The sequence below is a fragment of the Camponotus vicinus genome, unplaced genomic scaffold (genome assembly GCF_025532165.1).
Source record: "Camponotus vicinus isolate PSW18456_S1 unplaced genomic scaffold, iyCamVici1.0 SCAF_7, whole genome shotgun sequence".
Lineage (NCBI taxonomy): Eukaryota > Metazoa > Arthropoda > Insecta > Hymenoptera > Formicidae > Camponotus > Camponotus vicinus.
In genome coordinates, this window is record NW_028141979.1 from 8,753,191 (window position 1) to 8,897,369 (window position 144,179).

General features: G+C 29.6%; 8 protein-coding genes, 1 long non-coding RNA gene and 1 pseudogene across 19 annotated transcripts in view; 4 read left to right on the forward strand and 6 right to left on the reverse strand.

Moving 5' to 3' along the window:
• Positions 1-1,759: 1,759 nt before the first annotated feature.
• LOC145975159 (uncharacterized) lies at positions 1,760-4,078 on the reverse strand. Its single transcript, XR_014439900.1, has 4 exons — positions 3,899-4,078; positions 3,091-3,353; positions 2,454-2,593; positions 1,760-1,938 (listed from the first exon to the last, which is right to left on the reverse strand). It is a non-coding gene; the product is annotated as an uncharacterized LOC145975159 (long non-coding RNA).
• Positions 4,079-9,682: 5,604 nt separating this feature from the next.
• LOC145974589 (cuticle protein 8) lies at positions 9,683-13,904 on the forward strand. Of its 2 annotated transcripts, XM_083104503.1 has the most exons (5): positions 9,683-9,783; positions 9,859-10,012; positions 11,150-11,205; positions 12,091-12,403; positions 13,226-13,904. In XM_083104503.1, the coding sequence occupies exons 2-5, from the start codon at positions 9,962-9,964 to the stop codon at positions 13,502-13,504; spliced, it is 699 nt and encodes a 232-aa protein (XP_082960629.1). In that variant the 5' UTR covers positions 9,683-9,783; positions 9,859-9,961; the 3' UTR covers positions 13,505-13,904. The 2 variants fall into 2 exon arrangements, with proteins under 2 accessions (XP_082960629.1, XP_082960630.1); XM_083104504.1 differs by having other exon boundaries at positions 9,683-10,012.
• A 1,228-nt stretch (positions 13,905-15,132) lies between these two features.
• Eaf6 (chromatin modification-related protein EAF6/MEAF6) lies at positions 15,133-17,675 on the reverse strand. The gene is made up of 4 exons (XM_083104505.1): positions 17,458-17,675; positions 16,819-17,022; positions 16,614-16,650; positions 15,133-15,784 (listed from the first exon to the last, which is right to left on the reverse strand). The coding sequence occupies exons 1-4, from the start codon at positions 17,527-17,529 to the stop codon at positions 15,447-15,449; spliced, it is 651 nt and encodes a 216-aa protein (XP_082960631.1). The 5' UTR covers positions 17,530-17,675; the 3' UTR covers positions 15,133-15,446.
• Positions 17,676-18,210: 535 nt separating this feature from the next.
• Positions 18,211-28,607, forward strand: LOC145974123 (sodium-independent sulfate anion transporter). 7 transcript variants are annotated; one of them, XR_014439632.1, is made up of 11 exons: positions 18,211-18,453; positions 19,926-20,084; positions 25,276-25,483; positions 25,690-25,885; positions 26,157-26,377; positions 26,468-27,023; positions 27,098-27,324; positions 27,514-27,687; positions 27,781-27,943; positions 28,162-28,222; positions 28,316-28,392. XR_014439632.1 is itself a non-coding variant. In XM_083103930.1 (11 exons), the coding sequence occupies exons 3-10, from the start codon at positions 25,277-25,279 to the stop codon at positions 28,203-28,205; spliced, it is 1,773 nt and encodes a 590-aa protein (XP_082960056.1). In that variant the 5' UTR covers positions 18,211-18,453; positions 19,926-20,084; position 25,276; the 3' UTR covers positions 28,206-28,222; positions 28,316-28,456. The 7 variants fall into 7 exon arrangements, 6 of the variants coding, with proteins under 6 accessions (XP_082960056.1, XP_082960050.1, XP_082960053.1 ...); XM_083103930.1 differs by having other exon boundaries at positions 28,177-28,222; positions 28,316-28,456; XM_083103924.1 differs by lacking the exon at positions 28,162-28,222 and having other exon boundaries at positions 28,316-28,607.
• On the reverse strand, positions 28,383-82,182 carry Mwh (multiple wing hairs). 3 transcript variants are annotated; one of them, XM_083103920.1, is made up of 7 exons: positions 81,665-82,182; positions 78,207-78,811; positions 52,882-52,954; positions 46,707-46,936; positions 34,772-35,063; positions 32,873-33,091; positions 28,383-32,069 (listed from the first exon to the last, which is right to left on the reverse strand). In XM_083103920.1, the coding sequence occupies exons 2-7, from the start codon at positions 78,407-78,409 to the stop codon at positions 29,616-29,618; spliced, it is 3,471 nt and encodes a 1,156-aa protein (XP_082960046.1). In that variant the 5' UTR covers positions 78,410-78,811; positions 81,665-82,182; the 3' UTR covers positions 28,383-29,615. The 3 variants fall into 3 exon arrangements, with proteins under 3 accessions (XP_082960046.1, XP_082960047.1, XP_082960049.1); XM_083103921.1 differs by lacking the exon at positions 81,665-82,182 and having other exon boundaries at positions 78,207-79,462; XM_083103923.1 differs by lacking the exons at positions 78,207-78,811; positions 81,665-82,182 and adding an exon at positions 73,988-74,240.
• An 11,204-nt stretch (positions 82,183-93,386) lies between these two features.
• On the reverse strand, positions 93,387-101,987 carry LOC145974683 (cytochrome P450 6k1-like; annotated as a pseudogene). The gene is made up of 7 exons (XR_014439763.1): positions 101,775-101,987; positions 97,132-97,313; positions 96,582-96,951; positions 96,118-96,448; positions 95,641-95,871; positions 95,175-95,426; positions 93,387-94,157 (listed from the first exon to the last, which is right to left on the reverse strand). The product of XR_014439763.1 is annotated as a cytochrome P450 6k1-like (transcript).
• Positions 101,988-105,172: 3,185 nt separating this feature from the next.
• On the forward strand, positions 105,173-107,783 carry Sce (E3 ubiquitin-protein ligase Sce). The gene is made up of 5 exons (XM_083104717.1): positions 105,173-105,196; positions 105,536-105,901; positions 106,372-106,747; positions 106,850-107,152; positions 107,275-107,783. The coding sequence occupies exons 1-5, from the start codon at positions 105,188-105,190 to the stop codon at positions 107,490-107,492; spliced, it is 1,272 nt and encodes a 423-aa protein (XP_082960843.1). The 5' UTR covers positions 105,173-105,187; the 3' UTR covers positions 107,493-107,783.
• A 3,724-nt stretch (positions 107,784-111,507) lies between these two features.
• On the reverse strand, positions 111,508-112,702 carry LOC145974638 (uncharacterized). Its single transcript, XM_083104603.1, has 3 exons — positions 112,480-112,702; positions 111,912-112,145; positions 111,508-111,827 (listed from the first exon to the last, which is right to left on the reverse strand). Exons 1-3 carry the CDS (start codon positions 112,587-112,589, stop codon positions 111,614-111,616), a joined length of 558 nt encoding a protein of 185 aa, XP_082960729.1. The 5' UTR covers positions 112,590-112,702; the 3' UTR covers positions 111,508-111,613.
• A 585-nt stretch (positions 112,703-113,287) lies between these two features.
• On the forward strand, positions 113,288-141,376 carry LOC145974705 (uncharacterized). Its single transcript, XM_083104712.1, has 2 exons — positions 113,288-113,468; positions 137,357-141,376. The coding sequence occupies exons 1-2, from the start codon at positions 113,452-113,454 to the stop codon at positions 138,324-138,326; spliced, it is 987 nt and encodes a 328-aa protein (XP_082960838.1). The 5' UTR covers positions 113,288-113,451; the 3' UTR covers positions 138,327-141,376.
• A 2,703-nt stretch (positions 141,377-144,079) lies between these two features.
• LOC145974754 (uncharacterized) overlaps positions 144,080-144,179 on the reverse strand; it is an 18,089-nt gene continuing 17,989 nt past the window's right edge. The window contains exon 2 of the mRNA XM_083104769.1: positions 144,080-144,179. This exon is cut by the window's right edge and continues 1,078 nt beyond it. The gene's annotated coding sequence lies outside the window, so the exon portion shown is untranslated.

Below are 144,179 nucleotides of genomic sequence, written 5' to 3' on the forward strand. Positions count from 1 at the left end.
AAGTACTTAATTATAATGTTTTGGAAAGCTATCGAGATAAGCTACAAGAATATGCAATGACAAATAGTAGGTTCCATTTAAGAAATTGAAGGTGACCTTCATGTGACCTTCAAATAACTCTTCAAGGTCAAACCAATGATACCATCTTATGGCCCCCTCGAAACCATAAAACTTTTGTCTGAAACATTTTTCTCTAAAATGCTTTGTTTCCGAAATAATTGCGTGCGTTAATTAAAATGGCTCACCCTGTATATATATATATCTTGCAATCAAAAAATTATATGATTTGATATAATATATGATTGATAAGAAATTATATGATTCATTGATTTATAATGTATATGTTATTTTATTTTTTTCCAAATGTTTCTATTCAAGAATAAAATTGTGTAATTATAATACAATTATATTACAAGAATATCTGTATAATAAATCAGAAAAAAATATGTTCCCACCATCATTTGCAGTAATTTATTTTTGTTTCCTTGATTTAAAATCTTCTTGATTTAAATATGATGTTTAATTTATTAAATCACACAATCTACTGACCTTAAAATTTATAATATTAAAGGCACAGAATACAATTAATTTGCTTTAAATTAGTTAAAAATTAGTTCAATTAATTAATAATTAAGGACATGTAATTTTTAGTTTATTATTATTAAATTTAGTTATTAATTTTAAGTAAAATAAACACTTTTTAAATTTTCGTAAATTAATTTATATATATGTAACAGTTAAAATCTGTCATTATCAATTATTAATTAGTTAATATCAATCAATTGCTATAATACAGGTAATATTCACAAAATAAAGAATTAAATTTAGTTGATCAGTAACATATTGTGATAAAAAATAATAACAGATACAGTACATATAATCTGTATATCATAGACATAGTAAATTTAAACGGAGCGTTTACCTTTATTTAAAGAGTAAGGGATAAAGATGCATGTACAACAAGATTTACTCTGTTTCGTGCCCCTTGCACTTTCGTTCTTCCTCGCTCGTGCGTAGCGATTGTAGCATAGTTCTCCCGTTATGCTATATGCGAGTGATAGAGAATTTAGGGAGCATGAAACATCGTTTTCTGTGCACATTGGTCCTTTATTTAAACACAAATACAAGTTTTGTATTTAAAAGTCAAAATTATGCATTAATATTGTCCAACTTTACTAACTTATAACATAAATTTTATTATTTATAATAAAATTATTGTGACACTACGGCATTTTGATAAAATGATTCTTGATTAAAATTAATTTCTGAAAGAAGCTATTTTTAAAGTATCATACTATAAATCTTTAGGATACATAAACAAGAAAAATACATGCGCACATAATCATTTCTTCAATGATGTTAACATCCTAATCCAATCGTCATATCAAAAAAATTTAAATATATTTAAAAGTTAATACTACTTAAAAATTTAAAACATGAAAATTTAAAATTTATAGTTTAACTTTTACATTACAATTTAAAAATTTTACTAAATTTTATTATAAATTTTACTAAAAATAATTGTAGTAGCACATATATAATATCATTTTTAGATACAATAGTATCTAAAAATGCTATCATATGCTTATATTTATAAATATAAATTTAAATTTTCTTTAATTTAAATTTTTATCTCTTTCAATCATTTATAAAATTTTATATGTACATAAAAACAATAAATAAAGTTGCGATTTTGTATTAAAATTATTAAAATTTTATCTGTTGATAATAATTTTAATATCTTCAAAACTGGTTTTGTTTTAAAATCATATTTGTAATATTTTTTCTTTTTGCTTGTATGCATTATCCAGAAGACTTGAAGTTGAAAATAGGGCTAATAACATATTTAAGATTTATTTATCATAATAAATAAATCTTTGCAACAATTTGCACAAATATCCATTCCAACTTTTCGAATTAGACGTTGATTAATGGTTCCTGTGAAATTAGAGATTATTAATATTATCAATAACTGTTGGACACACACATACGATTGATAAAAATAAATAAAAAAATAAATATACATATAAATAATTATACATAGCATAACATATAAATAATTTGAAATATTGTGGGAATTTTTGAACATCTTTAAATAAACCCAGATGGCATTAATGCATTAATATAAATTATTGCGAACAAGATATTATGTTTAATGTGTTTTCAATTGATAAGAAGTATTTTTGTCAAACTCTAAGCAAATGTGTTTATATTTAAAAAAGAAGAGTTTTTGCATTCATGTTCGTACAAATTTCTACAATGAGTAGAATATGCTCCTCTCATAAAGGGCCATTTATTTCTAAAATATTCTATATGTTTATATTCGTACTCTTTTGTATTCTTTGCTTATTATATGGTTATTTTTAATGTGTCTCAAAAAATATACTAATTTTTGATATAGCATGATTCTGCATATAATTCTGAATATAATTTATTGTCTATATTTTACTTACGTATTGCATCATATTCTTATTCCATTCTGTCGTATCGATAAGCGACTTGGTCATTGTTTGGATCTTGAGCTCTCTCATCATAAAAAAACCAGCTTATTAATGTAGAGCAAATTCCTCTGAGTAGCATAAACTGGTTAGTGCTAATAAAGTGTAATAACATTTATTACAATAAAAAATCATGAAAAATTATAAAAAATTGTTTTCATAATAAAAATTCTTATAACATATTGAATAAAATTTTTATATAGCAGTTAATGATTATTGTGATAACGTAAATATAAAGTGCAACATATTATATTTGTTTTAATTTTTCATAAAATTTTTATCATAAAACAACATAGCCTCAATATTTAAAAAATTAATGACGATTTTCTTATTTTTTATATTTTTTATTAAAAATGATTTTATCTAAATTAATACATATAATTCTTTTTAATCCGAAAATTCTTTTTATAATTATCATTATTTGTTTCTTTAGTAATAAACATAATAATATTAAATGCAGTAAAATTTAGTTTGTACCATAGTTTGTACCATATTTTTAATTTTTTCTAATCATAGTCTTAATTGATTATAAATTGCATATAAATTGATTCAATATAAAGATAGGCATTAATATTAAAAAATATTGATTTACCTGCATGAAAAGCAAAGATTTGCCAAGCAAATTAGTAAAATCGTTCCACATTCTGTCACTATTAGAATAAAATAAAATATTTCAAGCCAATCCTCCTCCTCCATTGGATAAAGTATTTCAAGCAAATCCTCCATTGGAATAGCATGAAGTAATTCAAAATCCTCCATTGTTATATATACTATATCTTTCGATCCAATATTTTAAATGTAAATGTTTTTATATCGAAGTTAATATTTGTACTGTTGGTAGTAATATCGTACAGACTAAAAAATAATTTTTATTAATTTTTATTAATTTAGAAATTGATAATTAACATAATTATCAATTAACATTATTCATTTTTTCATCTCACAAAAATATATTATAAACTTAATAATTCTGTTAATAAAAAGAAACTTTACTATTAATAAATTAGATTTTTTTATTATTTAACAATTAATATAAATTAAGTTATTAGTAGTGTAACAATTTACACATTCATGTACATATATATTATTGGTAAAACAGTTTTGCGTTCGATAAAAATTACTATTATTATTACATATTTTTTTTCCATAAAATCTCAGAAAACAAATATTCTTTATCTTTTATATTAATATTAATTTTTTCTTTATCTTTAATATTAATTTTATAATTATATTATTTTCTTTTTACACTTATTTTTCGATAAATATTGAAAGAGAAATATAAGGAAAAAACGTGCACACAATTATTCATTTCAATCTTTTAAGTACTTTAGATTATAAATATATTAAAATTAATTATATAAATCTAATTTATAATAGAATTATACATTTTATCATTTTACCTAATGTGCTAAGATAGAAACAAAAATGAATACAACACAAAAACGTTCACTGTGCGTTTGCATTATCCTTAAAATACATTGTTGATATTTATTTAGGGCTTTTCTTCAACAAAAGATTCGAGATTGTAATTTTCTTTATCCAATCTTTTTCAGTTCTTATTATCAATATTGCGATATCGTATCAATCATCTGTAAAAAACACATGTATTTTACATGTTATACATATCTTGTGCGATAGCAGATTTTAGTCAAACGGAAAAGATAAATTTTTTAGCAATTATCAGACTGAAAGAAATATTAATAAGAAAAATAATAAAATTAATAAGATATATAAAAATATTTAAAAAAAAATTGACATCAAGAATATTGGAGAAAAAAAAGAATATAATTATATTTTTATTAATAAAGTATATTATTTGACACACACACACACACACACACACACACACACACATTGTAATAAATTTTTTAGTCAGAAATATAATATATAGTTTTGTCATCATAATAATATTATAATCTATATAGAGAGTTTTATATATTAATATTATAATCTATAGATAGTTTTACCGTCAAAATAATATTATATCTCTGAAAATTAAAATTAAAAAAATTAAATTTAAATAATTAAAATTTGAAAAATAATAATACCTGATAATAATAAGCTCTGTACTTCTAGATATGACATTGCGGGAAGAACAAAATTTTTATATTCATTATCCGTGCTTGCTAAAGTCTTAAAAACTATGATAACTCTATAAAATCATACTTAAAGATTTTCAATATTTCCCTATTTGCCCTTGACAAATAAAACCGATATTTTTCTCTTGAATATTTCGCTAATAAATCAATAATATATTAAAGAGTAGAATTAATGCTGAATAATCTTATAGTAAAAAGTCATTAAAATGAAAACTTTTAATTAATATTATAACATATATACATCAAGACTATACCTTTTGATTGATTCCTAATTTTATCATGCTCGAAATTTCGAATTTATTAAGACACAACGAACATTGAAATTGCAATAATAAAATATTGCTTACTCTAAATAATGTATGATAATTAAATATATAAATGATGAACGTGCGTATCGATGAATCGTTAGAACTTCAAGCACGAATTTTGCAGTACAAAAAATCGCAGTAAACTCATATTGATGATTTTATTGTTAATAATCAGAATTTAGAGCAAATATTATAATTAACAAGACGACATATGAAAACAAATTGACACGTTCAGCGATACACTAATTGTCAAATACGAATAATTAATTTTATAATATCACAATGTATGTGTGTGTGTCGAGACCTTACCAGAGATCGTGATCCGTTATCTTGTATATACACGACACCACACAATGACAAACGTATGACTTCTGAGAAATATAAACGAGATGCTCTTGATTAAAACACAAGATTTCAGATATACTGGTTTCATTTAAAGAAGTATTGTATCAAATGCTATATAAATTATTTGTGAAAATTATATTTATATAGATATAAATATGTTTAAAATTTCCAAATAACGTTTTTTAGGAGCCAGATCTTTTAAATACACTAAATTTATCTTATACAAATGACGTTGATTGTTTTAATCGCGCTTAATAAACTGATTTTCGAGAAAATCGGAACTACATCAATGTTATATCGTGAATGTAACTAAGTCTATGAAATAAGATTGTGCGAATAACTAACATAACTCGCGTGTACGCGAGAAAGTCGATAAAAACTGGATATGTAAATAGACATGTTATTTCACAACCATGAAGTGAGAGTAAGTACTCTTATTTCATTGTCACATCTACAATAAAATGAACAAAAGAGTATTTACTAGTTTCGTAGAAAAGCTGAAATTTGCGAGAGAACGTATTAGTACATTTTTTGTTTTAATTTTTATCAGCGTATCGAGTTCGAGAAGTCGAGCATTCCCTTTTAAGAATTAAAGATAAGAGATTTTCATTGTAATTCATCAATTTGTTACATTTTTCAAAATTTTGGCTGCCATATTAGATTATTTTAAATTTTGAAAATTCATATTCAGTTAAAAAAAAACATTTAGGTACAAAGTTTTATGAGAATCTTGCCAATTGAAGGAAAATAAAACGATAGGCGCTATGACATCAATTCAATGCAAATACGAACAAGTATAAAAATGTCTATAAACATTTATATGCAATATTTAGCATATATGTAGCGTGATTTTTCGAAATAACAACGCTTTCGTTCTTTATAAAAAGTTCGTATATCCCCACTAACTCAACTAATTTTCACAATTTTAATTACAAATCAATTTCCGCAGATGTTACATTAATTTACAGAATCAATACGCAGAGGGAAATTTTACGCTTTAGTTTAAATTCTGACTGGTGTGTACAAAAATATAAATATAAACAATATATTTGTAGCAAAAAATATGTAACAAGATATAAACCTCGGCAAACACCAAGTAACATTTATATAATTTTTAGTTGCAATTTTCCACTCGACAATATAACAAACATGTTATGTAACTGTTATATAACATGTTATATAATATGTTATATAACATGTTATATTGTTGAGTGGGAAAGTATAATAACTAACAGTTATGAGGATATCAGGATGACCTTGAATTAGTACTCTGCGCAATTTCTCATGGTTCACAGGACCAGAGCAGGATATTTCTTCTGGTAAGAGATATGTAAGGGGCGGAAATTGCGACAGGAAGTATCGCAGAAGGTTTGAATCGCTGGATTCGGTCATCTGCCGTTTTTTCTTCAGAATCACTGCTCCTCAAAATCGTGCGACGCCCTTTCGAGGTCGGACAGATACTTTGTGAAGTCCTCGAGAGCTTCGTCGAAATCGAGCCATTCTTGTCGGAAATCGCTGGATTCTAAAGGAGAGGGAGGAGGGGAATCTAGAGTAATTACTGGGACAGGGGAGGAAGGTGGAGAAAAAGATGGAAGGGAGCTCTCTGGCGAAGAAATGGAGGAATATTGGGGCACTGGAATAGGAGGGGGAGGAGGGGGAGGATTCTGGCTATCTTGTTGGCTGTCTATGGTTTCCGCATTTATTTCATTTGTGGCGATATTGGTGACTGGAGAGCCAGAAGTTCCTTTTTCCTCTAAGGCCCGAGCCAATTGCTGCCTCAAGGCCCGATTCCGCCGATTCCCAAAGTGTTTTATACTATTGCGTGATTTGCGTCTAAGCTGCACTAATAAAAATAACAAAAATTGTGATGGCGTATTTTGTTATTATTATTATTATTATTATTATTATTATTATTATTATCATTGTTGTTATTATTATTATTATTATTATTATTATTATTATTATTATTATTATTATTGTTATTATTATTATTATTCTCGAAAAATGATCCTTGGATTTTATTATGAATTTATTATTATTATTATTATTCTATTATTATTTCTTTACTTCTCTCCTTCCATTATTTTAGAAATAATGCATCGAAGTATTTTGAAAAATACGTATATGAGGATTAAAATGGAAAAAGGAATAAAATAGGAAATCAAGAAGAATAATCGAATTTCTCGGAAGAAATCGATAGCGATTACGGAAATGAAAGATTTAATTGTGAATTTCTCTAAAGAAATTCACAGCGATTAAAAGGAAGTAAAAGGCAAGGAACAAAAGAGTGAGAAGCTGAGAGGATGAACTTTTTGTTATTTTTAATCACGATTAATTGTCTAAGGATCGTTTCCGAGAAAAAAAGGAAAAAAAGAAAGAAAAAAATTCAAAAAATATATATGCGACTTACTATTTGTTGATGCGTAAAAATAAGGATATATCTATGTCCGTGAATTCGCCGATGACTTTTTGCTAATTGGCTGTTAATAGCAGGTGAGATTCGAGTAATCTCGCTTGATCGCAAAATTTTAATTACACTTAAAACCACCGAGAATTGAGAAGTACTGAATTACATATAAGAAGTATTAGAAATATATGAGAACTATACGAGAAGTGTGGTGTCGCAATTTGTGTTATATTAAGATTATTGCTCGTTCTCCTGTCGGGACTCTTGTTTGGAAAATTTTTCAAATAGAACCAGGTTTCGTGGCTTCGCGAACAGAGAGCACGGTAATGTCAAATTATAAACATACGCGGCTGTTTGATTTTTGATAACAGTTTCTGTTCGAACTTGCGACTTTTGTTTAGAAATTTTAAATTTATATCGATTTAGTATTTATTTATTGCTATTTATTTCCTAGCTTCAGATATCTGCTACAGGGATTAGTCTTACGCATGTTTATTATCGCTATTTTTAAAAAGAATCGCTTTGGTTCTTGAGTGCAAAACTATCCTTGATATTTATCTTGGGCAGGTTTTTATCGTTTCGAAGAAAAAAAAATCGTAGAGTTCACAGACAGATCTTTTATAAAAATTATAATTATATATTATTTATGAGAAAAAACAGTTTAACACGCGAAAAGTTAATTTCATACTTTACAATGAAAATATCGAACTGTCACTGATTAAAGAATTATCTTTTTTGTTTTCGAAAAACATTTGCAAATTGGAAATGGAAGTATGAAATTATTTACTGAAAATTTTAATTTTAACAATGAAAAGATAATTAATTAAAAATTATTTTCGTAATTCCATAGTTCAAATCGTCATGTTTTTTTTTGTATAAAAAGATATATGTGTTTGACTTGTGTAAAATAAGTTAGTACAGTTCATGTTAGTATCAATTTCCCTCACAATTTACATGACAAATATATATTGATTGTAAATTTATAGAAGATATTAAATCTAGAATTATTTAGAACGATCCCGTAGTCAATAAACTCATTTAGAATGCAATGATATTAAATATTAATAAAATTATCTAACACAATTCATATACAGGGTGTCCCAGACCACCCGTATAACTCTTTTAAAATAAAAATAAATGGCTTTTATTAAAAATCGCGAATATTTTTTAAGTAAATCGGGTACGCTCTATCAAATGGTGATATTTTCAACTTTTGATTCCGACCGGAAATACGCCATCCGGATCGGAAGTTGAATTTTTTTAAGGGAACATGGTACTTTTTATTACAGATTCAAATTGTACGTGAAAAAATAAGAAACTTTTGTATCAAACGTTTTTTTCTGAAAGTGCCTCTATCAATCTTAAAATTGACCTTGAAGGTAACTGTGATGAAATAATGAACTTCAAATGTTAAGATTGACAGAGGCACTTTCAGAAAAAACGTTTGATACAAAAGTTTCTTATTTTTTCACGTACAATTCGAATCTGTAATAAAAAGTACCATGTTCTCCTAAAAAAATTCAACGTCCGATCCGGATGGCGTATTTCCGGTCGGAATCAAAAGTTGAAAATATCACCATTTGATAGAACGTACCCGATTTACTTAAAAATTGATCGCGATTTTTGATAAAAGCCATTTATTTTCATTTTGAAAGGGGTGTACATGTGGTCTGAGACACTCTGTATATTTAGAACTTTTATGGATTATATATTATATTTTTAAAAAATGGAGACACACACACGAATCAATTTCTTTTGTCTGTAAATGAAGTAGAATGAATTGCATCTAATCTCGCTTAATTTTATAATTAATTTCTTTTTTTAAAATTGTAAAAACAAATGCATTGATGTAATTACGATGATTATAAATTCGATCGTTCATTCGATGCAACTGATGCGAGTTCCCATGCTCCCTAATGCAATGCCCGATTGTGCATCGCTGCAATCTCGCTGTTAAGGCGCGCGGCGCGAGAAACCGACAAAAATGTAAGTGAATGTTCGCGGTATATAAAGAAGATTCGCAATCGTGAGATGCTGCAACGCTCTCCGAGACATCGCTTACTCGAGAGGACTACGTCTTCGGATCGGGAACAACGAAAATACCAATTCTCGAGATTCGACAGAGAGTATGCAACGATAATATACCTCTTTTAATTAAACGACGCGAAGCATTTATATGTGAAAATGTTCTGTGATTAAAGGAAAGACGCTTAGCTTTTGAAAAAAAGGACAACACACTTCAACGAAAAGAGCCATCCTAAATTACGTGTTTCTTATATTGTGTCCTCGATATTACGGATTACAATGTTCTTCACTATGCGGAAATGTAATTTAGAAGAAATCTTCTGTGGCATGGTTAGTATTATTAATATTATATTTCGCATGCTTTAAATTTTTCGCCATTTTTTTTCGTGTCAAATGAATTTTTTCTTGCTACGAAGGAACTGTCTATTTGTTTTTAAATTTGACATTTACACAGTTATCGTTAATAAATTAATTCTCAAATTAATTCTCACCTCAATTTTTAATGTCTCAAGAACGCAATCAATGTTAATCATTCTGATTTTGAATTTCATAGATTCCCAGGGGCTTTTAAATTTAAGTCAAAATTTATCTCCTTCCAACTCTCTTGGAGAATAAAGCTAAAAAAGGGAGCAAAGGAGGAGACAATTTTAAAATTTCGAAAAGATATCCATGTAACATTTCGAGATCAGAATGATATAATAATTAAATGAAATTAATTTTCAATAGTTATAATAATAATTATTATATAAATTATATAAATTAATTGTTATAAGAAATGGTTTAATTGTTTAATAATTTATAATGTTATAATAATTAAATTAAATTAAAATATTAAAATTAATATAATAATTAAATAAAAAATCTCATCGATTGAATCGAGTTGAATCTACCGAATGAATTAATCACGTTATCGAATCTTATAGAATTATCATCTTTAGAATAATTAAAATTTTAATTAAATATAGAACGAGTACATTGCACAATGGAGCAGATTAATGACAACCGCCATTTTTTCCGTGTACATTTATGCATATAACACGTATAAATCCACAGATTCACGGATAAATAGAGCTAAATTAATAAATTTCTAGAGCTCCTTTTATTTTTAAATAAAATCTAACAATGTTAGATCTTAAATCTAAAATATATTCTCGTAAATGATCGAGAAGATGTGAAACCAATGACTTGCATGTCAGTCGAACATTCTTTCGACGCTCATCGGAAGAACGATAATAGATCTAGCACATTGTATGGTGAACATGAAGAGAATGTGAAGCAGCAACTGTGGATGTGTAATCTAGCTGCAGATCGTTTCTATTATGCAATAGAGACCATCTCTCGTCGTTAATAATGTCGAATAATTCTCTTATGCTTTCTTCAAATAATAAATCGCACGTTTTACGCAATGCAATTACTTTAAATAATATTGCGACAAGATTATCTCACGTGTCTTTCCTCTGTTCTCAGATGTTACTCTTGTGTACATTGTTGCTCAGCTTTAGTCGAGCGAATCTCCTTCGAGAGTGAGTGCAAGATGATTTGAGTAAAAAGAAACTTTTCTTATTCCTGGTGAAAATTATTTACAGAATTTCTCATGAAAATTTTCTATAAAAATTTTAAAACCTTTTCAGAAAATTTTAAAATTTTTCGTATTTTTGTAATTAAAAATTTTTAAATTTTTTGGCATTGAATTAGTACACTTTTCAAAAATCTTCCGAAATGAAGATAATTCATATTTTTATCAAAAATAAATTTTAAATTAGAATTTCTTGTATAATATATATAATATACAGGGTGTCCCAGGTATCTTCCGTCCAAAAAAAAAGGCAGATTCTCTGGCCAATTTAAAAACAATTTTTCCTCAGCGAAAATGTCGCGGCACTAATAGTTTTCGAGTTATAAACGATTGAAAATAAAGGGTTTTTCGCAAACTAAGGCTTATGGGAATAAAATATTAATAAAGTCACATTCTTTAGTTAATTTTAGGTAGAGTTTACTTTAATAGAATTTTAATTTAAGGCTTAGTTAGAAAGATACATGATGACAAAAATTGGGAATATGCAAAAAATAATGATCTCCCTCGACATTTTCGCTGAGGAAAAATCGTTTTTAAATTGGCCAGAGAATCTGCCTTTAAAATATCAAGTGGTAGTTTCGGGACACCCTGTATATAAATGTTAAATATTTTGAGATTTTTTATTCTATAATTTTTTCTAAAATAATATTAAAAAACCTGAATATATATATAAATGTGATATATTTTTTTTAGAATTCTTTATAAATTTAAATGAAAAATTCCTCAAATTTCCTAAGAAATTATATGAGATTTTCTTTCACCAGGGATGTCATATTGATTTTACGGAAGGAAAGAAGGGCAAAAAATATTCTATCTTTTTCTCTTACAACAGATACTCCTCGCAACCATTTCAAAACTCGAGGCAAGCGTATTCGTGCACTCCTGTCGATTCAACGTCGTTGGATGCATTCGGGCCGACTATCGCGTGCGCGTTGAAATTCGCATCGATGAAAAGTGATGATGCGTCTGGACCAGGAAGTCATCACTTAGCATCACCTACATACGTCAAAGTATCGGCGCCTCTGTTATATAAGCCTTTGCCAAGGACTTCTTCCCTGGTATACATCGCGCCGCCCATCGTCAAATCTGCATCAGCTATCGTAGCTACTGAACCGAAATCGTTGGAAAAGGACGTCCAGAATATGGTGAATGATGTGAAAATCAAAAATAAATAGTTATATTAAATAACGAAAGTTAAATAATGGAATGAAATGAAAAAAGTTAAACAATGGAATAAAATAAAAATGGGAGTTAAATGGCTATATTAAGTATTTTTGATTGATAGGACGCCATTATTTTAAATGCGCAAGACTCTACGTCAGGAATCAAGATTAAATATATCGATATCCAGGGTGTCTCAGACTTAACGAATCAGCCGTTAATAGCAGATTCCTGAGGTCATTTGGAGACGAAAATTCTAATACCAAAATGTTGAGAAGGACTTCATAAAAATGTTCAAACTGCTGACTACTGTCGCATCGAAGACACAATCGCGCTCACTGCAGAATCCTATTTTTTATTTTATATTGATCCCTCTATCGATATCGATATTATCGCACTGTACGCGGGCCCCTTGATGCGCTATGTCCAGGACAGGAGAACGTAACGCGCCGATTGGTAATCTTTAAGCTTTTGTAGCGCCGAAACTACATCTTCCTCAACATTTTGGTATTAAGATTTTCGTTTCCAAATGATCTCAGGAATCTATCATTAACGGCTGATTCGTTAAGTCTGGGACACCCTGTATATGTATACACAATTTTATATTTTTCAATCAAATTTTTTTGACAAATTTCCCTCGAACGAACAATACAATAGCACATGGATATAAATTTATACAAACTTAATTACAAACAATATATAAAAAGAGTAAAAAATATAAAATACACAATATATAAAAAAAATAAAAAATATAAATATAAAAAAATAACAGATAAAAGATTTCATATATATATATTTTTTATCAGGCGTATCCTAAATATTCCTTTAATTACGGCGTAATCGACGGATACACCGGCGACTCCAAGTCAGCGTGGGAAGAACGAGACGGAGATACAGTTAAAGGAGAATATTCGGTCGTTGAGGAAGACGGAACCATTCGTACCGTTTCTTACACAGCGGATGATCGTAATGGCTTTAACGCGGTTGTAACTAGAAGCGAGCCGCCAAAGAATGCAAAATCTGCAGCCGAAATAAAAACATTTATACCCGGCGCTATATTTACAAACGACAGGCATAAAATTTGATACAATTTTAGCTTCACTTCACTATTTTTTCTTTCCATACAAAATGTTGTGTATTTTTTTTTTTTAAAGCAAAGTATTACGTATTTGATAGCTTCTTATAATGTGTAGAATATAATATGTGTTCTTTTTTATACTCTAAGGTGATTCTTTTATATGCAACATATATTTAATTTATATAATATATTATATATATTTCATGCTTTACTGAGAGAATGTTATTAATTACACTATTATTACAATGTGTCGAACAAATTGTATTATAATTAAGAAAAAAAATGTTTTCTTGTAGAATAAAATGTAGAATAAAATTAATTGTATGAAGCACGTTGTTTTCGAGAAAATTGAAAAATTTATTTCACACAACATGCACATCCAAAAAGACATTTAAAGAGGACTTTTTGAAAATGATTTTCGTCCCATAAATGGCTTTGAAATCTTGATATCTTCTAGATGTCTTTTGGACGTGCATATTGCGGATAACATGTGTGTGTTTTATTCTTTTTCAACTTTATATTCCTTTATAATCTCTAACTAGTTTGTGATATACATTTATTATTGAATTAATCTCGCGAGAATATGGCTATTGAAATATAACAAGATACACGATATTCTTTCTACAGAAAAAATAGAATTTACCTTAATACATTAGACACACATAATTTTCAATTAATACATTATTTGAAATTATTTTATTATATGATATGTTCTATTTTTTTATATATTAGAATTAATTTTGTATATAGTAGTTATTAGTGTGTTTGCATCGAGATAAATTCGATAACATATAAAATTGTTAGAGATTTAACTTGAAAAAAAAGCATAAATATGTGCTATTAATTTTTCCAACTTTTAAAATCAAGTTTTTTTTTTTTCAAGAATATAACGCATCTTGTAAAAGGTATTCTATATTTTCGGTTTATTTTTACGTAAGGATTATTTCTTTTCCAATTGGAAGATTTTAAACGCATTACGTATATATAAGTTGCTATATTAACATAGGTTTTTTTGTATTACAGTGTACAATTCTCTTACCTGTATAACATTCAATATATGTATTTTCAGACAATTGCGTCTCTTTATTTGTAATTTTAGATATTTCATTGATGACATAATTTATGTATTAAAACTTATACATAAGAGAAAAATAAAAAAAATCTTTGTAAAAAAATATAAAAAAAGAAAAATAAAAAATATTTTTATACAAAAAATACGTATATATGTGTATTAGATTATATACATATATATGCTAAAAAATGAAGATCTCTTACACAGAATTAAATATTTCAATTTTTACAGATCCTGAAGAGATCTGAGATATATTTTATTCTTATTTATTTATTATTATATTATGTATAGCTCTATGATTCAAAGAAATGTGTGATGTAAGGTGTAATTAGTATTGTATATAATATAGTTTTCCGGCAATGTTATCAAAGAATATATTATTATATTAATTTGTGTAATATTTATCATTACATCTTTTTTAGAAAGTTGTACTTTTTCAGCAAATCTAAAAAATAACTTCTGAAGAATTAATATTGCAATAAATATTACAGATACAAAAAAGATTCGCATCTTTTTACAACATATACTAATTACGTTTATTAATATATATATATTATATGATATGAGGAAATTAATTTATTAGCGTAAGATAAAATGTATTAATTTAATCATGTCTTTAATACAGTTTAAATTAAAATGGAAATGTTTTGTTTCTATTATATACTAAAACGAATATCTAAATCGCCCTCCTAATATTAAGGTTTCAGATATTATGCACCAAAATATATATATATATATATGAAAATAATGAATATGATATTGTAAATGAAAAGGTTCTTAGAGCTAGTCCCATTATTCATAAGTGTCGAGCAATACTTGTATCGCTTAATACCATGTAACAAAGAATTAATATATATAGTTATAATTAGAAGAATTTCTACCTATTTCTAGATCTTTTATTGCTATTCTTTTTTGCGCTGTTTGTAGATTTATTTTTATTCGAGTCTTTGCTATTACTGTGACATTCTTTGACAGGTGTGGTAATGTGTTCTAAATTTCCATTGGACATTGACCCATTTGTAAATTGAATTGAAGCATTTTCTGAATTATTAAGTGTACTATTATTTTGGGCATATCCAGTTTGAATAGAAGTATGATTTTTTCCGCTAGCTTCTTTATTATTGCTAGAAGAGATTGCATTTGAATTGCCAAAGTTGCAATTGTCTTCACTTCCACTATTTCCAATTTGAGACTCCGATTCACTGTATCGTTCAACTGGAATTAAGCAGGGATCTCATATTAACGGTATACAAGTGGAAGAGAAAGCGAAAGAAAATAGATATTGTTTGCAGATGGAGCGATACAGGTGCATAAGCCAATGTTAGAGGTATAGAATTTTCACTCAGACAATGCTCGTAGCGAGTATGATCTTTTCTGTATCAGAAAATAAACATTTGTGTGTAATACAAATATTTACATAATATTATATATATTTTTATTATAATTATTTGCTTGCTACTATTGTACTTGCAAAGTTTATACTCTCTTAAAGCATGGTCATTCATACGATCTCGAGATACATACAGGTGTGCAACATTATTTATAGAGATTAATAGGAAAATGAAGAACAATACCATTATATAATTTATAATAAAGTATTATTTATATACTACTAAACACATAACAGATATATAGCGGCTAAGTCTATTCAAACTAAAAAAAATTATTTAATTACTTAAGCTCAGCATCGCGTTCTAATATTAGGTTTCTCATACTCTAATATTAGTTATATTAATGATATTTTATACTTGTAGATGTAGATATCAAATGCTAGCTCTAGTAATATTATTCTTCTAGATATAAAGCAATCCAAACGAGAAAAAAATCAGTGCAGACATGTTCTATTTATAACATAATAATATATACAATAACACAATAAGATAACTTAATCAAACACAAGTAACTACTTATGCATTCATAAAATTATCATTGTTTCTACAGAAAAGAGAATAATAAAGAAAAGTGCGTACAAAATACAAGAATATTATTTTTATAAATAAATAATCATGATATAATAATCATGAATATCCATTGAGGTCCTTACTTTTTTCTTGCGCATTCTCTACAAGTCCACTAACCGCCTGTAACAAGAGGCAATGCAAATTAGCTATTATTCCTCTAAGAAGATTAAAATAGCGTACAAAATATTAGAAATTACAAGTCAAGTTTAATTATTTAATTAATGAGAATAATATATCTTTGTTTCTTTTGTGCAATAAAATTTTATTAAGAAAAATTTATTTACTTACTGCCATAGATGTAATAGACGATTTAGAAAATAATCTCTCAGCCTCTTTAAATTTTCTGTTACGTTTATCAGCTTTGCTATTAGTATTTTTGTTGCTCGCTAAGTACCTATCCCAACCTCTTATTATGTTTCCATATAATTGCGTATCTTCCAAATAGCTTCCTTCAAAGGCGTATATTTGACGTTCTAAATTGGCTAATGTATCCTGCAAAAATTAATCCTTGTACAAGTTTTCCTATCTGCGCCAAGTGTATCTAATATCTGTTATATTTTATAATGTAAAAAAAAATTATAATTCAATGACGTTATTTTATTTAAAAAAAAAAAAATAAATAAAAATGAATAAATAAATAAATATAAAAATAAATAAAAAAATAAATAAATATAAATAAATCATATTTGAGTTTCTTGCTAAAATACTTTTAGATTTATTTTCTGACGTCATAACCTCGTACTTTTGTAAACCACAATCAGCTGTTCGCATCTAAGGCTAAATAAAATAGTACGAAATAAGATGTGTAATAAAGAAGAATTAAAAACTTTACAAGTTTTGTGTTGCGTAAATATATAACGTGGTATTCTGTACTACTTTGACGTGAAATATGCGTGAAAATTGTTGCCATGCGTATATTGTACTCACAGCGATTTCAGCTTTACGTTTTATTAATTCTGCCAACTCCGCTCGCAGATCCACCGAGGATTTCGTAGACATTTTCGAATGTACGTTTAAATTGATTATAATAGCAGAATCAAACTAAAATTAACGGAGGATTATTACGTTGAAAACCGACGATACAACTTTCCAACTTGCTCCAAATAATCAGGAACTAGTAACCAGTGTTGCTCTTCTTCTTTCTCTTTCTCTCTCTGACAGCTCTGACAGGTTCCCGCAGTTTTCGCACATGCGCAATGTAACTAGCAAGTATTACTCCAAGTGCGTTCGAAAATTCACCCCACAAATTAAAGTGACGTCAAATTGACCAATCAGGATAAAGAAATCTCTACTGCTTTTCTCCTGATTGGCCAATTAAATACTATTCCATCGCACGCATAGGATTTTCGAACGTAATTTGCACGTCATTCTTGCCAACCCTCAAAAAATAAAATACTGACGTTTCGGTATTGACCAATCCAATTGGGCCGAATTTATACCGGGTGTCACAGAATTTGACATAACATGTCACTTGATCAGAATTTTAATTTATATGTACTTATAATTGCTTATATTTACTTTAATAACTGCTTATATTTATTTTAATAATTGCTTATATTTGTTTTAATCATTGCCATGTTGTAGCTTATATTTTCATAACTGTCGGCAAATTGAAATGCGACACAGTGTATATTAAACCAATCTATATATGTATATCCTGCCCAATTGTAAATGGCTGTCATGGCTTCAGTTGTAACGTCGCCGTGTGTTAGCAGTCTAATATAATATATAATAGAAATTTGTGGATTTTGCAGCTTGGAATTCGGATGGATTTCTCGACACGAGAGTTTTTTTATACAAGATAGATTTAAATTTTTATAATTTTTTTGTTACAAGTTTCGTATGCAAAATATTCCCTCGATACTCCGAATTCGTGAATGTCCTGATTTGTTCCGACGTGTCAACATCGGAGCAGTCCTTTCTGTAAGTGCTTTTATAGGTTAAATAAAATAATACACAATATATGTGTTTTATTTTAAAAAATTCAATAAAAAGCGATCGTATCGCGATTTTTCAATTATCTCTACAAGTTTTCGATTAAGTGCGACAGAATCGAAAATATATCGATTTAAGTAGATTTATAAACTCGCGTAATTACAAGAGATTTATTTTAAAAGAGAAAAGAATATAAATTTTGAAAAATAATAAATTTATATGTTAAAAATATTTCTATTAATTTTTGTCAATTTTCATCAATTTTTTGCTATACAAATTTGTATATATATTGATATAATTATAAGTATTTTAATGAGATATAAATTATTATTTATAAATTTTTTTGTTTCAAGAGACGTGAACGCATCAATATTAACGTATTATATGTATTATATCGATATTATAATAAAATCAATATTTTTAGTGAAAGTTTTCACGTGTAAGAGTTTTAAATAAAACAAAGAGCATTCTTTAATTAAAATAATTAAAATATATTGAAATTAGTAAGTTAAATATTTAATTACAATAAAAATACCTTATATATCATTAATATTTTAATATATGTATAATTAATATTTTATATATAATTAATATTATATACCTTATATATAATTAATATTTTATACCTTATGTATCATTAATATTTTTAATTATTTAATCTTCGAGCTTTATGTGATTTGTTTATCTAAAATTCTTATCTCTTGTAAACCATTGAGAAACCATAAAAACTCATTATCAGCACATTCTTTAAGCCATTGGGAAATTGCTCGTAGTAAATTTTTTCGTATTGATATATGTGTGTGTATTCCATAAATTAAATAGTTGGCAATTGATTGGAAAATGATAAAGTGATAAATTTTTCTGGACTTGAATTATATGTGATTTTTTTTATAAAATACTGTATTAGTTCGAGTTGTTTTTTTTGACTCTTTTTTCATGAAACGTTTCACGTTTTTTGCAATAAAGTATACAATATACATGTTTTTTGCTTTCGGAATACAAGGGAAACATATTCATCGAACTTGCAAGAAAAGAAAACAAAACGTCTTACAAGTCATTTTTTTTACTCTTAATTGATACGTGTTTTCTTTTAAGACGTGCAATTTTCGCCTTTTCTCTGGCATCAGCTGATTTCGCTGTCGCTCGTTCAATAGGCGCATATTTTCGAATTCAGAGCAATTTATTCGCTCTAATATAAATGATGTGTATCGTATATAAATAGCCATGGTACATTCGCTGCCTTGATACACGAGAAGATGCATCGCGTGCAATATTACGATTAGATTACATGTGGACTTAGTCTTCTTAGAGTTGATTACGTTCGTAGATTTCGCTTCTTTTTCACTAGACAACATTTGTCAAGAGAAAAATATTATATATTTTACATTATATATTTATATATTTATTCTATGGGGTTCGAAATGTAAAAATAAGTCAAGGTTGAATTCGCTTTCGAACAGATCGGCTTCTTATCGGCTCTTTTCAACGGCCTGGTCAACAATGGGGTCGATATGGATAAACGATATTCCACGAAGAATGTCACGAGACACTCACATGCCCTTCGACGACTCGTAATACTCGCGTTTTGGCCTTTTAACCGGAGTAAGACTCTCAATCAGGTATGTGTCTAAAGATGTATGAGATTTAAACGCATGATTAATCGACGAAGAAACGCCGAAGGCTGTAACAATTCATATATTCATTAAGCACGCTATCTGCGTGATTTTTTTGTTATCTGGAAAGTATTACGCGATTCAATGGTCAACCCGGTCAATCTTGAAACTCTCTCTAGATAAAGAGCTAATAGATTTCTAATAACTAGCGTGTGTATATAAATTTGCGTGTGCGTATGTGTTGGAATAATTATAAATTAAAAAGTTGTATCATGCAATGTATTTAATAATATCGTTTTATTTGGGAGAGAGATTGAATAAATTTTATATTATTAATTTTTTTAATTATTAATTTTTTTATTACAATCATGCATCACACTCCTCAACAAATTGAAGATACAAATGCAACAAATCCGATATCTGCTTAAATAACTTTGTTAATACAATGCATTTAAAAAATTATTTCCGCAAAATTAATAGATTATGATATTTATAATATACGCAATATATATATAATATTTGAGAAATATGTTATATATAATATATGTGTTATATATAACATGTGTAATAAATTATAGATAGAAATGATATAAAAAATATAAATATATCTTTGTCGGCATTTGAGATAAATAAATAAATATATTTATAAATTTATAGATATAATTATATCTATATAAATATTATATAGATATAATTATATAGGTTAATTATAATTATGTAGATTATATAGATATAATTATATAGATATAGATATAATTTCATGTTGTATTATTTAATGCTACATCAAAAAGCAATGTAAATAATTACTCATCCAAAAAGTATTAAAATTTTTCTTATTTTTTTAGTATATTTCAATAAAATAAAATAAAACGAGGAGAATAAAAATTTCTAGATTACAAATATTATAATCTTGTTTGAATGTCCATAATATATAATTATTAAATTTTAACTATTATTAATATTAAAACACATTGCTATTATTCAAACACCTTTTCCCGAAAACTTGAATGTTTTATATTCTCATAAATAACCTGACATTCAAATACAATTGCCTGATTAATTAATTTTCATACTTATTCACAGTTTATACAAATTGTTACAAATTATCGATTATAGGTGTATAAATATAATAAACAGCAAATTTGTATTTTATCATATATTTTTGATATACAAAGTAAAAAAATTGATCCAAATATTCATAATCTTTGTGATAAAGATATGTTAAAGATATGTTAAATATCTAAATTTTACGATTTTATTTATTATACGTAATTTTATTCATTACACAAAAATACACATAAATGATTAAAAAAAGATAAAATTTTTTTTCATTGTGAAATATATAATGTTATGGAATATTTCTTATAAATATCACATTTTGTTTAATTGTTTATAGAAAAGGGCCAAGGTTTTCTTTTTGAAATATTGCCATATTTATGTTCTTTTTTATATAATTTTTTATATTTAAATAGTATAAACTTCTATTTGACATAACATCCATTTGTATCACATCCATTTTATATCACAGACTGTATATGATTAAATCCAATGAAGAATCACTTTATCGAAAAATGTAGAAGCCGGTAAAAGAAACAGAGGACGCGAAAAAATGTACATGTGTGATTCTTTATGTAAATATAAATATTGATATACAATCTAAATGTGTCTATCAAATTTTGATGATAAATTATGTAACTTATTGACTGCTAATACGTAATTTTCTTATCGTTTGGAGAAAAATTACAGAAAGAGTTAAATATTACAATAAGCGCGAATATTAAAAGCTGCCAATTTTGTACAAGATATCTTTGATAAAAATTAGCAACAAACGTTTCTGTTAATTGACCTGCGTAAACTATCAGGTTGATAAGAAAAAAACTGTAGAATATTATTAATAATTAAATATATATAGGGTGTCCCACTTTAATTTTTACACCTAATAATTGAAAAACATTTTGAAAAAAAATGTTTCAAATAAAAGTTGTAGGGTTTGGAGAGGGAAAGAAGATAGGAATATTAGTTTGATCTTGAATGTAGATACTAAGGCTAAGTGAAGGTCAACCTTTTTTAAATGGAACTATTTTAATTCGTCTATAAATCGTAGTATACGAGATATTTTAAATCTTAAGTTGACATATAATTTTACATAAATTATAAAATATCTCGTAAAAAAAATATTTATTGTCGATTATCTTACCTCAATACTTTTACGCACAGAATAATGAGAGGAATCAATTAGTGTTAAAAAAAAAACACAATTGTTCTTAAAAAAAAAAAGAAAACATGTAGCTTCTCGTTGCAAATTCATATTTTCTTTTAGAATATTTTTCAAAATATTATAATAAAATTATTTCTCATGAATACTTTTCGAGACTAGAATGTTTTAGTACTTCATGTATTACCCAAGTGTATCACGTGAAGGTCAAATTTACATTTCCTTTGTGGTTTATATTTCTTTTGTTTTCATATGTGGACAAACACACAATAGAGGCAAATGCGACCGGTTTTTTTTTCTCTCAAAATACATTATATAATAGATAACAGAGGTAACGCTTCTAATTTGTAATTGCTTCGGTCTCTTTGTTTGTACTATAATTACATAAATGTACATTTTTATATAATATTCATAAAAATCCAGTTTTTGAGACGCAAAAAACACATCTTTCAAACGTATCTTAATAGGTATCATTAGCGGGATATAAATATAAGAATATCGGTCATTTAACGCATTATTTTTCGTGATTCTTGAAAAAGAAGTGCGAAGGTTAATAGCAACTTTTCCCTGGTCGATACAAGTTCGTTATCCGGGTATATAAGGAACTCGACGAGACACGCGTGCTTTCAGTCTACGGCCCGGCAGAATTTCCGACCGAGTGCAAACCTTGAGTGCAATTTTGATAAGCTAAATATCACGACGCGGAAATAATTAATAGTTCTCATAGCTTCTAAATGAACTAAAGTGACTTCAAGAGAAGAGAAAGAGAGAGAATACACATATTTGGAGAAATTCGCTTCTCTCCCAGTGAAAGTAATACTTGCTTCTGCGAACATCGCTCTCCCTATTCTGAATTGATTATTATTATCGGTGTGTTGCGGTTCCACATTTATCACCTATGGTAAATTTTAATGGCACGCATATTTCCTCAAGAATGTCGATCACCACATGTCATCTTGTACTGCAAAAAAAGTTTACGATAAATTTTACTATCAATTCTTTCGCAAAAACACAGATACAAACATGTACCCCAAATAACGATATTCATTCATGCGAAGCAATCGGGAAGGATTAATCGCTGTATATATGTGTATGTCGCTTTTTATGTATCTAAATGGTTGTTGTATGAAATCTAAATGAATACAGTTACTCTGCGTTAACAAGACGATTGATATATTTCATGTACATAAACGGTTAATTTGAATTTATATTAAAGGCGCTCGCAAATAAAATCATGATCATTCTCATCTTTATTCATGTATTTTGCACGTATAAATGTAAATGAACGCGTTTGCTATCAACGTCACATATGTATACGATTCTCGATTCTCGTGATAGAACATGAAATTTATTATCATACGTGTGATTATACATTCTATGGCAAAAAAAGGATACCTCTTATCGGTGTCGTACAACTGACAAAACATCAATCATTTACACATATATGTACAGCTTATACATATAATAAGAGATATAAAGTGAATATTTTTTGAAATAATTTATTCATCGTAGAAGTTTTTTTTTACGAAGAACCGCGGGTAATAAAATAACAGTAATTATATTTATCAATCACTTTTAATTGGTTGAGGCTAATAAATTGTAAGTATGGTTGACAAATAAAATTTCTAATTATTATTAGAATAATATTTGCTATTTAATGGCATTAAGAAACGTTAAGAAACGTCCGATATTAACGACATTAAGCGTAATCCAATATTAGACTATATATAAGTAACCTTTCCTTCATTTTTTCTTTCTATAGATAAGTTAATCTCAAAAGGCAAAAATTCATTCGTCCACATGCAAAATATTAAAACTAATTACTAAGAGACGAATAGTGGCAAATTAAAGCGCAAGAAGAAACAAAATTCTTTTTTCCTTTTCTATTAATCATATTTTTAATTAATAATAAACAAAATGTATTAATAATATATTACAATATATATTACAAAATATATTACATATTTTTAATTAATAATATATTACAAAATTATATTGCAAAATATATTAATAGTATATTATAAAATATATTACATATTTTTAACTAATAATATATTACAAATTTTTAAGTAATTATATATTATATATAATATTTATTATAATATTATATAATATTTATTTAATATAATATTTATTATTAATATTTATTATATTAATAATAATATATAATATTATATAATATTTTTAACTAATAATATATTACAAAATTATATTATCCGATTTTTTTTTGCATTTATATTGCCGTATTTAATTTGCATTTTTATAAACATTTTATAACGAAATTAAATATTTTGCAGTATTTTAATAAAAAAAGGAAAACAATATTTTTTTTGCGCTTTAATTAAATAAAAGCATTTTTCTTGTTTGTGCCTTGGCTCTTATTTGCCATTTTCGTCATTTATTAGTTAGGAATTGTTATACTTTGAACTAATTTTTATCGTTATTTTCAAAATATTAAAATATCGTTAAAACTATTAACATATGATTATTTAATAAAAATAAAAATATTTGTAAAAAATGTAGATGCAAGAAATACATGAATACAATAATAGACCTTATACAGGGTGTCCCAGGTATCTTCCGTCCAAAAAAAAAGGCAGATTCTCTGGCCAATTTAAAAACGATTTTTCCTCAGCGAAAATGTCGAGGGAGATCATTATTTTTTGTATATTCCCAAATTTTGTCATCATGTATCTTTCTAACTAAGCCTTAAATTAAAATTCTATTAAAGTAAACTCTACCTAAAATTAACTAAAGAATGTGACTTTATTAATATTTTATTCCCATAAGCCTTAGTTTGCGAAAAACCCTTTATTTTCAATCGTTTATAACTCGAAAACTATTAGTGCCGCGACATTTTCGCTGAGGAAAAATCGTTTTTAAATTGGCCAGAGAATCTGCCTTTTTTTTTTGGACGGAAGATACCTGGGACACCCTGTATATTTACATATATATTTGTTTGTTGCTCTGTTCATGATCCAGAATGGCGACTGAGGCCGAACGTTGGAAGAGAAAAACTTGTATCAATCGGCTACGTAAATTAGCATCGAGGCGTGTGCCCATCTTAGCATGGCTGCCGAAATATGATTCGGAAAAGTTCTTTAGCGACTTCATAGCCGGTGTCACGGTTGGGCTCACAGTCATGCCCCAGGGACTCGCATACGCGACATTGGCTGGTTTGGAGCCTCAGGTATAATATACAATACAAAACAAAATTATTTCATATAGATAAAATATAGAATATATCACTTAGGGATATATTTATATTAATACATTCATTAATTTCATATAGAATTATTAATAATGAATAATCTAACACGCTGTATATAATTTTCTATGTTGCTTTGAAATGTTAGAAATCAAAATATATCATAATAATGCAGCTTCTGCTTTCAGTATGGCCTTTACTCGGCGTTCGTAGGAGCAATAATTTACGTGATATTCGGCTCCTGTAAAGACATTACAATTGGCCCTACCGCGCTTATGGCATTAATGACTCACGATTATGTGCAAGGGAAAAACGCAGATTTCGCTATACTTCTTGCATTTTTATCTGGCTGCCTGCAGTTACTAATGGCATGCTTACATTTAGGTATGCTGAATCAACGAACAAGAACAATGTTTTTTTATTTAAAATGAATTTTCGATCGATTTTATTTAAAATCATTCTTTTTGAATGAAAAAAAAAATTTTTTTTCTTTAAATACGCAAGACAAATTATGAGGTATGCTTGTATGAAGTTCCAAATAGATTCTTTTACCATTTTCAAACAATTTGGAATAATTTTCTTTCTATGCATTTGACATCTATTGTGAATGGGTTTATTGTAATTAATTTTTTCACATAAAAAAATAATTTCCTAGGTGTACTCGTAGACTTCATCTCGGTGCCGGTAACCGTGGGTTTTACATCAGCAACATCCGTTATAATCGTCGCTTCGCAATTGAAAGGCCTGTTAGGCTTGAGAATCTCAGCGCAAGGATTTTTGGATACCTTGACAAAAGTTGTTCAGAATATTAATAACACGAATCCATGGGACGCTGGAATGAGTTTCTCTTGCATTGTGATTCTATTATTATTTAGGGTAACGTGTATAAATTTTTATACCTGTTTAACGTATACTCGTATTATATTTGATACAGCTTCTTGATGAATTTCTTTATACGTTTTACAGAAAATGAAGGATATCAAATTAAATAACGTTAGCAAAAGGTCAAAGAAGATCTTCACGAAAACGATATGGCTGGTCTCCACAGCGCGAAACGCTATTGTCGTTATCATTTGCTCCGCTATTGCGTATAAGTATGATTCGTCCGAATCTGGATCTCCGTTTATTCTAACGGGTCCGGTAAGATCTGGTCTTCCACCATTTGGCTTTCCACCATTTTCCACACGAGTAAACAATCAAACCTTCACCTTCACGCAAATGTGTTCCGAATTGAATACCGCCATAGTATTAGTACCGATAATAGGTGTACTCGGTAACGTAGCCATAGCTAAGGCTTTTGTGAACGAGGGTAAGGTCGATGCTACCCAAGAGCTCTTGACGCTCGGGATTTGTAACGTTCTTGGATCTTGCGCGAGTTCCATGCCAGTTACAGGATCGTTCAGTAGATCGGCGGTGAATCACGCCAGCGGAGTGAAGACGCCAATGGGTGGATTGTATACCGGGGTTTTGATTTTGCTGGCTCTCGGTCTGTTCACGCCGTATTTTTATTTTATTCCAAAAGGTAGCGAATCTTTTCACCGTATGCAACACAGAAGACAATAGATCAGTTTGATATAATTATTATTCTTTTTTCAGCTTCGTTATCAGCTGTCATCATTTGCGCAGTAATATATATGATCGAATACGAAGTTGTAAAACTGATATGGAAATCGAGCAAAAAGGATCTTATACCGATGTTTGTCACCTTTCTGTTTTGCCTCATCATCGGTGTGGAATACGGTATTTTGTTGGGCGTCGGTATAAATTTGATGTTTTTATTGTATCCCTCTGCAAGACCTACAGTCCACATCGACAAGTGTACAGTGAGTAGCACCAACTCAAGGAATAATTTTTTTCTTTCTCCATGAGTCTAAGATATTAGTTATAAAGCTATAAAAAGAAAAGAGTTAAATCTGATGAATATACATTAAATCGTTCTTCTCCGAAATGATCACATTTTCATTAATTTGTATCTAAATTCTTATTTTGATTTTATATCGCATTTATTACAGACTGATTCTGGCGCAGATTACTTGCTGGTTACTCCAGGAAATAGTTTGTATTTCCCAGCTGTCGATTTTATAAAGCAGTCGGTGGGTAATGCTGCTATAAAGCAAGGATCTAGTCAAGTGCCAGTTGTTGTCGATTGTAGATATATTTTAGGCGCAGATTTTACGGCTGCTAAGGTATACCGTCTTTGAAAATCAAATAATATAATTGAAGATATAATATGGTGTGTTATATTTAAATTTAAATCTATTGTTTTTTTTTTAATTTAGGGCATCAAAACATTGATTAATGAATTTAGTAGTCGTAAACAGGCCTTGTACTTTTATAATCCAAGATCTGACGTTGTTACTGTTTTAAAAGGCGCTTGCGGTGATGAATTTCAATACGTTTCGACTCAGGAAGAGCTTTCTTACTTGTTATCGACAACTCTAGGTAAACAAATCTTGTAATATAATCGATTTCTGTTAATTTTTTATGTTAATTTTTTTATGTTTCTTTTTATGTTAATTTATTTTATATTTTATGTTAAAATTTTCTATGTAAATTTTGTTGTGTTAAAATTTTTCTTTAAATTTGAATTTTTTTTCTATAAATTAAGATTTTTTTTCTTTTTTCACTTGTGTTCCCCTGTGATCACATGACTGCATAAGAATGAGGAAGAGTAGGAAATCGAGGAAAATATTTTAGAGCGTAAAAGATTTTAAAATCAACGTATGTTGAACATAATATCAAATATTACAATATTAAAATTAAAAAATACGTTTCACTTGTATGTAGAAATATATTTATGCATTTCGTTTCTAGACAAACACTCGCAACAGTTTCTTGAGCAAACGCATGATAAGATATTTGCGCCTCTAGCGTTAAATAATTCAGAAATGGTTCATAGAAATACGCGTGGTTCCTGCCAAGAGCTCAGCGAGGTGACAAGCACACTGTTGCATGCTACTGCGAGCTGAAATTAAATCTTATTTAATACTAATGCAGAACAAAGTTTTAATTAAATAGAATGTAACATAATCTCTTTATTTGATATTAAGTATACAAAACAATAAATTAAAAGCGATATAGAAATAAAGTCATTTCTTAACATAAAGGTCTTATTCTTATTTTTCCCAATGTAAACAGTAATTTTTATAATTTAAAAATTAATAACCACCCTGTTGCTTGGCTTAAGCGTTATTTATCCTGATACGTAATCGGGAAGACACATTTTTCTATAGTCTTTATAATTATTATATACATGTAATACATGGAAATCTATGAAATATAGTCTATAAAATATATGTTAGCGCTTTTACTGTTACATGTATAATCGTTAATAAAGAACCATTGTTAATAAAGAACCGTATCACACAATGTAGTGAAGGCACATAAGAGTCCATCACCAAAATTTATTTGTATCATTTTTTTCATTGTATATATTCGATGTAAATATAATCATACGGGGATATAACAACAATAATACTCAAAAATATTGCACTGAAAATCATTCTTATTTTCTAATCGATGTCTATTTGATAAAAAATAATAGACTCGTACTAATTGATTGGTGATATTTATATCATTTATATTTCTCTTTTTGTGCTTTTTTTATACAAATTTATAAATCACAATTTATCAGAGTTAATTTTTCGTTATTTTGCTGTAGAGCGATATGAAAAATAATTGTGATGAACTTATTTCTCCTTTGCTGTGTAATTTAATATGATTTTAAGCTAAAAATAAAATAATTATATCTTTACATTTTAATTTTTTAAAAGAATATTTTGTCCAGAAGGTTTTTAAAATGAAACTTTACAACCGAACACATTAGATAAAAATTTGTTATCTTATTTAATAAAATTTTTTAAATATACTTATTAAAATATTTAATAAAATTTATTTAATAAAAATCTATCATCATTTAAAAAAAAAAGGAATTAATATACGTTTGTCAAGTTTAACTCGTTTCTTTTCTTTTTTGTTAAAAGTCTGACTTAATATCTTAGTTACTTTGCTTTTAAATTAATTAAACAAGAATTATTTGTTATTTTATTACATGAGAGATAAAGATTTTCCATTTATATTGGCTCTTTAGAATCTCGTGTAAAATTTTACGTATTTAATAAAGCCCCGAAACGTCGTCTGTCACTTTGCCACGTTTTCCAATCAACGAAGAGGTCGTGTTTCTTCTGCCAATTGGGTTTTCTTTAGCTTGTTGATTCCCCGAGTATTTGCCTGCGTTGAAACGACTCTTTCCGAGACCAAATGTATCATACGTTCGCCCAGCGAAGATCCCCGATTCGTTCGGTCTGCCAGAAAACTTGTTACCAATATTGTCCTTCTGACAAAAGGAATTATGTCTCATACCGCTCCTCGACAATATTATCGGTGAGTCTTCCGAGCTTATGTCATCCTTGCTTCTGGCATAATTCAACTTATTATGGTAATTCCATTCGCGAGTTCTCTGCTGTTCGTAAAATTCATCGTTCCTCAACTGCTTATTGTTAACGTGGTACAATACGGATTCTTCGTTCTTCGAATGCTTGGCCCTAGAAGAGGAATTGTCTCGTTCCACCTGCTTGTCAAATTCGGAGGAGTTGCCGCAAAAATCATCGAGCCTGGTCGATTTCGATCTCGTGAGCTGCTTCTCAGACTTGTTCGCTCTTGATTGACGTTTACCTTTATTCCACTGACTCTGCTCTTGCGTAATAACGATGTCGACCATCGAGTCTAGACCCTCGTCGATCCTGTCCAGGGACTTGGTCAGCGGATTAGGAGACTTGGGCGCGTCAATCGATCGCGGTCTTCTCGTGACGAGAGGCTCCAGATTGAAGTCTGTGACGTAGAAAAGGCCGCTGTCACTTTCTCCTTTCAACGAGCTCTGATCCCTCCTGGACGCGCGATGGGATATGTGATGGAAGGATTCCGATCTGCGCATCTTGGATCTGGAGAGATCGGCCAGTAGCAGTGCCTGCTCCCGTTTGCCAGGATTTTCCGAGTTTGATCTGCCATAATTCTGCAAGCTCCGATGCTCGTCGAAGGAATTTAAACTCTCGAACTTCCTGATGCGACATTCCACCTTGCTACCCGATCGTCTCGACTGCGATGGACTGGACACGTTTGATTCGAGATAATCGTGACTGGCCGAGCGGCGCAAGTATTTCCTCTTCTCTACCTCGCTTCTATACTTGGAGCTATGTCGATGAATCGTCCGCTGATCGATGGACCGCCCGGAGGATGTCTCGAACCCTTTGGAAATGGAATCGAATTGCTTGTAAACGTCCATTTGTCCGTTAGTCGGCCCGACATCCGTAACAATCCTCGACTTTGATCCGCTCGAGATGTCGTAGCTTCTCCCGACTTTCCCATCCTTCGCGTTTTCGCTCTCCTCGAAGCGAGGCAGATCGTCCGTGTTCTTCTCAAACTTAACATCGTCGTTCCTGTCTAGTTTCTGCAACTGATTCGCGTTGATATCTCTAATTGGTCCGTCGTAAATCTGATGCTTGCCGTTGTACTTGAGCCTGGAAGCGCTCAGCAGGGAATCGCTACCGTCACCCAAAGTTTCCTCCTCGATTTCTTCGTCGTGGGAGTTGTACGTTTCCGCGTGATCAGTGAGATCGCAATGCCTGGCGGCCATAATGGCCGATAAGCATGGTGGCGCTCTTCTTGGCGGTTGGGGGTGCAAAATGGCCGGTATTATCGCCTCTTCCACGTCGGGTCCCTTAATGATAATCTTCACGCTGCCCTCCATCGATGACTTTGACGTCTTGCGGGGCAGATCGCGCGTATTGAGTCTCTTCGTGCCGCTGGAGTCCGTGTTGTAATCTTGATCGTTGCCGAAGTAAGTTACCTGCTCGTCCTTGACTTGAGTTTGGGATGCATTGGAGCACGCGTTTGACCTCAATACCTTTGAATCTGGGTACTGATCTCTCTTGGATATTTTGTCGTACGTGTAACTGTCGGAGTTGTTCAACGAGATCTTGGAATTCGATCTGTATAATTTGGTTTTAGCCGATTCCTGTCCATTAAGGGTGACTTCTTGATCAATGTTAGCACGATGGTTCAGCTCTTGAGTCTTGTCACTGAACTCCTCCTCGGCATCCTTCACAATGATTCTCAGTTCTTCGATCACATCGTCTATCGTGGTTTCCTGATCGTTGCTCTGCGCGGACGAGGTCTTTTGCCGATTGATCTTCGCTTGATGTTTCATATCTTCGGAGCTGCTGGACCTTTCCGAGGAGCTAATACCTTCATCCTCGCCGTTCGAGGATACCTTCGGGCTCTTGACGATAGTAAGGACCGTCGGCGCAGATTTATCTCGCTCTTCCGAATCAGAATTGCTCCGTTTCTCAAGCTGCATCTGAAGAAGCGACACCTTTTTACTAAGTATCCTGCAAGTTTCCTCTGCGCGCATCACCCTGCGTTGCAGAGCATCCACGTCGACGCAATTATGTGTCCACTTTTGAACTTCCTTGTGCAGTAAATCAGTTAAAGCGTCCTCCTCGCGCCCATCAAATTCCCTCAGCCATTCATGAAGCACCTGCGGCTCTAGGCCAGCTTCGCAGGCTTCAGCCTGAAGGAGAATGGGATATTAAAAAGGCGAATCTTTACAAAATAACATACTTCTTCTTACTTTTTAATCGTAATTAAATCAAGAGATAAAGAAATAAGTTATATATATTGTGTTGAAAATGTGTTTGTAAATATACAGGGTGTCCCATTTTAAGTACTTGGTCGTGAAAAACTAGTTTTCCAATTTTTCAAAATTTGTTCCTCATTAAATATGGTGCCATTTTCAATTTAATAGGTTTTTGAACGCCCTTTTTCGACTTTAAAGAAAATCCCAACGTCAAATTTAAATTCTTTTATGAAAAGGACTTTTATAAAAAGACGAAACTTTTCATATTTCGAACGTTTTTTTAGGATTTTTCAAATGAGAGTAACGATTTTTTGAAAAATTGCCCTTTTGAAAAATTGCCTTTTTGACCCCAACTTTGACCCCAAATAATCCGTCTCGAACGGATAAAAACGTATCAACCTCTGCCTTGCGCCAAAAATTTTCTTTTTTTATGCCTCTTCAAAAGATGTACTGTAATATGAGTTTCCATTAAAAAATTTTTAAATTGATCTTCAAATGACCTCTTTGAAATTTGAAATTTGAAGATCAAGGTCGCCATCGAGAGTATCCCTCTGAATCCTCCAACTTTTGTCCAAAACATCTTTTTCTTAAATTCTTTCCAAAAGAGATATTCCAGTGGAAACTTTAAAATGAGACACCTTGTGTAACTCTTTTTTTATACCATGTATTTTCTTTTATATCATGTCTAAAATATATTATATAAATAAGCAGAAAAATCTCTTATAATCTTCCCTTACCTGAATATATAATCTGGTTTGTGTGCGAGGCGCCGATTTGAGGAAAGCATTTAAGAACGAAATCCCTGCAACTCTCAACGCGATAGCCGCTCTAGGGGCTAGAAGAGCGCCCGCTAGAAATCGGAATCTCCCTCCTTCCCCATATTTGAGTCTTAGCGTCGACACCGCTTCCGAGACAGCCGCGTGTCCACCTGGCGCTTGGCATACTTTCGTCAAGAGCTGCAAATGAATAGATACAGCTTAATTTACTTTGTCGAGAGGTAGCATAGAAAAGAATTTGTAGAGTCACTACACTATTCGCTCGAGAAGACTCGAAATTCCTTGAAAAATTCGCTTAAAAATCTCCATCTTTGCGCGTTTTTAGGGAAACCTGGGACTTTTACTTCATCATTCTACGAACCGACAGGTACATTCTTATTATACGCGTTCGCAGTTTTGTAAAACTTCCTGTTCGCGTGCCGTGGAAGTAATTATCGCTCCTCGCCTGCTGATCGTACCGCGCGATATCCGTTCTCGCAAGGTACACATCCTGAGAGAGAGAGAGAGAGCTAAAAAAATTAAGTCTTAAACGTTATCTGTGTAACGTGTAGGCTGGCAAATGACGTCGACGCGCTCGACCGAATAACGTTTGGTGGATAAACGATAAAAACTGGTTTCGTCGGTGAGTACCCTCGAAATAACGGGTCGCAGTCCGTGTCGAGTGTGTTACCTTTATTCGAGAACACGCGTTTTACGAAATACCGATACGACCCGGAAAAATAACCGAACAATCCAATCAAGAGTATTAACTTTTATTGCAGAAGAGAAGAATATTGACCCATTTTATTTTCTCTGCGATATTTTATCTTTTTCTTCTTTTTCTTCCTTCTATCTAGTCTTATTATTTTTGTAGTAATATCTCGATTTACCATCATCGTCGATACTTTTAGAAATAATTTACACTAATGTGCAAATATAAATAATTTTATTATTATTTTATGTGAAAATACGGAGAATATTAAATTTTCAATTTTCTAAGATTTAAAATCATTTCAAATCAAAAGATTTCTTTAATCATGTAAAAGATTCCAAGATATACAACGAAAGAAATTAAAATTTTAATTTCGATCGAGTTATTTTTATAATATAATATAATAGAATGTGTCTGTTCAAATCACTATACGAATGTTTATTCATAGAGGAAGTGATTATGTTATGTATAGTGTTCACGCGATATTTTATAACTGATGATAAAAGTGAAAAGATAATTCTACTGTACATGAAAAAAAAGAATCGAAAGTACAGTTAAATAAAATCTCTTCAAATAAGAATTTATTCCCGAAAAAATTGAGTTTGAATTTAACAACATCTATGCTTTTTTTTCACTTTAATGACTTGTAATGTTATATCCTTGTCGTGTGACAAGGACAATCGATATATAAATACAAGAAAAAATGTAACATTTTATTTAGTAAAATAATTTAAAATAATTTAAATTATTTTAAATAGAAAATGAAAAAGAAAAAAAAAGAATTATGTATAACTTATCCAGATTATTTTGGCAATAGAAAAAAAATGTATATTTTTATATAATATATAATAAGACAATTTAAATTATATTAAGATAATTATAATAAAATAATTTAAACACTAAAAAAGAGAACGAAGGAAAAAAAAAGAAAAATTTATGTATGAATTATTTAGAAAAATTATTTTGTCAATAGAAAAAAATATATATTTTCGTATATGTCAGATTATATTGTAGTAAACTGGACAGAGATGACGTATGATAACGAAAAGGATAAGGAATCTCGCGTTATTTTGCGCTGACATTCGTGCGACATGACGAGTTCTAATCGGTCCTTTTTATCTAACGGTATCGCGACGCTTCGCTTCGCGAACGGAAGTGACGATTGTTACCTGAAGAGCCAGAACTCGAGACCGGTTCAGACTACTAGTCAAACAAACCGCGAGAGCCAGTAGACCAGGTTGCGCCTGTACTAATAGCCTCGGTGCATCGGCGCATCGTTCGCCGCACGCGGCCAGACATTCCACGCATCCCAGCTCGTCCAGGGCGGCCCTTCTGGTACCGATTCTGGGCCCAGTCTGTCCCGAATTTGGCGGTGAACTTTGGGCCAGCTGAACGCCGCGTAAAGTCTCCAGCAATAAAGTAATTCCGTCCGCGGGCGGAGATGCGAATTCCTGTACAAAGCTGAAAAAGAAACAATACGTTGCGAAAGTCTAGCTGATGTTTTATGTAATTATAACAGTACTTTTATAATTTTGATCTTTTTATATGCTTTTTTTTTGTTAGTTAGGATTTTAAAATTTTTTTGATAAGAGAAGAGGACGAGAGATAATCGAATTCAAACGATAATATATATCTGTGATTATTATTTCAATAAATACTGATAAATATTACATATTTTATTGTAATAATATGATGACGATGAGATAAGAATTTCTAAATTCTAAAAAAACTGTGTGATCAGCTGTTTAATGTCATTTTGAAAAAGGTTTTTAAATTTTAAAAAACCATTAGAAATTTTAATTTCATCTTGAACAAATTTTATTACTGAATATGATTCTATCATTAAATATGATATTTTAAGTATCAAAAATTTATAATAAGAAGGCTCTTTGTTCAAAAGCAGTAGCCGAAAATTTCTAAATTCTTAAAAACCTGCATGACTACTGTTTAATGTCATCTGGAAAAATTTTCTAATTTTTAAAAAACCTGCATCAGCTGTCCAATGTTGTCTTGAAAAAATTTTACGATTCTATGAAATATATAATATTTCAGATATCAAAAATTTATAATAAAACTTCTTGCTCAAGCAATAATATAGTCGTGGATTTCTAAATTCTAAAAAATCGACGCGATCAGCTGTTTAATGTCATTTTGAAAAATTTTCTAAATTTAAAAAAACCTGCGTGATCAGCTGTTCAATGTCATTTTGAAACTATTTTATCATAATTCTATTATTAAATATATAATATTTCAGGTATCAAAAATGTATAACAAAACTTTTTGCTCAATCAATATAATCATAAATTTCTAAATTCTAAAAAATTGATACGATCAGCTGTTTAATGTCATTTTGAAAAAATTTTCTAAATTTTAAAAAACCTGCGTGATCAGCTGTTCAATGTCATTTTGAAAATATTTTATTACGATTCTATTATTAAATATATAATATTTCAGGTATCAAAAATGTATAACAAAACTTTTTGCTCAAGCAATATAATCATAAATTTCTAAATTCTACAAATTTGATACAATCAGCTGTTTAATGTCATTTTGAAAAAATTTTCTAAATTTTAAAAAACCTGCGTGATCAGCTGTTCAATGTCATTTTGAAAATATTTTATTACGATTCTATTATTGAATATACAATATTTCAGGTATCAAAAATTTATGAAGACTGTTCAAGCTATAGTTACATCAATGAATATCCGGTAGCAGTAGTTACGCCAATGGATATCGCGACTATAACATTCTCACTGTTCGGCTGAAAAATCGCGTAAACGGTGAAGATATTGAGAAACATAAAGAAAAAAAGATAATAATTACATAATTACGGAGCTTCTCGCTCGACAAGAAAACCGAGCCGGTTTTATGCACGTGCAGCTCGGCAGGATTTTTTTTTCGAGATTGTCACCACGAAAGCGAGCAGGACGACTTCGTGATTGGACGAAGGAATCGATCATCATCGATATGGAATATATTAACAAAGACGTTGCAAGACCTGTCCGCGGGATAGTCTTCTCGACACGCACGGTGACTAGCCAGAGTAAGAGCTAAAGTATCATTTATCGGAGGGAAAATATTAGAACTTATTATATTCACACACTACAGGATAAACAAGGCTTCTTTCCATGTATGACTATGCAAGATCCATTCACCTCGTTCGTTTAAATTTAACGAATTCTACTCTACCAGATATTCAATAACAAATAATTTGGAGAGAAAAAACTCGATGATTTTCAATTAATGACTATATAACGTACCGTCAATCAAATCACCTTACTAGCATCTCTTTGATCGATTCGTCCTTTTACTAAGTCTTCGATTCGTCGCGCATCAGTTATATCGATCTCGCAAAGAGCAGCAACGTGAGGTGGTTTCTCCTTACAACTATTTGCGACGCCTTAAGGTAAACAGGTGCAAGAACGAGGAAATACACGTTATACTTGTCACACAGTGACAAGTCCATACTCTAGATAGGTGCTCGCGCAATTTTTTCCCGATTTCGTGGAAACCAATGCGCATGAAAGCCATCGTAATCTCGACTCTCTTTGCTCTTCTCTGGCTTAGTATATCGTCGATCCAGTTTCCTTAATCGCGACGACTCGAAGAGCGAAGATAACAAAGTACAAGAAGCCTTTCGTACGTTTTTTACGAAGAAATTTGCATACATTATATTACCCAAGTTTACCACCATGGGAATCATCGCACAATATAAGCTTCTGTCAATCCTTATGAGAGAGATCGTAGGATCGTTCTTCTTTTTTAACGGTAAAATTTTAAATTCCTACGAGGGCATTTACGTTTCGCCATGATTAATACACATTGTGCGGGAAAGAAAAATTCGAGAGCTAAAAGTTCGACCGCGCGCGAGGCGTTTTACATATATTACGCTCTTTCAAATTTAACACGAGGGTCGCATTGTCGTATTCAAGATCAAATGAGGATCATCCTTATACAGCAGACATTGTTGTTACATTGTTGTTGTTACATTGCAGCAATATTGCGACAATATTGCGATGTTGCTGCAATATTGCTGCAATCTAGCAACACGCAATATTGCTGCAATGTAACAACAACGCAATATTGCCGCAATATTGCTGCAATGTAACAACAACACAATATTGCCGCAATATTGCTGCATTGTAACAACACGCAATATTGCCGCAATATTGCTGCAATGTAACAACAACGCAATATTGCTGCAATATTGCTGCAATGTAACAATAACGCAATATTGCCGCAATATTGCTGCATTGTAACAACACGCAATATTGCCGCAATATTGCTGCAATGTAACAACAACGGTTTGTGTTGTAATGGGTCTTCTCCCGCGTTCTGTCTATTTATAGTTGCTTTAACATTCCGTTATTCCAACATGTAAACGAGAGAAAGAGAGAGAAAGAGAGAAAAAAAATCATAAATCAAGCGTCATTAATCGATCGGTTTCTCGGTTAATGAGAGAAGTCTTCATCATTATGATCGTTAATTAAAAAGAGAAGTAGATGAAGATAATTTTACATCTTCAGAAAAATCTACCTTTTTATAACGTAAGGATGTCTAATGGAAAAGAGATTGCGTCAACACTTTTATTCATCTTTCGTAACATATTTCCTTTATTTACATGCTTCGATCATTACACTACCTGCTACCTCGCTCGGCACATTTTCGCGTAAAAACAATGCTGGGAGTAACGTCTCTCTCTCTTATCTCACCTGGCGAAACAATTCCTGATTTATAGGACGAAAGTACCTATACAGCACAGACTATTGTTGTTACATTGCAGCAATATTGCAATGTTGCTGCAATATTGCTGCAATGTAACAATAGTCTGTGCTGTATGGGTACTTTCGCCCTATAAATCAGCAACATGGCAATAATGCTGCAATGTAACAATAGTCTGTGCTGTATGAGTACTTTCGCCCTATAAATCAGCAACATTGCAATATTGCTACAATGTAACAACAATGGTATGGGTATAGTCTCGCTGATTGTTAGTGATATCGTAACAACTCGATGTGAAATCGGGCATTAACTGGCGGTGTGTTATATCGAAAGGAATATTATTCCAAGGCACTTGGGTGTGACTTAAACGCAATGCGTTACGACGATACGTTACCGACACCCGCGGTTTTACGATGGTGGCTTTCCGGAAAGAGAAAAAAAAGCCGCTTGAAATGAGCGTTGTTTATGGACGGGAATTGTATAAACAGCGCAATGAATCAGCTCTCGAATACGCGGATCTCGGGGACATGCAAATGAGTATTAAACGCCTGTGTATGCGCTCGCACTGTGGTCGACGTCTCCGGCGACAAAGGAAGAGGTGAAAGGGGGGAAAGAGTGGAACGGGACGGGACGGGACGGGACGATTCTTCCCCTTTAACAATGGATACATTATGTTACCGCCGTGTATTATGCATAATGCGCGAGATATCGCAATACACGACGCGATACGTGCACGAAATACGGACGGGGGAGGGGGAGGAGGAAGGGGGAAGTCCTTTGTGTAACTTGTCCCGTCTACGTCGTAAAAGTGCTCGGCGACCGCATTTGAATGCAAAGAAAACAAAAGCTTCAAGAACGACGAGAGTGACAGTGAGGTGAGGAGGGAGAGAGAGAGAGAGAGAGAGAGAGGGGGAAAGAGAGAAAGAGAGAGAGAGACAAACGTCAAAATGCAGCGAAACGCTTTTTGGCGCACGTGTTTCAACTTTCGGAAAGAATGTAAAATCGATTACTCGAAATCATCAAAGTTCATCGTCATTTGTCGCTATTTTTTTCGATGTCGATTAGTTCTTTCACTGTGTTGGTATCAGGAGTAATGTCATCGTGAATTTTAATGATAAAAAGAGAGCAGTGTGAGTAATTTTATTCGTTTTAATGTACTTTTGGGGAAAATGAAAAAAATTATAATGAGAAAAGTGTATTATAATTTTTTTCATTTTCCCCAAAAGTACATTAAAACGAATAAAATTACTCACACTGCTCTCTTTTTATCATTAAAATTCAAGTTTATAATAATATGTTGAATATGCTGTGTCATTGCAGAATTGTATATTTTGACAGCTCAGAATTTTAACAATGAATAATTCTATTATTTTATTCTATTAGTATATATTATTATATTTTATTCACTCGTAAATTGTAAATTTTTGCACTTAACTTATTTTGAAGCAAATCGATCAAATATGAAAAATCATATCATATTATTTTTTGAATGATTAAATTATGTAGTTTCGTTAATTAAATGACATATTATATTTATGTTATATTTTCATACATCAAGATAGACATTTTCTTTTCTAATTTTAAACTCATTAAATAATATGTGACTTAAGGAAATGACGTACGCTTTGTAATATTTTAGTTTATATAAATGTAGAGTTTATCTTTTCCTTACCAAAAGGAATAATAATTATTTCTAATTTCTTGTTGAAAGAAAACTGTAGAATTTATATTGATAATATTGATAATCCGAGTCAAAATTTTCTCCTACTTAATATTTAATTATCCAAAATCTAACATCTATTTTGATACTTTAGTAATTAGATCATTCTATTTTAAAACTAATTAATCTACACAATTTATTATAGTACAAAACTTCTTATTTAAACTTTTAAATGGAAAATTATTCTTTTACTACCTATATATTTGAGGTATAAGATAGGAACTTAATACGATAAATACTGTATAATAATACTGTATAAATGACACTTATCAAAATCCTTCAGAATCCATAAAAGTAGAGATTGAAAATAGGTGCAAAATTTCGACTCAGACGGTTATTTAATTCAATATTTATGATATAAATATATGTCCACGCTATTTATAATTATTCGTCAATAATTTTAAATAATTTTTCAAGTCCAAAGCATTGTACGATTTTGCCCTGAAAATTTTTTTAACACAATAATTATACAAAATTAGAAAAATTCCATCTTATGGTATACAAGAATACACGTATACCGCATTAAGATTCACCGACAAACGATGCGCGGAAAGTTATAGTTAACCGAGTTATAATTGAACGGCGGACTAGCTAATGAACGAGATGCATAAAGTGGATGGCAGTCACTTTTAAGAACAATGAAGAAACGGGACGCAAGAATATACATTGTAGAACCCGTTGAAGTGTATAACCAGCGTGAAGGAAGACGCTTAAGAGGGCGGACGAGGCAGACAATGACAGATGCATCGCGCAAAAAGGCAACGGTCTTGATATCGCGTAGAAAAAGATCTCCCGTTTTTCATTTGTGTGCAGTAGGAAGCGGTTATGCATTCGCTATTACGCCAAGCGGAAGCACCTGTGGGCTGTGTATGGGTTCGGTGGCCGGTCGAGGCTTCTTCGCCTTCGAGGCAGCTGAGTCTCCTTCGTAGTCGCGAAAGGGGGAAGATGAAAAAGAAAAGAGCATCCGAAAAATGTCCCTTTCTTTCTTCGCCTCGTTCATTTTCATTCTTTCCCTCTTACTTTTTAATTATCTCATTGTAAAGAGACGATCTGCCAAAGATTAATTAGAGACTCGGCTTGCCTCGCACACGTAAAAATCCTTTGTTAACGTTTTATGCATCGCCACCTTCCCGTGCTATTTATTCGTATTTCCTTTTCTTTCATTACTTCTTGTAGAGAAGATACATCGCGCACTGATATCTCCTCTATCAATTATAATAAGAATTGGAAGAATCAGAAGAGTAAATTTGTGCTTTTTTTCTTCATCTGGTTTATTATATTAAAGTATAAAGCATACATAGACCTCTATAAGTGTAATTTATAATAATTGTTAGACAATAGTACGCACGTATGGGAGATAAAGTCACAAATTAAAGTGCAGAAGTGATTCTTTATATGTACTTAACCTCTCTTTATTGTGCAATGGTCATTCTCACACACACATGTGAACCAAAAGGAACGTTACATAGATCTTGGTCGATAAAAATGAACATAGTCGGTAAAAACATAAAATTAGATCATGTGCCGATAAATAAATCCAAACTAAAATGAACTATAATAAAGAGAACAGCAACATATATATATCTCTAACAATAATAAATAGAACATAAATTTCGAATTTCTATGAATTTGGGAGCTTCGTCTATGAAAAAGAAATAATAAATATGTAGGTATTTCCTCTAGCAATAAATTAGAATCTATCAGGAGAAAGTATAATAATAACTTAATTTTATGCTATCGTCTTGATTTAATTCGATGCAACTTCCGTTGAATGCGGATAATTTTTTTTTAGTTTCTTGAAGGAAGATATACTCATCGATCATAAATTTAACTGGAAAGTTGTAAGTTTTGCTTTATCTTAAACAAGATAATTGCTGAGGAAATAAAGCGAAGTAACAAACTAGAGTTGACAGACTTGCGCTTTGCTTATATTTATTTATTTCTTATCATTGAAATGTACAATATTTAATAATAATATTTTTATAATATATATAGTATAGTATTATATTATAAATATAATATATTATAAAAATATTATTATTAAATATTAATTTTAAATCAAATTAAATATTAAATAATAATTAAATATTAAATATTAATTTTTTCAAATTCTGAGAATGCATGTAATTCATAGAAATTTGAAACTTGTGCTATATTATTAAAGTTAAAATTTATTAAAATAAATATAAGTAAATTATACTTATAGAAATCTCTATGCTTTTCGTATAAAAAAAAAACTCTAAAAAAATTTATTTTTCTGGCTCTTCCAATTCTGGCTTGTTAAAATTAAGATAGAGGAAATATCATTATATCTTTTATACAAAAGATAATAAAATAAAAAGAAATACAAATATAAAGAGCAATGCACAAAAGAGGCGATATATAAAACGTTAATAAAGATTAATCTTTACATGCAGGGCAAGTCGACCTTCTAATTAATCTTTGACAGATCGTCTCTTAATTAATTAAAGTGAAAAGACGAGAATAAACGAATAAAGTGAAGAAAGGAGGAAAAATTCCATCTTTTTCATGCATTTGTCAAGTATTACTCTTGTGGAAATGAGTTAATTATTTACTGAAAGACCCGTTCTATAATCATGCTGCATGTGCATGAATCCATGAAAATACGATTAAGCATTCTAATAGGGTTTCGGGTAAATGATACACCTGTCGTTTCAGGTGTTTCGTCGGGAAAGATGGCAGATGCTTGGATAGATCGATTTGCAATGGTACACTATACAGTTAGCCGTAATATCGGCATTCGGTTATCCACCACTTACTCCACTGCTTATCCGTCAACATCTTAAAGACGCCGGCATATTATAACTCATCTATCTAGGACATTCTTGTCCGCCATCTGACGCGCGCGCGCGAATGTGTGCGTGAGGATAGAGCCATCAACATTCGTCTTTTTTTCCTTTTTTTTTTTAAACATGATGTACCAGCGACGGACTTTATTAAGAAAAAATTTAATATTAAGCGTCGTCTTTAATCATCTGCCAAGCTAACGGATCCACATTTTTTTTCTCTTTTCCTCTTTCTCTTGAACGGAACGTACGGTTGATCGTGCACACTATATAAATCGTTTCTAATCGGGGAGCGGCAGGATACACGTAGATTTAATTTCAGAACTGCCGCGAATCACAAATTCTTGTTATCGCACGGTTAAGTATGTCGCATCATCGAGATATAATATTTACATAACATGTAAGATGACGAGAATCAAACTACAAATTATTATCTTTAATCAATTTTAAAACATGAATTTTATAAAAAAATATATCAAATAAAAATTACTCGATTTCGAAGAAGACATTTTATGATTGACACAATTTTATTTTTCCAAATGCGGCTCTTTCGAAATATGTCAAAATTATTTTTGCTTTTTTTAAAAATCTTATGCTCTTTTTTTAAATTGATTTTTTTTCATTATTTTACACATAAAAATATTAAAATATTAATAGGATCATCAATAGTTTGCTAAATATTTTAAAATTTATTTCGATATTGTGATAAAATATGTAATATCTTATAAAAAATATTCTGGTGAAGTTTTTGACGATTACTTTAATAATTTTACATAAAGAATAATGAGATAATTTAATTGATATAAAAAATATATAATTGAACTTAAAAGATGTCCAATTGCATCTCATATAAAGGTAGAATCAATTCTATTTATTGTTGTGTGAAAAATTTAGCAAATATTTTAGTGAATAAAGAGTGAGTACTTTGTAAAATATTTGTAATATATCACGTTATATTATAATAAATTACGAGGAGTACTTTGTAAGATATTACATATATTATGTCGCAATATATTAAAATAAATTATAAAATATTTCGTAAAACTTATTGATTTTTATGATTTTATTTAATTACTTTTTTTATGTAGAATAATTAAAAGATTGATTTATGTAAGAAAAAATATGGGTCTATTTAAAAATACTAATCGCATTTTGCAATCAGCATTTTTAAATAGAATTTCCTCGAAATCAAACATTTTTCATTTGAAACTTTTTTTATGAAAAATATATTTTAGAATTTATTGGAGGTGATAATTTTTATAATTCACTCTGTATATATAATAAATGAAAAATCAATCTTCTTCCCGATAATCTCCCGTCTTATTGTTAGTACGATAAATAAAGCAATTTCACATCATGCAATTTATCTTCGTCAATTTAATTATTCTTCCTGAATCTTTTCTTCATCTCTCAATTACGTCAAATTGAATTGGAAAGACCGTCTCGCATTAATGCTCATCAAACACATATCACTGCAGGAAAAAAGGAAATGAACTTGAAAGATTGGATGTCACTTTGTTCTTTAAAATTAAAAGCTTTATTTGGGTCAAAAATTGCTATTCCGATTCAATCATTATTACAGTCATTTAATTAGCTATCTTGTAATCATTGTGACTATAGGCACTATTAATCAATATAGATAATGTGCCTCGAGCGCTTTGGCGCGAGACAAACATCATCGATCTTCTGTCTAGCGGTGTGAAACATTAGGAGGAAACCTCTAACGATAATGCGCGATTTTTAATCATCTTCGAACTTAATAGACGTGTGTGTGCGATTATATGTAATATGTTCGATATAATTTGTGCAATTTTGTAAAAAAAATTTTTTTATCAGTTTTTAATTATTTCTATAATTATTTTTTAAGATACCCAGCTTGCTGTTTTAAATATTTATATGCAAAATGCAAATTTTATTATTTGCAGTTAAATAAAAAATTTATTTTCGCTCAAGTCTTATTTTTTATTTTGCATCAAAAATTTTTTATTGCGAATAAAATTTTGATCGACCGTCGAGAATAAAACGAAAATTTTGACGAGCATCGATTCACTTTTTCGCACGTGAAAAAGTATAAAATATAACTGTAAAGCCCGCACTCATTTTATTTCTTGCTTATCTATTCAATGGACGATTCTCACGTGTTGTATATCTAATGAAACTCGAATTTAGAAATTAATTGTATCACGCAAGCACGAACAATGAAAACTTGGATTACTGCACAGTCTGGGTTTTTCTCGAACGCTTATTTCGTTTCTGCTATACTTCGGGTCTCTTCTTGTAAGATGAATATTTTATAACTTTTCATCATTAGTTCCACCTGAGGAGCACGAACAGCGAGCGTATATTTTAATCATTCGCAAATAATTCATACTTGGCTCTCTTCCGCGTACGTTTCTCGCATGTATCCTCAGAAAATTCACTATTCTTTGAGAATGAAATAATTCATACTATAAGTATAACTAGTAATCACTTCCTTTAAAATTGTTTTGTATAATATTTTCGACAGTTAACAGTTCGATATATAAGAACTCGAAACTGGTGATATATTCCCTCAAAAAGCAATGATATATAAAATAAATGATATATAAAATAAATTAAAATTAATTATAGAATAAAAATAAAATTGGCTCGAAAATAATAAATTATAGAATAAATTTTTTTTATACGTGACTTTCCGATAAAATTGGCTTTAAGAGTAAGAAAATTAATAACACGATATTTTTTCTTGAATAATTTCTAATAATCTTGTATTATTTTTCGTCAATTATTTTTTCTCGATGATAGTTATTAAAATACTTACATAAATAAAAATATAATGTTTTTGTTAAAAAAATAATTTATCTCGAAAATTTGTATATAATTTCTTTTCTTTCTCTTTTATTCTTTTTCTTTAATTTAAATTATATTAAATCTTTTTATTAAATGAAGTGTTGCACTTTATTTGTTCTATATATTGATAATCGTTGTCATATGACAACGATATTGCATTAGAAATTATTTAAATCTAAAAAAAACATAGATGTGTTAATATTAAAATCATTTTTCTATCAAAAACACATGGTCTTGTATGAAAAAAAATTTTCCAACTATAATTTTGATTTTTTCATGTAAGGATAATAATAGAATTATTATCTTCTCACAATCAGTTTTACTATCAGTTATGAAACATAATGTATACAGTATGCGCGTGTATATAACATAAATACTTTCTCTATAAATAAACATTGGCACAATAATTTGAAATTATTATAAAAATAATTCGATTAAAATCGAAATCACTTGAATTTCTCTCGTTTTTGTTATTTGATTCTCTTTTACATCATTAAAGAAATTATTTTGCAATTGAGTTTTGGAAAATTAAGAAGATCAAGTAAGAGTACAACACATTAACAGAATAATTATAATATAAAAATATACAATTATTATAAACATAAAATTTGTAATGAAATCTTTTTAACAAATATTTTTAATAAAATCAATGATATTTAACATTGAATAATATATTTTTTATAATATATAATATTTTAAATAACACTTATTTTCTAACATGTTTTGTATTTAATACAATTAATAATACAATTGATAAAGCTTAAAGTTAAAATTGTAAAGAAAGAATTATTTTAATTAATTAATTTAATAAAATTAATTAATTAAAATAATTCTTTCTTTACAATGTTAACTTTAAACTTTTCAAAATTGTAATGTGATAGCTCATTTTTTTTATGCTAAGTTGATATTGACGTTAAAAAAACTACAAAGAATAATCTTTTTTCTTACACATATACACATATACAGTTTCTTTTGTTAAATTATATTATTTATTAATGACGAATAAATGATATCATAAGCACTGACCTGGGAAAAGCAAGTCTGAGGTCGGCTCTGAGTTTGTTCAGCAGCTCGCTGACCGATGTGAATTGTCTCAAGGTCATTTCGCCACTTCCGGATGCGTAACCGGAACTCGAACTGGTTGTCGATGGCAAGGTACCTTGGGAATCTTGAACAGTTCCTAATGGACGTCTTCCCCATCGTCTCAGCGCAATTGCATAATCCTCAGCATTGTACGTAGGTGGCCTTAAACGTTCCTAAACGAATAGTTTGATCATTTATAATCTCTCAATCTCTTCTTTCCTCTCTCTCTCTCTCTTTCTCTTTCACAATTTATTATTATTTATTATTAAGATTAATAAATTGATCGTCAAATTGATATTACACAACGTGTTTATTAATAATTAATAATAAATAATGTATATATATATTTTTTAAATAATAAAGTAATGAATTTTAAATAATATTTAATAATATTTTAAATTAATATTTAATAATATTTTTAAAATAATATTTTTAAAATAATAAAATAATGTTTTTAAATAATATTTGTTTATATTCGACACATTTTATATCTTACGTTAATATCGCTTTTAATATAGAAATTGCGCTAAATGATTTACGATATATCGGAACAATCATGTTTTTAATTCGCGTATGAACTCAATATTTTATTTGTTGAAAATTTTACTAACCTACATCATCTACAATAAAATCCTTTTTAGAAATAAAAATTCTAATATTGTGTGTGTACTATAATATAATATAACCATGCTATGGTCCGATGAGAAAGACAGATAAGCAACAACTGTCGGAGAGAAAGAGAGAGAAAGTTTGCGTGTGTAATGCGTATAAAATTCGCATAAAACATGATTTAAAGTACAAATTCATGAGACACTCGACGCTCATTTTCAGCGTCAAATCACATAATCAATAACAAAAGTAATGAAGTGGTACCTTTATTCACGTAATGTCTTTTGATGCTGAAAATGAATGTCTTGTTTACTAATAATTAATGATAACAATTATTATACGATATTTTCTGCGTACTATATTTGATATACATGTCCTGTCACATATCCTGTAAGTCCGCGTATTTTCTTGTTTTTTAACAAGGAACACAAGTAGACATGTCAATTGAACCTAAAATAGAGACTTTATGAAAGTTTATTTATTGCTTACGGATACTTGTCTCTCGTTAGAAAGCATTCTATATTGATGATAAAGCTGTAGAAAATGTAACCAATCAGATTCAAACAAGGATCTTTGCTTTCTCTGTTGGTCATATATCAATCTCGATCATTAATGCTAATCTACGGACACCTTTGTGTCGCGTTTAATAGAAGCTAGTATCAAATAATACAGCTCGCGAGATATATTTGATTCGTGTAGTACGTGCTTATATAACATCGCATCTTGATACTGCTAGGATATTGAGGATCAACAGATTTGTCAATATTCGGATATAATCGCGATAGTAATTATTTTATATTTTTAACCTTAATAATTATTTTATTTTTTACATTATTTTAAATTATTAATAAGCCTAAAAATATTAATAAATTAATAAATTATTTTAAATTATTAATAAGCTTAAAAATATTAATAAATTAATAAATTATTTTAAATTATTAATAAGCTTAAAAATATTAATAAGCTTAATAACGATATTATTTAACAGTAGTTTTAATAAGAGAATTTTAAAAATTAAAATAAAATAAATTCACGTGTGTGCAAGAATTAATATCTGTATGAAATATTGTATATGTCAAAAACATAAAATTTGAAATACGAGAAACACAAATATTAATTAATAATTTATAAATGGTAAATAAAGCATCTGTCGCAGATACAGTTATGCCAAGTGAGGCAACGTATCATAAGAATAGTGAGTAATTTTATATTCACGAAAGTATATTGCATAATTTATATTTCAATAATTTGGTATTGTTACATCACGCGCAGAGTTTGTACAAGATCTTTAATTAAAATGAATTCTCTTCGTTCCCAAGAATTATGAAATTTAGTTACAATTTTAATTAATGTAATTAATGTAAACGAAATATAATGCAATCTAGATCTATAACATGATAATTATGATCAATATTTATGTATTATTTTTTATTATTCTGTACATATTATTTTTAAAATTTGGCATAATGTATTAAGTTTGAAAGTTTCTAAATATATATAAATATAAATAAATATATATAAAATAAGTTATGTCTGTAATATTACAGCGCTAATTAAATTACATAATTTGAGAAAATAGTTTGACAGAAAATTTCGCAAGTAAAATTTAAAAAAATATATACATTTTTTATTTATATAATAAAGATACGCGTATTTTCAATTTTGATAGAAAAATTCTCTTTGTTGATATTTTAAAATTTTGACTTTTTTCTTTAATTAATATTATATCATTGATTTATATAATTAGTACCATTATATATTATAAATAAATATATTTCACAATTAGTGGAACGCTCTTACTTGATGTAGCAATAATCATCTTTTACCTAATGCTCAAGTAGCACGACTCGATCGAAATAGAAGAAGACAATTACGCTTAATTATGTCATTCATTGGTTTCCAAAAATAATAAAGAATCAAAAGAAGATTTTGAGAATGAAGGGAAAAATATGACATTTTCGTGAGTCAATCAAATCATCCATAAATATCCACGATTGCCTACCGTTTTTGCGTAAAATATTACTTTATCATTCACGTCATAATTAGAAATGACGATTTAATTGGCGCAAAATCGTAAAACGGATCAATTTTATCGCATCAATCTTGAATCTACCGAACCGTAATATGTAGCTTCGTTTTTCTATAGTTGCTCACATAATTCCTTATCGATTTTATCACAATTCCGATTAACGGAATGATTTGCGCTTTTTTCATATTTTAATTTGTAAATAAATCCTGCATACAAATGTACGTTTCTCGCATCTTAATACATCAGTATAATTTTAAATAGACGTTTTTTTTTTGCTAAAAAACTGCAACGGATTAAGTTTAATGTGTGAATTTAAAATGAATGTAAAATGAATGAAGTTAAAATAGTGAGCATTTCGACGTATATCATGTCATGCTATCATTAACTTATCCTTTCTTTCGTCCCATTTTTTAAAAGGATAGGTTTGCGAAAGTTAATAAAGTGTGACAAAGCAATTTTTTCTATTAATAACGGTGATTATCTCTGAAATTAATACATGTGACTTATCGATATTAAAAAATTAATAACTAATGCAATTATACTTAAATTTTCCATATAGTAAATATAATTGAAAACTAAACTAAATATAAATAAAAATATAATATAAATAAAATATAAATAAAATATAAATATAAATAAAATAAAAATATAAATAAAAAAGTATAATGCCTTTTTTGTTATTTCATTAAATATAAAAATTTCACGTAATTTTATATACATATATGATGTAATATTTTATTTAAAAAATACCAAAATAATAAATAAATAAAATCATAAATAATTAAATTATATATCTAAATATCATGCATTGAAAAGTAAGACAATAATTTTTGTATAATTAATACTTTATGATATCCGTTAAGTTCCATTTGATTTAGATAAATTTTCGTAAAAAGAAGCGATATTTAAGTTTCTTTGTCATAAATGAAATGGATGTGATAGATAAACTTATCCATCACGTAACAATACTGCGCGTTAATTTGTACTAGTATTGTAGGATTTAACATGCGCTACAAATGCTTCGGCTTTGACTGTGACAATAAAAAATACACCAAGTCATTTTCCCGCTCGTGAGTACCGTAGCAGTGAAGCGAATCTCATCAACGAGCGATGTTTTCTCGCTAATACGCGCCATTGTGTTCCACGCGAACAAATTACGTAAAATTTGATTTACTTTCATGCTTACGGTTTATGTAGAATGTGCAAATTATATGAAGAAATCCGCTATTGACGTACGCACGCGGAAGCAGTAGAAATTATTCAAATGAGTCAATTACATTCGAATTCGTTCCCGTTCTCCAAGTACGAACGGTTCTCTTTTTTCGATATAACGTACGCTTATCGAATAGCATGCGATCCAATATCTTGATAATTCATTACAGCAAGCAATCGCTGAAGAACACGTTTAGAGAGAATTTCAATTAAGTAAATTATGTGTTTTTTCTTATATTTTCGAATATTATTCTATTTTTATTCGCGTAAATGACTTCAGACAGGCATCAGCTCAGAAATTGAGAAATTAAAGAGCTTCGGAAGAGTTTAGGGGAAGGGAAGAGGCAATATATGATCGCAATATATCAAAAATAATTTTAAATGCGAGAGAAAAAAATAATGCTTGAAAATTTCAGGAAAATTAATTCAGATTAATTATAAAATAATTAATTCAATTAATTATAAATTAATTCAGAAATTTTAATTAATTTTATAAATATATATATATATATACATAAATAAAATAAATATACCATAATAAAATAAATGTACCAGTGAATAAAACTGATTTCTGAACAAAGATATTTAATTTTTATTGATATCAAGTTTCTTTTATTTTAATCTATCTTAAAAAATACAAAGTAATAATAATTTATAAAGTAAAATTTTTTAAATATCTAGTTTTTAACGAGAAAAAATATTTTGTATATAAAATATTAATAGTATTTTCTAAAAAGAATTTCTGAAAGAATACTTAACAAAAATTCTTTTTAGAAAACTCCAGATATTTCCCTTAAATATTTATTTTACTATTAATATTATGGAAACATTTACGACGTACGCTAATTATTTTTGTTTATCCTCGTGTTTGTGAATTCTTTCTTTCAATTCTTAATAATCAATATTAAAGAATTCTTGATTAATAATTTATAAAGTAAAATTTTTTAAATATCTAGTTTTTAACGAGATAAAATATTTTGTATATAAAATATTAATAGTATTTTATAAAAAAAATTTTTGAAAGAATACTTAACAAAAATTCTTTTTAGAAAACCCTAGATTTACGACGTACGCTAATTATTTTTGATTTTTGTCGTGTTTGTGAATTCTTTCTTTCAATTCTTAATAATTCTTAATAATCAATATTAAAGAATTATTAAATTGCAATTTAATAATTCTTTAATATTGATTATTAAGCAACAAATTAAAAGAAATAATGCTGCTTTTCCTGCTTCTTGTTAGCGTAGAATGAAATAAAATGTGAAATTGGCACGCATCATCGCCTAAACTGGCAATTTTTTTTTATAGCAACGCTTTCGATAAAAGTCATCAATTCTATATTTTTTTTAATACGTGCTATTCCTTCCGCAATTTAAGTGAAATCGCCGCCACGTTCTTCGCCGACTTTCTCGCGACGAAACATCACATATGACCGCACGCGCGATCCTCGTCACAGTCGATCTAATTTCCAGATCATCCGCGAGCGATTTCCATTTTTATTCGACGGATCGAGCCGTATAATTTTGATCGTGCCGTAAAACTTTCACGTCCACGTGAAAACGTTCAAGTGAAAACTCATCTCGGGGCAATCGATGCTGATTTATTGAATTAATATAAGTAGCCTATAGCTACTTCCAATTAATCGAATCGCTTGTGATTTAATTAATTACGACGCATCGCTTATTAATTTATTTACAGGACTATTTTTTAAACCGTATATAACATTCGAGGCATATCATTCGATCCGATTTCGTTAATTACGTAAACAACGGTACATAAAAAAATTCTCACGTCATTTTTTACCTCGCGCTGTATAAATTACTTACCGTGAGCGGTCGAAAATACGGAATGGAGGAATATTTACGAGTTTATGTTACGCAATGCGTCATGTTGCATGTGCCGTTAGCGACAAGGTCAAGGCGGAAAGTGACTTTGCTACTTTAGCTCTCGGAAGGCCGGGAATTTCTCTCATGTCAGTATTAATGCGCTCTTTCTCCTTCTCGCACGCATATGTCAACTAATTGTAAGTCGGGGCGACGGGGTTCTCACGGTAAAAGTCGCGAGGAACCGGCTGTTTGCCGGTTTAGCTATCTGTCCTCGCCATCGGAAACATCCTGCCAATATTGCCGCGTGATCGTTTAACGCGATTCGAGTTACGTCATAAAGCTTCCGCGCCGAGTTAACACGCCAGGTGATCGGCACGCGACGCAATTCGCATCTCAATGATATTCGTTACACGGTAATTTACTTAACGTCTCTATACTCTACCTTTTCCGGCTGCGGCCCCCATGGTTTCACGACCAGCAGCTCCTCCTCCGCATTGGGCGCCATGTCCGACTCGCTGAAAAAAAAATATATAAATGTATTATTCGAGGAGTCACCGCAAATTTCTGTTCGTTATATTTTTAAAGGAGAAATATATAAAGACAGCTGTATAATTAATTTTTACTCTCTTATGGGAGGTCATTCTTAATTCTACCAATATTTTTGTAGCGATGCACTTTGAGCATTTCGTCTCACATATATTGCGATAAAATATATTAAAGCAAATTAGTTTGCAAATTTATTATTCCAGTTTTTATTTAGAAGGCGTATGAATTTTTTTGAATATTTTTACCCTTTGAAAAACGCATCTAAAATGATCCTCCTGTATATTTTGAAGATGACAAAATAACAATATGGTGTAAGGGTTAAAACTGTCGGAAATTTTTTATGAATATATCTGGAACTTTAAAAATTCTCTGGGTAAAAGCTAAAATTCCAATTATATCGAAATTTCGAAAATAAAATGAGCCAACTTTTTATACGTTACAATGCATTGAGGCATATAAAGTTGACATTGATAAAAGTAAAAAAACTTGACAAACAGCTGATAAGTAACTAACTGATAAATAAATTATTAATACAAAATTGCAGCAATATTTTATTTTTCAAACAAGAGGAAACACCTCCAAAAATTCTGATAAAAATTTAAACACGTAAAGAAAAGTAAATAGATGAATTTAGAAATTTTCAGTTGCTGCCTAAAAATGATTCTAAGGAATTAAACTATCCCTTATATCTTTTTGTAGAGTATCTTTTTGTTTTTCTCGATATATCTCAAAAATTATTTGATATCGAAAAATATTTTATATAAAATTTTATATCATGATTAAAACAAAATTTTGGAAAAATCATTTTTTTCAGAGATTTCTACAAAAATTATTTTTAATCATGAAACTTTTGTATAAAACATTTTTAGATATCTGAAATAATTTTCGAGATATATCAAGAAAAATAAATACAATGACGGATGATTTTTCAAGCCTTAAAACTGTTTTTCGACAACAACTGAAAATTTCTAAATTCATCTATTTACCTCTCCTCCCTTATATTATTATATTATTATATGTGTGAAATTTCGTTAGAAAATAAAATTTTCCAAGCTCGTGAGGTTCTCTTGTGTAAATAATAAAAAATAAATCACACATAGAATTAAATTAAATCATTTTTAAGTTATTCTATCTACTGTCATTTAATCTTGAACCTAAATGAAACGTGCAATTTTTATTCCATTGTCGTTTATCTTCTAGAGAAAAATACTTGAAATTACAATCCATAGAAATAAAAACGTATCCGTTATTAACGAAACGGCATCCAAGCAAGTTTTAAAAGACGCGTTGCCTCTCTCAAATAGTACTTTCTTTGCGATCGATGCGGAATGTTGTATTTAATTAGCGAATGGCGTACATAGCGCTGTGTCGATCGTCCGAGTTGTAGAACGGCTTCACGGAATTTGCTTCGCGGTATTTTCAAACGGTACCTCACTCACGTGGTGCGTTCCGCCAGAATGGAGATGAACGATTCAGCATGTGTTATTTTAGCAATTTCCAAATGGAAATTTTAATTTTATCATTTAAGAAAAATTTCATAAATTTTAATAATTTTATAATATTTATAATTTTAAAAAAATTTATAATTTAAAAGAACTTTATAAATTTTAATAATTCTCTAATTAAAAAAATTTTATAGATTTTAATAATTTTATAATTTTAAAAAATTTTATAAATTTTAATGCGATTTAATAATTTTCTAATTTTAATATAATTGTATTTTTGTATAATTTTAATTTTTAATTTACATCCAATCGAGATGTAAATTTCACTGTATCCCCGAGACCTGCATTTTCCCTATCAAACTGCAAAATGGTCATTGTTAAAAATTGGATAAGTAGAATTAACTCGATCAACCTTGAATTAAGCCGATAATTTTTGACCGATAACGTCTCGTGTAAATGTGATCTATATCAATGATTCACGCGAGACATAGAGCTTGCGAAAGAATCACTCGTGGTAACTAACCGCAGGTGGTATTAGCGCAGGGATTTCGGTTATCGCGATCGCGATTTTACACCTTTTACACACTTACCCGGTATGCAGATAATCTTATCCGTCGAGATAGAGGCAAAACTCCTCTCGCGGACGCTGGCATTTCACGGTTCGGTGCCTCGCAATGATTCCTTCTTCTAGATAGAAAGATACACGAGGACACGGATCACGGATGATAAGTTTTGTGGGTTAGCTGCGATATAATAATAGGAGTCATGATGATCGGGCCGCAATCACGAGGGTATATGATTGCGCATCGATGATTCGATGGCAAGCCAAGTGAATCAGAAATGCACTATTACAGAACTATTGACGAACTTGTCGTAACTTTGCGAATTATATCGTGGCCATGTCAATTCACGCAACTTGAAGGTGTGATTACAATTTATGATCGGTATATTTTAAATATTATATCGTCACTGACAGATTTTTTAGTCACAAATCACGCATACATTGTACATATGATAATAGATGAATAATTTGAGGACAATTCAATTGATTTAGGAAAATAAAATTGTAGCGATTACGCATTTATTATTTATTTATTATTTATTTATTAGCTACTTATAGCTATTTGTCACTCTTTTGCTTTTGTGGATAACGACTTTGCCTCAATATATTGTTACATATGTAAAATATTGGCTCATTTTATTTTATTTTTAAAATTGCGACATTGATAGAATTCTAGTTTTTATTCAAAGAATTTTAAAGTTATTAATATGTTGGTAAAAAAAGTTTTGATAGTTTTAAATAGATATATGTGATGTTAATTTAATATTTTCTTTGTATAAAAATATTTTTTCAAAATTATGATGAAAACTATCCAAAAATTTTTCTAATAAATTTGATTTTCTCTTGAAAAACATTTTTAAATACTTTCCCGAATATGAAAAATTCTGGCAATTTTACGGTTGCCAAATAAAATTTTTTTTCTGACATGTGACTTAAGTATTGAGAATTCCGGATAATCTTTTAAGAATCCTATTGATTATTCTTATATAATTGAAATAATAAGAAAAAGAAATAAAAAGTAAGTTTGTAATTTTAATTCTCGATTAAAAATTTTTTAAATTCCTGCGGGCGAAATTTTTATTTAGAAATGTAGCGTTTCTTTTTTTGCATAGTTATGTCAGAAAACGTTGCATCAAATCGATCCAATTAAATCAATCTTGAAATGAATAAATTATTTTCGAAATGAATTTTCATATAACGAAAATACAAATTTAGTGTCTCCATTTTTCTTCTATTTTTTTTAAATAAATCATTTTCCATTTTTCATTTTTTTTAAATAAATCATTTTTTTTTTAATAAATCATTTTCATTTATTAATAATAAATCAAAACATTTTTCTAAGCACAAGAAAGACAGTTTTCGAATTTTCTTTAAGAAGAAGAGTCAGACGCATATCAAGCTCTAATTGTATTGAAATCCCGACATGAGAATAGGCCGCGAGCTTTGCAGAAATCATGCGAGATCGCTCTCGGACGTCGCGCGTGGACCTCTCTCGCGGAAGCGCTGCGGATGCACGCGTGCATGCGTGCATGCGTACGTGCGTACATGCGGGATATGTACTTGAAACGCGTTCTTGGATGTAAAACGCGGAGAAAAAAACGCACGTACGTACCCACTGCTCGGAGACAGCCGAGGCATTGACCCGCGCGCGAGCGGTTAGTCTCGCACACATATGCGCGCCTACTACGCCAATACACGTACGTAGCACGGTGCTTTAATAGCATTAAACGGCGCGCACTCCCTCCGTTTATATCTCTTCGCGGCTACCGCTGCGTCTTGAAACAATTCGCCACCGTATCCGCCACGGGTTTCCGCTTTAATGTACCTTAGACCGCAGACAGCCCACAGTTGTCCGCGATAGTAACAATGCTAGCAATAAAATCGTCTTTACTTTTAAACCCTCTGCAGTCTGGACGCGATTTTAACTCATGGGAGACGTCTGTTTCGGAATAGAGGGACATTTTATGTTTGCAATTTGCACAACAGATCGATTTTCGTTCATTAAATTTTATGTTTATACGTTGCAATATTTATCTGTCTTATAAAAAAAATCTTTTTTTTGTTAGAAAATATCTGTTTCGGCGTCGGGCGATCAAAGGCGTCTTTAACTTAATCGGAGATCATCATTCGAGATCGATTTCATGTTTTTGAACGATTAAAAAAAATATTTTTTATCAAGTCTCAAAACTGGACGTATATATATTTTATTATTAATATTATTATTATTATTATTGATATAAAATTATTTATTATTATTATTAATATAAAATTATTTATTATTATTATTAATATAAAATTATTTATTACGAATATTTTATTACTAACAGAAAATTTTGATTAAAAAATTTAAAAGTAAGTATTCATAAAAGGGAATGCTTCACCGATCACTTTTATTTTAAAATTCCTCTTGTGATTTGCACTTTGAAAATAGGAAAATGCTCTTGATTTCTGACATATCATTTCATTTTTTTTTACTTGTTAATCCATTCATTTTAAGGTATCCATTCTCGAATTTTGATATCGTTACAAGACTTTAATGACTTTTAATAGATTATACACGTCTATTCATAAGTTATAAACAATTAAGATAAAATATAAAGAATGTACTTCTTGTGTTAAAAGTAAGAACTTCGACACAACGTGTCGCGTTAAATATTTATTGAAGATAAAAAGTAAATGTTTGAAGGAAAGAGGCGAAGAATTTCATTAGCATTCCCGCTTCAAAACATTTCTAATCTCTAACTCAACTTGGAATTAAATTAAATATCATCTAAGATTAAGTTAGAAAATGTGTGGGATGAGGGCTTTGACAGGAGCTCTCTCTTTCCTACCTACGCATTTACTTTGCATTTAATAAATAATAAGCAACTACTCTGAATTATTGAAAGATTCAAGATGTACGATATTTATGTTCTATTACTTTTTGAACGAAAAAAGTTTTCATTTATGTTTCCTAGAAGATAATTTTAATATTATACTGCCAACACAAATTTGACCTATTTTTGTCAATTAAATAGCTTTCGACATGTGATCGTAGCCATTTCTGAGTTTTATCGAAGATAATGTTAAATTAATAGACTTTCTTTCCTCGAAGTTATTTCTCTATGGACTTTTTAGGTATCCATTGACATCGTTTTCTTCATTTAAGTATTTGAACTTAAGCAAAAAGTAGAAAAGTAGGAAAAATAGTAAAAAATAGAAAAATAGGAAAGAGATTAAGAGAGATATATAAATATATATAACCAGAAGCATCTCAAATGTAATTCAAAATGTAAATCATTTAGGATTTTACAAGATATCCCAAAAGAAAAATAAGATGTCCCCTTTTATGAATATTTATTTACTGAGAATGAAAAATTTTTGATTTCATAAAATAATTCGCGAGATAATTATTCAAAATAAAATGTTCTCTTGTTATTAAATGATTATACGGTAATAGTACAATTTTCTTTGATGCAAGCATGAAAACTTGCTTTACAGAGCTACAAAGAAAAATGCAGAAACTTCCTCGCCCATTGTCTAAAAAATTGATAGGTACTGCATCTTAACTCGTTGAAACAATTGTCCTCGTACGATTGCATAATGAAAAATATCAGTGGACTCGATCATTCCCTCGTAATAATAGAGGCATTTCAATCGAGTTTGCATTGGTAATAATAGCATTGGAATAATAGATTCTTCTCCCCCTCTCTCCTTCTCTAGTGTTTGAAAGATGACGGTAATTGATTGCATCAATTTAAGGGGATCCCTCAAGCGTACTTTTTTACCGACAAAACCACTGTGATTTTCGGAAGTGTGCCATTTTTTATTGCCTGTATAGAATTAAAAATCCTTCTCCAGAATTGAAATATACGCGCAAATAGACACGTGAAAAGTCTATACAGTATGAGATTTTGTTTTGAGAAAGAAAATAAGTATAAAATTACATTTTTGTTTATCGACTTCTTAAATCAACATGGCGTCAGAGCTGTCAACTGGTACAAATATTAGCTTCTTATAAAAGTTTTATAGCTTTTATGCATAAACCAGTAGCTTCCACGATTGTGTGCCGCACCGTAGAACATTGTCGAACTATAAAAACTGAATTTAATTGCCTAATTAATAAATGGCATTCTTCCGAAAATTTCAGTCCGTATGTACCTGAAACGTCGGTAAAGTAGAATGGAAAAAGCAGTGCATCTTCTTTATAAATAACGTGATAGAGAGAGATACGGGATGAGGATTTAGATGAGGGCGCTGTGTCGAGTTCAATGAGGGATCCCCTTAAAAGTCAAATGTATTTCGACGTTACGTAATCATCGTAACGACGTAGTCCACGATATAATACATCCGTACGGTGGAAGCACAACGGTATCCATGTTCCACGATTATTAAAGTCGAGTCGCGTACCAGCGCGAGCGGTCGAAAGGTATGCTTGAATACAAGAAGGGGTCATCGCTAGAGCGATTGCGGGGTAGGAGGAGATGGGGAAGGAAGACATTGTAAGCATCACGATGCCCGTAATGCCTTTCCGTTGAGCGCTCGCCGCATCAGATATCCGCGGCGCGGATGAGCGAGGAACACGTCCTGAGAGCAAAGGAAGGAACGCGATCGGAGAAGAGGCGCCACGATCTTCGGGACCCCGGATCGTCGATCTTGACGGCCATTAGCGGGGTACACGTGGAGGTCCAGGAGGGATTCTTCCGTTATGACTGTTCCGGGAGTTATGCGCGATGGAATGTTAACCGACGCCCGGAAATGCACAGTCGATCCTCCATGCCTGATTCCTCGCCGATTGCCAAAGAAATAAGTTCTGCATTTACCCCGGGGCTTGCAAAAACCGAGCCGGACGCTCGTAAAGCTCTTTTGCGCGGTGCACAAGGTAAACGTACCCGAAGTTGTATCCGAACAAGACCGATTCCCGAATAAAAATATCCATTTTTATTAATATCAAACTGTTTTATCGATATTTTAAGCTGTATTTTAATCTGTATCTGTATAAAAGAAATACGAATTAATAAGATATAGAGAAATGTCAATCGTATTTTTAATCGAAAAAAGAGAACTTGGAAAAAATTTGTTTAGAAAATATTGGCGATTAACATTTCATGAAAATATTCCTTTATTTATTTCTTTTTTATTTCTTTATTTATTTCCTTTCCTTTATTTATTTCTTTTTTATTTTCTCTTTTTTACTTCTTTTCATATTAGCTAATTGATTATTTTCATAACATTTTAATTTTCTTCATAGCAAAAATATCGACGTAAAATTATTTTATATTATCTCTGATATCAGATAACTATGTATTTATCATTTCTAATAATCTCATATTCCAGGGCGAAATAATGAATTGCCTAGAGTCATTTAGAATATATTAAGTCGTGCGCGCGTACGGTAAATATGATCAAGAAATAGCTACTTCACTTTACTTATTATCATATATTGTAATCGCGATATCGTACAATCTACATTATTATTATTAGATAATCATATGGAAATTAGATCTCAAAGTCACGCTAGATTCCTTCTTAAATCAAGAAACAGAGCTCTAGCGATTCTTCCCAAAATTAAAATTCCCACAAATATTATCTAACGCTCTTTTGCATACATTATTTGAAGTATAAACATCTTCATTATATACATGCTATGATATTTCGATTACATTGCTTCTAATCGAATATATCTAGCACATCAAAGCACTTTATTCGTCATGCATCATAAAATACATTAAATAAGGCCCGATGACCTCGATCTAGGAAGAGGAAGATTCAGGATGCGCGGCAACCAGGATCTCTCTCGAACGGGAAAGCTACTGGACTATATATGTTGATTACAGAGCTCGGTCCTGCCGATGAATCTTTACCATAGTTGCGATTATAGGAAAAGAAGGAAGAAGAAAAATTACGCGACGAGAAAAAGAGAGAGAGAGAAGACAGAGGAAAACAGGACGGGGGAGGAGCACAGTCGAGGACGATAATAAATGCGAGATTAAAGCTGGCTGCTTGTTTTATTGGCGTGAACTCGCTTGAGCGAGCAGCGATCCAGATTTATTTAAATATCGTACTATAAATGCCCAGAGACGACAGCCAGTTATAAACATCTACGGTAAGACTCGTCCAGGATAACCCGTGAACTCGTTTTTAGCGTCACTTATAGCGTCTCGCTAATAACTTTGTGAATATATTAACACCAGAGATTACTATATCTTATATCACGAAATAAATATTTAAATTTTATTTATTTAATTAATGTGTTTGAAAGTTAATATTTAAAGACTTCTATCAAGAATAATCGTACGAGATCGATCGTCCATAATTATAAGGATTTTTCGAATCCTCGAGGTAAGGACAAAGATGACAAATGGAAAAGTAATTAAATACACTTTGTATTTTTTAAATTATGCATCATAAGCAGAAATTTATTGGACCGAAGCGTGGCATAGTAGATAGCGCACTAGTCTATAAAGCCAAAGGGCTACAAGGCCCCGGGTTCGATTCCCGGTAGAACCAAAAAATTGTAGACGCTCGCTCCTCTCTCGAAAGGCAATGGCAAACCACCGAGAAATTGACATGGGAATCTTTCTAATCTAGCCTTTCGGAATCGGCATTAAACTGATAATTTGATGCGGAAAAATCGAGCAAAAGACTGAGGAAGAGGGAGCAGAAATTTAGAAGTGTGTTTCGAATAAACGTCACGCTTCCAGTGATGGTGAAAATGACTGGCGCTTTCTCGAAACCGGAATTGGATCGAGAACAGTTCGATAGGGGAGGAGAAGAGAATTCGTACGATGATACTCGCAGGAAATTGAAGTCATTAATGCTCGATCGAGAGACGCGAGTAACGCCCATTGATCGAGATGTGCGTAGAGTCGAATCACTTCGTGTATGAACGTACTTTCTACCTTTCAGGACCAAAAGGCTTCCCATTGAATCTCTGTCAGTTCTCTCTAAATAAAAAAACTGTCGATTAACTAGAGATCGAGATTCGCGCGTGAAATCGAGTCCTTGTTCCTGCGGATAAATTTATTAAAAATCCAGCACGTGCGAGACATGCTAACATTGCATGAAATCTTCCGGATTCGGGTCCCGTTTCGGATCCTGCCTGCTGCTTGTCAGCCGAATGTCCATTGTGAGATCGCGTGCGTATTCCGTTATGAATCTCTAGTTATAAAACGGGTCCTCTCCGTCTGCCGAGATATCCATCTTTCTCTCTCTCTCTCCTCTCCCCCTGCTCTCTTTCTCTTTCTCTCGAGTAAAGTGTATAACTGTATCTTTTCCACGGATATGTACGCGAGTGTCCGTCGAGTGTGCAGGTGAGAGATGGAAAGAGAAGGATACGAAGGGAGATCTCTCTTCGAGAGAAAGAGAGAGAGAGAGAAATAATAAAATAAATAAATAAATATATAAGTGGAAAGAGAAGAATTTTCAGTGCAGCATGATGCTCGACGGAATGTTTATCGCACGGGTGAAATCTCTAATTTACAGCCTCCCGACTGCAACAATTTCTCCGAACCGTTAGGCGCTTCGATGCACTTCGTTTAGCGAGATGACATTTAATTCACCGCCGACAATGTCGAGGTCGGGCTGTCATTCCGCAAGATTTTGGACGACAGAGAAGGATGTCGATTGGTAATAACGTTACACTTTTTATTACACTTACATGGGAGAGCTCGCGTATTCATTCATTGATATAATAGTTAGGTAGAGGGAAATAATCGGAGGGAATAATTACGGAAAGAGAATCGTTTTGAACGGCGGTTAATTGCGAAATTTACATCGAGGATATATAACCACGTGCGGTAGCAACATTATTCATCCAGCGGGATAACGGGACGCAATAATTAACACCGGTAGGGAATTATTGGCTAAACAGCGCCGGTAATAAAATCGGTGGCGAATGTTCCCTGAATGAGAAAATACATGTGAGAGAATATACATTTCCATTTACAGAGGTAAGGGCAATAGAATCCGCAACCGGGACTGATTTTCTCGCGAGAAAAACGCTTTCTAGAACCTGCGAAACTATTTGCGCGAGTTACACGGCACTTGCGATTAATCATAAACGAAGTTACGACGAGATTAATTAACCAAGATACGGAGTCTTGGACAAAGATACTACGTTATAAAATTACGAGTGATATTATGATACACGATATATTAAATTTATTATGTATTAATTTATTATATATATATGTGTTATAATTTATTTATATTTATATTTATTTATACTTATAATTATAATATATGTTATAAATTATTTATATTTATATTTATTTATATTTATTATATAAATTATATAATTTATTTATAATTTATTGTGTATGTAATATATATATATATAAAATATTCTAAAACCAACAAATATCCTTTTAATAACAGATTCTCTGGTTTGGAAAGAAATTTTCTTTATCAAAAATATCGATACGTTAATAATTTTTGAATTAAATGATTTAAGAAAGAGTTTTTTCTCAAAATAAATTTTTGTTGAGTTAAAAATTAACAAAATTATTTTCCTCGATTAATTTCAAGTGATACTTCAATAGAAAAAACTTTTAATTATACATATATATATATATATATATATATATATATATATATATATATATATATACATATATATATTATTTTTTTATATATTATTTAATCATATATATTTATAATTTTTTAAATAATATATAAAAATAATATATTTAATAATATATAAATAATATATATATTAATATATTTTTTCTTATTTAATGTAAAATTATTAAATAATATAATCTTATTATATATATATAAACTCGATTGTATCATTACAATGGTACGCTTCTAGGATTTCATAAATCTTTTATTGTACAATTTATGTAGTCTACGTGAGAATCTCGATCCTCGAGACAAAGGACAAGACGTTTTTGCGAACAAGCTTCCGGTACTCACGTGCTCTCTTTCTTTTCTCTGTCGAATATAACTGTCCGATGATTGAGATGCATGGGTCTTCGATAAGGGAATTGTGTATCTCGTTAATAAAGAAATATGCGTTTAATTGATAATTCGTAAAATCCGTCGAACGTTACCGATCGTCCACTGGTTTGTTGAAAAAAAAAAATAATAAATCACACACGCTCTCTCGTGAGAATTCGCTTGCGTGTCGAAGGAAACGATTTCGCATTACAAAGCATCGCTTCCGCTGCATTTCAGTCGCCATATATGCGGATATACCACCACACTTTTGCTCCTCGCTGAGAAACAAAGAGCGGAGGCGAGAGAGTCGCCTTCGTCTACGCATTGCGAGTCGGGTTTTAAGCGCTCCGTTGCTTTCACGGGGGAATTCCGAGGGAATTTATGGAATGCGAGAGGAGAGATGAGGGTTATATGCATCGCCGGAAATTTAGGCGTAGATTTCCAACCGCTACAACTATCGTACATTCTACGTCTCTACGTGACACGTGTCTACGCCCACGTGACGCGTTTACATCCATCGCACCCATCGAATGACAACGCATGGGAAAACATGACCCGCATGATTTATGGATATTCTCCAAGTAAAGCATCGCGATATGCGAGTAAGATCCCCTGGCGAGGATCTACCTGTGAAATTGCCTACAAACTATTTGAATCTTCCTCTTTTCCTTCTTCGTGTTTTTTTTTTATTTTATTCCTCTCAGGTAAAGAGCGATGAAATAAAATAAAATAAAATAAAGTAAAATAAAATAAAATATAATAATATAATAAAATAAAAAATAAAATAAAATAAAGTAAGATAAAGTAAAATAAAATATAATATAATAATATAATAAAATAAAAAATAAAATAAAATAAAGTAACATAAAATAAAGTAACATAAAATAAAATATAATATAATAATATAATATAATAAAAAAATAAAGTAGGATAAAATAAAATATTACTTTGGAAAGATACACATTACTGGGGTTGCAATAGTATTAAATGAAAAATTGTTCGTATGATTTTACGTAAATAACGCTGCTCCCACCGTAATTATATTAAAGTAACTATACAAAATTTATGTGAAATTATAATTCGATTATATTACGATTATTTATTGCGTTCTTTCCTTTTTTTAGTGTATTCGTTTATTTTCCCACAATCTTCACGCACATACACGAGAATCGACGTATGAGATAATCTTCTCGTTAGATGAAAAAAAAATGTCGCATCGTATTAACGCGTTAACTCGGATGGTGCACGTTGATATCGCAAATTTATACGCGATGTGCCGGTTACAAGTCGATATAAATCCAGATTACAACATATATTTAGTTACGTGAGAAATCATTTCCCAACATTAATGCTGCACGACTATCAAGAAATCCCATGACATATATGCGTGTACCACGGTATACACATAATGCCATTACACGAATGCAATTTCAGTGGAGATCCTGCGAATAAAACTTTGCGTTGAATAATTCAGTTCTTCCTCGAGGAAAATATTTATATTAATAATGACAATATAATTTCAGAGACTTCACGTACAAAACACGCGTATTTTAGAATTCTAATTTTATCGCAGTACGGACTTCTTTTTTCCTTTTCTTGGAAACTAGTTCATAAATGGATAAGAAAATAGGTTTCCATCCAATTTAATTAAAAGATGGATAAAGTCATATGTGAAAAAAAAATGTATATTTTGCCTTTTTAGGAATAAATATTTTGTTTAACATCGAAAACTTATCTAAAATTTATCTAAAATTTATCTATCGACATCCAACATCACAATGGATAAAATTTGATATTTGAGACTTTTTTTTATGGTGTTAACATTTCACTTTATCAAGAAGGAACAATCAGAACTGTATCCACTTGATACAATTGATAGATTATCAGATTGTTCCTCCCTGATGACATGAACTGAAATGTTTACGAAACATTGGAATCAAATAAAGAATTATGTACTTTAAACCGAAAGCCAATCCTAATAGATAAAATATTGCTACAATCGATAAAAAGATTTGTGACGATTTGTGAATTGCGCGATATCTTGAACAATGAGTAGATTAATAGCGTGTCGAGACATTGTAAATGAATTATTATCTCTTTGTCGATATTCTTTATCGCATGTTGGACGATCGTTCATGAGTCGATTTAATAAGCTATTCACAGACAATTTACACGCGCTCGCTATAAAATCTTCTCTTTCTCCGTTGCTGTGAGAAATTGCACCAATGTGATTCTCGTATTAGGAATTCTACGGAGAATTTGAAACTGAAAATCAAATTTTTAATATGAACATTTCAAATAAGTTCTCCTGATGTCCTGAGTGAGAGATAGATGAAGATACTGTCTAAAATAATAGTCAAATTTCCATATTTTTTATTTGACTGAGAAAATGAAATGTATCCAGAAGAATTTATATATTGTGATTAGAGAGTCATATCGATTCTTTATAAACTGTGAGATATATTTTTTGTTATAATTTTCATTAATTTAACAAAGAAAGAGAGAGAGAACTTTAACCATAAAAAAATTCGATCATAAATATATCTTTCTTTTTCAATAAAATTTCTTGAGATTTTTATTATATATCTGATCTTGTCTTACATATCATTTCACAGAAATTAATCATGCATGTATTTAAAGTTTTTTTACTGTAGTTGATTTTTTCAATTAAGAATAATTACTTTGTAGAAAATTATATTTTTATGATATTGTACCTAAATGTGTGTTTTATGTATGTCAATGAAATATTTTTCAATATTTATTCACTAATATTTTTCAATATTTATCTAATGTCTTTAACTTAATATAAATAATAAAATCATAAAATCATAAATTGTCATCTGAAATCATTAACATATTTAATAAATAAAGAATTTTAAATTAGCAAAAAATTAGAAAATATCAGAATGTCATAAAAATTTGTTTAAAAATTCGATTAAAATATGTTTCAAATTATTGTCCAGGTGTATCTTATAAGTTCAAGAATAACACAAGATTTCTAGTTAATATTCGAAATATCACGATGCATACAAAGTTTATAACATAATTAATAATATTATTTATATATTAATATTAATTAATACTAAAAATTATATTATATTAATTAATTAATAATAAAAAATATATTATATTAATTAATTAATAATGGAAATTATATTATATTAATTATATAAACGATAGAAAGGATAGTTTTGTATCATACGGATAGAACCAATTGATAATAGCACTTGTAAAAATTATATAGATCATCTGCGACCTCACAGCTTTCTTACTTATCAGCAAATTAATTTCAACATTTGATTTATGCGTTTCTGTGAGTAATTGGATCAGCATCGTTCATAAATCGCTGTCAACGAGTCCGGAGCTTCCTTATAGTCATCAGAATGATCTACGATCGGGCGGGATTTTGCTCGATACCGCATGAACTCTATAGAAAAATCGCGACGATGGAAAGCTTAATAATCGTCGTTGTCGCGGGTGCGCAAGATGAATCGAGCTGAAACGAAATGGTAACAGTGAACGGAATCGAAAAGAAACGCAGACGAGCGTTCCGCATTCGAGAAAAATGCAGAGATCCAACGCGTAATTGGATGTTTGCAATTAACCGGAGGTAATGACGACGATGAGCGCGATAGCATCGCATATTATGCTCGTTCGTTTCAGGGGACGATCCCTGTTCTCACATTTCTTAAAGCGAGGCAATTGACTTATTGTTGCCGACATTACAACAATACGTGGTTTATTTTTTTACGATCATATTAATTTATAAACAATTGCATTGCACAAGATATAGCCGATATCTACAAAACACGCAGTTATGTAATACATATTAATAAAGATAAAGTGATGATAATGAGTATCAAATGCCTGTTTCACTAGAATTGCAGTCCAATCTATAAAAAAGCCTTATATAGTTTATGTGGAAAAATATTTCTTCGTGATGTTGAGCTAAAATGTGAAAATTAACAATTAATAATTTATTTATATTGATTTCTCAATAATTTGTTAAATTTTTTAATTCAAAAGTTTTCAAAATAGAAAATTATATTATAGTTATTAGAGCATATTAATGATAATTAATACGGAATATTTTACATCTATCAATGTGAATCTATTTTATAAAAATTAAAAATTAAAATATTTTTATTTTTATTTTTAATTTTAATTTATTTTAATTTTTATTTATTTTCATTTTTATTTATTTTTATTTTTATATTTTTTCTTGTGCCCGAGTATTTCTTATTTCATTGTACCCAAAGAATAAAAAGAATATAGAGATAATAATTAACAAATAATCAGCTATTTTGTCTTAATATTATTTTTTCAATAGGTAATTATATTTCTACCCATTTATATTGCCTTTCATTTCATTTGTACTTAAAAAAATATATTCTTTGAATTTTTAAAAATCGCTTAAAAGGATAACTTGCTTGATTATTTTTTAATAAATTGCAAAACCATTTTGCACTACTTTTTCTGTTTTATTTCTTTTACCTAATAAAATTTGCTTATATACCTAATAAAATTCGAAATGTGGCAGAGTACTCTCTCGACGATGCGCTCTAGTAGTTTAGCTATACTTTTTCACGATCTGTAGAAATTTTATAACCACGAGATCGTAAACTGACAATTCTCACAACCTGAACCAATTTCATCGAGAGACCATTTTTCGTAGAAAAATGTGCGACGTCTTTCAACATCCAATATTGCTAAACCGCACTCGAAGTTTAGAGCGATCGACCTACTTCTTCGTATTAAAAACGACAATCTTCCTGTCAACTTTCGCAAGGGAGAGACGCACAAGTGGAGAAATTTGCATCTGATGCACGCACTCGAAAATCATCCTATGAAATTGTCGCACGCACGGAACGAAATACCGCTAGGCATGCGAGATTTAGGATTTTAATTCGTCATGCTCTGCATAAGAAATCGCGACAATTTCTAATCTTCGTCCTCGTAATCATCATTACGTATCGCATGCGTTAACGAGCGATTCGCGAGACGTATTTTTTTTCTTTTAATCTAGTTGTAATAGAAAGTACAGTTATGTATCTTGCACATGGCAATTTCTAACGCGATAAGTGGAAAATTGGACACTTGGTAGAATAAAACTCTACTGAGAATGTTAATTAATTTAGCGCTAAATTAAATGTAAAAATTTCAATTATATCAGAGCCTTTCAAAATTCACAACTCAAACGTGTAACAATATTATTTCGATTATATAAGTAAAATTCTCTTTCGAGATTGTATTTCTTTTTAAATATTTTAAAATTTAAAAAAGAAATTGTTATAATATATAATATAACTATCACTTTGTAATTAAGATACAAGATCAACTAGATTAAAGAAAACTGGGTTTCAGTACAAGTCTAATTGGCTAATTCTCGATCTCGGTTTGTTTCGTGACGATGTATTATTATAAATGAAGTGTCGAAAGCAAGCTAGGAATAAATAATTACAAGCCGCGCTATTTAATCCGCATGAAACAATTGCTTTTACCCTGAGCACACGCATTGTTTTATATCTGGCTCGTTACGAGTGACAAGTGACAAGTTAGCGAATTACAACCACGAGATAGATGGATCGTACTTAATTGCAAGGTATCACGCACAGTATTTGTTGCGGGAATAAAGCGATCTTTAAAACAAAAAAAGGAATTTGGTAACATTTGTACGAACAAAAACCTGACGAAATAATCAAACACTATTATTTATTTTCATATAATTTGGTTTACCTGAATTAATATCGATTTGCAATTAAGTCTATATATTTCCGTTCATTTATTCTTATAGATTTTTAATTGCAGTATTGTAGATTAAATTACTCCAAAATTTTTTTATTGTTAGTAATTTTTTTATTGTCGTGTCCTACATGTTATCATTAATAAATATGTTATTAATTATTTCTGATATATATATTTTGCAATTAATTAATTAATTAATTTTGATATATATATTTTTAATTAATTAATTAATTAATTTTGATATATATATTTTGCAATTATATATATATATTTTTTTTTATTTTAAGTAATGTACGAAAAAAAAATAAAATTCCTGGGGGAAATTACCTTATGTAAGTGTTTATGATGAAACGTTCATGACACTTATTGTTCCTAGTTCGATTCAGCATCGATTTAACTTTTAGTCGATCGTTATGCTTGACAAATATACGCGTACGATTGGCATCCGTGTGCGCTCCGATTATAGCGGGCACGGTTTATTAGCATCAAATGGGATTAAATTGCGCGGAACATCGTGTGTACACGATGTTTATTGGTACCGACTTACATATTGCATTTCAAGAATCACTCTTGAAGAGAGGGCCTCATCGTGGCATTCGGAGCACCGGATTATATCAATTGATATGGGCAAATGTGTGATTGCACGCACTAGTAAACTTGTTTCTGTGGTGTAAGGCCTATCGGTAAACCGGTATACATGAGAACGTGACGTGAGATTATTCAAGGAAATTACGGCGAAAATAATGTTATTGTTATTATTATTATTTTGAAACTAAATTTATATTGGACGAAAACCGTATGAAGAGACTTATTTGATTATGTGTATCTATATATTATGAATGGATACGTCTTAAATTCAACAAACGTTGAAATATTTGTAAGATTTATACGATTCTTTTTATTAATAAATATTACTTCAAATAATTATTCATAATTATTATAATATATAAATATTCATAATTAATATAATTATTAATAATTATTCATAATTATTATAATATATAAATATTCATAATTATTAATAAATATTAATTCTTTTATTAATAAATGACACTTCAAATGTCATTATTAATAAATATTAATTGTTTTATTAGTAAATATTACTTCAAATGTAATTATTTAAGTTTTTTAACCAAATGTATTTTCCAAATTTTGCGCAAAACAAATTCAAAAGTATAATAGACTGGCTGTTTTATAAACATATCGTCCAATTTCTAAAGTTCTGTATATATTATATATTTAATTTGTGTATTTAATTTACTTTTTGACGCATTCAGTCATGGAAACTATGTCATAAAATGAAGTTTTGCTGCTGAAATTTGTTACTTGCTTTTTAAAAATTGAAAAAAAAGAAACGAGATAAAATCTTTTCAAGCGCATAAATTATTTATAAATAGAAACACTTGGAAGTAACCTTCTCTGTGAATTTAATCTTGACGGTTAGACTCAGGAATTATCCCAGAACGGTAAAAAATTTTAATTTAGTAATTTTATAATATTTTAAATCGATTTCAAAATTCACGGACCAAACACAAAGTATTGTCCTATAATTCCTGCCTCAATCAGATTAAAATTTATTTAATTACAATGTGACTCGTTTATTAATTTTATATATCTTGTAAATCCCTTCTTGTGTAAATAAAAGAGCTTGAAAAAAAACAATGTGAGAATTTGTCTGCGAATTAATTTTCCATTTCAGAGGAAAAAGAGATAAATTCCTATTCGCAAAATATTTGTAAAGGGAGATTAACAAACAGCTGTTTGCATAGTGTACGTAGGTGTATATTAGACTTGAAACACAACATCACAACATTAAAGGAGTTACGAGAAGAAAAATTACGTAGGTTGACGTAAATGTCCTTCGAACCATGACTCGATTAGTCTAATATGGAAGCGACCATGGCATCGATTGATGTCCTTTTCAAATCTTTTATTTTCCTCCTACCTTTGTTCTATTCAGTTCTTTATTGAAATAAGTATCTTTTACTTATAGAAAATATTTCGATGTATAAAAAATTACACACATGTAATTTATATTTTCGAAATGCCTCCATTTATAAAAAGAAATATATATATATATATATATATATATATATATATATATATTATATAATGTTATACATTTTTTACGTATGGATATAATACATCTCTTAGACCCAATTGCATCAATATTATTTTAGCTTCAAACAAGACTTAAATATGTGTCTTTTTTTATTTAGAAAGAAAGATAAAGATAGATACGTATTTAAATTTTGCTTAAATTTAAAATAATGTTGATGCAACCTGGCCTTAGAATGTTTGCACAAATGTTGATAGCGCCAATGATTTATTTCAGTATAATTGCGCGCGCGAATTCTCCTCTTATCTATATCTTTTTATTATTCGATACAAGAAATATGTTTCTATATCAAATATATTAAGTATTTGGAAACTTAAATCGATTATATTCTTTTTTGGAAACAAGAAATTTAGGAATTCAGAATTTTTGTCAAACTCCTGATTTTCAATTTTATTAATTGATTTAAATTTTTTAATCTTACTTTTATTTTTTTAATTTATTTTTAATTAATTATTTTTGTTTTTTATTTTTATTTATATTCCACTTACTTATTTATATTCCACGTATTCATTTAGTTTTTTTATTATATACCGTTAAATTTTAATGGCAATCGAAATGGTAAATTCGTATGATTCGTTTCGGTTAATATCCGCGAGTAATATATCACAATTTAGAGCGCAATGAATCGTACGATGATGATCAGCTTCTATTTCATTATATTTTTGTAAACTAGAAAAACAAGATTGATAGCACGATATTAGAAGAAATCAAATTACGTTCATATCAATGATAAGATTACTTCGGAAAAGAAATATCATATTTTTTTAAACCTCTGTACATTCACGCACATCATTATATAAAATATAATTGATTTTTATTTCGTCGAGTACGCTTTTCATTAAATAAATGCAGTTTAAAATTAATAAATAAAAAATTAATAAATAAATTAATAAAATTAAACGTGATCTGTTTTTTTTTAAATTTATTTTTAAAACACACGATTATATTGCACGTAGGGTATTTTACATCGAAAGCGTAGGATCGCGATAATCCTTATTCGTTGTCTTTTTTCGAGTTCTGAAAAAAAAACAAGGCACTTCTCGTTCCGCGATTTCGCGAGAACAATGATGTCTGATGTATTTACGTTTATCCAGAGCAGAAACGACGGCATGCAATCCTACGGATGGGAAAACGCACCGGATGATTTCGCATTAAAGAGCCGAGTATATTTCTGTAATTGCGGTAATTGGCACGAAAATAACGACCGGCGGTTTTTACGCGAACGCGATTTCGTTTCATTCATCGCCATCTTCTCTTACATTTTACTACGCACGATCCATATATATATAGATATATATATGGAAATTAAATTACTCGTCTCGTTAGGGACGCGCGTTCACGCGCGTTTATAAAAAAAAAGTGAGGAAAAAAGTACGCGCCATCGCTTCGCCCGTAATCGCTGAGGAAGTTCAAACGAGATAGTGGCTTCTTCTAGTCAGCAAAAAATTTAAATAAAATTGTCAGCGTGCGTGCACCAAGTGGCGTGCTGATTACCCGCACCTTACCAATTACACTCGCGTATCCCTGATGAAAGGCAGCAGCGATAAATTAAATGATTCTAGTGTATTTAGATTCATCAATATAATCGTGGAAGTAATTAATATCAAATCCTCTCTCCTCCTTAATATCCCCTCATTCATCGTTATCAATTCTACTCCAATATATGTGTGTGCGATACGATATCAATGAATTATCGTAAGGCAGGATTAAAGAGAGTACAAGGAAGAGATATAGAATCTTGCTCATGATCTGTCATATTAAATAAATATTTTTCGAATATTTTTCCAAGAGGATTCTTTTTTAATAAAATCATTTTTAATACGATTTTTCTAACAATAAATATCTCTAATAATATTTTTATTAAAATATTTATTATTTGAAAAATACTAAATATTTTTATTAAATTAAAATAATAAATATTTTCATTAAATGTCTAATAATAAATATTTTTCGAGTATTAGGTTTCTTTTTTAATAAAATCATTTTTAATAAGATTTTTCTAATAATAAATATTTCTAATAATACTTTTATTGAATTAAAATAATAAATATTTTCATTAAATATCTAATAATAAATATTTTCCGATATTTTTTAAAATTATTTTTAATAGAATTTTTTAAATAGGATTTTGTGAATAATTTTTCATCGAGTTTTTTACTAATCTTTGTTAAAAAATTGCATTAGATGAATACAAGTAAATGCGATTTACCTCTTAATCAATAAACTGGATATCTTCGATTGGACGTCTCTTCAGAATGCATGGAAAAACGCACGAGAGAGGCAGGCAGTCGATTTTAATCACGGTCCACGGTCTTAATCGCGCGACCTGTCGAAATATCGATCGACATGGTGCGATTATCGAGTGACACACACGTGAGCTTACTCGGAGGAACTCCGTTCCTCCGGACGACCCGAGGCTTACTGACTTCGGCGAGGCACAACCGGCGCGACGAGGCGCTGAGCGGCGTAATGAGGCGCCTTCACCTGCTCGTAACGTAAGTAGAGTTTATCCGAGTTTATCCCCCCGTAAGGTACGTCGCACACGCGAGGGACAGGTGTGTGTACGCAGTGCGTATGCGATAATCGCCCCTTTTTCTCGCATGTATGTATGTAGAACGAGCGCGAAACGGCCGCTGGTTTGTATAAACCAATCGCACGGTCGCGATCAAATGAATCGAGACATGTAACTCTGGTAGAGATTCACTCAAGAGATTTTTTTATTTTTTTATTTTGATCCGTTTTCATTGATTCCTATAGATCGAGAGGATATTGAAATTTTATTTATAGAACTTTGTAACAAAAATGTAACATACTTCATTGATGAGAGAGAGAATTTTAAAATCAATTTTTCATATATCTTGACATCGATTATATCAGATTACAATATTGATTAATAATATTTGATTTTGATATTGAGTCAAAAAGTCAACAGATTAATTTTTGCCATTAGACTATGATTGCAAAATAGACAACTTTTTATTTATAAAAAGGCAGTATTTTTAATATTAATATAATCCAATATATTGATTTCTTCTTCAAACACATTTGCTAAAATTAATTTTTTATTATGTTTTAACAATACCTCTTTTCTGAAAAAGAGTGCAAAATCTGCTGTTGAGTTCGAAAAAGGTATGAAAAAGAAAAAAGATACCAAAAATTTCACTAAAAATTGTCATAATTAGCAATTAATTATTTTTGAAAAATTTAAAAATAAAATCACAAATATATTTACATTTTCTTAACATAAGAGTTTCATTCATCACATGAATTTATCAATCGGTCATCGGCAAACACTGATGATTTTATCGTAATATGCGGGATGGCAGAAAATAATACTTTATTTTTTAATGACTTTCTTAGTGTTATAATTGATATGTAATATTAGCAGTATATTTGCACTTAACTGTGATCAACATTAATTAAATATTCGTCAATAATTCTCAATATATTCAAATAATTAAAATATTTTTAATATAATCAATATTTAACCAATGTTAATTATCTAGATATCAATATTATTAGAAATCCGTTATCTAATCAAACGCAAATAATCATCATGTGTGTAAGATTGAAATAATTAACTGTCGAATTGATTATTATTAATTTATAATCGAATTGCGTACACACACAAAGTGCTAATAATATTTATAATAAATTAAGAATATGTTGAATAAAAGAAAACGTAATTAAAAAATTGATTTAAGTCCATATTACAATAGTTATTTTTAATAAGAAATTTTACAAGCATTACTTCCAATTCAGTCTTTTATCTGCATGCATATACTGCAGATTTTCAAATCAATCTTTTCACGAAATCAAATTTTTAGAAACTTTTATAAAAAAACAATCTAGGTTCTTTTATAAAAATACTAAATTTACAGATTTTATACGATATTATATATATTATATATATATATATCTTTTATGCTAATAAAGATTGTAAGAAATAATATTTATCAAACTTTAAATTTAAATATTAAATTTGAAGATTAAAATATAATTATATATTAAATATTAAATATATTAGAAAATTAAAATATAAACAATAGTCTCATTTAAAAATTATATGACAAACGCGATTGTATATGGTATTATTTTATAAGATGTATCATGTATTCCCATATATATCGGATATTACTGAAACTAGAATTATTGATGTAGGTGAAATGCTTGGCATAAGATGAAACGGTTTCTACGGATAGTTTCCTATCGGATACAGGCGCGACAAAAATTAGTAGTCAGTTTCCATAGAATAATATAAAATTTATCTAGTACGTTTTACTTCACTGAAAACGTGTCGAGAAATTATATATCTTTATAATTTATGAAGATTTTTATGAAGATGTATATTTTACACATGTTATTTAGCTTTTCAAAATAAATATAATTTTGTTAAAATAAGTTCAATTTACTCGTTACACACACCAAACATTCATGCAGAAATACTACCCCGTTATCAGATATCGATGATTTAAAAGTAAATACTAAGAAAAGTATAAATAGAGAGATATCTTTTTTTAATAGATATGATATTGAATTGTTTGGAAAGTTTGTTGCAGTTTTCTTGTGAAAATCGAAAGCTGTATATTATATCCTGAATGTTTGTTTATTTAGCGCAATGTGAGCATTTTTTCATTTTATTCATTTTTAGAATAAATTTTCAAAATATATTAATTTTAATTAATATTTTTATTTGGTCATCATTAATATGCTCTTTCAAAAGTGTATAATGTCATCAAGATTATAAAATCACTACCCAATAAACACAAAATGATAGTATAATATAATATTCATCAAATAAAAATGCATTTCATTTACTTTCATTTAAAAAATTAATAGCTTACCAAAATTTAACAAATGCAAATCATTTTTGTTGTAAAAAATATATGTCAAAAAATGTTACTTTATAAAATATACTATCAGATGCAGTAGTCAAATTAAAATATATCTATTTTATTTTAATATATCTATTTTATTAAAATATATTTATTTTAACGTCACTTGTTAAAAAACGCTACAAAATTTCCAAACAATTTAATATATAAATCTTGAAAATAAAATGCTGATTATTATCGAATTAATAATAATCGAATTTTATACTATTAATCTTATAATTAGAATATAAGAGTTATACACAGTAAAAAATTGTGCGTCCATATGTTAAAATTTTTTTGTGTTACCACGTTTTGATTAGTGCTTTAATGTAAAATTAACATACAACCTATATGTTATTATTTTTATAGTGTTTTCATGTGTTACATTTATATCAACTTCATAACTCAACACTTTGTATATGTCTCTTAGAAATGTAATATCATTTTGAGTATTTTTAACATAATCATTTTAAACAATCAACATGTCTCAAAGTCAGTTTAACAGTCTAAGAAAAGTTAAAGTGAATCTTCAAATAGTCTTTGACATACAAAATAGAAACTTTGACTAGAACTTTGAATAGAACTTTGACATACAAAAATAATCAAATTTACTAAAATCAAATGTTTCTATTACAAATAATTTAAGTTAAAATAATTACTATTATATGTTAATGTCCTCAACATTTCTTACGAGTTATTGCAACTATTTTTTCATGTAATTTTTAATTAATTTGTATGTTATTTTTACATTACACTTAAAATCACGATAACAAAAATAAATGTAAAGTATTGTGTTAATTATTTTTAGTTTGTCAATAAGTAACATACGATGAATGAATTATTTTAACTTAAAATTTAGAGTGGACTTTCTGGGACATGTGAAAAATGTTATAATTAACATTTTATTTTTTACTGCGTAGTGTTTTAGTAAAATATGATTATTTTTTATATGTTATCAAGAAAGTATATTATTATTGAAACAGTTATAGATATAAAAGATCCGTTATTTATTATAATAACAAAATTGGATAAATTAAAATATATATATATTTTTTTTTTAAATTTGTGTAATTATCTTTGCAGAAATAATCAAAATAATATATCATTTGTTCCCTTATTATCTCCGTGGACTCACTTGACAATTACAAAAATTCATTCATAGTTGCTTTAATAGTAACTTCATCGATTTGTGAAAATAGTAATTTATAAGGTAAAACACTCGAATATTTGTGTTATCCTTTGAAACAGCTATAAAAGATCACTACACTTCGATGATAAAACAGTGACTAGATAAAGTAAAATACTCATGTTGTTATCTTCAGTCAAAACGATAGGTACTGCCATCATTCTTTAGTTATCTTCAGTCCTACCTGATAGTCAGTCCAAATGATAGTCATGAAAATTTACCATGATTGACAATTTCAATAATAATTTCGTTGGTACATTTATTCCTAAGATACTATTTTATTATTAGGATTTTCATGACAGATACGTCTTTTATTATTTACATACTATATTATTTGTATACTGATTGCATATGCGTGTTCATGTTACCTGTCGAACGTCAGGCTGTTCTGCTGGTAATCGCAAACGTTGCAGGTGCTGCATTTTGACGAGAGATCCGTCTCTCTGTCGGTGTCGTCGCATCGATCTTGATCCTTCCGATGATCTACGACGATGCTCCACGTTCGGTTGATAAGGTAGAGGAGGTAGAGCGGTTTGCTTCGCCGACAGGATTGCGACCTCGTGTTTCCCATTGTTATTTCGTCGTCCAGTCTTATTTTACATAGCACATATACACGATATTAAATTTTTAAGAGAGAAAAATTTTACACAGTTTTCCCCACACTTTTTATACGCACGATATTATAAATTTCTAACGTCCACGTTAACTGTATTGCATGCGTTTTCCTCACAGGTCTCTCTATCACACACGAATTTTTTTTTTTTAATTTAGTTGATTGTTCATCGCAAGTGAGAACTTGCACGATATATAGTTCTTTCAGAAGAAACTTTTTTCTCGTTGCAGGAATTACGTTTGATCGCATAACCGGCCGTGAAAGCCGTGGGATTCTTGTGTGCTATGACCCTGGTCTTTGGGCCTCGGAGTCGTGTAACAACTTAAGTAATAGCTTACATCCTCCTACAAATGGAGAAATCTGGAAGCAGTTTTTTACGATTTGCCTTTGGTTTATTATTCGCAATTTAGTTTTCTGAGATACATCGTATATTCCATTCTATTTTTTTTTTTATATTTTCTTACTCGATCCAAACGACAGAATAAATATTCATTTTAAACATGAATATTTATTCAGATTTCATCTGCAAATTTTAATGTATTTTTTTTTAATGTATTTCTACCCTGTTTGCACTTCCTGTTCCGATTGTTTACTCATTATGAACGACTATTGCATTAAACCGTAAATACGCGTTGTTCGCTGCAGATCCATCACTAACATTGCCTGTGCAATTGTGTTTATACTTGTAATTACGAGGCAACGACTCGAAAGTAACATTTACAGAATGGACGCACGCTGCACTTCCTCGAATAGCAAGGGAAATTAAAATGCGCTTTTATGACGCGACTTTTATCAAGATCTCTTACCGGAAAATGCCCATAAATTAGACTCACGATGTTTACGTGAGAATGTTATATTTTCCGTTCTAATAAAAATCTATTTACAAGGCATTAAAGAGGTGTTTCAATTTACTACTTTCTCTTCTATTTTCATATTTCTTGTTTTTTACTTCGATAATGCTGCTTATCTTTTTTTTCTTACAATTTTTATTTAATTCACAAGTGAATTTTTCTGAAAAAAAATATTTTGATTCTATCACTGTATTTCTTGTTGAAAATATCTGCCTATATTTGCCTATATTTATATATTTGTATTTTGTATTTAAATTTTCTCCTGAAGATTGATTTTGATACGAAAATACCCCGTAATAATGTTTATATTATTACCTATAAAATTTTATAGGATATATTGTAAATCGTAGTAGAAAAAAGATGAAGATGATTCTCCATTTAAATACAAGTTATAAATATATATAAGAAAATTTTTTCACTTAAATCTTTATTTTTGAGAAAATCGACTTTGAATATCTGTCAAATGCGCGTCCATTTAATTAATAAGAGTTGGATCTTATTATACACAATTATTTCTATTCGCATTTATGGACAATATCATTTGATGTGGCTTTAAATTTTGCAATAAATAATATAATGTATTTATTTCATTAAATTAAAAATTATTAAAAATGTCTCTTTTTTTTGTCATGCAAAGAAAAGCTTGAAAAATTAAAAAAAAGAAACGTAAATTGATTTTACAATTGTTTAATTGTTTACAGTACAAACAGTGTTGTGTAGAAATCTGTAACAAATTTAGATGAATTTTAATCAGATGCACATATATATATATGGCGAATTTTTTAAAATAAATTTTCTCTAAAACAAAGTCTTGTATAAAAACATTTTATTCTATATTTTTTACTTGTATGAAGAATCACTTTTATTTCGCTTATATCACGATTTATAATACACTCTATGTGTATACATATGTGTGTGTATGCGTATGGGCGCATATATCTTCACGTTGTCAATAGTTTAATTAAAAATAGTTTACTTAAGAATTTTTCACTATGAATTTTAATTGTCCTGGAGTCTCCTAGAGAATTTTATAAGTTTCAGAAATCTTTAAATCTATGTCAAGATTGATTCTCCTGCAAAAGGGGTCGTAAGAAGACAAACTTGACATAGATTTAAATGTCCTTAATTGATTTCCTCGAGAATGAAAGCTTGTATGAAAAAAAATGTATACATTTACAACTTGTATTTATATGAAAAATCATTTGCATTTCTTGAAATATTAAATTAGTGATGAACAATTATATGACCCATTTTGTACATAAAAATGTATATAAAAAGTAATATTTTATTTTAAGTGTTTCAAAAAATAAAAATAAAAGTTGTATTTTGACTGTAATTTAGCCTATTTTTGTTTTTTATAACTATTTTATATAAAAATGCCCCACATTAAAAATTTCAATTTTGAGAGATAATAAGAATAATAAAAAAAATAACTTTAAAAATGTTTAGTTTTAATAAATAAAAGAAAATAACTTTATTAAAATTCGACAAACTTGTATAAATAGTAATAATAATTAATTGTTGCAGTACCTTTATGTATTATTTTTATATTATGTTTCTATAACTTTTAGTGAGTATATTTTTGGAAAAACCAATTTCTCAGATTTTTAATTCTTCAAAAGATTTTTTAAAAGATTGTTTACTCACAAAAGTTTGAAATAATGTTATCAACACTGTGTTCTCTGTGAGAACATTTTCTAGTGTGGATGTACATTTTTATTTTAAACCTTTAGATAAGGGTTACGAGCTAAAATAAAATAATTTATCATTTTGGTATCTTTCACTCACAGTACCGATGAATCGAATTGGAATCATCAAGAAAACATGTTACTAGTTTTTAAATCGTTGTTGCAAATTTTAATGACCCACTAACACAAAAAAAAACTAACGTAAAAACAATTGATGGAAATTTTTGTACAATTGTTATTACATTTTTATTACACTTTTTTTATGTATACTTTTGATTTTTTTCCGATTACACAATATTACATGAATAATAACAAGTATGTATACATTTATAATGTGCATAATTATAATTATAATGTATACATGTATAATTATAATTATAATATATGTGTATTATAATATATTTGTACATACTTTTTATATAATTATTAACATAATAAATGTACATACTTTTTATATTTTATAGATCCTATTTACACATGTTTAAAATATATATTCTATCATAGTTGAACAAAATTTATATAATATACGGCTATAATTTGATTGAATATATGATAAATAATTAATAAGATACAACAATAAATTAACATATTTGATTAATATTTTGACATTTCAATATCTTAATCTTTTCCAGTGGATTTTTATTTTAATAATTACAGAGAGATTTTTTACTCACATCAACACGTAGGACACGTTATAGACACATGCAACAATAACTACACTAAATGTTCAGCAGTGCTCTCGCCTAAGAAGATTGGAACAAAGAATAATTTCAAATTTAATCGACTTCTCATTCCTCTTTTTTTTTCTCTCCAACAATTAGTAGGATTCATTTATCCCGTTTGTGCCATCAATCTTATCACCGACCGGCATGCGTCGTCTCCCCGCAAACAAAGCGAGTTCCTCTACATCAGAGCGATTAGCATTTGCTAAAAATCGCACTTAGCACCGGCCCCGCACTTCTCTCTCTCTCTCTCTTCCCCTCCCTCCACTGTTTCGCGTGAACGTTCAACACTACGGCATTACGGCTAACCGTGAAAATAATCGGTTAAAAATTTACACACCCCCTCGCATGAGGCCCCCATTCGATGGAGCACCTCCCTTGGACACGAACCTCCGGGAGATGCCGAGAGTTCGGTGAAAAACGCGTCGTGCGAGAGGCCGCGAGAGGCATTCACCGAGCGGCTCTCAAGAGCCGACTGCCAACCCGCGAATGCCCCGAGGTGCACGTGTGCACATCGCCTCTCTCGGTTGCCTCTCCAACGAGACCCCGGTCTTCATTCTCGGCCGGTGCGGTACGGTGCAGCGCAATCATGGCGCGTCCATGACTCGCGATCGGCCCGACGAGGGAAGAGAGGACTTGTACTCGCAGTTTCAGACTGTGGGTCAAGTCGCGACCTACGGCGCGCTGATGCACCGTGAGCCTCTTTCATCCTCGGCTTCTCGAGCACTCGGAAAACAGAAGATCCGGAGAGGAGGGGGGGGGAAGGACAGAGGGGCTTGGCCTCACTGGGTCAGAACTGACGATCGCTCTCGATTTAGGACACGGGTGTATTAAAGGATTTAATTTATTTGCGGTTTACGTAACAATATTTTCCATTCTATTTTTTCCTCACGAGCACATTTTTTATTTTTTTCATTTTATATTAATTTTCAATTTTCAGTGTTATAAATTCTTAATTTTTAATATGGTTATTTTCATAATTTATTATATATTATTATACAGGGTGTCCCAGACTTAACGAATCAGCCGTTAATGGTAGATTCCTGAGATCATTCGGAAACGAAAATCTTAATACCAAAATGTTGAGGAAGATGTAGTTTCGGCGCTACAAAAGATTAAATATTACCAATCGGCGCGTTACGTTCTCCTGTGCTCAGAGACATAGCGCATCAAGGCCCGCGTACAACGCGATAATATCGATATCGATAGAAGGATCAATATAAAATAAAAAATAGGATTCTGCAGTGAGCGAGATTGTGTCTTCGATGCGACATTAGACAGTAGTTTGAACATTTTTATGAAGTCTTCCTCAACATTTTGGTATCAGAATTTTCGTCTCCAAATGATCTCAGAAATCTGCTATTAACGGCTGATTCGTTAAGTGTGGGACACCCTGTATATTATTATTTTCGGAAATTAAAATAACTATTTTGCATAACAATGTGTTTTAAATTAAAATATTTTTTACAGTTTAACATAATATTATTTTACACATATAATAATTTTTTACAGTAATAAATTGTTACATAATATTTTATTACAATAGGGGTTTTCAGTTTTAAATTTATTCTTCACGAACACATTTTTTATTTTATTTATTCTTTGTAAAAATATAATTTAGGACACGCTATCTTACGCTTCTATAGTTTGTAGTTCGTCTCTGACTTCATAGAATTATTGTTTGCCCGCATTTACCACTAATAGTAATGAGAATACAGAACACAAATCAAAGACGTAGAAATGTTATGTTTTGCGGACACATTTAAATGCCGGTTTTCAAATCCGAGCGGCTGATCTCACGTAATAAGGGACAACTACGGGATACGACGACTGTTTTCATCGCAAAAAACAGAATTTGTTCCAGCAACGGTTAATTGGAGTAATTTGGATGAATACATAATGACATCGTGGTTTGACGAGAGATCGAAGGGTCCGATTTCGATGAGATTAAGAACTAACGAGCCGACGTTGGGCGTAACGTAACACGCAACGTATCATAATTCGTTGTTATGTGGAACGGAAATAAACGGTTCTCTCGCAACAACGAATATTTTATAGGTTCGAAATGTATCTATACTATTATCCTTTCACAAATATATAAGATGATAATAAGGATAAAGTTTAATGTTTTATTTGAAATTTAAAATGTGAATTTCAATTTATAATAAATTATTTAACAATCAATAATATTCAAATATATAAAATATATCATTAAAAATTGTAAATAATTTTAAGATGACGAAAGAGAATTTATGAAGATTTAATTTTCAAATCTAAAAAGCAACTTTTTATTGTAAAAAGGGAAAATTGATCTCATTTAAATAAATAATTCGCTTGACTTATCGTTGAGTTTATGTGCGAGTCAATCTCGAATCGGAATAAAAATGAAATTAAAATCAAATTTGTTTATAAAATACTAAATTCAGGAAACACAGCATTTTTCGGAAAATAATATATATAATGTTGCTTCTTTTAATATATTATATGCTCTAGTTTTTAATGGAAATTAATGATTACGAAATTAACAGAAATCTAAATGATTAATAATAATTCACCATTTTGATAGATTTCTATAACTGATTGAATGATACATAACGAAGATGAATTCGAGAAGATAATATGTTGGCAATAAAGATAAAATTATGCTTTATATTGAATACAATTAAAGTTAAATATCAATTGATTTCGATTTAAATGATCACGATGTTAAAATAAATATACAATTTAATGGCAATTATTGTATGAATTTTTCATGGATACGTAAATCATTTTATTTTCTGCACGTTACCAATCTTTACTAGGTCAGCTCGCTCCAGTGAGGTTTCTTAACGAAAGGCAATCAAGTACCGCTGCAGACAGAGTCCACAAGAAATGTGATTTTCATAGTCTGTAATCGCGCGACCGTCAATGAAAAACATCACGAGATCCAGGAGTGAGGAATGTCTTCGCGAAGAATAAATAAAATAGAGAATATTATCCCAGAGCTCTTTCAGGATGGCACGCCAGTCACTTGACTTCTAAATGCTACATGCCAGCGGGAGTTAAAAAAGAAAAACGTACGTCTCTCTCAAACATATTGTCAAAAGTCAAAGTTCACCTAAAGGTAAAAAAAGAATAAAAAAGTACAAGAATAAATTGCCGTAGCCAAGTGATTTATAAATACAAATGTAAAAACATAGCGACTTTAATATTCTTATTGACAATAAATTTGTTAGAACTCAATCTCCAGTTGCGAAAATTAATGCCAACAAATCGCGTCTTGTAATTAACTCTCGAGAGAAGAGGAAACATAAACAGGTACTAATAGGCAACATATATCTTTCAATGAACAGACTTAAACGAACAGACCTTGCTTTACCTCAATGTAAAATTTGAGATAGAACGTTGATGAATTCTGCGGTCAAAGATCGTGTCAGAAATTTAGTCTCCGCTTTAGTCTCGGTTGCGTGAAAAAAGATAAGTCTCGAGTATTTGAATGGATTAAATCCACGGCTGACTCGAGATAAATCTCCGCATTCGTGTATTCTCTGTATTCTAAAGAGACGAAGGCTAACGGGTGTCTAACAGCATTGAAAATAAGGAAATGCCGCAAAGAATAAAGCAAAAAAAAAAGTATAAGATGTGGCTTCAATGATTCAATAATTTTCATATCGCGCGCAAAGTTTTAATTTAATTTAATATTTCAATGTCAATTAAATTTTATTATCATCTTTAACGTAAATAGCACTTCGTCCATTTATGGCTAGTTTATATTCAATCAACGAAATTCTGCGCAAACTTTGAGTCTAATTCAAGTTTTAGTAATAGAAATATTTTTTAATTCACAGAGCTCGAGCGAAAAGTGATTTGAATCTATGACATCTCGGATATATTATGCTTGCGCTCTAGAAAGAGCTGAACATTGCATCCGATGAATATTTAATGGATCGCTATGTAATCTTCAACTCCTTTTGGAACGCGAGAATAATGTATGAGATGCTTAATGTAAAATCGCTGTTATAAAAGTACAAGTTTTAATTCGTTGTTACATTTCGAAACAACATTGTCCATCCTGAAAAATAAAATTCATAGTGAGGATAGGCACGACGGTAGTACCAGTGGGTCAAATTCACGCTTGACCTGATACACGTGTTGAACGGATACACGTGTATCAAGTCATGTATCAAGAGGCAGAACGCCGCTGCTTCCGGATGCTTGTGCAACGTCAGGAACAGGGAAGTAAAACGAAAGAAATGATAATTACAGATGTCTGTCAAAAGCAATCGTGCCAGGGAAGTGAAATCACTCGAGTAAATTATTACGAATAATTTTCATTTGTTGAAGAATAGATTTACCTTTTTATATTTTTATCTTATAATGTGTCTAAAAAAATTATATTTCATTTTTTAAATTATTATATTTAATTTTTTAAAAAAATTATGTAAAACATAAAACAATTTTGTAATTAAATAACCGTATTAGTCGTTTGTCTTTTGCAAAATGAATCAATAAAAATTAACTTTAGGGGGATCCCTCAAGCGTACTTTTTTACCGACAAAACCACTGTGATTTTCGGAAGTGTGCCATTTTTTATTGCCTGTATAGAATTAAAAATCCTCCTCCAGAATTGAAGTATACACGCAAACAGACACGTGAAAATTCTATACGGTATGAGATTTTATATTAAGAAAAAAAATAAGTATAAAATTACATTTTTATTTATCGACTTCTTAAATCAACATGGCGTCAGAGCTGTCAACTTGTACAAATATTAGCTCCTTATAAAAGTTTTATAACTTTTATACATAAAACAGTAGCTTTCACGATTGTGTGCTGCACCGTAGAACATTGTCGAACTATAAAAACTGAATTTAATTGCCTAATTAATAAATGGCATTCTTCCAAAAATTTCAGTCCGTATGTATCTGAAATATCGGTAAAGTAGAATGGAAAAAGCAGTGCATCTTCTTTATAAATAACGTGATAGAGAGAGATACGGGATGAGGATTAGATGAGGGCGCTGTAATCGCGTAAGAATTCGCCATTCAATGAGGGATCCCCTTAACATCTTTGAAACCATAGAATTTAGAGAAAAATATCTCGAACCAAGATTGCATGATAAAGAAGAGGTCATCTATAATGATAACAATTTTTTTTATCACTTCTAAATTCATTCCTGTTATTTTCGGAATTTTATTTTTATAACAATACATGTACAAAATGTTCAAAAAATTTTTCTTTATCTCTTGTAATTTCGAGAAGATATTAAAGGCTATTGCTTTTATAATTCCCATTGATTCTCTGTACATACCGGAGAAAGTAACGAAGATATCACCTCATAACTGTACACTGTTACTTAAGGAACTTATTTTGCAAACAATAGTAAGTGGTAATTATACAAAGAATATGTTAACAAAATATATAAAATGTGTCTACGATTTATGTATCCGCGGCATTTCCTTCGAGCTACTTCTCACGGTATAGAAAGCACAGAGATGTGAAGCGTTTTGCCTTGAAACTACACTGTGTGTAACAAAGGATTAATTTATGCACATGATACCTATCATCTTGCGCCGTCTCTATGATCTTACGTAAAATAGAACCTGTATTTCTGAGAAAAACAGATGATCAAAAGGGAACGTAAAACGCGTATAATGCTTATAATATCCGTGCGAACGCGGTTTTGTATCACGATAGCTTTCTGGATAACGTAAGACGGGATTGCGGTTGCGTTTATTACGTAAGAGATTCTTTCTTCCGCAGGAAAAATATCTGTCGATAAGAAAAGATGTGTCGTGGCGATAATCTATCTCCCTTTGTGTTTAATATGCGCATTATAGTCTTAAAAAACTAGGTTAATTATGATAATAATAAGCGTAAACGTGTGATATTGAATTATAAAGATTCCTATGCAAAGTTTTGAATATATGAATTCGTAAATTTAAAAATCAACAAAATTAACGCGCGAAAAACGAAAAAAAAAGAAGAATTTCTCGATCGCAAGCTTCTTGAATCGTGATTAAGATGCACGAATAATTTACATACATATTAAAATTTATTATAAAATTTATAAACAATTTATTATAAAATTAATTTATAAATATATTAAATAATATATTAAATATATTAATATATTAAATAAATATATTAATATAATAAAAATATATTTATAAATTAATTTAATATATTTATTTAATATATTTAATATATTTAATATATTATTTAATATATTTATGAATTAATTTTATAATAAATTTTATATAATAAATTTATTATAATATTTTTTAATTTATTAAATATATTAACAAACCCGTTTATCAAAGGAAACTGAATACTTGGATACTAATTACAAATATATTATATAAATCTTGATCTTGCCGGAGCAATGTAATACGTGTAATATGTGTTACACTATATTATCAAGCGAAAGTTATATCCCCCCTATAACGCAAGTATGCATCAAGTTTTATACACATATAGATACATATTCGTCTTCGATTTATATTTATTAATTGTTATTGCATTATTTTGCGAAGATTATGTACATTATATATTCTTTGTCATTCAATTCTTTTATAAAAAAATCGAAATACGAAGAAAGCATTTTATAAAAACATTAACATAAGTCTTTTTAGGAGAAGACTGATATCATGAAATGTTTGCAACATATGTTTAAATATAGCCAAATTAAAATCTGCCGAATATTTTTATGATAGAAGAAATAAAGAGGTCACTCACATCATACACACACAAATATGCATGAATCCTGCATACGATAAAATATAAATGTTATTGAGCGACCGCATGGAATCCGGAAGAAGAACGACCGATCTGTCATACTTTGCCGTTGGGAATTAATTAAACGGACTTAAAAAGTCGTCGGAGCGGTATCGTCATTAAGTGGAACAAGGTGTCACTCTGGCGTCGGTTACAGCGTGACCTACAGATACAGACTGTGTTTTCTGCTCTCCGAATAAAAACTCCAGATAACTAACTCTCTTTGTAACGTTTTTCTTTTTTTTTTGTAAGTACAACACAGCGAAAATTGGATTTAACTGTCATGACAAGTAGTTAATTATACTTCTGATAAATCTTTGATAAGAGAATCAATCTAAACATCGTTCTTTTAACACGGTTTTTCATTATATTAATTATTTAATTTATTTATATTAATTATTTAAATTATTTATATTAATTAATTATATTTATATTTATATTATTTATATTTATTAATTATTTATTTTATAAATAAAAATGTACAACGAATCGATATCTAATAGATATTTCTTCTTGTTTTCCGATGAGTAACATAATTATCTGATAAACTTTGACAGCTTCAGCGAGATTTCCTAATTAATTAATTGTATTAAATATTATAATTAACAACTGTAATGTTATTATAACAAATAAAGCAGATTTTATCAGAAGTATTATTATTAACATAATATTTATTATAATTATTATATTATAAAAAGAAAAATTCTTATTTAAATATTAAATTTTCTTATTATACTATTATTGATTCTAAAATAAAATTTATATTTTTCATTATATAAAGAAATTACTATAAAAATCTTCGTAACAAAAATAAATAGCTTTTGCGATAAAAAATATACAGGAGCTAAAAAAGGATATTAGAAGTAAGCGATGAAAGTTACTTCCCTCGCATGCATGGACAGCTGCAATTACAGTCTGTTACAGTTAGGGTCAACAGAAAAAGACGAGGGTCTTGTCGGTCCAGTTTGCCACGATAGATCTTCTCGCGAATAGATCTACTCCAGTCGCTCTCGCAGAGAAAATGCATCTATAGTGCATGGTAATGGCCAAGTCTACGCCCATCTTACATGGAATTATATACCGTTATATTATTTATACTTACATTTTGCTTACGAATAAACCACTGTGCCATCGATATTACTACTTAATAATCGGTATTAAACTTTTTTACAATTGTTTATAAGCTTTTTAATCATTGCACGGATAATTACCACCATTATAAAGTATGAGAAAACACATAAAGACTGTAATCTAGGTAGACAGTAGTAACCTCTACAAACATAAAGAGAAGAATAAACAAAATAAAATATTTGTGCTAAAGTTTTAAAGTATATAATTATATATATTTCTTTAAATATTATTAGTAACATACATATGTATTAAACAATATATATAATTTAAATATTATATTAGTTTAAAAAAAATTTAACTTTAAATATTTTAATTTAAATTTTTATTTAAATTTAACTTTATTTAAATTTTTTTAAATACCTTTAATTACACACATGATTATTTTGCGAAAACATAATTCAAGAAGAAGGAAACAATTATTGTTATTCTTGTTCCTTTCATTTTTTGTTAAATTTTCACCCATTGTAACGCGTTCTTTTCCGTCTTTTATTTTTATTTAAGATTTTGTTCTTTTTATTATATAAATTTTAATACTTTTTTTCACAGCAGTAAGTCTAATTATTTATTCTCAATTGAATAATCCTTATTAATGACTTAATCAAAAATATAGGATAACTAAGTCGAAAATCGAATTAGAATTCGTCGATTACTAAAAACATGAACAGGAAGTCTATCATGGAGCTCTACCCTACTGAACTTTGTACGTACTGCGGGAACATTTAGCACCAAATGCAGTCCGAGGGAAATAGCGACGTTAGATTTCATTGTCTTTTTCAGTACAGTCCAATTAGATAGTTCATCTTGCATCCTATAGAGAAAGATATACTTGATTCATGTTTATTTATAATAATATTCGCTTTAAGGATTTGTACAAACTTAAAGAGATACTCTCATCATTTTTCTTATATGAGAATTATATGGGAGAATTCCGTATACAGTATGTATGCTATTCATATTCTATGCATCGAGATGTCACGAATATCTCACAGTTATTATATATTTAATAGTCATTAAAATATATATTGAGTTATATACATATCAAATAATTATTTGAATCACTGCAAATCTTAATATGTTATATTTACACGTATAAATGTGTAAATTAGCTGAAGCTCATTTTATACGTTTCCTGCTGCATAACTTATATGCACTTGATATATTTTAATTTAATACATTAAAACGTGTTAATTAATCATATTTAAATGCATTAATTTAATATATTTAAAATGTATAGGTTTCAAATTAATGGTACATTACAATAAAGTGCTTGTTTGAAATTTATAAAAATATATTTATATTTTTTACAAAGAAATACACATTATATATTTTTTCTTATTCTAAATAATTATCTTATCAGTTTATATCTAACTTTGGAATTAAAATTAAATGATTATTATTAGAGAGAAATAGAAAAATTAAAGTTAGAAAAATAAAATAACAAAATATTAAAAAAAAATAAAATGTTCATAAGATAAATTTTTTTAATAAAGGACTATATAAAATTAAAAATTTTATTTATATTTACATGCATATTAAAACATGAATGTTAAATAGATGATGATTTATTTTACATCTTTAATATATAAAGAACAGATAATTTTCGTTTATTCGCCGGACTTATAAGTTTGATTTAATATCTGAAATTCCTCTATTGAGATTGCATCAGAAATTAAATCGAATTGATACTTTTAATTTTATCTGTCGTCCTTTGCAAGCTTTATATAATTCTCATGACTAAAACTTAAGTACGAGAAAAATAGCGCACCGTAGAGATAAACAAACGAACTAGCAATTACTGATTTTGCGGTGAAATTTTATTTCCACTGACTATAATTAATGAGATATAAGATAAAGTAACAAAAAATAAGCGTTTCTACTAGAGTTCAATGAAATACTGATTCTTAGTGATCTTATTCATATATTTAGAAATAGAAATTAATATAGTTTTCATAATTATATATATATATATATATATATATATATATATATATGCATATGTATGTACATATGTATATATAGTTTAAAATTAATTTGAAATTAATAAAAATTAGTTTTCATTTTGTCTATAGAAACGTGAAAAATACATTTCCTTAACTATGGTTTTAAAAGTGTTTCTATAGGAACGTTTCTTATTAATGCTTTACGCTTAAAAAATATTGAATACGTTTAAGAAACGTATATAAAACGACCGTGTGCTATCTGGGTTTATTGTTATCATACATAACAAGAATATAATATTTAATAAATTATTTGTAAATTTATTATAAGTAAACGTTACTTTAAAAAATCAAAGCAATATAATTTATAATATTAATATTATTAGAAATTTATATAATAATATTATATAATAATATTATTAGAAATATTAATATATATATCTGTGTAAGTCATTAAATGTGTTAAGCTGCTGAGACGTGTAAATCAAGAACAAACGCCTCTTTATAACACGTCCCAAACGTTGAATAAAGAAGTGTGTAATTTTTTATACGTTTCCATACATATTCTCATTATAACACGTAAGATTCGTATAAAATTAATACATTACACAATTATATGTATTTAAATAACATGAATAAACGTATTTTCTGGAAATTGCACAAATGAAATAAGTTACATTAACACATTGAGATTTGCAGTGCATGTGTCTTGATAAGCCTAATACTTTCCACGAAAAAAATTCGTTAAAATAGAGTCATTTTCAGTACGTGTTCTGGGTATATGTCTCCCCTTAATTACTTCACATGAATTAAATCTTATCATTATATATTTTCCACAAACACTATTACATTTCCCAAGTCATCTGCATTGAAACACAATCAAAAACAAAAATAAAAAAGAGATTGCGATTGGAATAATCGTATCGCATACAAGAGAGCTCATTATTAATCGCATAAGCGTTAATATTTGGTAAATATTTGGTTAATATTTAATATTTGGATGGATGAATAAATGCCAATATAGATGTCAAATCAAATTTACGAATGATAAATAGGATTCTATGTTTTCACGTTTTCTGAACGAACATACCTGCAAAATTACTCGTATCTTTAAACAGAAATGTGGGAAAGCATTCGAATTTGTCAATAAATTTCATTATATAAGTTACGAAATCTCGCCAGAAATGTAAGATTGTAAGCTATTGGAATAAATTTTTACTGTATGGAGCATTTTCGTTTTTTGTTCCCTGGCACTTTCAGGAATCGCAACTCCTAAGACAAACCGAACTCTTGAACAGCACAATAATATGGTACTAATAATGAGGCTAAATTTAATAAAGCAAATAATAAAAAAATTATATTTAATGCCTAAAATTCGAGATTTCATTTATAAAAACATTAAGTTTTGATTTTTTGCTTCAAATAATAAATGTAACAGCTTCCTATATATCCTCTTAATTTTAAATAATTTGTTTAATATTTAGAATCTCCTTATTGGAAAAGCAGTAGACTAATTGTTACGGACATGCAGTAACAATGAAATTCTCATATCGGTATGAAGAAAATTAGAAGTCATATGCTTAATTGCTTTTAAATTATTTTAAAGTTGTCAATCAATGATGAATGAAATAAATTGAGATAAAAAATAATAGCTGCAAATAAAATAATAGTGATATATAAAATATGAAATTTTTATATAATTTTTTTAACATATTTCAATATAAGAAAACAAAAATGTTAAAATAACTATTAAAAATAAAACACGTTTACACAAAATATATTTTATTTGGCAGGCAGTAAGGTAAATATTAATATTTATAACGGAGAAAAAAAAAGGATTATCTATTAACTGTTTATGAAATAGTTTTTTATTAAATGTTTCTTATTTAATGCTTATCTCGATAATTTATATACGACTATCTTACATACACTCGGCAATAAAAATACTTTAATGCACGCAATAAATGGACTATTAGCCATTTATCCGTCTAGTTTCAAATAATCTATTTAATATTCTAAATTCCAATAAGGGATCCAGATCATTAAACAAATTACTTTAAATCAAGTCAGTTCACCAAAAATAAAACAAAAGAAAACAAATATACTTTAGATCTTATGTTAGTCCTTTATCAATCCTTTGAAGGCTTTATTTTTACCCATTTTATGATGAAAATTTAAATTCGAGTTAGTTAAATATGTCGTCGCGTAGCGGCAAGCGAAGGAACATGTAATACACTATTATACATTTTTATTATTTAAAAATGTTGTTGCACATTACTGAAATAATATTGTTAAATAATATCTTTACAATATTTCTGCTACATTATAATGCAATGAGTAATGCTGTAACATTGCAGCAATGTTGTTGCAACCTTCTGTGTTGTATGAGATATATATAATATTTTTGGATAAGTAAATTTAAATATATTCAAGAATGCTTATTTATTATTTTTTTATCGCGGCTTTATATATAGTAAGATATATACCTCCTTTGGGCGTAAGTGTAAGATTATTCGGATCGTAAGTTAACGGGAACATAGTTCGGGGATCAAGTTTGAATTTGAATTTCGACAGAAGACTTACAAGTCCAACCTTGGTTTGCATATAGGCAAATCTTGAACCTAAAAATATATAGTAATAATGACATAAAATTGATACATTCAGAAGATAATAGAGTAAAATTCCATACAGCACAGAATATTGCAGCAATATTGCGACAATATTGCAACGTTGCTGCAATGTTACTACAATATTAATAATACTGCTACAATATTCTGTACTGTCTGCGTGATAAGGTAATGATAGATAATTCACATTTGTTATAAACCTTGCATAGTACGATATTACACAGATATTACATAATAAAATAATTGATAATTTATATGTAATTAAATATAAATTTTTTTTAGAATTTTTTTAAAAATATTTAAAGTTAATAGCATCTCTAAATAAAATATAATCAAAATATAATTATAATAATTTAATAAATCATAATCATAAATCATAATCATAAATAATTATATACAATTTATTCAATAACATATAGTATTAATAATCAATGAAGCTCTAAATATTACAATATAAATAACTCAAAATCGAAGCAAAATCAAATGAGAGCTAGATAGAAAGCGTTAAAGAAATAATTATATAACTGTTTTTAAATTAAAACATATATATATATATATATTTATTCATATTAAATTTTTTGATTCTATCTTATTCAATAATGTTGCTAAGATAATATCACAAATAAATATAAATATTAAGAAGAAAAGACTTTCGAAAAAGTATTTAAAAAAATATATTATATTACATTTATACTATATTTTATTATACTATATTTATATTAAAATATATTATATTACATTTATACTATATTTTATTATACTATATTTATATTAAAATATATTATATTATATTTATATGTATTTATTTTATTTATATTATATTTATAAATAAAATATTTAATTATTTAATTATGTGTTTTGAAATATATGTATTAATCTATATATATTTTTATTCCCCCTTGATAATTTAATAAAAAATTGCTATAAAAATATATTAAAAGAAGTTAATAAATTCGCGTAAACAATGAGAAAACAGATTTTATCAATTAGAAAAGGCTTATCTACACTCACCGATACAAATTCGTGGTCCCTCTCCAAATGGCAAATAAGTGTAAGGATGTCTGGCTGCTATCTTATCCTCGTTAAATCGTTCAGGATCAAATCTATCAGGATCTGGATATATCAATGGATCTCGATGTAATCCGAATATCGATATAATGATTGGCATGTCTTTTGGAACATGAATATTTGTTGTTGGAAGATCTATTTCCTCGGTACAGATGCGATGTAAATTAGATACAGGCGGATATTTCCTCAGTGTCTCTGCAATATATAAAAAAATATAAAAATATAAAAACACTTCAAAATATATAATCAATTATTATTAGACATATTTACTTAGATATATATAAGTCAAGAAATATTAGTGTGTATGTGTGTGTAGAAACTTCCAGTTAGAATTTGTAATCTGTTTGTGAAGGAAACTTGATAAGAATAATTAGTCCCGATGACTTTACAATATAGATTATCAACTTGCCGTTTATTACTTTGTGAAGATATGTCATTTCGTTCACAGCATTATAAGTTAATTCGCCATGATTTTTTAATATTACATCGATTTCATTGCGAAGTTTGTCCTGCAAGTGTTGATGTTGAGCTAATTCGTATAAACAAAATGTTGCTGTTGTCGAAGAAGTTTCGAAGCCAGCAGCGAAAAAGACGAAAGCTTGCGCAACCGCTTCTGACAAAGTGAGCCTGTTGATGGTAGCTATATGTAAACAAAACATCTTAATCTACTAACTATTAATCTTGTTTCTTTTAGAAATATTCTAAAAGAAAAATTAAAAGTGCTTTTATATAATTACTACATACAACTAATTATATCGTCATATTGTTGTCTGTATTTAATTAAAATAAGAATTGTATGTATTATGTTTAAAAACAAAATTGATTTTAAAAGACAAAATAAGCGCGATAGAAAACAAATATTTAAAACAATTATATACATATTTACAAGATTTATCGATATCCTTCATATCATCGGATTCAACGTAGCCCTTCTCCATAAGTTGTATGAGCAGATTCATAAAATCATGCTTGATGATGTTATGACGTTGTCTATATTCCACATTCTCTCGAAAAATTTTCACAAAAAACTCTCCTATACTTCGATTAAAAAGAGGAAAAGAAATTCAAAATTTGGGGCATAAACAAAGAAAGAGCGTTCCGAAAGGTATGTACTTCAAAGACCTTTTTTCCCCAATATCGAAACTGATTATTGTCTTCAGCCTATACAATTGGATTTGAATCCAAAAGCTGTTGACATAATTATATCCATTGTATATCTACAAATACATTTTCAACAAATTATTACGATAATATCAAAAAACTTTCTTATATAATTTTTTTTAAATAATCTTTGTATGAATGTATATTACATTCATACAAAAAAAATTCTCTCTTTAGAAAAAATTTTACCTTCCAAACCAATCTTTTATCTCGATTGAATCTCCTGTTTGAGCCACATTGTCCAGATTTTTCACAAAGTCATCGCTGCACATTTTCATAATCGCAAACATTTGCTTTATTTTTCCTGAAGTAAAAGTGGGTATCAACTTGACGCGCAAATTCCGCCACTTCTTCCCGGACAGTGCAAACAAATGACCGGATAGTACATCAATCTTCTCGTTGCAAAACACTCCGCGATCATGGAAATTCTTGAATTTCTTTGTCAGCACCATTTGAATAAGATCGGGATCAGTAATTACCAGATTTGGTTTGAAAAATGTGTATATTCCAACGACACGATGTTCCTTATATTTTACATAGACATCGTGCAAGAATTCGCCTGTTAAAAAAGTTTTTGTTCAATTCTACCAGTTTTTGTTTCAAATAAAATGAAAAGAGGGAACAGAGTAAAAAGGAAAAGATATTAAAGATAATAAAGATAGCTTGCGTAGAAATAAATGCATTATAGAAATTATAATATATTCTTATAATATATAATATTATAAGAAAATATACTCGCCTATTGTTCTTTTTTTAGTTACTATGGCTTCAATATTACCAGTTGGCACAACAGGTTCGATATAAAAAATACCTCTTTTACGCCAGTAATTGAATAACACATATTTGTAATAAGTATACACAATAATCAAAGCAACGATGAAAATCCCAATTAATTCCGCGATTAACATCGCAAGTTTTTATCTAAAATAAATAAAAATGAGCAATTTCTTTATATTTGATTACAATCATATTATTTGATTACACAGGCTTACAAGGGTCAGTTACAAAAAACAGAGTATATAATATGTAAATTTTTACTTTTACATACTATGTAAATTTTTTTTAACGTAAATTTTCTTACAAAATAACTTCATACTTGTATATCTCAACCGTGCAGCGGCAATCGAAAATGGATTTGAAAGGTGAAGACTAATACTATACGATGCCATTTGCACAAATATTTCAAAAAATTAGATTCTTCCATAATAAATTCATGAAATTTGTCGAAATTGCCACTTTTGGACTATTTAACTATAAATTATTCGGAAACCTGAGGTGATGGGGAAATTCTGCGGTCAGATTCGTTTTCAGCGTCAAATAATCTATCAGATTCACCTATTCCGCTTTTTCTAACTAACCGAACTTAAAATTTCGCAGGCCTGTGCTATCATAAATCATAAAATCAAATTTGATTAGATTACATTAGAATAATTTCATTAGAATCATAAAAACGTGAAATACTGCGAAGATATAAAACCAATAAAAAGAATTAATATATTGAACATTGAATTTATTATTAGAGAAATTAAAACATTTGATTTTTATTTTCTTCCTTTTGCGCGAATTATGAAAAAAATATCATATTAATATAGAAAATGCTCTTTTTTTATAAATCGGTTTTACTTTAATAGAATTTTAATACTTGATTGACTTAACTCGATGATAGTATTTAAATATTTAGAGATTAAAACTTAAAAGCTCTTATAATAAATAATATTTTTGCATGTTTGTATTAAAAATTGACTTAATAAATAATCTATTATTATAAAAATATCCATATTCATCTGAAATATTTTGTATGTTAAATTTCAAAAAAATTTATGGAATTATTAATATTACTTTTTTTCACAAAAATCGTTTAAAATAATTTTTCAAAAAGGAAACCATTTCACCTGAGCAATGCAACAGTTAAAAAAAAATTTGTTTCTCATTTCGCAAAGTCTATCTTCAACGTTCGTCATTTTATAAAATATTTTTTGTAACTAAAATTTGGTTTTTGATTAAAAAAAAAATGTTCAAGCTTTAATTTGAATTTTGTTTCATCTTAATACGATGATTTTTCGCTGATTTATTGTTATTGAAAGATGTTAAAAAATTGTGCTAAAATGTAGTGGCCCGTATTTTTTGTGTGAATGTAGATATGTGGATAACATGTGTAGGTCTAGTGGATATCTCTGGTAGCTACTTAGTGGATATAGATATGTGAGTGATATAAATACATCTACTAGTTATCTATAGAGGATATGGACCTCATATAGATATTTAGACATTTATTAGATATCTATTAGATCAATTTTTCCGTGTGGGGAATATATGTATAGGAAATATAATAAAAGTAGAAAAATAATTTTTATATTTTTATTTTTTTTTTTAAGTAAAATTTGAAGAAATAAAACATTTTACCTATATATAATTATTAGAGTCCGGATGTCAGTTCAGTTTTCCTCACGCTAAATGTATGCTAGCGGCGCGAAAAGCAGTACCGTCTACGCGCCGGTCTAGTGATCTAATGTAGCAAAAGAGACACCGTCCCGTAGAATACAAATTCATATATATGTCAATCGGCTTTTTGACGACATCAAAAATTATCATATATTTTTACATACATTAGAGTATATTGATTATCTGATGTATACATTACCAATATTTTTGAGATACGACATGTTATTAAATATGTATAAGGAATTAATTATAGATAGACTATTTTGACGACAGTAAAATTATCTACAAAATTATCTATGATGATATATCATTTATATAATATGGCAACACCGTCATTTTATATGATTATAATAACGAAAATTATTTGTATTTTGTATTTTTCTAATGTATTAATGTTTGTTTTCTCAACGTAGTTTAAATTTAATCATTGTTTAATTTGCAGGATCGTACAACATTTAAATTTTTAATGAGATAATTACATATAATGTAAGCTGCGTTCCGTTTCATGCATGACACGCATCAATAGTGTGAGGCTACAATTTTGTTCTGAAATATCTGCGTTATTTGGAAATATATATATATATATATATATATATATATATATATATATATGTACATATATTCCGACCCAAAAATCGAGTCGGAATGCAATCGTTCGATTAATTGATTAATTATGTACGTATACCGACGGAAAATGGCGAGTCGAATGCAATTATTCGATTAATTACTAAATATTTATATATATCAAATGAAAAACCGATCCGGAATGCAATCGATTAATTAATTAATATTTTATTCTCATGAAAATAATAACTATTCAATTTAAAATATTACATAAAACATATACACTGGAATTACATACATATTTTATGTATATATAGAGATACAGTATCTTCACTGCAAATCTCAATGTGTTAATGTAACTCATTTCATTTGTATAATTTCCAGAAAACACGTTTATCCATGTTATTTGAATACATATAATTGTGTAATGTATTAATTTTATACGAATCTTACGTGTTATAATCAGAATATATATGGAAACGTATAAAAAAATAACACACTTCTTTATTCAACGTTTGGGACGTGTTATAAAGAGGCGTTTGTTCTTGGTTTACACGTCTCAGCAGCTTAACACATTTAATGACTTACACAGATATCAAAATTATACAAATTGAAACTACATACAGGATGTCCGATTCCTGAGTGACCAAACGAAAAGTAGTAGTAGATTGGGTCAAACTGAGAAGAAAAGTCCTCTACCATTTTGCAAAATTCGCAATAATTATTAAAAAATAAGCAAAAATGTCTCGGTACATGAGAAGCGGTAAACCGCTTGTAGTGTGTGATTATTAAGTGATCAAACGAAAAGTGGTGATAGATTGGGTCAAACTGAAAAGAAAATTCCTCTATTCCACCATATTGCAAAATTCGCAATAATTATTAAGTTATAGGCAAAAATGTCTCAGAGTATAAGAAGCGGTAGACAGATCGCTTCTCATGCGCTGAGACATTTTTGCCTATATCTTAATCATTATTGCGAATTTTGCAAAATGGTAGAGGATTTGTCTTTCCAGTTTGACCCAATCTACCACCACTTTTCGTTTGATCACTCATTAATCGGACACTGCGAACGATCTACCCGCTTCTCATGCGCCGAAACATTTTTGCTTATTTCTTAATAATTATTGCGAATTTTGCAAAATAGTAGAGAACTTTTCTTTTCAATTTGATCCAATCTACCACTACTTTTCGTTTGGTCAGTCAGGAATCGGACACCCTGTATATGTAAAATTTTTAATGTATATATTAATATTTCTAATAATATTATTATATAATCAAAGGATTGGAAATAATGTAATCAACCAAACTAGCCAGAATTTTTGTTTATTAATTACGACGTTTCGACCATATGGTTATGGTCCTTTTCAAGTATATACTGGAATATGAAATTACAAATTAGATTTTCAACGGTTTGAATAATTATTATATAATATTATTATATAAATTTCTAATAATATTAATATTATAAATTATATTGCTATGATTTTTTAAAGTAATGTTTACTTATAATAAATTTACAAATAATTTATTAAATATTATATTCTTGTCATGTATGATAACAATAAACCCAGATAGCACACGGTCGTTTCATATACGTTTCTTAAACGTATTCAATATTTTTTAACAGTAAAGCATTAATAAGAAACGTTCCTATAGAAACATTTTTAAAATCATAGTTAAGGAAATGTATTTTTCACGTTTCTATAGACAAAATAAAAACTAATTTTTATTAATTTCAAATTAATTTTAAACTATATATACATATGTACATACATATACATATACATACATATATATATATATATATATATATATATGATAATTCTATATCGCGAACAATAATAACCGAGCAAGAGCCGTAACTACGGTGGGTCGATCCAATGTCGAAGGTCGATGGAGAGATAGCCTGAGCCTCCGCGCGGGTCGAGTGCAATGCCGATGCAATTACGGCCGAGTCGAAGGCGACACTTTGGTGTCTTTTGATACAGGTAAATGGGGCAAGTGGCATCTGCATTCGAACGGCCCTTCATCCCCCATCGTGGGCAAATTGCAAAAAAAATATTTCTACTATTATATATTTTTTTACGTCCAATAATTTAGAATTAATCTTTGCCATAAGCTTTTTGTTTAACTTTTTTGAATTAATAAATCTCTCTTACTTGGAATATCTCTTTCTCGCAATCAAATTATATTTATTAATTAGATTCTCGATTACATTAGAAGAGAAATGAAGAGAGAAAGACACATATTTATTGTCGTATTTATCTTCTTCGAAAGAATTCAACGGGTGACGAATACATTCAGCGGGACGGGACGCGGGGACGCAACAATATAATAAATAATGAATGTGATAAATAATTTATATTAATGATTTACATCATATCTTATTGGTCCATCCATTTCCAAAACCTCCTTTCTTCTTTTGCTTTCTTCGCCTTTTCCTCGTGGCACTTCAATCCTTCTTGCACTCATTTCAATTCCTCGTTACACTTACACTCATTCACGAAAAGTTCCTCGTTGCACTTGCAATTGTGTTCAAAGAAAGAATTTGATAATATATAAAACGTCTCACATCACTACTTCACTGCTCAAGAGCCACTAAGCAAATGATCGTAAGTCAAAAACATTATCGCGATACTGTTTATATCGCCAAGGTTGACTATGTAAAGAAAGAATTTGATAATATGTGAAACGTCTCCCACGTCACTACTCAAAGTCACTGTGCGAATGATAATAAAGCCATGTAACATATTAACAATAGCGCGATACTGTTTATCAAGGTCGAACACGGTGTTATTGATAAGTCTCTCATTGCCGAAATATTTTCTGTAATATAAAATATTTGCGCGAGGAATATTAAATTATGGAAGTATTTTAATTTATTGATTAAGATTAATTGATTATTTATTAAACTATTCATCAAGAAATCTTTCGTTATGCTAATTATTTGCAATTATAATTCGATTGTTTTATTTCGTGTTCCCTCATAATCTAAATTACATTTAGATTGTCAAATAGAACGATAAAGTAACACGGATGAGATATATTTGTGACTCTAAGTATTAAAATAATAATTATTGTTCGTAAGATCGCAACGCTCGAAGTGATTATTTAATATTTTGGATTCCTATTATTTAATCGATTCTCGATTAAATTGTATATTGTTTAATTAACAAGGATTGAGGAAATTAAAAGCATTGATCGAAATATATTTAATTCTAATATTGTTAAAGAAGTATTATAATAAGCATTGATGATCGAAAAATCATAACATAATTAATTCTCTTATCCCCTGTTTCAATTTTTATTCGCAGTAATGAATTGCGATTCGATAAAGATTCATCGTTGCGATATACTATTTCATGTAATTTTTAATTAATTAATTTTTATTAATATTTATAGCAAATTATGTTTCGATACTAATCGTAATCGTGTTTAATAAAAAAATTACAGTATACAAAGCGTTTCTCACCACTATACTTTACTCCAGAATCACCGTGCGAATAATGACAAAGCGGTAACGTATAGGACGCTACTGTTTATATTTTATATTGCCAAAGTCGAACGCCGTGTTATCAATAATTCGTTGCCGAAATATTTTATATATTATAAAATATACATTAACTATATATATATATATATATATATATATATATATATATATGTTGCAAAGGACGCGATATTATTATTAATTTGTTGCAAAAATATTTTATATATTATAGCATACATGTACGGGAGGGGAAATATTAAATTAATTGAGAGAAATATTTTAAATTGTTGATTAATTTATTATACGATTGATGTATTACGAATCTTTATATTAATCTCGACTTTGCGATTTGACTGTCAGACTAAAAAACAATAACGAAATAAGCATATTTAGTCAAGTTAAAATTTTTTTTTTGTATAATGTTTACATATATATCATAATTATTATATAAACAAGACATTTAAATAATTTTCTTTTTTTAAGAAAGAGAAAGAGAGAAAGAGCAAAATGACTCGTAGTAATATTAATTACAATTTCAAGTACTTCCTCTGATTATCTGTTATAAATATAAAAATAATAAATATAAACGCCAAGCACAAATTAAGCATGCAATCAAACAATACTTTTACAGATCAGAAAAATATACCTCTATAATTTAAAATTCCGCTGTGTTCACGCATACACCTCTATAATTTAAAATTCCGCTGTGTTCACGCATACACTTTTCCATGCGAAGCAACGTTCCACATGGGTTTGTGACTTTCCACGCGAAGCGAGGTTCAATTCAATTAAAAATTTATGATAAGTAGTATCTTATTTACCTTTTTTGTTAATAATTTTTTAATGAATGAGGGATGAATAAAATCTTTTGAGTGTTATTTAGGATGATGACCTTAACAATATATGTTAAGGTCACAATGGTTTCGTTGTTTCGTTCATTGCGATATTTGCCGATTTTACTTTTAGGTAAAAACTTTGGAAAAATGATTTGCCGCGGCTAAAATTGTATGTGTTACATTATTTTGTTATCTATTTTTTATACGCAAAAGGGCTGCACTCGGCATGAACTCGAAGTGTTCCTTTCGGAACAATATCCTTAATATTTTATAAAATTATTATTACAGTTAATTTTTAAGTATTCTATTTTTTTCTTGTTTTAATTATTCAAATAAATAAATCAAATTAATATATATATGTATGCGATTATTTATACATAATAATTAATATAAACAACAATACTCACCATCAGGTTGCTCCACCGATGCAGGATGCCTCTCCTAGGCTTCCTCCTCCTCTCAGGCTAGGGTTGTTGCGTTGATCTATAACATACAAATAAAAGAAAAATTGTAACAGCATTTAAAATAATTAATATTTCAAAAAATTATTATTGTTGGTAAAAGGAGATTTATCTATGATATTAATACTTTAAACGTAAAACTAGCGAAAAATGTTTGTTTTTATTATAAATTTTTGAAAAATATAATTAATAAAGAGAGTAAATTTTTATATATGAAATATTTAAATAATTATATTATTTTAAAAATATTTTACAAAATATTAAAATATTTTTATATAAAAGTATTAATTAATAACAAAAATGTTATAAATGTTTTATTATAGATACTTCAAATGTATTAAAATAAAACCTGGAATATTTCATACATGCATTATATTATGTGATTTTTAGAACGAATTATATATACTATCGAGAAAATAAAAAAATAATAAGCAATATATCTATTTTAAAAATAATATATATAAATAATAAATAGATTAATACGAATTACAGGTTCGAGAGTTTAATATAATTGAAATGATATAATAATCGTTTAATTAATAATTAATTTAACAAAATATACGACGTATTTCGCACCATCTTTATTGCTCGAGTGTCGCCGTGTGAATGATACCAAGGCCGTATGACGTATAAACACTAGCGCGCTATTGTTTACATCGTCAAGGCCGAACACCGTGTGTTATTGTCTCCGTTCGTCATATGGAAATATATTTTACGTATTTTAATACAGCAAACAATTTTTCGATATTGATTGCGATCGCGTCTAGAAAAGGAATTTAACAGGGCGCCTCCCACCACTACTTTACTCTTTGAGTATTGTCGCGTGAATAATAATAATAGAATCGAAAAAATTAGTCCAAAAGATCGAAAACTGTCGCGTATGAAAATCAAATTTCAATATTTTAAATAATATTTTAAATAATAGTAATATTTTAAATAATGTTTTAAATAATAGAAGAAAATGACTCACTAGATTCTGCGCTTTTTTCGCACAAATTTAATATGTATCAGGTAGTATATTAATAATTAATTGTATACTATTAATACAGATAGAGAGAGAGAGAGAGAAAGAAAGAGAGAGAGACAACACAAAACTTATTATCTATAGTAGAAATTTATTTAATATTTATAATAAAAATTTAAATAAAATTTATTTAATATTTATAATATATATTTAATATTTATTTAATAAAATTTATTTAATATCTATTTACTCCCCCCTCCCCCCTCCTACATGTGTATAAAGTTCTATCAAAATCAGAATTTCCCGGAAAGTTTTATCGAAATCAGAATTTCCTCGCGAGTGCAAAAAGTGCAAGTAACGCGAGCAGATCCATTGACGTTTGACAGCTGGCAGCACTGAAGCGGCGCCGAAGCCGGTCGTCCTCATCCTCGGCTCTTCCAGGTGGCATTTGTGCGCGAACAGTTGAACACCTTGGGACGATCCGATCGACTGGATCGACTCCGATCAAGATGGCATCCGCGGAACAGGTCGGCCTCAACAAAACATGGGAATTGTCACTGTACGAATTGCATCGCACGCCGCAGGATGCGATCACCGACAACACGGAAATTGCGGTCAGTCCGCGGAGCCTGCACAGCGAGCTCATGTGTCCCATTTGCCTGGACATGTTAAAGAAAACTATGACCACCAAGGAATGCCTGCATCGCTTCTGCTCCGACTGTATTATTACGGCTTTACGGAGTGGTAATAAGGTATAAGCTTGTATTTAAGATTCTGCGAGCAAGGCTAAACCCGTAAACCTCAGAGAATGCATCGTATGGCTCCGTTAAAGGTGTATTATTAATTTCACAGAATGTCAACAATGTTATATTTATCAAAAAATTTTATTAATTATTGTATAATGCATTGTATACTTCCATTCAAACCAATGACATGTAGATACTATAAAGCGATAATTATATGCTTGAAACCTTCCTTGATTAATAAGAAATTGATATGCAAAAGGTGATATCGAAATACATTATAGTTATCAAGAATACCCGTTACAATCAATCCGAGCTCGGTGAAACGCATATTCCCTCCGTCTTTTTGCCAACCATAGGTTGGCAGCAGTCGGGAGTAAAAATAAAGTTTATCTTAAATTATATAAAACTGGAATAAATCTTATTTTTTATATTCTAATATACACCTGTTTCTATAACAATTTTTATGATATTCGCAGGAATGTCCCACATGTAGGAAGAAATTGGTTTCCAAACGATCCCTCAGACCAGATCCAAACTTTGATTTGCTAATTTCGAAAATCTACCCAAGCAGAGATGAATACGAGGCCCATCAGGAACGAGTTTTGGCTAAATTAAATAAATCACATTCACAAGCAGCGCTTGTTAATTCTATCACAGAGGGTATTAAGTTACAAAGTCAGAATCGTCCCCAACGTTCAAGGAAGAATGCCAATGAATCTGAAAATGCGAGTAACGCAACATCTTACAACAATACGCCAAATGTTAGCGCACCTACAACACCAAATCCATCCACAAATGTAGCAAATCAAAGTGATTCTTCTCAGAGTGCAACAGGACCTTTGAATAGTGGAGGTATGGTTAGTCTTCAAAATATCAACAACCTGTAATTAGTCCAACAGTTTCCATTATAATTTGTAGACTTTTATTATCTTTGTTATTTTTGTGTTTATTCAGGGACAACATCTAGAAATTCCACCACACCATCACCAAATCCTGCGAATCAAATTCCAAAAGCACCAAAACGACAGAAAAGCTTTCAAAATTCTGAAAATGACTCTTCAAGTGCTGAGGCTGAAACTGGCGGTGGTGACTCTATGGTTGACACGGAAGGTGAAGGTCCTAGTGAACCTTTAATGCTCAATGAAATTGAACTTGTTTTCAAGCCACATCCTACAGAAATGGCTGGTGATAATTCCCTAATAAAAGCGTTGAAAGAAAATAGTATTCGGTACATAAAAACAACAGCAAATGCAACAGGTAAAATATTTTGCGAAATTGTATAATGAAAAAGAAAAAAATTTTGTTACAAATAAATATGTCAAATATAAAAAAACAAGGAAAATAAATTTTTTTGTAATTAAGGCATTTTATTCTTGCAGTGGATCACCTGAGTAAATATTTAGCGATGCGTCTAACACTGGATCTGGATACTGAATTGTCAGAATCGGATAGGTTACTAAATTTTTGTATCTACATCGCTCCTTCATCAGGACAACTTGTGGTACTAAATGGTTCACAAACGTTACGGCAAGTGAACGATAAATTTTGGCGTGTCAATCGACCCTTGGAAATGTTTTATTCATGGAAAAAAACCTAGGGAAGGCCTCGAAAATATCAATCTGACGGGAACTAATCGCGCTTTGTTCCAAAGATAAGAACGAATTATCTTTATTACACAAAGTACAGTGGAATGCATTAAGTGTGAAAAATACATATCATTGATGTATTCTGCTGTACTTTCCATTTCAATTCGATTCAGAGTAGTATAAGGAATATTCTTCATAATCATCGACAATGGTGCAATGATTACATCTTCAAAATTGGTTGCCAGTAATCTATTTGTGTTAATAAAAGTTGGATAAGACAACTGAAATAAATGTAAAACTGATTTAAGCGGCATTACATACATCCTGATGTTTGAAATGTGAACTGTTGGAATGCAGTTACACAATAAGGTATTTTGTATGAAACTCACTATAAGTATTTTTTATTAAATATATTAGATACACTTAATATATAACTATATTTTAATGTATTATATTTTGATTTCTAATATTTAGTATATTATAATTGTTTATTCATTTATAATTTCAATATGATTATGTTTTTTAGAATGGTATAATTTCAAAATTAGAAAAATTTTGTGTTTAAGAGGAAATGTGATAGAGCTTTGCAATATTCTGTATATTAACTATGTACATAATAAGGGGCCATTAAAAAAATAGTAGTTTATATCATTGATATCAAAAATAAATAATTGAAATTTATAGAACAGTTCTAAATAATTAAATTGTTTTCTTTTAATACTACTAATTGCAAGTTGTTACAGACAATTAAAATTATACTTTGATATTATATGCTCTCTAATATCTTGAATGCATTAAGATTTGAGTCTATTTGCTTAGAATTTTTATGTAACTATGTGTGTATGTATGTTTATATACAGACACACATGCACAATTATAATTTTATATTGAAACTGAATTTTAGAAAACTTTGTTTTGTACATAAATTACAGAATCATCATTAACAATCATGATTTCGATATTAAAGAAATTATTTCAATTCTAAAAAGGAATAAATATATTTATATTAATCAATATTGAGAGAGAAGAAACATGAGTTTGAGTCAATGTTGTAAATTAACCCGGATAATTGTAAATTAACCCGGATTTATATTTGCAAATGGACACACATATATATATATATATATATATATATATATATATATATATATATATATATATATATACACACACACATATGTATAGCTTCCAGGATGTACAAACGTCGCTTAAATTTGAATTAAACCAGCAGATAAATATGTACATGAATGAAGCTTATACCAGAGTTGCAATGATCATGTCACGTCATACTGAATATACATTTATTACTAATATGCATTATATATTTGCACGTATTCATACGTGTTGTGTTATTCCATCATTCAATAGTCTCACAATAGTCATTAACTTATTTTAAACAATCATATTGTGGACCATTCTGTATAGTTTACAGAAAAAGAATAAATCTATGTAAATATGGATATTTAATAGTTTATCTTAAAAAACACTATGCGCATCAAATCTTGAGACAATTTTGATTTTAAATATGAATAGAAGCTAGAAAATGCTATGTTCAATTATATAACACATCTCAATTTGTTCTCATATTTAATTGTCTTTCAAGATTTGATGTACGAATAATAGGGTGAGTCATTAGAAATATTACTATGCTTTATAAATCCTAAAATATGATTTTTATTAAAAAAAGGGGTAAGTATTATCAAAACCAGCTATCTATGTAATACATACATCAAAATAAATAAGTTTTTTTAAATGCTACTACTCGTATTTGTATAGATTAGTAAAATTGAAAATTGTCTTTTTGATTTGTGAATTAATAATTATAGTTGTTAATAATCGTAAAGTCCATTCTCGCTGAAAATATAAAATATTAATATAAATGCATATATAATTTACGTTATAATTAATATGCATACATAATTAATTATATATGCATATTAATTATAATGTAAATTATATACGCATTTATTAATAAGATAACTAAAACAGAAGTTTTCAGGATATTTTATTAATCTATATTATTGAATATGAGTAATAACATTCAAAAAAATTTACTTATTTCGATTTTGCAAGAAAGAAAATTCATATAATCTCTTTTATTCAACGTCATAATTCAGTATGATGTCAATAAAGCACAAGAAAATGAGCTTTAATAATTTCTTAAAAAAGCAAGCAACAAAGCTTAAGGATTTTAAAAATTACTCCAAGTTAAGCTCATTAGAATGGCATCAATAAGTGGAATATTTATCAAATATGCAATACCTCTAGTAAAGTACTCTTTTTTATTATAATATTTGCTGAATTTTTTATATAATAATCAGCAAAGTTGATTATTTGTATCCTTACTTTTATACAAGCATTGTACAAGCTGTAACGCATATCTTCTTTTAAATACAATAATATATCTCTTATACAAATTACTTATTATATTATTTTGTGTATAAAAATATTAAAGTAAATTCAAAAATAGATTTAAAAAATGGAAAAGTAAATACTTTACAAAAAATATTATATATATATATATATATAATATTTTATTACATCAAAATAAATTATGAAAATCTCAAATTTTTAATTTTTTAATTGATTGATTGATAATTTATATATTTTATATTTATTATATTTCATACACACATATATATAACAAAAAAATGGAAGACAAAGTAAATTGAAAAGTATAAAATATAAAATGTCACATATTTTATTATGCATATGCGAGTATGTATGCATACCTAAATAATATTAATAATAAAAAATTGACCGGTATTAATACATAAATATTGAAAGTAGCTATTTAAGGATTCGTATTGTTCAGAACTGCTACATTTTATATATTACAATTGCAAATTAGGAATTAATTGGGCGGAACAAACTTTTTAACGTACTGATATAAAACTCACTTTTGATAAGACAAATGTCTATTTACGCGACGCTGGCATTCCCCTGCTTGGAAGTTTTGTGTTTCCGCTGTCGTTAAAGATACATGGAATTCGTCTTTACCCCGGTGGATGGAATAATCGATAAATGCCACCCTATTGTATGTCCCCTTAGATTTCCACCGAAGCGAAAACAATACGTATATCGGCTTTTTGAAAACACATTACACAATCTTTGTTATTCAATCCTAAACCGCATACATTTTTCTCGTGCTATTTTTATTCGTTTGATCTCCTTTGTTGATTTTAAGCTGCAAATTTTCTCGTTTTTGTGTTATTATTATATTAATATATTAATAATAATTTTTATTAATAATAATTAATATATTAATAATAATTTTTATTAATAATAATATATTAATATATATTAATATATATAATAGTGTAATATATTAATATATATAATAGTATATATATAATATTAATATATATATATATATATATATATATATATAATATATAATATATATATATTAATATATATTAATATATATAATATATATAATAATTAATATATATAATACAATATATTAATATATATTAATATATATAATAGATTTTTTTGCGATTTGAGATTAACTAATCACGTAATTCCTTTTTATCTGTTTTTGAACTTAATTATTCCAGCAGCGGTACTCGTAATAGTATACTAGTTAATTACGGCATAACATCGTATGAACTAATGATTAGCGGCTGCTAATTAGTGTTCCGGAATACTGAAGTGAATCCTATCTCGCGGCCATATGCATACAACTTGAACAATACTCAATCTGTTTACCGCTACATCTTTAATTGCCATGTTTCTTACGAGAAGAATGCAATAGATCATTGTACGGTTTTAATGTTGCTACTAATTAATCTTTATTAATGATCACATAAGAATGTCGAGATCGATCCAAGACATCTCCCGAAGAAGAATAAATTACAAAAGATTAATTTTTTTATTGTATAATTATATGTAATCTTTAATAACTTCGCGTAATAATTTAATTTTTGTCGTGATACAATAATTGCATTTTAATAGACTCCATCTCAGCAATATACATATTCGACATCTTTTTTTTAATTTTTATCTAATTTTTTTTCGAAATTTTTTCTAATTTTTTTGTTTAATACGATATGTCAAATTTTTTCATTATTTTTATTATAATACATTATTTTATTCTCAACTAATTAATGCCAAATTTTATAAGTCGTTAATTTGAATGATTGGATTTGAGAATATCAACGATAAACTTCTTGTGAGGTTCCTTGTACCAGGATGGATAACGCGAGAATCTTCGACTTCCATCAGGAATAGAATTCTCGGATAGAAATGGATTCAATCTAAAGTTGGGCGGCTCTACAGTCTCTTTCAAAAAGGCCGATATTTGTCGCGCGTAATCTTCCGTATCAATTGTTCGTTCTAATCTGGGATGAAGGGGAATAATTCGCTCGAAAATCAGGACAATTTTGCGAGAAATTTTCACTCTCTAGAGAAAAAGGTTTCTTTACTTGTGTATCATCTGCCTCGTGAAATTCGTCCTGCGTTTTTTCTTAATCGTTGTTGTTTCTTCTTCTGCAAGATTATCGTGACATGCTTTTTCATTATTATTCTGAAGACCATAAAAATCTCCAAAATGTACTGCTGCATTTTCGAGCGCTCTTGCCATAAATTGCGGATGTTTTGATTCGCAGTTTTCGTTCGGCGTTGCTAATGAAATTGTTGGGAACAAGCATTTTGATTTCCTAATAAAATAAAGAAATTAAAGAAAATAATAATTAAATGAAAATAATTATAAAATTAAGTGAAATATTGATGATAAAAACTGAAAATGGAAATTATAATTTTCATTGGATACATGCATGTTATCTTACACCATTAATGTATTAAATTATATTATAAAAACTTTAATTTGAATTTATATATGAAATCTTTACGATCAACACATGCTTTTATTTTGTATAATTATAATATTTACAAAAACTTTTATTATACAATAATTTCAGTTATTAACACGTGGAAAATCAAGAATAATATATATTGTATGATTTTTTAAATTTAGTCAATAATATTACTCACTCATTGCTGTTAGCGTTTGAAGTCGATAGGTTATCCGATTTTATGGATTTTTGACTTTGATAATTTTTACGTATTTTTACGTGGGATCTAGTTTTATTTTGCTTAAACATTTTGACAAAACTTAGTGTCTGAATAATTTATTTATAATAACATAAAAATTAATAAAATTTTGAATCTTCTATTTAAAATTGTGACGAACATAAGTTGCAAATTTTTATTGAAATAATTCCTCCCTAAAATAATCGTTATTATTTTGTTTATCAACTATATCTTTTAATCAATTATCACTATTATCTTATTTAATAATTTATTTTATTGAACGTATCATTATTTTCGAATACATTTCAGATAATCAAGAGTTATATTTTATTCTATATAATTATTATTATTACATTTTATTATTATTATCATTATTATTATTATTATTATATTATTCTGTATAATCATTATATATAGGCTATATATTTCTATATATTTTATATAATTAATGCACAGTTTGTTTACAAAATAAGAATCATAGTAATTGTATAAAATGAATGATTTCAGTGATTCTTGACTCATGTGCGTCGCAAATATTTTAAAGAAATAATTGAAAAAATACAAAGAGAGAGGGAAAGAGGGATCTTAACGCATATAAATAAAAAGTGAGAAACACTGTCGCATATTCTTATATATTTGAGCATGGCAAAGTTTACAAATAAAAGATCGAGACGAGAGACCGCGATACAATCGGCTTTTCAAACGAAACCTCGGCCATCTTCGGGGCACTTCGTGCCGGTCTGACTCGCGCCCGGTTTACCCGGAGCCAGTGGGAGTCCAGTCGTCGTCGTGCGCTCGTTTGGTTCGCGTTGAATTTACGTCGATCCGAGTGAAACCTCCTCCGACTTTCGCGCAAACATTAGAATCAGCGACACCGAAATCCAATCGGCCGGGTTATCCTTGAAGTTGTCTGTTCATCACTGAGGGAAAAATATGTGCAGTGAACTTAGGTAAGATTAGCCTTTTAACTTCTTAAGTTTTTTCGTAAACGTTTCGTTTTTTCAAAAAATTTTAATGAGGAGAAATTTCGTCTTCTTCGTAAAAATATTCTCCTTTCGTAAGCAACGTAAGATGGGAATTTTAATAAGAGTTTCGGCGAAAGAAAATCTATCGATTTAACAATGGCTGCCCATGAAATAAGCGCGCTAGAAATACGTGCGAGCCTCCTCCGAATTTATATATTTTCACGCATTATTAGTTTTTTGCATTTGATAGTAACATTTTTCAAAATTCCTTATGAATATTAATAATTTGAGCAAAGTTCGCCTCAACTGTCAAAATACATTGTCAGTGCAAAGAACGAACTGATTACGAACATTTTCTCCTTCTATACCGCACCTATTCCCCATAATATTTATTATTTATACCTCATTACTTATGCATGTATTTTCAAAATCACCTATTTTTTATATAAGTCAAATTCATACGTCACATTTGCATCATTTTCACATCATTTTATCGAGATTTACGCGACGAAAATTCTTCCTCGAGTTGCTCGTTTTCTCCCAGAAAAATAAATAAATCACACTTTAACCTCAAACGAAATTTTACCTATTTTTGACGCGCGTGAATTTGAATTTAAATTTCAAATAACCGAGAATTCGAATTCGAATCTCGCGTGTTAACACACCGCCGTGTATTATTTACCCCTTTCGCAAACTCGGCCTCGCGCTTCTTCGCGACGCGTATAGGATATCGAAAAGCCATAAACGCGCACGACATGCGCACGATGAGGTAAGTTTACCCAGACGCACTTTCGGCATCCGATAAATTTTAATACCGGCAATAATTTTGACGTATCTCATCGCGCGCAATATTGACTTTCCGGTCTCTCGCTCCGCCTGTTCGTTCGCCCCCTCACCCCACTCCCTCTCCCTCCCCCTTCCCTCCCCATCCTCCCCCGCCCCCGTCTCGCTCGTTCCCATACACTTCATCTCATTTTTCTCTTTTCTCTTTTCTCTTTTGACTTTATTGCGCTTGGCCCTTCCTCGTCCCTTTTTCTTAAGGCTTCAGGCACCGAAACAGCTACACGACTACCTTTAGGTGCTTTTATCGCAAGATATATTACTTTATATATATTTACATGGAATTTTATATGTGTATACAGGGTGGGCCAGATTCGTGGAGTTGATTCTACGCCTCGAGATAAATCACTTCGATGCGTTTTAAAACGTAGAATCACCTTCTTGGGTGTGTGATTCACCTTGTTGAATTCTGGCCCATCCGGTATGGATGTAGAATAAACAGATTAGGAAAAGGCGAGAGCCTCGCGCATGACTCGTGTAACATCTGAAATGTCGAAGAAGTCGTTTCCGAGCGTTGCAATCCATAGAATTCACGTAGATTACGCGTAGAATGTCTACTGGCGGCGCCAGAGTCTACGGGAGTCTATGGTCAATATTAACTTGGAATGGAGTCCACGGAGATGAGGATACACGAGGGTACCGATCGCGGGTTGTTTGCCGCAAGGCCTTGGAATTATACGACGCATAAATCATCATTAGACGATCCCCTTCGCGTTACTTTGAAACGAGCCCGAAGATATAGCGATCACCGCACTTCCAATTCCATCATTGATTGCATCATCGATCAGCTGTCGTGGCCCGATACGATCTCTGTCTTAGCTAAAGTACGACGTTTAACGTGTACGTGGTGTTTGGCAGCTCGTGAGTGAAAATTGAACGCGTTACACATGTCTTTAACGCATCAACGTGCTTTACAAGAAGATTTTTAAATCTTGGATATAACACAAGAGAAAAATATCGCGTATTATTATCGAGGAGTGAAAAATATAAAGGAGAGATCGACGCAACGTATTTCCGTCCAGGCCGTGTAATTTGGCACAAGTGCATATTTCTCCTCCTTTTTTTTCGTCAGGGGTCGCCCACGCACCGCTCCACCCGTCGTTTTTCTCTTGACGGGGCAATCGCCGTTGAAGGCACCACCAGCCACCTCGGCTGCGTTAGTCATCGAGACTACAGAGGGTGGAAAAAAGACTGGACCCCTCGTTACACGAGGGGGGGAAAATGAGCGAAAGAAGAAAGGTGGTACACGAGCGCGTATAAGAGAGCCCCTACCCCCGTGAACACGCTCTAAGCGTGCAAAGTGCGTTTATTTATCTCTGCTTTTTTTTCCCTCCACGCGCGCTGCATGTCAAGAGCATAATCATCCCCGTCGCGGGTCATTACGCGGATGGAAACTTCACACGATGCCCTATAATTTGCATTTGCGCCCTTTCAATTATCTTCTCTTTCGTTAAAGGAGCAAGTATCTCGATTAATCGCAACATGAGAATAAAAGTATGCGCGTATCAGGGCGTTTACATGAAAATGAAATTTGAAATTGCATGTTTAAATTCTCCGCTAAAAGAGGCGAAGTGCGTTCTCCGTAAAAATATATAATTAATTTTATTGAGAAACTTTATTTTATGAGAATCGAATATAATGTCATCAGCATTGTTATTATTATTATATTTTAGCATTTATCTAATATAATAATTATCCATAATATTTTATTACAATTATCCATAGTATTGTTTTGGGCGGATGATACTTTGAAATGGTACTCCATAAGAAGGTACTTCCAAGGCAAGTTTAATCATATCATATGACCTTGAAATGGATTTTTAGACCTTCTTTAGATTGCAAAGTGTCAGATTTCTTCAGCGTTACCTAAGATTCCCCGTGTAAAAGTGAAATCTGACAAGCATCCCTTGTGTATATACAGGGTGTCCCAGGCCATCCCTTTTAAAATGAAAATAAATGGCTTTTACCAAAATTCGCAAACAATTTTTAAGTAAATCGGGTACGCTCTATCAAATGGTGATATTTTCAACTTTTGATTCCGACCGAAAATACGCCATCCGGATCGGAAGTTGAATTTTTTTAGGGGAACATGGTACTTTTTATTACAGATTCGAATTGTACGTGAAAAAATAAGAAACTTTTGTATCAAACGTTTTTCCTGAAAGTGCCTCTGTCAATCTTTAAAAATTGACCTTATTATTTCATCACAGTTACTTTCAAGGTCAATTTTAAGATTGACAGAGGCACTTTCAGAAAAAACGTTTGATACAAAAGTGTCTTATTTTTTCACGTACAATTCGAATCTGTAATAAAAAGTACCATATTCCCCTAAAAAAATTCAACTTCCGATCCGGATGGCGTATTTCCGGTCGGAATCAAAAGTTGAAAATATCACCATTTGATAGAGCGTACCCGATTTACTTAAAAATTGTTTGCGATTTTCGATAAAAGCCATTTATTTTCATTTTAAAAGGGATGTACCGGTGATCTGAGACACCCTGTATACCTTAAATATTGCAGGGGTGAAAGACCATGAAATCTTTATTTATTTTTATTCCCATACAGCACGGAACATTGTTGTAACATTACAGCAATATTGTAATATTGTTCTGTATAGGTTATGAGGCACGCACTCAGAGATTACCTTCTTTATATATTCCACAACTTTAATTTGAAAAATTTTCCAATATCAATTATTTATTTACGAATTATTGAAGTGTATTATTTTATTTAGAATATATATATTAAATATATTTTTTCTTAAATAAAATAATTATTGTACGTGTGCAATGATACGCAGACGTAGGGGCTGTATTATTTTTACGCGCATGCGTGCGTGACATCTCTCGTAATCTGAACAATCGTTACATAGAAATATATAAATTTTAAACAAATGTTTTTATCAGAATTTATTAGAATCTTTAACCAATCGTTAATAACGAATATATCAGGAACGTACATCACAATGCGATAAAAGTAACGCGATCGCAGCTCTTATATGCAAGCGCATGATGCAGAATATATGTATATATATATATATGAAAAAGAGAGAAAGAGAGAAGGAGAGAGAAAGAAAACAGAGACTGAGACCATTTCCAGACGGCAGGTCTATTTGTTGGGTTAGGAGACCCTCGAGTAAAAGAGGAGTGAACGGAACGTGGGGTAGCACTTCGATTAGGACACGCGATATATTACGTGCTCGGCACGTACGTACGTATATACGTGCTGGCTGCGATGTACACAAGTAGGCACATAAATAGGATCGTAAATGCATGTCTAACAGCATGAGAGCACCGATCGGCACGTGAGCAATGCGAACATGCACATTTTAAGGATTTCCTGTGTTTCTTATTCTTCCACCGCTTCTTCATCATAATTGTCATCAATGTCGATGTCATTTCCCTCTTCTTTATTATATCCTTTTTTATATATTTTTCGATGTATAAAGATTATATAATATCAATATATTCGATCGATAATCTGCAGATTGTCAATTCGAAAAGATTACAGTTTCTATTTTTGTCTCTTACTTGAATTCATTTGAAGATGCGATAAAAATAAGATATAAATTTCCAAAAAATTTTTTGCTTCCGTTTTATTATTCGCGATGAAGGGAAGAGATACAAGAAAATTTTTATAGAGGAAAATTATCCTTTTATTAAGATTAATAGTGTTTTTAAAAATTATCAATTGCTTAAAATTTATTTTTTTTAAACGGATACAGATAGTAAACAAAAATAACGAATTATTAAATATATATTCGCATAAATTTTTGAATTTCCGAATTGAGGTGTTTTCCTTGTTAGTTAATGCATCTTAAAATTCCTGTCATCGTGTTAGAATTAAAATTGGAGAATTGTGTCGTGTTTCGCAAGGCTTGTTACTGTCTTCGAGCTTTTCGCAGCAAGGCAGCAAGGTCATGGTGATTCAAATACAGAAATTCTCCTCGTACAGAACGAATCGCAAATAACAGCCTGGCATAGGATTACCGTACATTCTGTGGGACTTGGGAAAAAATGACACTCCTACGTATTTAGAAATAATTGCAGGTTTGTGCCTGCGAATGCCCGTGAACATACATTGATATGTAGGCATTTTGCCGATACACGTATTGAAATCTTGAAATGACAATGCTCGGTGTCTGCGAGATTGTGATGGTGCATAAATGTACCTTGTAGCGAGAAACATTCTAACTCCCTCGCTTAGATTGTTATTACAATTTTATTTTATTTTATTTTATTTTATTATTTTATTATTTTATTTTATTTTATTCTATTCTATTTTATTTTATTTTATTTCATTTCATTTTATTTTATTTTATTTCATTTTATTTTATTTTATTTTATTATTTTAATTTACTGTATCTGATCCTTAACATCTTTATTTCGAAGAAAGAGCGAAATTTGTGTAATTCAATGTCTCTTATTCGTTGGCTGTGTTCTTCATGAGACGGTTGAGCTCTCATCGCAGGCCAGGGACGATCGACGTATTTTTTTCTGATTCGCAAAGATCGATCGTACGTCGTTTCTAAGAGATTCAAGAAACTTTGGTCCATATCGAGAACTTACGGTATACCGGCAACTTATCCTTATATGAATATAGTGACATAATAGGCAAACGTCCAGGCCGATGCACCGTTATGCAGAATGGTGCTGAGGTCAAAGAGCCGATATAAATGGGAGGGAAGAAGCGGCGGAGTCTGGGATTCGTTCGGAGTATGCATCGGATATGCTCGTTCGGCTGATTCACTACTCATGAATATTTCAACAGTCCACAAAGCGAAGCGAAAATGTGGTAAATGACCGAGTAAATTTTTATTCGACGATGAACGTGGCCGGTCGAACTGGAATTATATTGTTTAGGTTCATACAATTTTGTTGCACGTTTCGTTTATTCGATTGCAAGAAGATTCTGAATCTCTTGTATATTGTATATTTTTATTTTTCCTACTAAAGTGTTTAAAGTTTCTAAAAAACAATTAAAAATTAATATGTACACAAAATAAATAATGTAATTTCAAAATTGTATTTTGTTTTTTAATTATTTCTATAATAATCCCTTGTTTCCAAAAATAAAATTCATTGTAAAAAAATATTAAATATCGAAATTATACTCGAATTGATGCAAGATCTGATATCTTTGAAAAAATTTTTGTATAATTTATAAAAAAAATATAGTTATAATATATTTATATCATACTTTTCATTGAAATATATACAATATATAATAAAATAAAATATATACAATATATAATCAAATAAAATGTATAATGAAATATATATAATATATAATATTTAATTGTGACGAATAATTTTATCGAAAAGGTGACGCTATAAAAAGATGCTATAAAAGGATACATTGTCGTTGAATGTAATTTGAAATTATTTAAATCTTGGTTGTTGACACTGATTTAATAAACGTTGATCGTTCCCGGACGACCATTCTCGATACAAGCGTGTGCGCGCACTCAAGTATTATGCGTATGCACGACTCTCGACTCGCACGCGCTCGTTTGCATGGCACTATAGCCATTAAAGCCATTTGATAGATACTCCGGTACACCTCTCACGAGATTGTTGAACCGTGATTGACGAATCACCGCCGTGAAAATACTGTTAACTTGTGTTCCTGAATTACAGGTAATGGAACTTAATTGACTGCAAAATGATGGAAGAAATAACACATAATGTAATACTATCAATTAATTCGCTCCGATATTTTTTTCTATCTCAAAATTATCTACCTAGCTTGGTATTTTATCCCGACACATCGGCAGTTTATAGCGGTTAATTTATACTCGCGGGGAAGAAAGTCCAAATATATAATCAAATGTAAATATATATAATTATAAGAAATATCCACGTGTTTTTCTCTTGAGTATCATATATAAATTTATGTATAATTATATGTATGGGCAATTTTTTCTCACTTCTTTCATTAAAAAAAAACAATACAAAAATTATTTTTATAATTATCTTTCAATTATTCTTCTTATTATTGTACAAAGGAAAAAAAACACATACGTGGATTATTTTAGATATAATTATATATGTATATTTACATTTGTGTGATTATTATATTATATATCGACTTTTATATGAATAATATATTGGAATAATTTATTGGACAAATAAAAATTTAAATTTAAAGAAATAAAACAAAACAAAAATCTTAAAAGTATTCATAATTTGTATTTGAATTTTTAAATTATATTCTTTTATAAAATTCCACTTAAATATTAAATACAAAAATCTCTTGATTACCTGTAATTTCAATCTATAAATAATATGAATTAAATATATGTAGATGAAACACTAAAGATGTATACATATTTATAATTTTCCAAACAATCTCCGATGTTTGATAGTAGCTTGGAGTAATTAAATGATGCAACATTAATGTAATTACTCGAAAGTATGCGCGCTCGTTTCATATTAACTCGCGTAAATTTTAATTCACTCATGAATTTTTTTCTTTGATACGCTTGCATCTTTCACTAATGTAATCATGGAACTGAAATTATTTCCGCCGAGTAATTTCAAAGCCACAATGTTCTTTTAATTATGCACTTTATATTGACTCCTGTTTACATGCATGCAACTAATTTATACGAATACTAAATTAAACTCTCTTTAAATTTACGAGAAAAAAAGTAAAGCATAAATATTTAATGAAACTGGTGATTTATCAGCGAAAAAAATTGAAAAGAGAGGAAAATGTTATTTCCATAAATTTTCTGCAGCTCAAACTTGCGCCGACATTTGAAAAATTCGGCGCTGAAAAGACGATCTCGCTTTTCTTAGAACTTTTACATCTTCAATTATCGGTGATAACGGCGTCTCTCGGCGTGATCTCGCGTTTTTCTTCCTTTTGCACTTTTTCGAATTTCTTCCTCAACGTTCGAAACGTATAATCAAAGTTTACTGCCGAAGATGCGTAATGACAGGGTCAGGTCTAGCGGAATTAACAGTCTGAATCTCCGAAACCTTCAGGCATAGTACGGACTTTCGATCGCGCAATTACACGTCTATAAAACCTAAATATTCGATAGTTCTTTACGAAATTTTACGCTGTTTTCTCCGTATCCGATTTAATTATTAACCTTATACCGTATTATTATTTTTGACACCTTCAAAGTAGGAAGGATTAATTTTGTTCGACGCGTTCTTCAAGGGGTAAAAATGTTCAAAAAAGTCTAAAAAAGTTTATATATTTTCTTTGATTCTTCTAAAAAGCTAGAATAAATTTGCAAAATAACTTGCTTTAATATATTATTTAATATATTTTTTAATATATTTTTAATATATTAAATATATTTAATATATTTAATATATTTTTATTATAAATATATAAAACGAAATGCTCAAAGTGCACCGCTATGAAATATTGATGGGTGAGAAAATGAAGTAAGGATTAAAAATAATATTGCAAAAACAACAATGTAAATTTTCGTTTATTCATCGCTGCTTAAATTATTATTGCAAATTTTTTAAACAAAATTCATATATAAATTCAATAACATATAAAATAACACATTGATTGATTGATCGATTGACGTCATTGAATGTTTGATTGAAATATTTTCAGTCAAATTCGTTTGGCAATTTAAACGATGATAATTCGGCTAACGAGAATCGGTCAGAATCGCACAGACCAGATTCACCACTCGAGTTCTTCTTCTCTCTTTTTTTCGTGCCGATTGCGGTTCGATTCGAGCGCAAGTTAAATCCCTCGGTAGGAAGTCTACAGAAAAGAAAGAGGAAAGAGGGCAAAAAAGATTTTTAGGACAAATGGAGGAGATGGTAAAAGAAAAGACTCAGAGAAAGGAAGAGAGAAAAAATATTGCGAGCGGATGTTTCAGACGTGGCTGGCTGCTTCGAGAGAGTTCAGACTCCATCCTTATATATTCTCGTCTCTTTATGGCTTAGCTTCTTCTCAGTTCGAGACTACATAGTATCGTTTTATCGTTGCTTTCTTCTCTTCCACCGTTTCCACTTCTTGGTATTAACGACTGTAAAATGTGGACATTTTTCATGCAATCTTTCTACTATTTAAACACATTGATATACATCGTCAATAAATATCTTAAATAAATATTTAAAATAAATATTTATTAAAATAAAATTAATATTTTTCTAAAAATATTTATTTCTAAAAATATTTATTAAAATAAAATAAATATTTTTCTAAAAGAAAGTTATTTATAATACTTTTTAAATTTTAAAATCTTATTTCATGTGTATTTTTAAGTGTATGATATAAATATTTCTTGAATATTTATTTGAAACAAATTTTTTAAATTCAAATTAATTTGAACGGTGGAAAAATAAAAGTCAATCAACGTTATAATGATAAATTTATTTTCGCATTACTTTTTTACAAATTAGCCATGCGAGTATTCCAAGGTTATCCGTTCGATGACTGTTTCTTATACTAAGAATGCGAACAGGAACCTCTATTCTTCTGGTTAACAATAGGATTCCTTTGTGTTTCTTCTTCCAATCTATCAATGGACACGTGCATGACTGAGCAACCGATGGCTCTTGCGCTGTTCTAGGCAAATATTCTTATCTCTCTCGTTTCGAGTGCACTACAGTCTCATGAGCAAACTCTTCTTCCTTCTAGCCTCAATCCTCTAGGAAGTTACTCTTTTCAATACCATGTTTTTTCCAAGACTTGATATTCCGAGAATGTAGATACAGAAAAAAATGCCCAATATTGTAATCAATAAAGTCAAATATTTAAAAAATGTTAAATTCGACAATTTTTTATAATAATTAATTATTATAAATTATAAATTATTATAAATAATAATAATAATAATAATAATATTAATATAAATAATAATAATAATATTAATAATAATAATAATAATAATATAAATTATTATAAATAATAATAATAATAATAATTTATTAGAATTTTAAATAATTTATTTACTTTCTAATAATAATAACTAACAATAATTTATTATTATTATAAATTATTATATAATATTATCATAAATTATTTATATAACAGTTTATGATTTCGAGAAGGAAAAAATAAGTAAGATTATCAAGAAATCAATAATTTATAAGACACTTTTTTTTATATTGTATAAATTATTTTGTTAATACAAATCTTTGATATACAAGTAGATAAAAATCCCCTTGATGCACATATTAATGTGTAGTAATTATATAATTCGCGAAACTGTAATAGAAAAAATATGTATACATAACATAAATTTTTTATATATAATTATAGATTATAGATTATGCGAAGAGAACTAGATTATACGTATATACATATGTATATTATTTGCATTCCGGACTTTCTTCTCTCATCCTTCTCGCATCCTTCTCACGTATCTTACCTCTAATTCCTTAAAAAGCACGCTCGAGCGAACACCGTTCGACTTTCCCAACTCGATATACAGGTAAAAACAGAAATCGATACTTTCCTTCCACAACTTTTAGTTGTTAAAGTGTCGCACATCATGTCAAGAATGTAAAATGACGTATTTATTCACGCGTCTACCTGTCACCGACTATCTTCTATCACGTACAAATAATTTATGTCTCAACTTGTTGAGATTATTTATTCACATAAATTGATTTCACGAGTTCGTTTGAGTTCGTTTTCTCTCAAGTTAATTTACTGAAGACATACTTGAAACATATATTATTAATACATTGCAATTAAAACAATCAACGTCATTTGTGTAAGTAATTGCTCGCACATTATTTATATTCTTTTAATTCTCATCTACAAAGTGACGTATAATTAATGTATATTAATATTAATCTATTGATTTTATTTATTTAAAGTATTTATTTATATTTAAAACATCTGTTATATAACTATATCCTTAAAAAAATATTATTTGCAGATTTTAAACACATATTCATATCTTTCTATATAAATCGTAAATAATGTGAGATACAATACTCTTTTAAAAGAAATTATTTAGTGTATTTGAAATTTTGTTTTAATAAATGATATTTTCACTGATTTAATTTAATTTAATATTTCTAGCATATTTTAATTTCACAATTAGACATATTTCTTATCCAGATCGTTCTTATTTTGCGATTGACATTCAAGTATATCATCAGACATTTTCTTAAGTTACTTGGATTTTTCTTATGTCACACGACTTAACTTTTAAATGATATTGAACAGGATACGATTGCCTTAAAAAGTAAAACAACTGCCTTAAGATACGTAGTTTAAGTGGAAATCCAGGTACATGTGCAAGTGTTCCTTTCTGCTTCCTGTTTTTCCTTTTATAAAATATTTTTTATCAGATACTAGGAAACCGGTCAACTGATTCGTAATAGATCAGGTGACAGAACATTTTGAATTTGAGAACAAAAGGAAATATTTTCCACTTTTAATCGTTGAACTATCAACATATTAAAATAAAGTTTATTTATTATTAAGTTTATTTATTATTCAGGATAGATATATTTATTGTATTTTTCTTGTTTAAAACCATAAGAGAAGGGTTAAAATTTACTCAATTTTACATTAATAAAATAAGATTTAATTTTAAATTTATGATAAATGTATTAAATATGTAAAATTGCAGATTTGTGAAAAATATTCAACATAAGTATTAAAAGTTGAAAAATATTTTATGTAATGAATAGAATTCATTTTCATCGGACTCATTATTATTGTTGTTTTTCATAGTTATTCAGAAAACTAAGAGTAAAATATTTAAAAATGTTTACTCTGTTCAAGACTACAAAACTATTATCACATAAGTGCAACACTTGCTGCTTGTGTTGCCGTTCCCAAACTATTCTTACACTGACAGCAGTGATTAATTATAGTGTCTGAGAGTTGTTGATTATTATCTAGAGAATATAAAATATAATTAAACCTCCCTGTTCTCTTAGTACATCAAAATTGAAGAAGCCTTTTACAATTTCTTCTATTTATTTCTATTTATTATTTATTATATATTTCTATTTATTATACTTTTTACGCATGTGTAGGCGAGCAAATAGTGCGATGTAAATGTTTAATGTACAGATATTGAATGTGATAAAAATAAAAGGATGTTAAAAAAAAGGAAATCGATCGTGTTTTAATTTTTTGAGCGACGTGATTAAATTCGAAAGTAAAAAAGATTGGAAAGTTATTAATTCTTATATCGTTTTCGTCGACTTTTATTAGAAAAAAATGGAACAGAATAGACGGAATAATAATAAATCCTGTAAATTCTTTTAACCTCAAAAATAGCTCTGTAAAAAATTTCCCCCCTTTCCATTAAAATCCCATTAAAAATAATAATCGAAAGAATACATTATTTATACACATGCCTCGCTTTAGAACAGCTTATTATTGGACATGTGCTCCGAAAAAACGACTTTGAACAATTTTGATCAATCAAAAACTTTGATTAAAAAAAAATTGAGCCTGAAATCGATCCTCCTTTCTCGATAGATTAGCAAATATTCAATCTTTAGGTTCAGCATTTTTTGTTACAAAGTTTCTCTCGCGCGACGTGATCAAAAGAATGTGATCGCATCTGTGTACGAAGAGGCGGAAGCTTGAGCAGAATGGAAAATGGCGCTCGTGAGAACGAGATTCTCGAGCTCGTTCGCACTTCCTCCTCGTATGATCAGCGTCGACATAGTATAAGAAGCTCCGTTAAAACAGTTCTCTGTGTTCATCTCGTTTCCGATACACACCTTGCTTGCATGCACGTCGCATCGTATGTGTCGCAGACGTTTTATAAAGATAACTGCTATAGTTGTAGTTATAGTATCTCTCTCGATCGATATAAATGCGAAATTGTTTATTTTCGCATTTGTACAAAGTGCATTTTATACTCACTGTGTGTATGTATTTTTTTGTATATTAATATAATTTCTATATCAATAATTAATATTTTAATAATTCTATTATTTAATATTACAAGACTCGCAATTTTCTGAAAAAACTCTACAACTGTTATTTATTTTCTTCGATAAAATCAGAGAATTAAACAGAGGAATTAAAAACTCAAGATTTTAGTTTAAAATCGTAGCATATAGTTAATCATATATTTCGGAATAATTAGAATAATTTCTATCTTTTTAAAACCGCTTATAAAAATTATTTAAAAAAGAAAACTCGAGATGAAAAAAAATTAATATTATTCAATCTGAATGAAATTAAGATATTAATTTAAATATTTGATTAAAATATTATATAATATTAATTATAATATTAATAAATAATATATTTATTAATATGAATTAAAATATTATAATTTAAAGGACTTTTGTTATTATCTTTAATGTTATAACAAATAATTATAAATTAATCAATGTCATAATTATAAATAAATAAAATAAATAAATAAAATAAAATAAATAAATAAAATAAATAAATAAAATAAAAATTATAAATAAATAAAACCAGATATAGCTAAACATTCATTAAATTAAATATTAAGCATTAATCAATTAGATAATTTATTTGAAAAAATATATGCAATATTTATCCTCGTGAAATTCTTCAGCAGCCATTTTATTTTCTCAATGTCGAATGAACGCTTGCTGAAGTTCCTTGTAAATTTGACTGGGTAAAATTCTCGAGTTGGCAATGTTGCTTTACTTAGGCTAGAAGAAGCTGGATCTGGTCGTGTTCGGGTCTGCATCGAAGCCAATTACATAGATTATACAAGATTCTAGTCTCGGACTCGCCATGAGCCGTTCGTTCAGCGGGACGAGTTTTGCCCTGACCCGGCTTCGTCCACCGATGAAAATGATTTCTTTTCTATCCTCTCGGATTATCGTTAGACCGGTGATAACGAATTGTCGCGCGCAACGAGATATCGCAGCAAAACTTATCTTCTTAACTAGTAAAGCGACAGATCAACGTCTACGGCCCGTAATAATCCAATTAGTTAATTAACGTGGAATCTCCGCGAGCACGTAACTGCGCCAATTAGCGCGCCTATCGGCGCAGAAAACGGTCGTCGTCGGAGATTGCCAGCGAAATCCTTAGCCTTACTTAGTCCCCGAGTCCCAGGGAAAGTAACAGGTTTCGTCGACCATTAGAGGAGGATCAATGCGCGGGATTACGTATCCGAGTCTCTCGCAGCACGGGCTGAGGGACTACGTGACCGAAACAATACCTAAGGGAGGCCAAGCCTGCGAGCCTGATGTGTGAGTCGCGTTACTCGCGTGTTTGCTAAACCTTTTTTCCTCTCCTTCCTCTATCCTTCGTCTATCTATTTATCTATTTTTGTCCCTCGCATGCCTCTTTGCCATCTGTTCAATAGCGAAAAAAATCAGCCTTAGATTGAATCGAGTAATCGAACAATGGCAATAACGTAACAGGAGTTTAATTAACTTCCTGGAGTAATTTAAGACCCTGACCCCTTTATAGTCTGCCTTCGCCTCTGGTAATTAACTCTTTGAAGCCATAAATCTATACTCCAACATTTTCGACGCGATATTTTAAACCCTTGCAACCTGCGAATTACGAGACTCCAATATCCTTAGAGGCTTTCAGAGGTTTCTGCGTACAAAAGGACGCGAGGCATAACGTATATTCATATGAAGCTTGAGCAATTCCAATAACTTGATTGTTGACGTTAAGAAATATGAGATTCTCTTTATATTTTAGTGTTTATAATTTATGATTATCTTAAGCAAGCTTACGATTTTGAAATTTTTATTATTGGCATCTTTTTAACCTTAATGCCTGAATTCTTTGAAATTTTTTCCAATTCTATTAGGACAATTTATTTCGCTGTAAAATATTTTATTTTATAAATAAATTATTTTTATTATTTATTTAACTTATATTTCGGACTCTTAAGTTCGAGTACTGTTAATGAAAAATAAATAAAGACTGTCAACTTCCTCAAGAGAAGAACTTTCTTATTACTAAAAAATTGAGTTATATAAATTATTTAATTTAATTAATTAAATAAAATGAAATTAAATAAATAATTATTTTAATTAAATTATTTATTAAGTTTTCAAGAAGTATCAATCCGATAATTGATGCCGATGCATTTCACGTGAGATTATCTATTGCAATATATGCGCAATATCTTGCAGGAGTGTACGACACGTTGGTAAATTTATGAACGATGTAAATACGAAAATGACGTCGCAAAGGATGTGACTTTTTCCATCTTCTCATGTTTCTTCCTTCGTTTTACCCACACTCGAGAGACAAACGTTTCTTATGCTAATTCTTATGCAGTTTTCCCTGCTATTATAATTATTAAAATTTATTTATTTATTATTTATTCATTTATTTATTTATTTATTTACTATTCATTTATTTATTTATTATTTATTATTTATTTATTTATTTATTTATTTATTTATTTATTATTTATTATAATTATAAAAGTTTTTATTAAAGTTATTATAATTATAAAATTTATTAATAATTATTTAATACAATAATTTTGGAGAATTTTCTTATCAACATCGGATGAAAGCGAAAATTGAAATTTTGTTTGTTGAAACAAAAATTGGCTTTTCTCGAATCATATTATTTATTTGCGCAAAAGTTTCGCAGCCTCCTCCTTAATTGCTTCGCTTGAAACGAGAATAACTTGGACGCTCGTTTGCGCGATAATTTACCTGTGATTCTTTTACACAAACTTATGCGCGTAATCGTATCTCAAGACGCGGGCCGCAAATTGCCGAGCGGAATAGAGCGGAGGAAATCGGACCTACAGATTAATTAGTAACGCATACGAACGTTAATAGTCGCGTTGAACTCCGCGATAATAAAGCGTAGCGCGTGTTGATGGCGATGATTAAGGATACGTCTTTGATTACGCGAGGCAGAGTTATTACGACGCTTTCTAACGAGAGCCGTTCAATGCTAATACGTCCACTGAACGTCCACCTCTTGCTCTCGGTGTGACCATGGCAAAAAGCACGTCGTTCATTACTTCCGCGCTCCTTCCTTTCCATTCAAGATCCGCTTAGAACTTGAGAACATGCCTGCGCGAGCATGCAAGCCGTTCAAGTTTTTTCGCGGTTCCAGCCTCTTTCTCTCTTTCATGTACGTCTGCCCACCAATGTCGTTTCCTCGGCAATGGCTCGTGGATTTAATGAGCCGTAAGAAAGTATTATACAGGGTGTCCCAGACCACCCGTACACTCCTTTTAAAATGAAAATAAATGGCTTTTATCAAAAATTGCGAACAATTTTTAAGTAAATCTGGTACGCTCTATCAAATGATATTTTCAACTTTTGATTCCGACCGGAAATACGCCATCCGGATCGGAAGTTGAATTTTTTTAGGGGAACATGGTACCTTTTATTACAGATTCGAATTGTACGTGAAAAAATAAGAAACTTTTGTATAAAACGTTTTTTCTGAAAGTGCCTCTGTCAATCTTAAAATTGACCTTGAAAGTAACTGTGATGAAATAATGAACTTTCAATTTTAAGATTGACAGAGGCATTTTCAGAAAAAACGTTTGATACAAAAGTTTCTTATTTTTTCACGTACAATTCGAATCTATAATAAAAAGTACCATGTTCCCCTAAAAAAATTCAACTTCCGATCCGGATGGTGTATTTCCGGTCGGAATCAAAAATTGAAAATATCATCATTTGATAGAGCGTACCCGATTTACTTAAAAATTGTTCGCGATTTTTGATAAAAGCCATTTATTTTCATTTTAAAAGGGGTGTACGGGTGGTCTGGAACATCCTGTATATACGGGGTGTTCCAAAATGGTCGGAATATCTCGAAAAATGTAAGTTTTATAAAAAAAATGTCCGATACAAAAGTTGTAAGGTTTAAGAAGGTCTATTTACTGGCTTTATCAATTTGATTTTGGGTTTCGTTGTCAAAGTAAAAACAAGCTCATCGTGAATTTTCTTAATTGAACTCCCTCATTTTTATTGCACATTCTTATAGCCCTTCTCGAGATCTTTTCAAAACACTATAATTTTATTTGCCTTAAATCAGTCGTTTCGAAGTTATCGAGCTTTTTATGGTAAGGTACCGGCAAAGGTCAAGATTCCAAAATATCTCAAAGAGGTTAAGTTTTCAATTGAAAACTTAAAATGATCTAAAGTCTGACCTACCCATCAGATGGCTCTCTTTAATCCAGTAATTTTTGTATTAAACATTTTTTTGAAACTTGTGTTTTTTGAGATATTTCGAGGTACCTTTTTGGAACACCCTGTATATGTAAGCTGGTTGGTGCAGTGCGGAATCGATGATGTCGTTTGGACGATCACTGTCGCCGCGGATTCGTTGCCTTTCGCTGATTTTTGTTTGCATTCACTTTATTCAATTAATTAATTTAATTGTAGGATGTATCAAATAAAGTTTTGAAACCTTGTAATATTTATTTCCTTCATTCTCAGTAACTTTTCTTGTTTTTTTTTTCATCCCGAGGTCGTTGTAATTTTTGCCCATTTACATTCCATCCCAAGAATGTTTAAACATTAAAAGAGCAAGAGTATACAATTTCAAGAGTGGAATCAATATTAGATTAAATTGAGTAAATCTCTTTACATTTTAATGTTTTCTCTCCAGATACAACTTTGAACGTGACATATTAATATTGTCACTGTCAAGATTGTTAGGAGAGGAAACATTAATATATTGACTCTAAGTGATCATCGAAAGGTTGTATCTGTAGTTTATTGAAAGATTATTAATAAATGAAATCAAATCAACCTTGCAAATCAATCAAAATTTGAATAGAATGAAAGATTCAATAATGATACAATAATCGTTGAAGATAATATTGATTTTTATTCAATATACAAGGATTTTTGATCCCACCAATGTTTTCAAAACGATACATTTCGCTTCATTATTTGCAATAAAAATATATTGACACAAATCATTTTGGAAATTTATTAATCTAGCCTTTTTTTTAGAAGAATCAAGGAAGGCGTATAAATTTTTTCCAAGTTCTTGAACATTTTTGCTTTGAAAAATGACACCCCTTGTACACTTTAAAGGTGCCAAAAATAACAATGCAATATAAGGATTAAAATAAAAAAAATTAATTAACATTTTTGACTTGTATCTTATATTTCTTTCAATTTCTAGAATGATAATTGGACGCTGAATTTATCAAATTCTTTCTAGAAACACCATAATAATTTGTAAACATAAAACAATGCAAAGTACGTATGTACATATTACAATCTGAAAAGCTAGTGAAATTAAACTTTAAATTCCATTAATTTGTTTCCTTAACGAAAGACACATATTTCGCTTTCATGCAGAATAGACTAGTGGATTCTACCATGGACAGAAAGATGCAACTTAATTATAGTTACGCTGAGATTTATGGACAGCACATCCGTTTGCTTCTCTTCAGGTCCAGTGTGAATCAGAACAAATGCAGCATGCAAATGCAGCATGTTCGCGGTTTTATGTATATAGTCGCGTTATGGGAGTAAATCAATAGATGCTTCCGTTCATGTCGATGAACTGGATTTTTCGATACGCGTAGCTATTTATTATTGTTATACTTACGGACGTATTCTTTCTTTTTTCTTACACGTAAGTCCTCGCGAATAGGACTTTTATCGCGCGGATAAATCCTGGAGATAAGGATTTATATTAATTTTATAATTGCTTTTATTTGACTTGTTTTTTTTTCCATTCGTATCTATCGAACTTGCATAAGAAATTATTTTTGAACACAAAACAGTGCAATTCTTATTATTATTATTATTACATATAACGTAAAGAAACATTATTAAATTATTTTCGATTGATGTAGCACAAATAAAGTTTTGTAGAAATAAAGATAAAAAGAAAAGGTATCGGAAGAGAAAATTTCCTTCTTATAATTTATATAATTTTTTATATATTATATTTTATATTTAATTTTTATATTTATTTTTCTATTTTTCTATTTAATTTTATATTAAATTTTTATTATAATTATATAATTTTATATAATTTTATATAATTTTATATAATTTTATATAATTTTTATATAATTTTATATTAATTTTATATTAATTTTTTATATATTATATTTTATATTTTACATATATTATAAAAAAATATTATATATCGTAATCTTTGTCATGAGAATTAATTTAACCTTGCTTATTTAATTTTTTTAATTATTTTTTAATTATTTAATTTTTTTGTTACAGCTTTATTTAATTCTGACAATTTATCTGATGCATTTACTTCGTGAATTAAACTACAAAAAATTATAATAAATAACGTATAAATATCATCTTATAATCTACTATAAAAATCGAGAAATCCAGCAATCGTTGCCTGTATTGTAAAGAATTTTGATATATTTTGTATCAATGAGAGAATATTTTCGCTATCGAGATGCTAGAAACTTTTCTCCATCTTTTACATTTCCCGCATAAAGTGTCGTAAATCGTTCACGTGTACACAAGCACTTTCGCGATGCACCTGATCATATTCACACGACCTCGACAGCCGGGATATGCAGGCAATCCAGACGTTTATAGGCATTACGCGGTAAAGATATACACGAAACATAGTGAATTTCATGAATGTTCCATCAACCTGTTTCGAAAAGTGCTTTTCACACCTTCGAGGCGCGTTTCAAATGCTCGTCCACGGGTCACAGATAAACTCGGAAGGCTCTCGATAAACGTGGAACCACCTTACCGTGTGTGCAGTCGAACAAACAAATCGTGGGTCAACGTACTTTACACACGTACGTTGACGAAATGCGAAAGCTGAGAGGTTTAACGTAGTTAGAGGGGGATAACGAGAGGATTCTCGAGAGTTAAACGCCTCGATATTCGTCGTTAAATCGAGTTAGAGATGAGAGGCGACCGCACACCTCCGATCGGACGATCGTAAAGATTGATCTCCAGTCATCGCGATCGCGCCAACGTCGATGTTCCCTGCCATCCTTCATTCCGGCCAGACCTTTCCGTCCTCTCTCCACAGATATACACGTTGTTGGGTTTCCAACTGTGAGCTTTTCTCACGCATACCTACCTGTACCTGGGCGCGAATGCACGTGCTCGCACTCCGCGGCTACTTTCCGCTCCTCTTTTATTCCTCCTCTTCACACTTCTCGAGCTCTTCCCTCGTCAAGCTAATTCGAACTCTCCTCTTCGAATCCTCTTCCGCGTTCTTTCGAACTGCTGCGTGTACTTCCCTGCCGGCTGTTATTTCTCGCAAATATACATGTTTTGTGTACATTTGAACGCGGGATAATAAATGAAATTATTGATAAAAATTTTTATTCGTCTCCTTCTTTCGTTCATGCCTCGTTCATCTGTATTGTGATTATCTTTAATTATCTTTAATTATTTTTAATTATCTTTATTTTTAATCTTTAATCTTTATTTTTAATTATCTTTAATTATTTTTAATTATTTTATTTTTATTTTTAATTATTTTATTTTATTATACATATTATATATTATACAAATATTTTATAACTCTTTAATTTATTAAAAATAATTATAACTTAAATATAAAAAACCTACAATAAAATTAAATATATATTTTTATAATTTTTGTTATAAAAAACTAATAAAAAATTGTTAATTTTTTCGCTAAAAACTTGCTAATGGCAACACAATTCCAAAAATAGTCGCACGCATAATGATCTTAAATACGACGTACAACTGTGAGTCGATTAGAATCTTAATGAGCAAAAAGGCGTTGTCTTGAAGCATTCATTTACGCCACTACATCTCGGTCAGTACATTTTTAGGTCGAAACAAAAATGTGGTAAATACCTATTAACACTGTATATTTTATAAAACACGATTATTCGGTAAATGCAACAGTACTTTGTCTATTCTACAATGGCAGCTTGCTTCTTATATTCAGGCATATACAGAAAAAAAGGACATTCTTGTTTTGAAAATATATTTAGTTTTAACATGGAAATCTTGAAGTGAGATTATATTGCGTTAATTAAAGAAAAATATAATTGCTTGAATAATTCTTTACTTGAATGAAGCCATTTTATATAGTTCAATCAAGAAAAATATATTCTTATGATTTAAGATTTAATTTTCTTGAACGAAAAAGAAACAATGTTAGATAGAAAATAACATTTTTTAATCAAAGATTATAATTTTCTTAAAGTAGAATTAAATAATTATATATTCTTGAGGTGACAATTACAATATTAAAATAAGACTATAATATTGTTGAAATTTAAAATTATTAAATTCTTCTAAGAAGATTAATTGTTGCGTATATACGAAACATTGAACGCGTTAGTTTAAGTATATAAGTTTTTATTTGACACTTATTTTTTTCTGTGTATATATAACAATAAACACATATATAATCCGCATTTTATATATTTCTTTAAGCTATTTATTTACCATTTTCAGGAATTCATTTATTGTATTTTTGTATTTTTATATTTTTGTATTATTGTATTTTTCGATTATTCGTTAATTACAAGTAAAATGAGATATATACACAGGAAAAAAGGACATTCTTGTTTTGAAGATATATTTAGTTTTAACATGGAAATTTTGGAATGAGACTATATTGCGTTAATTAAAGAAAAATATAATTGCTTGAATAATTCTTTACTTGAATAAAGCCATTTTATATAGTTCAATCAAGAAAAATATATTCTTATGATTTAAGATTTAATTTTCTTGAACGGAAAAGAAACAATGTTAGATAGAAAATAACATTTTTAAATCAAAGATTATAATTTTATTAAAGTAGAATTAAATAATTATATATTCTTGAGGTGACAATTACAATATTAAAATAAGACTATAATATTGTTGAAATTTAAAATTATTAAATTCTTCTAAGAAGATTATAAATTGTTGCGTATATACGAAACATTAAACGCGTTAGTTTAAGTATATAAGTTTTGATTTGACACTTATTTTTTTCTGTGTATATGAGAATCTTCCTCCCTCTCTTTCTCTCTGTCTCCCTCTTTCTTTCTTATCTCATTAATATTTTATAATTAACTATAATTATTAAATTAAAAAAAAGAACCGTTTGATTTACCTGGAGGCGCGACGTAACTTTCTTTCTCTTCCATTCTCATATTCATTCTTCCAGCTTCTTTGCCGGACGTATGAGCGTCGCGTCGTCGTGAATAACCACGTCAAGTATCTTGCTGGATGGAGGAATAATTTCACGAGGGAGATGCTTGGCTGGCATATTAATTTACGGCTATTGCATGATGGACGTTCCAACTTTCAGGTCCGATGAACATTGTGACTTACTAAATACAATCACCGAACGAGCGAATATTTTATTATTCCTGACTGGTTAACGCAAATGCGTTTTTTGTAATTATACATAAACATTCCGCAGTCGTGTTTCTTGCATCTTTATCGTACAAATTTTTTTTCTTCGATTTCTCGAATATTTAAAAAATAATCTCGATATTATTATAACTTGCATACATTTTGTTATAAAATCATAGAGAATTCTTTTTTTTCATTTGTTCAGTTATCAAGTTTGCCAACGACGAGCTGTTGAAAATTGTTCATTTTGTTAAAGACGCATTCTATCGTAAAGATATAAGAGAAATGCAAAATAACCAACGTGCTTTAGCCTGGGTGCAGTAAGCAATTAAGCAAGAAGAAAGGATTATTTATCGCGCAGTTTACCAGCAAACACAATACGCTGTTCGTAAAAGCGGGATGACGAATTGACACGTATTTATTCTCGCGATATTTCAGATTCCTCATCTTATATATAAAATTTCTAAATTGCTTCTTGACAGACAATTATCGTTTATATATATCATATACTCGTCCTGAAAATCCGTTTTAGTAACTTATTTATTTTTTTCCGACGATACCTAGCCAGGTTTAAGAACAACCAGCCGAAGGATTAGACTTCCTTTCCTTGAATTTCTTGTACATACCACTAGTGCTCAGGGTCATGGTTAGGCGACTTCTGCCGTCGGTTCCGTGCGATGTAGCCATCGTGACTCATGATGAATCGTCCCTCGACGTAATTCTGCCTTTTCTTCATCTAGATCTCGAGACTTTCGAGTGCAAACGCTGGAATCTTGTTCACGCGATCCTTTCGAATAAGGCGACAATTGTCACAATTTTCAAATCCTTACGTTCGCAACACGTGACAACGATCTTTGATCTGCCCCATAATTACTGTTTATTACGAACTTAGATCTATTACTATTTTGATCTATTATTATCTATCTACGTATACGAAATTATTTATAATTTATATGTAAATTGTATATATATCTAAATTACAATAATAATTATGTAATAGTTATATAATTATTATATATAATTATTATATATAATTTTTATATATAATTATATATAATTATTATATAACTATCATATAACTATTATATAATGAGATTACAATCATTATTATAATTATTATAATAATGAATTATTATTATTATTATTATTATTATTATTATTATTATTATTATATACAGGGTGTCCCAGATCACCCGTACATCCTTTTTAAAATGAAAATAAATGGCTTTTATCAAAAATCGCGAACAATTTTTAAGTAAATCGGGTACGCTCTATCAAATGGTGATATTTTCAACTTTTGATTCCGACTGGAAATACGCCATCCGGATCGGAAGTTGAATTTTTTTAGAGGAACATGGTACCTTTTATTACAGATTCGAATTGTACGTGAAAAAATAAGAAACTTTTGTATCAAACTTTTTTTCTAAAAGTGCCTCTGTCAATCTTAAAATTGACCTTGAAAGTAACTGTGATAAATAATGAACTTTCAATTTTAAGATTGACAGAGGCACTTTCAGAAAAAACGTCTGATACAAAAGTTTCTTATTTTTTCACGTACAATTTGAATCTGTAATAAAAAGTACCATGTTCCCTTAAAAAAATTCAACTTCCGATCCGGATGGCGTATTTCCGGTCGGAATCAAAAGTTGAAAATATCACCATTTGATAGAGCGTATCCGATTTACTTAAAAATTGTTCGCGATTTTTGATAAAATCCATTTATTTTCATTTTAAAAGGGGTGTACGGGTGGTCTGGGACACCCTGTATATATATAACTATATAATTATATGAATGATTTATATAATAATTATATTGAAATGTAATTTTTGTTTTAGATTATTACTTTTGAGTGGCTTTCTGCTGATGTTCTCCAGCCATCTCGCTGTGGCGACCATTTCCGCGGAAAATACATCCGATTTCGAGACGGTTCATACGAGCAACGCGGCTATCCTCAATCGACTTGGGCTTGCGCCTCTTCAAATACCCGACGGGCATCACAAGAAGCGGTTAGCCGGGCCTGAACCACCGGGACTCAGCTCGCAAACGCGTATACATCAGCCTTACAGTCGTCGTCACGGTCACCGCGACAGTCACATTTACATCGTGAAGCTTCCGGCCAGTCCTCCGTACTATACCATTACGAAGCCTCACAAATCCGTCAACGATGATAAAGTGACCAAGACCGGGCCGAGCTTTCCGGTGGGATTTCAAGGGAATGGCAAGCCCGCCAAGATTTATCACTGGAATTTACCGGTCGTCAAGAAAATGACGGAGAAGAAGCGTCTCCAGCTGAATCAATTGATAATGGATCAGGCGAGAAAGGGATTGGACGATACGAAGAAACGCCAGAAAACGTCCTCCACGAAAACTATAATGAACAAACTTTATCCCTTCGATGCGACCAGCAAGAATAACGAATATCACGCCGGCAACGATAAGCTTCATTCTTACCAAAAACCACTAATGGCCAAACACGTAAGGAATAACGACAAGAGGCTTACCTACCCGGACAATAACAATTTCAAGTTTGAATTGACAAAGAAAAGCGATGACAAGGTATACAGACTGGACGATTTAAAGGTGCACAGGATCCATCTGGCTAACGATTTCCACGGGTCGAAAAACGCCATGTCGAAGATGAAGAAGCATCGAAAGAAAGCCGCCATGTCGTATTACGCGCCAATTTCCTCCAAGACAGGTTCTACCAGCATCCACAAAAATTTCCCCGGAAATGGCAAACCTAAGGCTTTTTACATTATGGAGAAAAGTCGCAAACCAGTGTACTATCATCCTCTCCTACCTTAATCCTTGACTGTTCGTGTAATTGTGCACAATCATGTAACGTGTTAAGTGGCCCGTGAGCCTCTGTTAGCCTAAGTAGACGCGTATAATACTCTGTTTGTATAGGATCAGGGGTCGCCGTTCGAATAGAGACAACGATGAAGAGAAGACAAGAGAGAGAGAGAGAAACAGAGACTTTCATACTTATACCGCATATGATAGTTCTTATTTAAGGCCACGTGCATTTTGCTGTTCCACTTCTGTTATAGATGTATATCGTTATCATTTTTTTTTTACTTAAAAAATCTATCGATAAGTAAATGTTACACAAATGCAATGAATCTCATTATCGTAGCTTGTCGATAATTCATTTTTTTATATACAGGGTGTCCCAGACCACCCGTACACCCCTTTTAAAATGAAAATGAATGGATTTTATCAAAAATCGCGAACAATTTTTAAGTAAATCGGGTACGCTCTATCAAATGGTGATATTTTCAATTTTTGATTCCGACCGAAAATACGCCATCCGGATCGGAAGTTGAATTTTTTTAAGGGAACATGGTACTTTTTATTACAGATTCGAATTGTACGTGAAAAAATAAGAAACTTTTGTATCAAACGTTTTTTCTGAAAGTGCCTCTGTCAATCATAAAATTGAAAGTTCATTATTTCATCACAGTTACTTTCAAGGTCAATTTTAAGATTGACAGAGACACTTTCAGAAAAAACGTTTGATACAAAAGTTTCTTATTTTTTCACGTACAATTCGAATCTGTAATAAAAAGTACCATGTTCCCTTAAAAAAATTCAACTTCCGATCCGGATGGCGTATTTCCGGTCGGAATCAAAAGTTGAAAATATCACCATTTGATAGAGCGTACCCGATTTACTTAAAAATTGTTCGCGATTTTTAATAAAAGCCACTTATTTTCATTTTAAAAGGGGTGTACGGGTGATCTGGGACACCCTGTATATTTAATTTTATATACGATGTTATATTGATAATTTAATACATTCCACAGATCGCGAAAAATACTGAGATTGATAACATTGACATTTTTATTGCTATATAATTAAATTTATATTCATGAAGCAGTAAGTGAAGCATATCATGTTTTTTCAAAAGTTGTATTATATATCTATCGACACATACTCATACATACACACATATACGTATATAAATAATTATACATATATATTGAATTGTTCGCATAAAAGTTCGTAGTGATTTTTAATAGATGATTGAACATATCGTAATATGTCATAGAGAGAGAAAAAGCTATTTAAGTCATACAACATACGTACATATTCTGAAAATATCTGATATAATAAAAATATAAATGAAACAAAAAATAATCCCGAGTAAGTTTTAATGATTATCTGCAATTTTAAAAATAAAAAAAGTAACATACATTTTTGTCAAATGATACTTTTCTACTATTGAAAAAGCAAAAACGTCATATAATTAAGAAAAAAAGATGCTATTTATAATTATGTTTATTTTTAATCAACTGTTCGTTGAAGCTTTATTTAAAACTGATTATTTCGAACAATTTATATCCCGAAATTTAACCGACTGAAAATAATATAATAATTGTGACGAGAAGCATCCAGAATTGAATGATAAAAAAAGCGTCTTCTCTTAAAAGAATGTTCAATCTCATGTTTCTTTGCAGAATGCATCAAAAAAATTCATGCAACTAAACTGAAATAATCTACGCTAAATCATGCTAGATGTTTACAAGATTTAATATTGATTATTATTTATTAATTAAGATTAATATTTGATTATTATTTATTAATTTTTGAGACATTTTTTTAACAGTAAAAACTTACGAAATCTAACATTGGTATCTTTCGCTCTAAAAAGTAGCTTTAGAAAGATTTTTAAGGTTTATTTGAAAAATGACAAAAGATCGTCAACAAAAACAATAAAGCATAAAGATTATCGAATATATAAAAAGAAATATATAAGAGGTATATTATTTTTTATTTTTTTATAAAAGTCACTACGAACTTTCTAAATGATTCAATATATAATTATTTTTTACTGTATCCTATATACGATATTTTTCAATTATAAAATCCTTTTTTATTTCAATTATAGGATAATCGCGAGTTATATTCTTTTTAAATTTTTTTCTAAACGCGCAAGTTTTAAGCCTTATCTGATGTCAAAAGCGAAAATATTCAACCTTATATGTCCCTTGATTTTATTTTGTTGCCGGAACAATTCTTGAAAAGTAAATAAATTAGCTCTTTGATTATATAAGATCGCAATCGGTTCCAAGCAACGATCTTATAACTAAAGAGCGTTGCACCGCTGACTTAAAAAGCGCGATAGTATTACACTGAGATTAATTCTCTCATCCCATCCATTCCATTAAACGACACTATTTACATTTGATATGCATATTGATTACACTATAACGTTTAAATCATATGTACCTTAGCTTTTTTATCCATCTGCCCCTTTTTTTATTTATATAAGACTCATAACAAAATACTAAGAAATGTTATATATTTCTACTTATATAGATTAGGCTTGAGCCTCGAGTAGGTTAGATTTTATTTTTGAGCAAGTCTCTGATTGAACGCAAAGTTTTGCAATTGATCGGATTTTTTTTAAATGCTAGAGAGAGAGAGAGAAATCAGCGATCGCATTTCAAATGTTACTTCCCGCTGAAAGATCGCCTATGATCCTATAATCAAATTCTGTATCGCTAAGTTAAGTTAATTAATATTGTTAATCGCTAATTAACGCTGTATAGTATATTTTTATAAGTATAACACGCGGATATACTATTTCTGCGTCCGCTGTTTCATGCGTAATCATTGATTGATTGATTGGTCGAATCCTCGATCAATGCAACATGATTATAGGCGGACCCTTTATGAAGACTGGACAATACATATTTTTACGTAATATGTGCATCGACGCGAAAATCTTTTTTATTAAATACTTTTTTCTATCTTCGTATACGTATATTATTATATAAATCGTAGGTAAGAATGCTCGATTGTAATAAGGTATTCAATATAACGAATAAAAGTATTTATAATCCTTTGTATATACAATTTGCTCCAGTCAATATTTTTGAAATACCCATGTGTACATTTTGTATTTTCTTAAATCTTTATTTTATTTTGTATTTTTTTTGTATTTTTTATATATATATAATCAATATATTATTAGTGATTTTTTAATTGCGAATAATATTCACTATTATTATTATTATTCTTATGTTGTGCGTAAAATGATAAGTTATTATTTTTATTTTTTATAAAGTCAGATTTACATTTGATACTTAAAAATGATAATATCTCTAATCTTCGATGTATTCTAGTAATTATATATTTAATTCTTTTCTTGAATTTTGGCTCGGAATTTTTTAACAGATCACAAATTTATGTAATTTTTTTTCGATAAAAACTCTATCGAGATTTTTAAACTCCTTAGTATTAATTGAATTATTATTTGTGATGATACAATTTTATTAATTAATTAAGATCTATTAAGATTCTTTCCTGTTCTTATTTGGATTATGGTTCCTTCCATTCTAAATCTACGATACGCGCATTAAAGTGTATTAATTACGATTGCGGTAATTTAACGTACTGTTTCTTTTATTAATCATGGTGTGGGATAATGAAGTTACCGATCGAATTGCATTGCAATCATTAATGAGAACTATTAATCTTTTCTCTTTACTTAATCTATTAATATAGCAAAGATCGGAGTTTTCCGCCAATATATAATCAGATATATACAATGTATAACGCATTTAAAATTAATAATCAATATTTAAAAATTAATTAATTAATTAACATTTAAAAATTTTTCTATTTTATGGGATCCTCAATATTTTCGCAGAAAATTTCCCTATTTTTTTCTCACAAAATTTAATTAATAAAAAAGTTTACGCTTAAGGAACAGTCATTTTTATTAAATTATAAACGACTTAAAGATAAATAAATAGCTTGTTAATCCCTTATGTATATATTATTATTATAATTTATTAAATTGCGACACTCTTCATGTTCCAAAACAGCAATTAAAGTGTGAATAAGCTTCCGATCAATATAAGGCATAGGAAAAAAAAAGAAATAGAAACTAATGAATCTGCTCATCTCTGTTTATGGTCCTGTTCGGCCGCTTTGTACCTGAATGAGAACCACTTACAACCCGTTACAACGCATTTACTTTAATATCTGCAAGCAACGGCCGACGTCGACGACGACGAGCTCGCCTCCGAACCACATTTTTTGGTAATTGACCGTATAAATTTGAAATACTAAGGAGAACCTCTTTTTTTCGCCAGCACAGGCGACTGCTCTTGCATCATTCTTGTACCGTTTCGCGTGTAACGCGTGCAAAAGCATTTTATTGCTGGACGATTACGCGGGTTACATGCGTATTATGCGAATTTTTTTCAAAAACTCGACGAGCAAAGTGAGAATCATCATCATCATCATCGATTATCGCTCAAACAAGATTCATCGTAATCGCATTTCTCACATTATATACAATTATTTAAATTAAATATACGCGTGCGTGGGAGGGGTTCGTAGATAAAAAGTCAGGTCGCAACGAAATAATCTTGGTATCGAATCCCCTTGCGTGTCTAATCTGAACCGCGCATGTTTGTAACCAGACAGGATATAGTCCAGACAATCTGACCAAACTCATATCCCAAGTCAATATTTATATTACGCACAAGGGACGACGAAATGTGCTTTTCGCTTTGCCGCAATATCGTGGGGAAAATTAAAAATAATACGCGAGCGCTCATGTAATCTGGCTCTTAAAATCACTTTTTATGTATATTTCACATATTTACAAGTTTCTCATTACATGGTATCAATAAATATTCTTCGATATAAAATTAAGACAATAATTTTTTTATCTAAAGTTATGAAATTTGCTTATATATGTGTGACATAAACGCACGCATATCAAACATACAGCTCAGCAAACATCAAATAACAGTTATATAACTGTTAGTTATAATTTTTTACTCAACAAAATAACTGTTAAATGTTATGTAACAGTTATATTGCGAAATTATAACAAACAATTATATAAATGTTACTTGGTGTTTGCTGGGATATCATGAATATAAAACACAGAACACATAACACTCACATAACATACATCGCATATACATGTATACACACGAATAGACACGCGTTATATGAATATGTAATAAACAAATATTACAAGGATATATTGACAATAAGTAATTTTTAAAAAATTGTGCAATTATTTAAAATATTATTTTATATTTAAAATATTATTGTTAGAATATTATATTTAAAATATATTATTTATTTTGTACGTTCTATAAAAAGCTATAGAATGTTACTGAACATTATTGAATTATTGAAAATTGATAATTGAGCAGTAAATGCAAAATTGCATTACACGTGACACACCATCGTATTTATAAATAATTCTAACACACATCAATAATAATGAAGTAACGTAACATGATATAATTCTCTCGGAAAATGTTATTTCAAACAAAATGCGAGTCGAGCAAAATGATGTTTGTAAATGTAATATAATTTTTAACGAGCTATCGAAACGAAATGAATGAATTTAATTTAGCAAACTTTTAATTGGAACGTCACAATACTTTTTTCGCAACTTGGTTCTATATACAATCAATTAGATTTCAATAATTACGATTTTAATATAATATAATATTTCATAATAATATAAATATAACAATGATAAAGTATATAAATTACAAATATTGTAGCGCGTTAATTATAAGCTACAACTCGGAACATCGTTCAACATTATTTTTATATGAGATTAGTTTCTTCAGATTCACTCGGTTGCACATGTCGAGAGATTCGCGAGTAACC

Bases quoted from the DNA above. Each gene is read 5' to 3' on its own strand.
- LOC145974589 (XM_083104504.1), top strand. From the start codon at position 9,962: ATGTTCTTCACTATGCGGAAATGTAATTTAGAAGAAATCTTCTGTGGC. The intron at 10,013-11,149 runs GTTAGTATTATT...CTCTGTTCTCAG, and splicing joins AAGAAATCTTCTGTGGCATG to ATGTTACTCTTGTGTACATT. The intron at 11,206-12,090 runs GTGAGTGCAAGA...CTCTTACAACAG, and splicing joins CGAGCGAATCTCCTTCGAGA to ATACTCCTCGCAACCATTTC.
- Eaf6 (XM_083104505.1), bottom strand. From the start codon at position 17,529: ATGTCTACGAAATCCTCGGTGGATCTGCGAGCGGAGTTGGCAGAATTA. The intron at 17,023-17,457 runs GTGAGTACAATA...TAATTTTTGCAG, and splicing joins AACGTAAAGCTGAAATCGCT to GATACATTAGCCAATTTAGA. The intron at 16,651-16,818 runs GTAAGTAAATAA...CTCTTGTTACAG, and splicing joins CGTCTATTACATCTATGGCA to GCGGTTAGTGGACTTGTAGA.
- LOC145974123 (XM_083103924.1), top strand. From the start codon at position 25,277: ATGGCGACTGAGGCCGAACGTTGGAAGAGAAAAACTTGTATCAATCGG. The intron at 25,886-26,156 runs GTATGCTGAATC...ATAATTTCCTAG, and splicing joins AATGGCATGCTTACATTTAG to GTGTACTCGTAGACTTCATC. The intron at 27,688-27,780 runs GTATACCGTCTT...TTTTTAATTTAG, and splicing joins CAGATTTTACGGCTGCTAAG to GGCATCAAAACATTGATTAA.
- Mwh (XM_083103920.1), bottom strand. From the start codon at position 78,409: ATGGGAAACACGAGGTCGCAATCCTGTCGGCGAAGCAAACCGCTCTAC. The intron at 52,955-78,206 runs GTAACATGAACA...TTTTTTTTTCAG, and splicing joins AACAGCCTGACGTTCGACAG to CGAGTCGGACATGGCGCCCA. The intron at 33,092-34,771 runs GTAACAATCGTC...ATTCATTTGCAG, and splicing joins CTCGAGTTCTGGCTCTTCAG to CTCTTGACGAAAGTATGCCA.
- Sce (XM_083104717.1), top strand. The intron at 105,902-106,371 runs GTATAAGCTTGT...TGATATTCGCAG, and splicing joins CTTTACGGAGTGGTAATAAG to GAATGTCCCACATGTAGGAA. The intron at 107,153-107,274 runs GTAAAATATTTT...TTATTCTTGCAG, and splicing joins AACAACAGCAAATGCAACAG to TGGATCACCTGAGTAAATAT.
- LOC145974638 (XM_083104603.1), bottom strand. From the start codon at position 112,589: ATGTTTAAGCAAAATAAAACTAGATCCCACGTAAAAATACGTAAAAAT. The intron at 112,146-112,479 runs GTGAGTAATATT...TTATTTTATTAG, and splicing joins TCAAACGCTAACAGCAATGA to GAAATCAAAATGCTTGTTCC. The intron at 111,828-111,911 runs GTAAAGAAACCT...CCTTCATCCCAG, and splicing joins ACGAGGCAGATGATACACAA to ATTAGAACGAACAATTGATA.